Genomic DNA, 108,848 nt, shown 5'->3' with positions numbered 1-108,848 from the left:
GGACTACGTTTACAACGAATGGGGTTTTAAAAGTAAAATTAAACTTTCTATTTTAACGACTAAACGTCTAACGAGTTTCTGTCTTTTACATGTATAACTTCTAACATTTCATTAAAGAGAGCCAAAAGAAAGGTAGTCTCCGCCTCCCAGTATTCGGGTTCCAGTATCGTAACATTGGAAACAAAACTCAGAAATGAATTTCAAGTTGACGTGCACAAATTTGGAAAAACGTTACGTAATACGTGCTTCTCAACAAACTCAACAATTGCTGTAGCTCAACTCCTGACTTCCAAATCGGAAGTAAACAAAGATACTCGGCTGTAATCAACAACCGCAATAATCGTGACGGGCGGAGGAGATCGCAAAGGCTGCAATCACTAGATTCCTATCGTGAACACAGAAAAACAAACGATAATATTTCTCTAGAAGGTAACGCCGGCTAAGGAGAACGGAGAAAACTGACTGCTGGTACAGTGCCTCGAATCGGTGAAACGAAACCATGATACAGGGCATGCCTGAAGTAATGTGTATACGAATAATCTAGCAAGAAATAGACAAAGTATGTAAAAGAACTCTAGAATACCCATGGAACAGTTATCTAATAAAGATGAAGTGGCTTTATTTTGTTATCATTGCTTATCGTTCCATCTCATCTCATTAGATCAGTTCTCTAACTATAAACTACTTGTAGGCACGTACTCTTGCATAAAGATGAGCTGGCTAAAATCATGCAACATTACCCGGTTCACAAGGTGTAACAGTTACTGGTGCGAAACGAGCAATGACATAGAAAACCTTTTCAAGCCAACAGGGCGGAGGAAAAAAAAGGAAAAAAAGGAAAAAAAACGCGTTCCTTATTTCTCCAGAAGAGTGACACACAGACTAAAAAGTTCCGTTGTCAGTTTGTTTCAAAAGGAAAATGTTGCCGAGAAAAATAACCTCTGGCACACGCCCTGACGCGTGGGCAGAGAGAACATTTTTGGCCGTCACACGTCGACAACACACGGCTGGTGACAAGCAAGAGAGGCAAGCGTCCAGAATATGTCAACCAAATAAGCTGTAAATAAAGGAGGTGCACTTTGCATCGTTGAATCAAGCACTGCTTTTCAAAATTGTCCACAAAAGCACAGCAGGTGATTTTTGCCTTCCACAGAACCGTGGGCGCTAAATAATCCCGGTGAAGAAGTCTGATTGCCTCGTGTAGATTGTGTCTGTTGAAAGGGTCCTGCAAAAATCTGGATGGAAATAAACGCGGCAGAATTATGGTAGCATGTAAAGGCCCCCGTAGCGGCTCATTTGTATTACTGTCCGTGCTTACGTGACCTATGAACTTAACGCTCATCAAATTTAACGTCCACGATAAAAGATAACGTTGAAATACGATGAACAATGAGAGCGCTATGTAAGGTTTTTCCTTTTAAATCATAGCAAGTACTTCTCTTTCTATCAGTTAATTGGAAGTCGGAATCAGAGACTATTTAGCTGTCAACGTTAAGTCAAATAACTTTGACTGTAGCGTTTGATACAAAGGTCAATTTATACGCGACAAATGTTTCCGGACACTTCCGGTCTAACTTCCGGTTTTCTATAATTTAGTAGTGAGGTCAACGCCTTTCTTGAGAAACTCTTTAACCACGTGATCGGTGACTACCCACGCATCCGTCCTATATTTTGTGAAGAAAACATTTTTGCATTACGAAATAAAAGCTTTGATCGACCCTTTGTAAAATTAGAAAATACAATTGCAAAGGCGATCATTTTAATCCTTTTGTGCCAGCGCTCTAAATAACCCTTTCTAGACGGAATCCAATACCGTGACGAGAGCGACTTTACATCAACACCACCAAATAAGTCTCTAAAAAAAACGTACGGCACTTCTCGACATCCCTTCGGGATTGGTTCGTATTTATTCGGAAATGGTTGTCATGGCTTTGTTATGGCATAATGTTGTCCTCCCACGCTCGTATCACGCAGTTCTGTCGCTCGTCATTACGAATGTTCAACGAGCCGTAACGCCTACGATTATATGCATAATTGGTTACATCACCAAAACGCTGCACACGGGTTATCGGTGGCTCATTTCTCTTGGTATTTGCCTAGCGAGGGGACACAGCTCTGTAGCGGAAAACACTTAGGAAAATTTCAACTCGTTTTTCCAAGCACTGAAGCTAAGAACCTAGACGGTGAGAGCCTCACAGGATTCTAATTGGGCATGTTAGCAATGGCTTATCCACGTTTTCCAGCATTTGAAGGTAACTATTTTTTATAAGATAACACGAACGGTGGGTCAACTGTGTGTTTTTATGTGAGAATAGAAACAAGCATGGTTCTGGAGTGAAGCTATAAAATATCTTGACTCTCTTCATCTGTGCATGAGAATTCTCTGTTTCCCTTAAGCTGATACAGTTCGAATGTAATTTACAAAGTTTAAAGCGGTCCTTCTTCGCATGAGTGACCATCGCGCGCACTTCACTCGTATATAATTTGTCCCTATAGAATTAGTTCAGTTGCTGTGTAAATAGAAACTTAACATAAAGTAGGGCATTCCTATAGCACCAACGTAGTAATTGAAAACAGTTTCTAGAATTCAGAGCGGCGGTGAATCGGAAACGTTTTACTACAGAGATCAGTTGTATATATAGCAGTTGCTTGACTAAGTGTGACGGTCTGCATGTGCTGTTTTTAAGGAAGTTCACTTCATTTTTTCCCTGCCCTTCGAGAGTTCTAATACGATTGTTTGAAAATAAGAAGTCTTATCCGTATACACTCTAATCTATGAGGAGAAGAAAGCCACAAGAGCGGACACTTCTGCGCAAAGTTAATTTCTAGAGAATAACTGTTTTGAAGGCAGTTTGAGAAATATATGCAGAGGTCGCCCACACAGTGTTTCAAGCCATCTCTAAAACAACCCTCGCTTTCTAGCTGCAAGCAACAAAATTGCGAGGACATCGTTCAGAGCCTCACTAGAAGCGATTTCTTCCGGGTAATTACTTCAAAGCGAAATTTCTCGATAGGTAGAACTTCTTTTACATCACTCTTTGAGCCATAGTCCGATCCAACTAACGTGCGTGGGTGTAAATGTGGAGATCTTGTGTCTTCGACTAAAAACCGCTAAATATTGCTTTTTTATCGTTCATAATCCTCTTTTTGAGGCTGAATCCTAACGGAGACCTTTCCAATAACAAGGTTGCTCAACGCTTAAAGAAGTGAACATCGAAAAAGGAAAAAATAGTTCCACTCAAACTCCCTGGCACGCCCATAATGTCCAGGGGGAGAAGGGGGGTTTACGACCTCAAACTATGGTAAGGTTTTTTTTTCAAGAAAACAGTCTTCTAACTCCATAATAACTTCTGTTATACATGCATTCAAGGCATAACTACATGTACAAAACCATGAACCTAATACCATCTTGATGAATTTATAATAAATTCAAGTCGACTTCGAGGGCGCCCACGATTTACAATCGCCACGCAGCTGTTCCCCAGCCGCGACTAAGCCACCAACCGACGCATACACAAGCCAGTTTATTAGAACCAAAGCAACTAACATTACCAGACGAAAACTGAAAAAAATAAATGGAAAACCAGTAAGAACAGAAGGGAGTACAGGTCTCAGATAATCGAAAATTCGTTTCTAAGACAGAGGCGGGAGGATTCACGACAAAAAAAAAGCGGAAAATATACGATACAAAAAAACAGAAAGTGATATTGCAACGAGGGCGAAAGATTGACGACAAATTTGTAGGTGGCTTTTGGTTGATTCCTTGCCCATGTGAGTGGGTTTAAAAGGCAACTTTCTGAACTAGAAAAACAAAATTTGAAAAGCAAGAGAAGTCGGATAAAGGAATAAACCGAAACAAAAGTTCCAGAAAGGATCAGTTAGCCAAACCAACTGACTGGGTTCGTGTAGGTTGATTTGTTTGGTCAGAGCGAATATAGAGCTAAACAAAACCTTTAGAATGAAGCAGAGACAGCAGGCAAGCAACATAATCAGCTCTTTTGCTAAGAGGCGGACAACGTAAGACAGCTCTTTTGCTAGAAACCACATAAAACAAAGGGCTGATGGTAGTGCTACAATATTGAACACACTAAAACGTCATCTATATAAATCCATAAAAATAACTCTCATCAGAAGAAAAACTACATGCCCCACTACTTAAGAAAACACAACGTTTGAAGTTCAAGGAAGCTATTTCTAGCTTGTTAGAATGTTTGAATCCAGCATAGGGAGAACAATTGGTTGAAAATGCAGGCAAGGTTAACATCATAAGATTCTACTAATCTAGGCTCCAAAAGAACGGAGCTAAAAGTGTCACCTCTTAGCTTCTTGCTACCATTTATTTCCCTACATGCAATTTGGATAGTCTTTTACAATATTTACTATACCGTGATCCGATCAGACATCTGGAATTATTTCCATGCGTTTCTGTCGGGACTGAAGGTAGCCTGAGAGTGAACATATAGTTTGAAAATGATAGAACCAGCCCAGAAGAACGGACACACGAACAACGTTACTCCATGTTAAGAAAAACATGCCACCAACAAAAGTATGTTGATGCATGGTACACACGCGTATTGCTAATGAGAAATTGCGGCTTTGAGTTTACGGCTATTCTCACGCGATGTCAGCACAAACTGCTAACCGCTACATTTACTGAACCGAGATATGGATCTCGATGGCGAACATATTGTATTCAACGTTATTGTGAAATATTAAACTGGGTACTTCAGCCCTACAAGTCGGTGACTTCAACACAACGAAAAATACTTCTAATAAAATAGTCTTTGCCCCTTTTAAAACACCATTGACAATTTTTAAGTCAGTTCCTCAGTTTAGCACGCAAAAAATAATTTTAATCAGAAAACAAATAAGTGGGATCGTTACAAGAAAGTTGGTCACGCGACTCTGAGAACCACGAGGCCTATTGTACGAGTCTAGGGTCGAATGACTTGGAGGAGAGTATCATTCTGCAAGTGTTCTTTTTGGCGGCTTCGTGTGATTGAAATAGCCTTAATCTTCCTGTATCAAGAACCACTGTCTAAAATATGTTCTCTAAAAGGACGTGCGGATTTCGGTGCGGAACAGGTTTGTAAAATTTCCAGCCACTCATATGATGTAGTTGCACACCGCTTTCTAAACTAAATGAACCAGAGGTACCAAACAAATTCATAAACTGGTCTTAAATGCTTCCGACCGGAACGTTTTGTTTTCTCTAATGTTTATTCGGAAGTGTATTCGAAAAGTTTATTTTCCTTCAAACATTATCGTCCATTGAACATACAGGGCGAACAGGAACAACGTTTGACTGTGCATGAATCTAACACTTCGGCTGCACACTGTAACAATTTTAGAGAGCTTGCAAGCTTAGTGACTTTATCGAATGGCTCGTTCGTTTTCAATCAGCTGGCGAAGAAGCCAGCAGCTGTTTCATCAATAGTGTTATAGCACATTACTTTGTAAACACCAGCCGTTAGTATCTCATTCTACCGGTTGATTACAGACAACGTCATGAGGTAGTTGTTTCGTCTAGCTGTTAATGTTCCCACAACCGCGACGATCATATCATGTCTTTACGGCGTTACTTTGTCAGTACGGTGTTAACATATTACAACAGCTCTCGATAAGCTGCAAAATACATCAAAACACTTTGTACTGAAATACACTGGAGTCAAAATTCTCAGATGTCGTGAAACGCGAGTCACTTCAGTATTTTGCACCGCTAACCACATGCACAAATGATCAATGTTTTGTGCTCAGTTTTATGAGCTGATCCTGCATGACAACTTTCTCAAGAACTCCTCAGAATCCTGACAGCGTTGAAAATGAACTCCCTGTCTGTAGGATTGAAAAACCAAGTTTTATGCGGTTACAAGAGCACCGTTTAGTAATACATGTATTGTCAGTTGTACTGAAATTTGCGAAGAAAACAAATTACTAGAAATCCTTTCCGGAACGGTAATTTAAGCTACTGTTGGTAGCCTCCTGTGAAGGGGCTTTTTTAGACACTGAGACATCGTAAAATGACAATGGCTATTTATCTCGATAGCAGACAAAGTCATTTTTCGAGATCAAACGAAAAGACAGACAAATTATCGGCGAAAAATAGCAAATAAGTTACTGCTCTGAAAATCACTGTGTTGCTCGCATGACAAGTGCTTCTGCCTGCATGATTGATCGAGTTCCGTTTGGTTCCGCTTTTCTAAATTTACTTCCTCTGTGATTCAAAAGCAAATTGGTTTATTGAAAAAGCGCAGCGAAGAAAACACTTGGGACGGTTTTTGATAGTTATATCGAGGAAAAGGAAGGACCCTTAGCAGCAAACGAACATTAAACTTCAGGAGCATAGTCATGAGGGCCGCCTAAAACGGGCCCGTCTCCCTCTATTCAAATGCACTACAAAACTATGGGCCAATTCCTCGAAGGTGTTTGAAGACAATAACGGCAAGAAAGAGCCTATCACTTCATTCTGTATCAAGTGACGGTCGTACGTACGCCACAAAAACTGAATCACTGAGCAGTTTATCAACCTTTTGTGAAGATATTATACTGTACACGTCTACTACTCGAGGTATTTACCCGGTTGCTAATTGGCATGCTCTCTGATCATCGCTTGTAACAAACAACACACGTGGAGCACTTAATCACAGTTGGCTCTGGGAGCAAAACCCTCAGTAGCCGCCTGAAAAGAAACTGCTGCTCAATGACTAGTGGGTATAACCAGGGTCCTTTCTTCTTTTACCCGTTTTCACTGAGTTTGAGAACGATGCTGTCTTAACCGACGCCATCAAAACAAAAGCAAAGCCTGGAATGAGAAAAATTGGAAGGGGTCCTGTAGAGTTCCTCGCGTCGTAAAGAAAATCTTTGCTTTAAGGTAAAATCTATCGTTTTAGCTGCGCTTTAAAGCTTAAAAAATTCGCTTTTCGGATTGCGTTTGAAAATTTTATCCCCGCGGTACCGATACCATTTAAGCTTTGAATAGTGACTGAGTTATTTGCGTCAAGTTATTCGATGGTCTACCCAAGAATCTTTGAGAAAATTCTCCGCTCAGATACCTCGCTTTTCACAGATAATCACAGAGCAAATAACATAATTATAGGGTTTCGGTGGCTTTACTGGAAAACTCTTCCGTTAAAGTGTCGAAAAATACGACATTTTGGTTTGCTTTTAGTTTCCCTCTGGGGAACGAACGAGCAGCCACGCCATCACAAACGTAAGCAAAGTTGATTCGGCAAACATTCATCCACTTCAACATTGCACACGTCAAATCAGCAGGTTAATTGTCAACAAAGAACTGAGCCAGCCTTAAGGAAATTTGCTGGGCTGCTTTTGAGTTTCAGCTCAACTCTACAAACTTAAAAGGCTTAGAAAAGTAAGATTCATCCGACATTCAACAGCTGATTGTTTGTGTACTGTTTGTGGACGAGTGTTTGGGACTTGCTTGCAGACTTTCGGTACGCAAGAAAATTTTTCTTGAGGTAGGGGTGTTCTTGTCTGGTGAAGTTATAAGCTTGCCCCATGACAATAACGACCCGTTAGATTTCTAATTAAAATATTGGTGAAGGAAGAAAAAAGTTTGATCTAGTTAGGTGGTAAACACTGAATTTACAAATTGAATACGTTGTGTTTCCATGGTCTAGCTACCACAAGTGCAAACTCCAGCAATATAGGGTCTTGTTGAAAAACACCCAGAGCCAGAATAAGTCAATGTTTTTACTCACCCAGAAAATAGTCGAATTGGCAAACATCTGTAAAAGCAACAACATACACCTTTGTGACCTGTTAAGCAGGGACCAAATAATAGTCAAATACCGTTTCAGTTTTGTGAAAGGATCTGCAAATGGCCTGTCTTTTCATTTCTGCTCGATTGTATCAAACAAGTAACAACGTGGCTATTCTCGAAAATGTATACCATGGAAAATTATTGAACCTTTGCTTCGAAGAAACACCGAACGAGAGTCTTTTAGACTGTTTACATGATAGAGGTGAAAACTCAGTAGTCAGTGTTCCACACTAGACTCAGTTTGGAGACATGACACAATAAACAGTTTACCCATTCAACACAATGTTTATCACATCCAATCTGTACTTTTCAAACTAAGTCAGGAGTTCATTTTTCGTTTCATCCAGAAAGACAAGCTTTTCGATTTTCAAGCTTGTCGAGTAGCTGTTGCATGTGTTCTAATAGTCTGAGTAAAGCAACTTGCTTAAATGGTGCTGGAAGGAACGCAACTTGAAATCTCGGTTCACTTCCATTTTCTTCTAATTAGAACCACTTTCAACGCTACAACTCCAAAGATCTGTTATCGAAAACTCCTGACTTATTTACAGCAATGTATTGTGCAAACGCCGAACAACTACAACCTCAAGCGACATAGACAGATACAGTTTCAGGCTTGAATTGACCCACAGCACCTGAAACATTCATATGTTCAATCGCTCTCGTTGCCACTCAGTAAAAAGTGCTTTTTCGCCAAGTATATTTACAGTGGTTGCATTACAAAGTGTCAAATCTGTTATAGCAAAACATTTAGTGTGAGAGTTTGTTTTATTTTAAAAGCCTTTTTGCATTTAGAGCAGCATCATTTAACACTGATCAGTCCTTTCGTGTTACATAACAACCAAAAACTATCAGCTTTTTAACAATTCCTGATTTTTAGCCACCTAAATCCGAGGTCTCGCCAAGCAGCTGCGTAAAAAGACGTTTTAGTCCTACCTGATATAAAAGTGCTTTTACAGCACACAAAATTCCATCAATGTGTATCCGAATTACTCAGTTCAATTGTACATAAATGGCAGTCCTCAACAAATTGCTAACCTCATTGGCAAGGGATAGTGACGTAAGCTGCATGCAGTTTGTAGCTGGTCCCATAGAGTAGAGCAAAAGTAAATCGACAGCTCAATGTTCGTATTTCCAGATAGAAGCTACTTCAGCAGTTCATCGTAATCAGGTACCAAGAAAATCCTCGAATAGACTCATGAGGAGACATGCCGGCACTCTGTACATCCACTTTGCTCGTATATAGAGATCCTTCTACGCTACATTTTGGTCCCGTAAGCTGGCCATAGGTACTAGCAAAAGAACGCTCAATGCAAATTGAAGAGAACGTACAACAAACAGAAAGCTAATGACGTGGAAAAAGCCTGGTTAAACGCAAACGAAGAGCAAACGAATTCACCCGGCGAGAGGTGCACGGGTGCGAAACGTGTTTTCGTTTCCAGTCGCGTTGCACGAGCACGGCAAAACATAAACGTGATTGACATTTGGACTACGCTATACAAAAAAAAAACCGGATGTAAGCATTGTCGGCAGGGTACAGGTGGAAGCATGGATGAACAGGTGAGAGGCCATATTAGACGAATACGGTCTCGGTATTCTGCTAATTATTGTTCCGTTATCTCCCTTTCTACCATATCAAGTTTCCGAACAACAGACAAGTGCAAATTAATAGTTTATCAACGAGTTTTAGCTCTAATTTTTTCAACGACTTATTTACATCGTGCAAAATGTCTTTTCTTGGCGTATTAAGTAGTTTTAGTAAACATAGCGTGATCGTATAGGCTAACAAGAGCCCTCGCAACCAGTTTAATTACGTTAAATCTGTGAGATACATATCAAAGATAGGGCGACTGCGGTATCCCTTTGTTAACGCAATGCACATAATATGGCCACCATTGTTCCCTCCTTGCCACTAAACTTGACCCACCCATGTGCCTAACACCCCGTGTTTTTTGTTGAACAATGAAGGTCGAGCTTTTCTGTTGCATCGACTTGTGAAATTGAGAGAAACTCTAGGTTAATCCCTTTAATTGACTCAGAAGATCCATGACAATGCAATTAATTTAACCATTAAGCTAACTGAGTATTTTTCTTCCCTGAAGAAAATTCATTTCTCTACAAATTTTTTTTAACCATTCAGTCGATTGTATAGTTTGGCGAGTCACGTGCATGATATAATGAGAGTTAAGGATAGCATTTCTAATGCCTTAGTGTTACTTCACATCCTTGGCAATCTTTCAAAACTTCAAGCAACTTTCTAATCAGTGAAAAACATGCATTTAGCACGGGTACTTTGTCTCAAAGCAGTGTATCGATTAACAGTTTTATTGTTACGAGTAAATATATGAAAGATCATAGTCTTCATAGTTTTTTTTTTATTACGTTTTGTAGCTGTTGTTTTGTGTTATTTCACGCCAAGGCAGACCTATTAACACTACTGTCTCTTGCTGATAACTGTATCCATGTTTAAATGCCAAAAAAAAAAAAACTTAAAATATTTACAGAATGCCATGTTTTCCGGTACGTAATCTTAAGCAGATATTCTATGTACGCAGTAGCCCTCCGTGCCGGTTATAAGGTCAAGTACTTGGTGTATTTGCAGGCGAACTGTTCTCCCACTCGGTAACTAAATTTGTAAACTTCGTCAAGAAATAATGGTTTCTGTCCGGTGCGTTCAATCGTTCTTTCGACTACGAGAAGGAACGAGTTTTGAATCGGGCCTGGTGAATTCTTTAAGACCTGTCACAGACATGTAAAAAAGAAAGAACTAACTTGCAAGCAAGTCATCTTTTAAGAGTGGTGGGACAGGGCGCGAGTGAATTTTTGAGAAGCATACAAAAAAAACGGACATTATCACAGCGATTTGGTACAAATGGTGTCAAAATCAATGCTGTGTACTTTCTCGCTCATAGACGAAATGCACCTTGAGAACACCAAGGGAAAGATATGTGTATTTTTGAAGGGTCAACAAAATAATCCATTTTAATTTTTTTCAAGATATGAGTTCAAAGAGTCTGCCCCACTTGTTCGACTGCAAGAGATCAAAATTTCATGCAAGTTTAAATCACAATAACACCCTCTTAAAAGTCTCAGAATAATCAGTGTAGCAATTTTAACAGAAACTCAAGGCATTCTTTTAGGTTTTTATTGAATTACATAAGTCTTGTGGTTCGAAGTAATGCTTGTGATAATGCTCCTTCAAATGGCGAAAGCAAGGGACAACAAAGCCGTCAGCCCTGCGTGTTTTTGTTTTGTTTTGCTTAGTTTCCCCTTACCTATGTCCTTACTGAAACGATTTACTTAAAATGGTTATATAACTTCCACCGAAGAGTAACCATAACACTAGCAAGCGGGGGAGTCGTTTATAACAGTATTTAGCACTAAAATTAGAAGGCCTCGCGGGCGTTACGCTGCAACGCACACTCGCCTACACGCCGGGCTCACACGATGAGGGATTTTGCGGTAAAACCAGCTAAAGTGAAATTCCTGTCAATTGCACTCAAGCAAGCGATACTGCCTCTTTCGTTGAGGTTAAAGGAATAAAAAAAAAACATCAGAGCGAGCTAAGAACAAGCTCAAAGCACGCATAATCCTTGTCAGCAATGGGCTCCAAATGTAACGGGAAATATAATGACATCTAATAGTTCTTGGTTTGTTGCCAAATGTACCGTTCGGTATTATACCCTCGGGTGGTATTATAGGAAGAAACGAAAGCTTGTTTATTGTTTAACAAGATTAAAGCACGCTGGAAGTGCCTTATCTAAACGTTGAAACGAAACTTTATCCGTAATATCTTTCTCACGGTTGTTCATCAATTCATTTCACGATAAACGCAAACCCACAGACTTAGATATGCTCTGCAGTATCCACGATCCCGGGTCCATGCCATACATTTCGTCTCACTGATGTTTGTCGGTTTCGTGTTGTCAAAAGCAGAGATTGCTACCGGTTTGTTCAGTTTATTCGTATAGTTAGAGTATGTTTTAAAGGTGTAACAGATAACAATCACTGAACATTTCCGTTTTAGATATTTACAGTTTCGATATTATTTACCATGCAAGATAATCAGGGTTTCAAATAAAAGTCATGAAAGCTTATGACGTAAAGCCTAAATGGCATCGAAAGTTTTTCGGCTGAAACAAATTTTCAAAATTCCTTTAGTCAGAAGGGGTTTCTATATGAAGAAGCCATTTATCATTCATACAAACAAAATTTGTATCACCTGACTTTAACTAGGCAGGAATCTTCTCACTAACCTCGCGTCTTTCGCAACTGGATTGGGTAAATATTTATCCAAGCAAACGTCTGCAAGGAGTATTGCAAACAGACATCAAAAAACACAGCAACATCACGTCATACTCTTTAAAACCGAATGATATTTCATAATAATGTAAACAAGGACTTAAAATGGGTCTCAAGCCAGAGTGATCCAACCGTCAGTCGAATGCAAACATACCCAAACACACAGCCCGAGTTGCTTGCGTCGAACCGTGCACATCGACGCCTTTGCAGAGGCATAAGAGCCACAAGACCGTTCTTAAATTCACTTCTAGATTGCTACGCTGGCGCAGACACGGATATCAATATCACGACTGTAAAACGTAAATAGACACTTATCAAACCTGCGTGACTTTCGGAATACACACGTAGATGGGTGTGTCTAGACGTACCGAACAAAGGTCATGTGTGGTCAGTCGCGCGTGCCATCAGCGTTGTTATTGCGCCATATCATAACATTCACGTACTACTTCGGCTAGTCGTCTCGGGAACATTCTGGACACGCATCGAAGACTTTTCGGTCACGCGCACAATTCAGGGCGCAATTCACGCGTGCAATGTGTGGAAATTCCGGAACAGATTCTGACCTTAGGTTTTACTCTTACCCGTCAAAACAACATTTAAGATTGGCCAATGTCTCCAGTATCCAAACATTCCACAAACATCTGAGAGTATTTTTATTTACTATTTATTCATCTCCTCTTTTTCGTATAGACCATAGGTGAACCTTGAAGTGCAAAAAGAGAAAACCCAACTACTTAAATTTACTTTTTCCTTCTTTGCTCACCTGTATTCTCTTTGACTGAAACAACTGTATCTATATTTAGTTTTGGTTTATTTCTGTACTTTTTAAATTTACATTTTTCGTGCAGAAAATAATGGGTGGAAAGAAAAAAAATTCAAAAAAAGATTAATTGTTTAAAGCTGCTTCTTTTTAGGTTCAACATCGGTGTCCACTTCACAAAATAACGGCGCAGCTGGTCTCCTGCCGGAATTGAATCATGGGATTTTTTGCGCGCCAGTTAATTTTTCATTTTTTAAAATAATATTTAAAACCCGAGCTATGAAAATACGTACGATGAATAGAGCTTGCCGAAAGCAACAAAATATTACGATTATCAAATGCAAAGGACTTCAGCAGTCTGTTAACAAGTGACGACAAAAAGGGCACCACAAACCTTCGTTCTTCTGACTTTACAATATTGCCAAAGTGGGGAAGATTAAGTTTCTTCTTAATTTAAGGATACTGTCAAGAATATTGATAATAAGGATACCGAAAATCACGCAGGATATGTCCTTCGTATACCACCATGTCCTTAGACACGACAGTGAAAAAAATATATTCATATTCGGTGGCGAAAATTAATGATCTAAACGAACGTTAAACTTTTTGACATGCACACTGCATATGTAATTACTGGGCCTTTTCTGTCTCATACTAAGAATAAACTGCCTTTTTAACGCTATTGACGTACAGCGAATCGGCAGTGGTTCCGGAACACACCAGAAATAGTGCAACAAACTGATAACAATACCCTCGAATCATATTTGTCATCAGCATGGAAGAAAACTGGAGACGGAAATACCCGAGTGCTTCATGGATTGAAACTATTACAGAGATGATAACATGAATACAGTATATAGACTAGATTCTGCCTCATCTTTGAAATAAGAGGAAAGACGTTATAAACGACTTCGGCTTCGATAAAAATTCGCCTGAGAATTTTGGTTTCAAATCGGTTTGATGGTTCTTTTCGATAAATTCGTTGATAAGCAACCCCAAGTACGGCGGATCTCCAAAAAAACAGATAACACTGACATGGAGAACCCCTTTGAGATTTGCAATGCAAATAGAGTCTTCGCTCTCATTTAGGTGCCAAAAGTGGCACGTTTTTGATCGACATAATAGTGTTGAGCTTCACGAACGCGTCAGCTTTACAGGAAAATGATTCCAATCATAACGGTCTTTTTGGATTGGCTGTGACCGTCGAATTCAGAAAATAGAAGATTTTCCAGTGATTCGATATCATCGGTTCCTCCTTCATCCGTTTACTTCCAAATTCTATGAATAAGTAATGAGTATAAAGTTAATGATATCCGTATTTTTCACCTGTTACCTCGAGACAGGGATCCTCAGCAAGCATTTGACGTCAGTTCACGTAGTTGGCCGGTTATTTTTATCATGAAAGCCAAGAAAAAGACTAATGCACCTGCCCCTGTTATTTAGCCTTCGGCAAATCCTCCTTTTTTGTCATGGGCACCCACGACATCTTTAATTGGTGTCCGTTTTTAGAAACTGTTTATTTTTAACGAAAAAAAAATACTTTGGAGACTTCCCGATTTAGAATATTTTAAAATATATATTATTATTACCATAATAATAAAGGAAAAGAAATGTCTTGGGTGCACGAGCAGTCCCAGCAACCTTCATAGTAAGACGTTCCAAAAACGAAATTATATTTTAAGTATATCTATATATAAATGTGTATGTTTTTTTTTTTTGGACGGCAGGTTGTGCTATGTTTTATTAAAAAAGAAAGATCTTCCCAATCTAAGTGGTTTACTTTACATTTTGCTTTGAATAAGATATCCGCACAATAAGTGATGAATTTTTAACGATAAGTCTTTTCACGAATAAATTATTAGGCACGTCCGAGGAAGCCGTATTCTCAAGCGAGAGCATAACCCCATCCAAAAATTGTGCAATATTTAGAGTTCGCAACCAAACCCTCTTCATACTTGCATGAATCTGTCTAGATAATTCTTTCTGGTCACGGCCGACTGACCGAGGACCCAGCAGCGAATGAACGTCATAGAATAAACAATAATTGAACAATTGTACAATATAAACCAGGGTGACAACCGATGACGCGTATGCAAATTATCAATCAGCATTTCCGTAACGCTACAAACCGAACTCTCGCTTTTTTTTCGCTTTACACTCGAAATTCGCTTACTCCGAATCGACCCAAATTCTCAACGAAGTATACAAATCATGATTTCCGACTGTCAAAAGAAAAAAGATGTGCCGAGAGTCACTTTCGATCAAACTGCTTTGACGATACCGGTTATTGATAAACAATACGCATTTACGCAATATCTATCTGCGTCAAGCGCTGACGCACTAGGGCTAAAATTAGCACCGAGCTCATTGGCTGCCTTGCATTATTGGAAAATTCTGGCACGTCAAAGTATTTGTGTGAAACAATCGATTTTACATTTAAGGAGTCGCCCACTCGGTTCGTACACAGAATCGTCGAGCTCTACGAAGCGAAGGAGGTAAATCCGACGGAACGCAAACGACCCCGAAGTCTAAGCCGAGTCGCAGTTGTTGCTGGCCAATAACTCGACCTATACCTATACTGTTGATCAGTTCAAACGACACAAAAACCACTACAAGACAAATAATTTCATCGTTTGGAGAAACAAGTGTTTATAATTTAACATGATGATCACCATGACTGAAGCACTGGACAGCCTTGCTCAAGTTGCTACGGACCAACTTTTTGGTTTCGACACTGCTAGCCTTCTCACACCTCAGCTAGCCCGCCAAGTCCCTCAACTCAGTGCCGAGGAATTTTCATTCGTACACTCCGGCATGGATGAACCAACCAACATTTTTGGTGAGCCGGTTGATTTCCACGACACTTCTGTTCCAGGTACTTAGTTTAAAAAAAAATAACGGACGTTAAAATCTAACAGCCAGCGAGCGTTCGGTTGCCAATGTCTGTTATGGTCGGAAACGAGTCCTCCTACGCGTACCGCCGTGTCGGCGTTTAAAAATAAACTTTTTGCTCCTCATAAGACCGTGGGTAACTTTTTCTATCGAACATTTTAAACAACCATCAGACGCGCTAGCTTCTTTTCGAATCCTTTCATACGACTACGTGTGTAAATAATTCGTCTTCGGCAACTTGATTTCAAATTTATCACTCCCAAATGTTTACGGCCTTGTTTCACTGGATACAAATGTCTTTGATTTGTTTCTAAGAAATTTCCCTCTTAGTTAGGCTAGATCCTACTTATATTTCCTTCGCAACGCTTTTGTTTAATTTATGCTAATTTGCTTTATTTACACTAGTTCGCTAACACTGATTTTTCCTTTCTCGCTCTTTCAGGAGATCTTGACCTGGACTACACTGTACCAGACGTAAAACAAGAAGGAGTAAACCAGTCTATCAAAGCCTGTCAGCAGCGCTTAGCCCATTTCAAAGGGCCAAGTCTACATGATGTGATTTCAGGACCTACTGGATCAACACCGCCACCGAGCGGACACGCTTCCCCTTACAGTTCGCCCGCTCATAATCTCTGGATTCCTGACCGTACAGTTCTTACTCCGTTAATCAGCCAGGCCGGGACTACGCCTTGGAGCTCATTCTTCCAAGACTCAAAGCTTCCCATGTCGCAGGAAGTGAGTTCAGGACAAAACAAGGTACAGAATCCCAATCCACAAGAGCTTCCACAAGAGCAGGTACCAGTGACAACTTCAAACAACACTCAGAACATCTCTGGGCTCCCTAAACTACCAGCACAGACCAACTTTTACCAACGACCCATGCAGCAGCCAGTGAGCTCCACATCGCCAATGTTTATGCAAGCTACAGCTACATTGAATATGAAGTGGCCAATCCTTGGTGGCCCTTCTCCATTTCCTACCACCATGTCTCCTGATCATACTGCAATGATGGACAAACTGCTCCTGCATACAACACCACCAGCTGATTTTCTTACAATGCCAAGCAAGCCTGTTCAGAGAGGTCGTCCTGCAAAAGCTGGTAACTCTTTATTAAAAGCCAAGCGTAACAACCCCACTGATGGTCGCTCAAGAACACCACCAAGTGAGCGGCCTTATGCTTGCCCAGTGGACACTTGTCCTCGGAGGTTCTCAAGGTCTGATGAACTGACCCGCCACATGCGAACCCACACTGGACAGAAACCATTCCAGTGCCGTATATGCATGAGGAACTTTTCCCGCTCAGACCATCTGACAACTCACATCCGTACTCACACTGGAGAAAAGCCATTTGCCTGCGACACATGTGGTCGACGATTTGCACGATCCGATGAACGCCGTCGCCACATGAAGATCCATTTGAGAGAACAAGCTAAGAAAGAGGAGGAGGCCAGAAAAGCTCTGGCTTCTCAGTCTAATGGAACTGTTTCACCTATTCAGAGCCGGTCTCCTCAATCAACGCCATCACCACTCCAGGTCCCAGTGACCTCAGTGAACTCTTTTTAAAGTGTTTGCCAAAAACACAGCAGTGCTGGCACTGTTAAAGACATTGTTAAAGACATTGCAATATTGAGGAACTCTTAATATGTTGAACACTCAGTGATTCCAAGAACATTTGTGTATATTACTTTAAGGAGAAATTGAAAAGTGGGCTGGTCCTGTGTACAGATTTTCATTACGCAGATTTTTTTCAAGGTACTGCAAGTACCACAATGATGCCTCATGACATATTTTTCATACAAAGAAACACAATGTTACAATACAGCTGGTCTCTGTATTTGTTTCAAACTAACAAGAGTTTCCCAAACACCGTTTTCTGTTTAAGAGAATGATGCTAATGTTTTGAAAAGAAGTGCTCATTGTTGAACTTCATGTAAAGCTAGTTGTATTTATAAGTTGAGTATATTAAGAATTAGGCTGGTCCTATTATTGTACATATTTTCATGTGCAGATGTTTTTAGGCACTTAGTGTCCCAGTGGGATCCAAAGGGACCTATTTTTCATACAATGAAACTTACAGACAAAAGATACAGCTGGTTTCTGTATACAATTAATCTAAGATATTTTGTGTAAAGATGTTATGTTTTGTCAAATTGTTCTCCTTGGTAAAGTAGAAATAATAATTACTATACATAATTTTTTTCAAAGTAGAAATCAATTTACAAAAATGCATAGCTTTTTTTAATATTTACATGTACTCATATATGGGTAAAACCCAATTGTATAAACATTTATAGATTTTACAACTGTTTATCAAGGAGAATAATTTTTTCAAATGTCAGAGAATATTACAAACAAAGTTAAGTCAAGCTGGTTATTGACTATATAAACTAAGTGCTGGTCACTACAAGATGATAAGAATAAAAGTTGAAAAATTTGAAACGATTTTAGTTCTGATCTTTGTCTCCTCTTAACCAACACCAAGAGCGAACAGATTCAAAACCTTTCCCACTTACCAAGCAATAAGTGATGTTAATATTATTACCAAAGCCCAAGTTATAAACTTGTTTCAGTATGAAAGCAATGATTTCCAATACGGGTTATACTCCCCACCAAACAAATGATCCAGAACCAAAGAAATGATCACAACAAGTGAACACTGTCTTGTCAACCAACCATTAAGGAGCTAATTAATGCACAAACTTGCCATGTTCTGCAAACAGCTGCATCCAAAGAGGTAGATATTTACAACATACAGTGTGCTGGTGCACAGCTGGCTTTGCACTACTTATCCTCAGCTAGAGTCTGGGGCTTTTTTTGCAAATGACTTTAACCTTCCCTTTTTTGTCATCAGTACAGGTGAGTGCCCACTCAAGCCTATGAGGTTTTACTATTATCATTAATGATGCTGTCTGTTTCAACAAAACCCCTCAACAGTGAAAGTAGCCTGTTTCAGGCTCTCTTCATCTTTTCTCTACAAACTGATATAGGAATTGAAGGAAAGACAAGAGCAAACTGGGGTGAAAATGGAGAATATGTTTTTCTCTGCTCACTTATCTTGTCATGTTTTCCCCAATGTGCTCTGCCTATATCCACAGTAATAAGTTGCCATTGGTTTCGCAAGAGTGTAAAATACATTCATTTTCCTCTTATTGGGTGTGTTGCTTTCTTTGCACGAGAACATCCCAATTGGGAGGCAAGGACTCCACCATATGAGGGTTGGGAAGGCTTGTCGGATAATTTGAATTCAACCCCTACAGAGACCAATCTGGGTGTGGCTCGTGATTTGACCCGCAAAAACATACCACTTTAAAACAGGCAGACAGCATTTCTTTTTAATTCTTTCTTTGCATGAAACCCCAAAAGATACCTTGACAGATAAAATAGTGGTGTTTCATCCTGAACACCATAACTGAGACCAACCTCTGTGATTCACACCTCTAAGTAAGACAACAAGCATCCTCATCCTTTCCACATGGGAGTCCTCATCCCTCCCTGGGAGGACATAAGGCTTATAGTCTTATGTTATGGAATTTACATATACCAAGGGTCTAGATTAGCACATTATGTGAAATGAAGAGAATCGAAAGGGACTTACCATTCTAACACTGTCAGTTTTACTGATATTCCAGGTATCCTGTTTGGTTTTTCTGAAAGAAAAGAAGGCCAGAGACTAGGGGGAAAAAAAAAAAAAGAAAGATAAAATCACTCAAGGTAAAATCACTCAAGAAAATCACTACATATTTACAAGGGATTACCCAAAAAAGTATAGCAAAGATATCGGTAAAGTCAGCTGTTGTTGTTAATTTGCCAGCTAGAGAGTTCTTTTGTTTCATTTCCTGGAAATTTAAACAACAAAAAAATTGTTTGTAAACAAATATCTTCCCTGGCTATAATTATTAAACTGTCAAGATCCCTATCAAATTTGTGAACCATAATTTATAGTAAATCTTAGGTATTGCACATTGTACAACATTTCTTAAGTGTTTAAAAATAATTCTGATGCAGACACACTCTGTTACTTGTTTGACGTTTTCTACGTATCAGCCATGCTCTTTGGCCATCTTGCAGTGACAATGTCAACCTCAGTGAAATCTCTATCAACCTTGCCCCTGTTTTAGGCACCATTCTTTTCAATTAACAGTCACTAACTCGCCCCGTTAAGTTAAATGGCTGCTTTTTCTTCTCGTTAGGTATACACTGATATTGGAAATTTCCAGTTAATTGAATAAAAATTTGAGAAGAAACGTATTTAAAATGGCGGCACACTGTTCTCAGACCAACCAACACCGAATATGTCGTCCATTACTTTCAATGAAAACTCAATTCACTGGATATTTCCATTGCCATTTTACCCAGAGCTTTACAAAAATTGTTTGGTGTGTCGAGAAAGAACTTCTGCAAGTAATAACCCATAGCTATACATGTAACTATTAATTGTGGAAAATCTTCCTCAAATGTCAAAGTTGTGAAGACCTTGAGTTACCTTGGTCATGGGGAGTATCCATGCCTTAGTCTGGCTACGAAGTTCAACACTCACTCTTTTTCAGTAGACTGCTGTCCTATTCCTCAGCTAAAGGTAATCATCCGCTGAGTTAAACGATATTAAAGACGATGATAAACTTCACCAGATATAAAATCAAAGGGAAAAAACATAAATAAGTAAAAACCGCTTGCTCCCATCAGCTCGTTAGTCACACAGATGTACAGGATCTCGCGACTCGTTTTCGAAGTAGCCAATCAAAACACAGAATACATCGATTATTTGCCGCCAAATATAGCACCTGATCCGATGCATGTTATTATGCTGTGATCGCCATGTTGGCAAAGCTGTTGATAGTGCTGTTGAGTTATCTCCTTTTGGCCTTTCTTGTTGCTCGGATCTTCGAAATTTCATCGACATGGTTAAAAGCGGGGTGTTTAGCCAGTCAGCTTTTAAATCCGTTCGCTCTAAGCGTGAGAAAACTGAAGGCGATCTTGGAACAACGGGGCGTGAGTTACACTGGCTTGGTGGAGAAGAAAGAGCTTGCCGAGTTGGTTGAGGCTTGTGGTGCGGTGACGGAGGCTGAAAACTGCTCTCTTGTCACCGAAAATTCTGGAGACGACAAAGAAGAAAGCGACGAGTTGCAGTTCACCGGAGCATCTCACTTCTTTGAAGAAGTGGAAGACACGAAAGCGGGGACTTGGTTGGTTGATGTCATACCCCAGGGTCATACTTCTCTGCTCCGTAGAAAGCAGTGGGTAGCGCTTAAAAGAAAGATATCTCGATTTGGCATTCGAATAGGAACGTTTAATTGTGAAAACGGCCTTAGACTGTGCAAAAAATACGGCTGGCACGAGCCATCCCTTGTCATTTCAATGCCCCAGGGAAATCAACCCAAGGGTAACGTCATTTTAAAAACATACGATTCGAAACCGTCGGTTGAACTTGTGTTTAAATGGATAAACACACAGCTGTCATCCAAGATTGCAATGTTTGACAGCGTAGAAGAATTTACTGGCACATTTAAAGCAAGATTGAAGGAAAATCCCGTCTATGTTGTGCTATTTTCTACCTTGCCAGATCCTCCTTTGTATCTTGGTTCACTGTCAGTTCACTTCACAGGAAGGGTTCGATTCGGACACGTACATATACACGATTGGATGACAAAAAGACATATCTTTAAGAAATACAACATGGATAATTTCCCTAGCCTTATGATATTTACACCGGAGGGGAATTTGACTTACGGCTACAGAAAAGGAGAATGGATAACATACCGCCCGCTGGATCTATTTTTGAGAACGATACATCCAGAGGTGAATGATGTTTTTGTGACAGTTCTGCTGGTTGTGAATATGAGCTGTTTCATGAGATTGTTCCTAATGAATGGAGGTATACTGAAAAGATTGATCCACTTTGTATGGCTTCTGATATTCTACAACACCAGTCTAATAATACTGTGCCTGCCAGTTCTTGCACTGTTCCAACTGCCATTCCTGACCTCAATTCTGGATTTGACTCTCAAGTACTGCAGATATGCCATGACATCTGATGTTGCAGCCATCCTGAGGGATTACATATGTTTGGGTTTACAACACAGGGGGCTTGTATTTGGTGGATATGTCATGTATGGCATGCTGATACGATGGATTCAAGTAAGGATTAATGGTTACTTTGGCCTGGAGAGTGAAAACAACAATGTTACTTCAATATCCGAATGGTTTGCTCAAGATCTATACTACCTAACAAATGCTGTTCAAACATTTCCCTCCCTGAGACAACCACGAGTTGACTACAGTGCCTCAGGTCTCGAAGATGGATTTGAGCTCCTTGTGCGACGCCTTGCTGTCCCTGAATTGTGGCTGCGCCCAATAATTCCCACTGAATATATCAACAGCCTGCCAGTGTGGAAGTTCTGCTGTTCTCAGGTAAACCAATGCTGTGACACAAAACATGAGCATTGCACAAAAAAGCATGTGAAGCACAGCACTTGCTGCCAAGAATCTCCAAAACCAGCTGGAATGCTAGTGGGACATGACTGTGCAATATGTCTGGAGGACTTCAAAAAAGGATGCTTTTTACTTGGTTTGCCCTGTGGTCATTGTTACCATCAAAAGTGTATTGAAGTATGGTTATGCGGAGGACATACCAGTGGTCATTACTGTTGCCCTGTTTGTCGTTGGCCAGCTTACAAGCGAAAACCACTAGCACTGGAAACCAATCTCTCAAGGGATCAATCTCAAAGAAACACCTAGCTGAATTCATCCTTTTACTGTGTTACCTTTATGTTACAGTTGTCCTTAGAACTACATTAACAACATTAGTTAACATGACAAAAACAAAATTTTTATTTCTGATAAATTTGTTTTAACCTCTATTTTTCAGCACAAGGGTTGTAGAAGTAATATATCAAACATGAGAGACAGTGTTTCATCTGGATATCCAAGCACTGAGAAGAGAGTTGAAAATACGACGTGCAGCGGAGTATTTTTGACGAACTTCAAGGTGTTTGGATAGCCAATGAAACACTGTCTTGAGTGTTTGATATATCTTCTCAATCGAAACAAAAACTAAGGAATAAACGGAGAAGTAAAATCGTCAAAATCTATGCTAATTAAGACCGGGTATCCAAACCTCCTTCACGGTTGTGATTTTCTTTGTTTTAACTTGATGAATTATTAATGAGTTTGAGAAGTAACTTGAGAGGTATCACTCTTGAAGTTTGCATTTTCTGTTGAGAGGGTTGCAAAGGGTTTTTGCGTGACACATGAGAGCAAAAATTAGAGTAAAACACATGAAAAACAACGAAAAGGTGTATATGATTTGTACGTATGGAAAAAAAAACCCTGTTGTTATACATGTAAGTAGCTGAAAGTATAGGTGGTGTGTGAATTTGTGTGAAATTCAATCACTCTCCCCCTTTGCTACCCTCCCTGGTGCTTGCAGGGCCATGGCCAATAACAGGCAAACTGAGGCACTTTCCTCAGTCTTTTTTTGTTGTTCATAGTCATCATAAACACCCTAAATACCTAGGAAGAGAATTTAACCAGGGACATTCATAATTTGCCTCAGTCATAATTGTTTTCTGCCTACAGCCCTCTGTTGTGATAATTTGCTGTGGTACAGTGCATTTGTGGAAATTTCACTATACATGTGTAAACTTACACTATATTTAGGCTTTACCATGTCTTTTCAGATATTAGTTTATTCTGTACAAGGGGAACTCTGTTTTTGAGCTTTTTTTTGTCTGTACGGGTTATTGACCAAGTGTGAGGTCAAGATGGCTGGACATTGGCCAAGTTCTTTTTTTGCATGTTTATGGACCGAGACAGAGTCGAGGTCCATAAACTCGCAAAAAAAAGAACGAGGCCAATGTCCAGCCATTTTGACCGAACAAGCTTGGTCAATAAAGGATCTATTATATGGCTTTTGGGGAAATTTTTCTTGCGGGACATGGCGGGTAGTCCCGAGCGGGCAAGATAGCTCCATCTTGCCAGCTCGGGTAGCCAATCACAGCACAGGATTTGATTCATCTTGCCCGCTCACAGAGCTAGCCATATAATAATTGTGTGTATGGCCACGGTTTCCCTTATACATTCTTTTGTACCACACTCTAAGGCCTATAAAGAAAAAGTAGAGGAGCTACTTTATGGTTGTGCGCATGGGAGAAGCACAATTCATGGTTTTCTAATGGTTAGCAAGTTAGACTCAGTATCAAGAGAGTTGGATGTGAATTAGGGAACATTTTGAAGGGAAATTTAAAAATCCTGCCCTGGCTTTCATATTCTTTGTGCAGCTATTTTAATTTAGGTGCCCAGCCTTGTCAGACATCCGAGATTAGAGTGGAAAAATTTGAACAATCTCCTATACAGGTCTCACTTAACATAGTCTCTGATTGGTACAATCAATGGTTGTAGTGAACATAATTGTCAGTAAGGTCAAAAATTGAATTTCCCAGGTTCAATCTCAGATGGCTCTCTTTGGTAGTGAATTAGGACATGTGGCACTGGAAAAAAAAACCTATGTTGTCAGGCAAAGGCTCACTAGAGATGCCCCAAAAGTGATACAATTGTCTGCACTGTCAAATAAAATTGTAGAAATCTGGGGTATGTAGATAGCATCCATGATTTCTTTTAGGACCAACAGTATTTACTAATTTTGACCAATACTGGAAAATTGATAGTTTTCAAATAAAATACAAATGGGCCTACCATAGTGTTGACCTCAAGCTTCTTTTACTACTAGTGTTAGGTGTGATGATAATTATTGTATCATTATAAATTATAACCGTTGAAGTCTTTGGATTAAACCCTTCATTGCCACAACCATTTCTGTTCCATATATATATAAAAAAAAATGACAATGGAACTTTACCAGCCGCTAACTTTGTAAATAACTGAATATAGCCTCTGCTGGTCAGTGATCATTTGCATTTGCAAAGTGTTACCACTGCCCCCATTGTCTCTGCCTCTGGGTTTAAGGCCAATCAAACCATCAGTATACCACTGTACTAGGTCCAAGAGTGTTTTTCTCTAGTGCTGTTCTCTCAAATGGCCTCTCCCAAAATGTGGAATATGTTACTACTGCTATTACTATCTGGAATCTCGAATTCCGTAAATCAAAGAAAACTAGTTCTTCAAATGAGCAAAAGTGGCATTGAATAGTTTGTCCCTGTAAAACTGCTGTGAAACTCGGAAAACTGTGAACGCCAGAAATATATATGGAATGTTATTGTGCAGCAAGGAAAAGGCTAATTAGGTGTGAGAAAACAAAACTGAAAACAGCTTTTTTGTTTATGGTCTTGAACTTTACTGTGATTGCTCAGTACACAATTGACCTGTCACAATCAAATCAAAGGGTTAACAGTTTCTTTTTACTGTCACAGTCTGTGATGAGGTGAATTTTTAAAAAATGGCATCAAATTTCACCTCTTGAAACACGGCCTCCCCGCCTGTCAAAATTTATGCAACCGGTATTTCTAGAGAAGGCTATGGTTACGAGAATTTAAACTTAAGTTCATCATAATCTGATTCTAAGCACCCTGAGAGCAACTAAAACCAGTTTTATAGAGGACAGGGTCTCGGTCCGAGGCAGCCAGCTGTGCCTCAATGGTTACACCTCTCATTAATTCCAATATCCAACATAGGCTAAGTAGGTTTGTTTTTCCATGAAGCCAATATAATATTTTGGAACAAAATTGCAGTGGAAACAAATTGCTGTGAAAGAATGAATGAATCCTCGTCATTTTTCACCTTACTATATTGTAATCATTTTGAGTAAATGAAAATCAACAAGCCATGGAATGGCAACAGTTTTCTGTAGAGTAAAGATTCCCACTTTTTTGGCTGACCTGCCCACATTCCTTAGTGTTGTTGTGAGTTGACTGTTATTGAAGTTCAAACTAAAGGTGGGAAAGGGAAAGAAGCAGTTAAATGTGTTAAAAATACTTAAACACATTTATCAGCTTTTTCCCTTTCCATTCATTTGGGTTGGATTCACATCTTCTATCCATTGCTACACTTTGCTTTTAAAAACAGTCAGTCTAAATTACTAAAGTTTCGTCTAAAACTATACACTTTATTTCATGTAATTACACTGCATACAGGTGTAAATGAATGCTTGATCCAATGTAAATTCCATCAAACATATAAAATATACTTTTCTCTCTTTTACTTATTATTTTTTTTTTCATGGCATCCTCGCATCACTTTTTTCCTGACTTTACCAGTTCTTGTTACATCTTGTGTTCTATTAATTTTTTTAGCATAGATTAATGCTGCAATGGAACTTGCATTGTTGCTGCATCAAACAATGAACAAACTCTGTCACGTGTACTAAGTACTTGTCATGTCTGATTCTATGATGCAAATGTTATAAACATTGTTTGTCCTAATTCACTCATTTTCAGTTGTAAACATGTTTGCTGCCACAGCTGTCAAATGAAATTTTCCCTTATATTTATCAATTGAGAAGCCACAACGTTTGTCAACCTCAGCTTCGCTGCCCAAATCTTCCTGTTGTTTGAAGACAAACAAGTAGTACCTATGGGGACCAGACCCTTTAGGTGGAGTAGGTGGATTGTAATCTGCAATGAGAGAACAACATAAATGATACACTGATAGCTGATCTCTACGACAAAACCTTCCACACCTGGTTATCTGCATATCATGATCAAAGCAAAAAGTTCACCCTAAGCAGGCCACATACTGTACAAAATCAAACCCTTTGAAAGGGGACATCACAGATGACCTATGATGTATAGGCTGAGAAGCATGTACCTCTATATATCCTATTTTAAATCAAACTGAAAAGCACACACACATTTCAAAACAATACAACTTAACCACATGAATCGTTTCTACCTGTGAAAGTAGAACCTGATCCAATACTTCCTTCCTTTAGGTCGTCTCCCTAAAGTAAGATAGCACCAAACAGTTACAAAAATGACAATTGTCACAGTCTATTTTCCCATTTCTATGAACTAACCAGATGCAAGTAAACCTTATTGTCAAAAATGGTGATTGAGTGCAACAAAGCTCTTGAAAAGAATGTACGCTGATCTCACTGCAAGTGTTCACTCTAAAAACCATACCTGGTGGGATGGTTTAGGGTGCTAGTGTTGTAATCTGGAGGTCCCGGGTTCAAGGCCTCCACCCTGCCACTGGCGGGATTTGTTTCTCGGTAGTCCCGAATTCAAATCCAGAGTCACTCTTTTAGGGGTGGCAAATGGTAAATGCGAGACTTTGAGAGATGGTGAGACAGGCATTTTTCTTTGTGAACCCGAGACATTTTGACTTTTTAGATTGCAAGATTGAGACTTCAAAGTGTTTTGAGTGTGAGCGCGAGACATTCAGACTCTAGCCTGCAGAACAGGTGGATTAGCAGGCTCTCACCAGGGCGCTTATATGTACCCGGCCTTTTTCTGCCCTGCTCTCACGCTTCGCGCACGCGCTCGTGTATCACGCTAGAATCCGCTAATCCACCTGTTCTGCAGACTATTCAGACTCTTAAAATTCGAGCTCCAGATTTAGTTGAGAGCTAGAATGAGCTTGTACAGCCTTAAGCCAGCTTCTTGGAACTGACTGGAACTGGAAATTTGATTATAACACACTATGTTATGATACCCTAGAGAAAAAAAACTGTTTTTCTGGCGCCAAAATGGACATTGCGGTAGGTTTTGTACCTTTTTGTGGAATTAAGACAATAAGGAGAAGTTAGGATTAACTTTTTCTCACAAAATTTTTAAGTTGCTTCATTGAAATTCCATATCAAGTGAAGAGAAGATGTCATTTATAAAAACAGATAAAGGAACGAATTGGGACTTCTAGACCCAGTTCTTACAAAGACAACAAAACATTCCCTCGCCCTCCTTAAATGCCAGACACCATACACTACTTTTACGGCAGAATTCAATGTAATCGTCGATCCAGTCATGCTTGAAAACATGGCGCTTTGATGGCAACTGCCTGCTTATTTCACTTTAAATGCGTATTTTTTAAGACTTCTGAACGTTTACAGGCGGTAATAAGTGCTCTTACAAGCAGTAAATTTTACTGGTTGCCGCCTGATAAGGAGAACCCTGAATTTTACGAGACCCTTTTAATACATTCAGGTGCCACTGTGTCTGGGAACTTCAAGTGATGTTAAATTCCATGTTAGAGTGAATAAATCTAGGGGAAGACAAAAGATGGTACTAAGAATGAACTACATTTTAATATACAATAATGTCACTAACTTCAATGTTGCCAAGAATCCAATGAAGCCAACTCTGACATGTAGGGTTGCCTCTAGAGGGTGCATCAGGGTCCACCATCATTATTAAATACTTCCCATCAGATTCCTGAGAACAAGTTTCAAAAAATTTAAGGGCACATTTAAATGACAGGTATTTTTTGATTAAGAAATAAAAAACAATTTTCTGTGTTTTTATCAAGTTTATAGCTCAACACAAGAAGACGTTTGGGAGAAGGATAACATGCTGCAGGAACAAAAGCTGTAAAGGAAATGTTTCCATAAGATGTGTGATACTGCCGGTAAATTAGATATAAGGCTCAAAAGGCTCTTAATAGTGTCAAATATTCCAAATAGATTACCAGTGAACATTTGACACTTTTAAGGTAATTCCTCTGAAATAAAAGTGACAATAGATTTTTGTCCAAACTTTGTCCACTGAATATTTGTCATAAGATAACTTCAATTTTAAAATAAAAAAGGGGGGGTGCCCATGCTCATTAAGGAGCAGTGAGGCATTGAAAATGCCCCATTTTGGCATTATTTAATGCTTATTATAAGAACGCATTCCCAGTAATATTATTGTAACATCTTTGTGAGCCCAGACTCATAAGAACACTCATTAAACTACAGTCAGTACAATGTGTCGGACACAAATAAACATTTTAAGTTTGATTCAGACAGAAAGCTAAATCCTTGATTAAAAATTTGAACCAAATTTCTTGACATGGTTACTGACTGCAAAATAGAAAAGACCACAGTGCATCTGCTATTTTTCTTATTTATTCAATTTTCAGCAATAGAAATTAGATCAGTCTTTTCTCAGGCAAAGCTTATGATCAGTTGATTACAATGACTGGAAAAAAACATTGGGGTGCCCGTGCTCGTTGTTGAGCTAGAGCCATTTTTCAAGTGACAGAACTCAATATCAAAGCAAATCCGTCATGTTTTCAATGTGCGCGTGCACAAGTGCACGCTAATGACACCATAAATTATACGCAGTAAGGATGCGCAATGCAAATGTGAGGAATGACCTTAAGAGCCTTTCAAGCCTTGTATCTAATAAATCCTTTATCGACCAAGCTTGTTTGATGAAGACAGCCGGATATTGGCCTTGTTCTTTTTTGCCAGTTTATGGACCTGATGACTTTGTTAAGGTTTATAAAATGTTTAAAACAAAAAAAACAAACAAACAAATTGGGCCAACATTAAGCCATCTCAACCTCCTGCTTGGTCAATAACCTATAAATATTCTATACTCATCACCTGTTAGCCTTTACCCATTACCTGTTTATCACTACCGGTACTTGTAATAAATACCTGGCATAAACCTAAGATGCAATACATTGTTAACATAGATGTAAGTCTACTTCTTACAAATAATCTGGTATTATTGACATTTAGGGTTCTATAGTACGAGGAGGGTCATACAAGGGGGGGGGGGGGGGGTCTTGGGCACAGTTCACGAATGGAAAAAATAGAGGATCACGAATCACCGATATAAAAATTTTGTTTTCCCGAATCACAAAAATAAGCAAGTAAGATACTCTTTTTAATGACCTGTTCTTACACTAGAAGCAGTGTTTGAAGAAAGATTGCAAATCGCATATCTAAGTCACTCTCGATAGATGACTCAAACCGTTCGGAGAAATTGCATCCAAAAATCACGTACAGTGTAGACTAGAGTGGTAAAATCACGAATATCTGTTAATAATTCAGGTTCTTCACGGGTCACACAATACCTTCAGGTCATGAGTCACAAAGAATAATAATTTCCCAAATTCACATTCCACGGAAAATAAAATCAGCTAAGCATGCATCATGAGAATACCCCTGTACAACCCTCTACAAGCTACAAAGAGAAGATACATTCCAGTGGGTCAATAATCAAAGAGACTCTCATGTGATTGGGGTGGGGATGTTTGACATCTCATTTAAGGGTATAAAGTCAGGATTTTGGTCCTGTAGAATGTTCAGGACTGGATGCACAATATGTTTACGCAAAAAGGTCTCTTTCAGTTGACCAAAGAAAAAAAAAATGGAATCATAATGTATTGATAGTAAGTTTAGACCTACATGGTATTAAATCTTTTAAATTTATTAATAGATGAAGCAATTGGTTACAACACCTTCATTGTTATTAACATTACTATAGGTTTCATTTAAGTGTTCCATTCCCCGATTCCAGATGTTTGCTCTCTTACAAATATTAATATTTTCTCTGTCAAATTTGAACCAAAAAGTGGCGAGTCAAAGAGTTGCAAAGTGATGAGCAAGAGAACTTTTGTCACGGCTGGACATGATTCTAAATACCATGCTGGAATGAGAGTCACGATGATCTGACTCTTTGGACTCTGATTGGCAAATTTTTTTAAAAACCACAAAAAACAATGAGCTAAGTAATGTTCACACCTGGCTCTGTGCCAATAGATTATCTCTTAATATTGATAAGTCAAACTTCGTAATATTCCATCCACCACAAAAGAATGTACAAAGACTTAATTCTTGTCTCAAAATTAATGATAAGCAATTAAAAAGAGAATACTGTATCAAATACTTGGGCATTATGATAGACATTATGATAGACATTATGATAGAAGTTCAGGAGAAGTATTGGAATTCGTAGCACAATCCGGTATTATGTAAGTCAAGAAATTTTATTGACTTTATATTATGGCTTAGTATATCCTTTTCTGATTTATGGACTGATTGCCTGGGGTAATACTTACGAGTCTACTCTAAATCCAATTTTTATCTTACAAAAAAAGCAGTACGGGTGATGACATTCTCTAGCTTTGATCATCAACTCTAGTCAGCTATTCAAGTCTCTGGAGATCATTAAAATTTCTGATCTCGTTACCTTTGTCATTGCCACTTTCATGTATAAATTTCATAATCAATTATTGTTACCCTCTGTCTTCTAGTCCTTCTTCACTAAGTTAGATACCGTCCACAGATACAATACCAGGCATTCTGCAAAACAGTCTTACTATCCTCTCAAAGCAAGAACAAATTATGGAAAATTTAATATTCGATTTCAGGGCCCTAAGATATGGAATGCTATTGATTATGATATAAAGCACTTGCCAATTTCATCATTCAAAGTTAAACTGAAACAGAGCTTTCTCCAAAGCTACTAGTCAATTCTCTTTTTTTTTCACATTAAGATATTATCACTGTTTTTGCAACGCCTTACCATTATTTATCTGATATTCTTCATTGTTCAGTTCAAATATATATTTTTTTATTTAAGGTAATAGATTACGCATGTAATTTCAGCTTGTTTTCTTCTTTACTTTCTGGTATATATTATATTTCGTATGTGTGTCCGGCCAAAATTTGACTAACCAATTTGTAAACTGGCAACCCGGCATTTTTAACCTAGTGGTTATTTCGGGTTGCCTGAACCCTAATTTTTAGCAATATTTTATATATTTCTGTATTAATTAATGAAAAAAGGGTAATAAAGAGGATGTTGTTGTTATGAGTTTCATTCGCAAGATTCATTTGTCATGGGAGTCCCAACGCCCGATTCTGGGGCATAAGCTCTCCCAAAATAAATTACTACAAGTTTTGCTTCATATAAATTAGATTTGTCGAGTCAGGTGACTGACCTTGATGGGTTTTTTACATTCTATAATTCATCACAGGCTTTTAAAATGAAGGTCCATTTTCATTACAAACCCTTACCGCATCTGAATACTTCACCATCGGAGCTGTCCTTTTGAAGGAATCTTTGAACTCCTGTAACGGTACGTAGTCGCCGCAGGTTACAGATTCCTTGAGATTCTCAGTCTCAAATGTAACCTCAAATTTGTCTAATGTTAACGGACTTAATGGGAAATCATCGCCAAAAGGTTCGCATTTGTTCTGAGAGTAGTGGACAAGCGAAAAGCCCAAAAGCAGAGCGATAAACACCCCACGTTTACAACGCGCCATCTTTGTAACTGATCACGTGACACGATGTCAAAAAAAAAACCCCCCAAAAAACAGTACATTCAAACTCGTATCCAGATCTCCTTTGTCGAGGCGCTATCCTCAGTGCGTCGGAGAAATTTGAAAAAACGCAAGCTTTTATTTCTACTGTTACGTTAGGTCTACCGTCCGCACTTATCCGTCACGAAAACGGTGGAATTTGAAAACAGCGGTTTTTCGTTTTCATTTTGGAAAACGAACTTTAGAAAATGATGTCGACACGACAATCTGGTGATTTACCTGCCCGAGCTTTCCTCAAACACAATGCAAATCCGAAATTGCTGTACGTCAAGAGAATAATCTGTTGTGTACATACGATGCTAAAAGTATGGGTTTGAGCCGTTTCCGTCTGAAATAGGGTATACTTTGCACTCTTTTCTGGAATTGGTTAGGTTGTTTATAGGAAACTGACTTTTCTCCATTAAAATCAGGAAATTTGAAGCCCTTCCCAAATATCTACCCAAATGGAATCCTTTCCTGGTTGGCTAAGATCATGTCTTAGAGACAAACAAATGTTTCCAGAGGTCTGAAACTACGGTATCGAAAATCACGTATTTTCGTCTGATATAAAGAAACCCTTAGGGAACCCCTCAGGGGTACGGTGACCAATTTAGGTGGGATTCAGGGGTCAGCTTTTTTGTTAAAAAAAATTATCGCGCCCGAAAGCCGAAACGTTTTCACTCCCTTTGTAGCTTTGTAGCTTGTGTTAATATAAATGGAAAATTGTTTTTAGCTCTGTATTTATTATTTTATATGCATACATTTCAATTAATGTTTTTAGTTCAGTAGTAGACCCCACAAGCTTTGTAGCCTTAACTCTTATCACGTCGAAATAAAGGTTTTAGCGGAGCTCCTGCGCGCCGAAGGCGCGCGAACGGAACCCCATACCTTAGAAAATTTGGTAACCCATCGATCTGACAAATTTTGGTTGTCACGTGACGGTCCGTACGTACGTACGTCCGTTCGTACGCTAATATCTTAAAAACTAAGAGATTAACACCATTACCATAGCTACGTCTTTGATTTTGGGCGTCCACTTCTTTGTTAATTGACAGCTGTCACAACAAGCTATCCGCTGACCAGTATCACGTGACTATATCGCGGGCTCGAGAGCTCATCGAGGTTGCGTGTTTTTTAAAGTTGACCGTTGACCAGTTACTGGTTTGCCGATTGGATCGTGGGCTCAAGTCACGTTATTTCTCTGGGGGAGAAAGAAGGAGTACTCGCAAAGGCAAAATTTCGGCGCAAATTAACCCCTGGCGCGTTGTTGACTTTTCTTTTGACATATTCCTTGTACAATCGTCTCTTGGAAAGTCCCTGATATATTGCGTACGTAATTTCTCCAATCTTTGTTAGGATTGTTGGGTATAGTTTGTTAAAATTTAACTGGAAAAAATAGCAAAACCACACGATGAACAATTACATGCTCACAAATGATCATTTTTTGAGTTTCTGACCCAAGAAAAAATAATTCTCTTTCCTTTATCGTCAGTTATTGCAATCAGGAGCTCCGCTTTTAGGCTTGGTTAAATCTATATACTATGTTTATGTTTATATATGTTACTCCCCCTGCCCCTTGTCGGAGTAACGAAAGCGTTCACCTAACTTTGAGTTTGATTTTGATTAATTAGTTACAGAGTCTCGAGTTCAACATACGACTCAGACGTCCGCCATTTTAATTAGTACACATCACATACAAACGATGTATATGAGAACTTCAAACATGGCTATCATAGTGTAAATGAGTCTGAGACGACAAGTCACATTGTCCCTATGTCAAAATGAGTTCGCTGATGACAACAACGTTCTGGTATTCCGACCGGAACATATTCATGGCCACTGGCTTCAGCTGAAAATCTTGAATGAAAGCGTCTATGTTAAATCCACACCTGTTAGCAATATGAATTCCATCCACCAGCCTTTCCTTCTGTTCGAACACGAAGAAGTAAAAGCGATGTATTCCTTGCCCTGGCTGAGGGTTGGGTGGATTGTATTCTAAGAAACAAGAGAAACAGATCGCAACTTTAACATGAGCGTTTAGTCTTCTATTCCACACGACTCTTTTCCAAACCTCTTTGTAAGGCTCTGTTGTCTTCTTGTTAGCCAGGGGAAGGGAAAGAGAAGGTGTCTGGGAACTGCGTTGCTCCTTTCTAGCTTTTTCATCGTTTTTTTTACCTTCGCCCCTGAACCGTTGTTTCCGAAGTTGAAGTAAAGCAGTGATAACTGCGAGCAGGCACCCATTACTAGGAGCGTGCAATTCCCATAATAATTAATTAAGCCTATATCACGGCTTTTTTTACAGACCGGTCTATTTTTAGGCTTCTTTTTCCGCGACATACATGAGCGCGCATCATGATCAGAAAAGAAAAAAATCTTTGTTTTTCTTTTTAATCCCGCGGTGAAATGATGACGTCAGGTAAAAATTATGTCTGTGCTTGTGATTGGTCACTGAAGTTCCAGAGGGGGTCTGAATTCGCGATAATTTCAAACTAAAAATAGATCGCTCTGTGAAAACGCCGTGACAGGAATAAGGGTAGTTGTGCGCTCCTAGTAATGAGCTCCTGCTGCCAGACAATAAACATGCGAAAATCCAACGGGGAACACTCGCTACCTAGCTAGCAAGGGTCACACTTTCTTGCTTTGCTCGCTCTGCACCTCCACTTAAGATCTTGTACAAGGTTTCTCGCGGCTCAAAATATATACTGACCTCCGTAGATATTTCCTCCTCGAATCCTGCCAAAGGCCAAATGCTTACCCTAGAAGGTTGAATGGAAGTTTCAGAAGGCATAAGATAAATGTTTGTGATCCAAGTTGATTGGTTCACTGTACTGTTTGTGTCCTTCGTGATTGGCTAGAGTGATTACTTTGCTGTTTATTTTACGACACTCCATTGAAAACCGCTCGAAAAGCTAGTCTAAATCAGAGACGTAGCTTTCCTACTCGAATCTCAAATGTCCTCATTTGGGCGTTCAAAAGCACCAGAAATATTAAGTTCGACCCAACTAAAGAAGAGTGCAACCTGGGCACAAGACTATATAGGTGTAGAGTCTGGTGGTATAAGACACCTCCAAACTGACTAATTATTACTCTCCTTGAGTCGACCTCAGATATATGAAACTTCACTAACCTTAACATTGCCGAAAATAAAGTGAACCCAATGGCGACATAGCGGATTGGTAAATGAGGGTGTATCCGGGTCCAACATTGCAACTAGGTACATCGTTTCATTGTCCTGAGATGATAAAAAAAGGTGCTGCAAAGATATAGCTCATTATACTTGACAATCATAAATACGTCATAGATTCATAAATCTTTCCTCGTTTCAATTTAAGTGTTTTTGTTTTTCATGCGTCCGAATCATTGCCAAAACAAAATGTCAACATTACACGATTGCAGACTGACAGAGTCTATTTTGCATGTACAAAGTTAAGGGTATTTATGCTTGCAAATATCATGAAACCAGTAAAAATCGGCGGACCACTACATGTACGTCATGCAAATATCAATGGCTTGGGGGAGGGGTGGAAGGCTGATGGCAGGCATAGGTGGGTCCCTGCGCTAGTTTGACAGTAAACATCTGTATACATCTGCGCATGACCGGAAAGTTTCTAACATATTTTCAATGTCATTTAGTAATTCTTTTGACCATCCACTAATGCTATGCATGGAATGTGGTATTGCAAAAGAAGATTACAAGCTAGCCGATTCCCATCCCTTTCAGTGCTGAACAATGTTATAGGTGTATTTATAGTGCGAACCAAGAGAGCGGCCGCCGACGACTTCAGGCAGTCGTACACCGCCATAATACTAACCAGTGTGCGTACCTCTGAAAACCTCACTATTGGAATCTCTGTGTTCACCTCATCTATAGATACCACCATACCGCAGTTTCTCGAGTCAAACATCCTCTCGCCAATAAGCACTTCTGCAAAAGGCAGCCTTCTTCCGTCGTAAATAAAATCTTCACAAGGGTCTTCCTCGTTAAAATACCTATCATCAGGAAGTAAAGAGGCCTTCAGGGTCGAAAAAACAGTAAAGGCGACGAGGAGAACACAAAAGGAAGCCATCTTGCCTCAAACCCGACACTATCTTTTGTCTAGGACTAAATATTCACATTTCTCTCGTGCAAGTGCCGTGAGAGAAGGGAGCTGAAGCGACCCCCCACGGCAACGGCAAAGAGAACGCTACCAAACAAAAGGTTTAATGAGCAGAACAACGGCCGTGCACGTGCGTTATAACTCTTTGCACATTTCTTTGTCGTCCTCTGCAAAGCAAGAACGTGAAATGACCAAGTTCTGCGTACTCTGAGGAATGCGAACGACGACAGCTAATTTTTCGTATTTTTATTCTCTATTTTCCAATTGCCCATAATTCATTCTATTTGTCCCCCAAATTTTGCAGAAATTATTGTTGTGAAGTGCTCTGGGCGGGCAATATGCAATGGGCAGTCTATTGGAAAACAGCGAATTTGGAATTTAACGCTGTCATTAATTGCCTATTTAGCTTAAGCAATTTTTATAGCCATTTCCGTACGGAACAGATCGAGGCAATCGCGAAATTCGAAGGCAAAACACAAATTCATTTTTCATTTCCAAGGTGTTGTCTTCGGGGTCGCCTTCGTCATTACTCAAGCTTCCTTGGAACTACGGGAATGCAGCAATTACCACGGTGATTCATTTTAATTTTTTCAGATATAACTGCAGTAACAAAAAATCCATTGTTTGCTGGTGCGTTTCTTTTTAAAAAGGAGAAACCTATCTACAGTTCGTCTGTGAAAATGTGCTTCCTTGTGACAATGCTTCATTTGCTTCAAATTAGCATAGAAGACAACGAGCAGTCCTTCCTGTCCCTTAGTTTGTCGAGTTACAAGATTTGGGAAAATGTTAGAAAAAGGAAAGGAATTAAAATGAAGCGAATGAAGAAATGGCCGCAGTCTCGCCCTTGGTTTTTGCAAAACCAGTTTTTCCTGTCAGCGGCATGTTTACGCTTCTTGCTCGAAGAACTAAGAAAAAGAAGTATTGCTAGTCTAAAAGTCTACAGTGGACTCTCCAACAGTAAAAATATTTTATGAGGCAAACACAGGCTCGATGAGAGCCCTATTTGTGTAGCCTACTGCGCGCCACTCTCTTAAGTGACGTGTTTATAAAAGAGCGTCCACAAATTAAATTCGGTAGGCTCCCATAAATTTTCAGGTCTCGACAAGAAACGGCAAGGCTGTTGCGACTGTCCTCGTTCGTTTTCCATTGCGCTTTTTCCTGGCGGTTCAAACTTCTCTTCTAAATCGTCCAAGGCTCATCTTAGTCAATTCTCTTCCTCAGAGGCCGTGATCCGCGTCATTTGAAAACGGTGGATTTCTATGGTTAGGCCTACCGTCCACACTAATCCGTCGCGAAAACGGAGCTTTTGGAAAACGCACTTCAAACCGTAGGAACTTGAAAACGCCGGCATTGCGCTTTCGCTTGGAGGGAAAACGTTTTGAAAACGGAACTTTTCGAAAACGATTGCGTCACGGTAATCATGCCATTTCCCTGACCGAGTTTTCCTCAAAAACAAATCCAAAATAAACGGCGATCGCGTTGCGTTTTAAAATTCCTTCGACGTAGTGTGGACGGAAAACATCTGATGCGTTTTCAGAGCGAAACCTCCGTTTTCAAATTCCTCCGGCGTAGTATGGACGGAAAACATCTGATCCGTTTTCAGAGTGCAACCTCCGTTTTCAAATTCCTTCAGCGTAGTGTGGACGGCGGCCAAGAGACTGCATCCTCTGGAAAGAGAGGAATGAATCTGAGTGTATTTTCGAGTGTATAGGTGCATGCTTCTTAGGGAGGGATCAGTTGTACTCGCCTAAAAACATTCAAGGGAACTGCAGATATACATCAATGGCGTTTATTAAAAAAAAAAAATCTTAAAAAATATTATTTGCACGCCGTCAACTTAAAATATATTGGCGCAAGTTAATCAACACTGACTAAATCAGTGAGTAAAATATACAACACTATGATAACTGTATTGACCAAACAAAGTACGAATCTCAGCACTTATCAATATATACAATATTTCCAAAGGGTTACCATGATGGAACCTCCTGCAAAATCATTTGCGAGTGATTTTCGTTACCCGCCAGCAGAACTCCTTTTACACGGCACTCACTAGTACTACTTTACGAAGTCGTTTGAGTCACGCTTGTTAACCGACATTTTGGTGTGTCACGCAAGTTTCTACATTGGGCTTTAATGTATAAATGTATCTACGACTTTAATGTGGCAACGTACAGACGTCAACAGGGAAGACCGAGACAAGCAGTTATGTGTCGTCTTCGATGTACAACGTTGAATTTCAGCCGCATCCTCGACTTATATCTCACAATGGTCATTTCTAACCTCTCGATGCTGTTTTAGTGCTCAAATTCACCAACGGTGTAGTATAGAAACTGCACGAAACTGCGGCGGAGCTTGAAATATTTAACCAAATGTTTCAAGTTCGTCGTTCGCAGTTCGTCTCAGTGTTCGCCAAACTTAACCATCGCTGTTTCTTTTTGGTTACTTCTTCCCAAATCGCTGTCTTCCTACGTTTGAAAACTATTCATTTTGAGACTTCCTTCTGTTTGAAGGTACCGCCTTTTACATCGCAAAAACGACTTGTTATATCTAAACACAACTCCTTAGGCACGACTTGGGGAGCAGTTGAAATTGAAACGTATATTTGGACTAAGGTGTTTAATTCGAAGAACGTTTAACATGCTCGTAGAATGGTATTTTTCACAATCCTTTGGGTGCTTTTGTTAGCAGAGAGGTGCCTAAATTATAAGGTATGTAACACCGAGCGCATTTCTTCAAGGTTCTCACACAGATATCAACGATGTACATATCTTGCAAGCATTTCAGCCTGTGTGACTCACAATGGTTTATCCTGGGCATCGTGGAGGTTCAAAATGTTGGTAATTGGCAGCAATTCACCTTTTTCGTCCCTGTACTTTTCCTCGAACTTCCTTATGTCGCTGCCGCACTCGTATTTGAAAATATCCACAATCTTATTCCAGCGCGAAATCTTACTCCTCTGACTCGCTTTTTGAGCCGGGGTCCATTGGCACAGCGGAGGCATGTCGCCCAGGCCGTTCTCCCACAAATAGATGACGTCGAGTGCCGTCACTTTCTTTGGGAGGATAAATTCGGCGCCCTTTTTGGACGGAGAAGTTCCTTCGCTGTCCATCATTTCCGAGTCACTGCCGATCTCTTTATCTTGGTCTTGATCTTGTAACTGATCGTTTTGTTCGCCATTATCATTGTCTTTTTGTAGGATGCTTGACCCATTAAAACCGGACACGAAACTTTTTGGCAAGTACGATGGCGGCTCATTTTCCAAATCGTATTTAGACAAGATGGCGGATATAGGCAGAAGTTCTCCTTTCGCGTTGGAAAACCTCTCCTCGAACTTCTCCCAACTTCCGCCGCAATCTTTGCGAAAGATATCTACGATTTTCTTCCAGCGGAAAAGTTTCGTTTCGTGTCCTACTTTGTGGATTTTCGGCCATTTGCTCACCGGTGGAAAAAGCTCGCAACCTTCCTCCCACAGCTGAACCACATCCTTGGCAGTGACTTTGCGTGGGAGCTGATAGATCTCATTCTCGGCCCCTTCTCCCGTTTTCTGACTGGGTACCGCGCCTGAGAACGGACTAGACAAGCTCGACGGTGAATCCCACGCATCGAACATGGCAACTATCGTAGTGACGGGATACAGCTCACCGCGCTCGTCCGAGAATTTCGATTCAAACACACTCATGTCTCCTTTGCAGTGGTATTTGTAGATGTCATATATTTTGGTCCAGCGCGAAAACTTGCTACGCTGTCCCGCCTTCTGTGCGGGGGTCCACCGATGAAGTGGCGGAAGATCGCCGTAGCCTGCTTCCCACAATCTGATAATGTCCTTGGCTGTGACCTTCCGAGGTAAAACATGGCTACTTCCTTCCCCAGAGCTCGACCCTTCAGTCTTAACCCCACCTCCGCTATTGAAAGTGGCAGCAATGGGCGACCGTTCGCCCGCAAAATTGTCGTCCTGATCGTCACTGGCTGTACTTAAACGGCTTCGAGCTTCGGGGATGTCAAAAATGGGTCCCGTAGTAGCGTTTTCCGCATCATACTTCGCAATGATGGACGAAATTGCCAAGAGATGACCTCGGTCGTTTGCGTACTTGCCATAAAAGGCGTCCCAGCTCCTGTTACAATCCTTGTTAAAGATCTCCACGATTTTACGCCATCGAAATATTTTCGTCTCTTGACCAATTTTCTGAGCGCGTGACCACTGACACACCGGAGGGAATTCCTCGCAGCCTTCCTCCCAGAGGCGAACAATGTCATTTGGCGTTACTTTTCTCGGAAGGTAGTAACGCACTTCAGCCGATGGCTGTGTCACACAGCTGTCCACAACTTTTTCTAGCTTCGATTCAGAGTGAACTACAGCATCCTCTGTATCTTCCGCTTCGGAATCTAGAGATTTGGGTGCCATCGCCTTCCTTGCGTCTTCGTCCAGATCTTGAATGCCGTCTCCACTTGAAGAAGGCACGCCTTCTTCGAGGTCTTGCTTGGTTTTAGCGAGAAAGGCCGGGGTCTGCTGAGTTTCATACAACGATAAAATTGTCGTCACGGGTAGAATTTCGCCCCTAGCGTCAGAGAAGCTCTCTTCAAAACTCTTCATATCACCACCGTAGTCAGCCTTGAAGATGTCCACAAGCTTCTTCCAGCGTGAAATCTTGCTCTGCTGCTTCAGCTTCTGTGTGGGAGTCCAGTCTTTCAAGGGTGGGAACTCGTCACAGCCATGATCCCACAGGTTGAGCACCTCTTTGGCTGACACTCTTCTTGGAAGCTCGTAACTGCGCAGACCGCTCCTTAGTGGTTGCTGTAAGTTGGCAAGCAAAGGCGTCCCGCTTGCAATCGTCGTTCTGGGTGTCACGGAAGGTGTTCCTAGAGGTTCTGTCTTTGGACTGGTGTCAACGAAGGTTTCCTGGGGGATGGTGGGTGCCAGGCGCTGGATGAATGGTCCTCCACTTGCCAGCAAATGGTTCTGGGCTTCCACCAGGTCAGATAGCTTCTTGTAGGACTCCTCTAGGGCGAGATTTCGGTTTTGAAGAACTTTGACCTGCAAGATGGACAACGATATCAATGATTTGGATATCTCAAATCGTCCCAGTGTGCTTATACATGTAGGTAATATTATCAACTGGAAATTCTATTAAATTTAGTTGAAACGTTACATCATTCAGAAATAATGGAATTAAAAAAACCCTACTGTTATGTTAAATGCTTCTTGTATGACGGGGCATCGTCTGGGCAATTCAAGATATTCAAGTCATCACAAGAATTCTTCAGAAATGGTGATGAACCCAGAATTATAAATTTCACAAACCGTTGGTAGTGCTGTGGTATGTGCTGTCCTAGTAAAGTCTGCATACGAACGAAGTGGCCAATCAGGCTGGAGCTTATCCCAGTTTCTGTAGCATGAAGCTACTACATGTAGGAGTATTTCTACTCTTCCCCGGATGGGATGCTAGTTGATCCCGGTATTGAATTTGCTGGTACTCAGTTATACACGTAGATGGAGAGAGACACTGTGAGAGTAAAGTGTCTCTCCCAAGAACACAACACAGTGTCTCTGGTCAGGACTCAAACCCAGACTGCTCCATCTAGAGATCAGTGCATGAGCCATGACCACACCGCACCTCCCACACTGTGCTGGTACAATAGTTTACACCTGTTCTGATCCTCTCTACCTGTTGTTCCAAATCTTCAAGTTTCTTTTGAAATCGCAAATTGATTTGTTCAGTGGACAATGCCTGAGGAGGTGTCACATTGGTTGTGGGGATCAATCCAAGAGCCATTTGAGGCATTGGTACAGGGCTGCTGCTGGTTACTTGAACATTGTTCAAGGAATCTGAAAATAAAAAAAATGAGAAAAAAAGACTTCAAAGTTGGTTACCTTGTTCTTAAATCCCTGCTACTCAAATGGAAGCCAAACTAAAAAAACATTCTGAAGAAAAATGAAAACCACCCAAACATAAGCTGCTAGTTGAATTACTTTAGGTGTTCTGATTCTTGACTCTCTCAATTAAAGGGGAGGGGAGGGGGAGGGGGGTAACAAGGAGCTACTAAAGCAAGAATACTCTTTTCACAAAGGAAGCTACTTGTATGATGCATAAATCATTCCCTCGCACACCTGATAATGTAGTTTTAAAGATTTTGCTCAGGACAGGGTTTGCCTACCAACCCAGTTGCACATTAAGTACTGTATAATTATTTGAGCATTGCTGTTCTAAGATGTACCACGTTGAGAGCAGAAGAAACTCTTACTATTTTAAAGCACACACCTTCCAATGACTGTGCTACATCATTGCGTGGATCTTCTATTGTTAACTGCTGATAAACAGGTTCTGTTTGCTGATGAACAAGAACGTCATCTTGTGCAGTGTCTGCAAGCTGGAAAGGATTGTCCTCAGGCAGATCAGTGAATATCTGTACTGCCATGCTGTCAATGTCTGGCTTGATCTCGTCACTGATGAATTTGACCCCCGGCTCCACTTCATCTTTTGGAATTTTATTTCTGTCTTGTTCACTGTGTTCAGACTTTCTGTAAAATACAAGTATACAGAGAGAACTGGTTAATTGTTATGTTATAAATGTGGTATGGCAAGGGAGAAGTTTTGGCCCATTACTCTTGGGAAGTCATGGTAGAAAGTGAAGTGAACAGTGGAATGTAGGTTTTTATTTCCCAATTTGAGTGACTGCCCATCCCACATACACTTACAGCTCAATCCAGGCATCCATGAGCATTAAAAGGAACTCCATTCAGAAGCCTTCTTAAGGTGGCCAGACTGTAAATATGACAATGTCAGGGATGCTTGTCAATAATGAACCTTTCATTTAAGGAGCCGAAAAGCCTGTTTTGCTGCCAACTCATAATCATTGTTTTGTAGTATTTGATTAAATATAAACGACCACGCCTATTTTAAGTGTGAAAATATGCACACTGTCAGTTATTTACTAGAAGTGAAGAGTGTTATCCTCCCATCTGGGTCATGTTGATCAAGCTGCCAAATGCCACAGTATTATAAATGTTATATAATTGACAATGTTTTTAGGAGGAAAAAATGAATGGGCAAGCATCAGATGTAAATTTGAAAATAGAGGGATATGATACAAATTGCAGAAAACTTTCACTGAAAGTCCTTAGTTTTGGCTGCTTCCTATGACATGTTTAGACTAATTACAAATGAGATGACTAAGTGATAAATCATACTGTACACTTGATCACCTTTTAAAACTTCCATGTTCAGTTGCAACAATAAGAAAGTCACTGTCAACCTTTGAAAGAGAAAATTTATGATCAAAGCATTTCAACATTAAACAAAAATTAGATTATGAGTTCAAGATTTCTATTGTGTGAGAGTCAATGGGGTGCAGCCTAAGTCAACTATCATGTGTGGTAAGAAATCAAGAGTGAATGATTCTTGTTTAAAGATAAATGTGTTAGTTGCTCAAAACTTTATCTAAATCCTCTTCACAAGCACTTCAAAAACACAAAGAACACCATTAACAACTGCACAATGCTAGGCTACCATAAGCCTGCGACAGCAGAATAATGGTAAGTAGTGTAGCCAATAACAGAATGGCATTCATGATTAAAACGGCTACAACCTTTTTCCTGTATTGATCCTAACACATTGTCTACATTTCTATGCTGGTGTGTATGTCCAGAATGCAATGTATTTACATGTGTATACTTGGTCTGTTACCCGTGTTCACAAGCAACAACAATGTCACACAACGCCACTTGAATTAAAGTCACGCAATCTCCGTCGCGAAATAAGGAAATAACCGTTCAGTAACTGTAGCTTTATATTCTCCAGGATCTGACACGAGAGAAATTTCATTTTTAGGAGCTTTATTAAAAAAAAAGTGTCCATCAAATAAGCGTGGCTATATATATCAACATGAGTAACTCCATTACTTTTTGAGTTCAGTACAAGTGCAAGTCTTAGATCGAAAATTCGAACCAACACAACATCGAACATCAAATTAACTCGCTAGAGAAATGAAACTGAACCAATTTATAGCTCACCAATCCCGATTCAGGAATGTTATCTGCACTGTCCGCTATCTTGGAAATGATAGAATGAAGGTTTTCTTCTCTCCTTGAAAGGAATCAAGCAGATTAATTAGCAAAATAGATCTGAACAAGACGAATAATTCCTTCGTTTGTAGCTCCATCGAGGCAGACACTAATCATTCAACCAGCAACACACAGGGCGAGTATCGCCTAAAGAAGCGAGTTATCACTTCTTCACTTTGTGCACATGCTACTTACTCTGTGCGGGCATCCTGGGAACTTTCCATTTTCTCGTTTTTGACGAGAGAAGAAGGAAGGAAAACCCTGCATGCATGCAACTTGAAATGTGAGAATGAAAGAAAAGAAAGGGCGTTGTTTGAGCTTTTGGAGATCTGGGTCGAGGTCACCTGTCACTCAAAATCGAGGCTTCATGAATATCAAGATGGCGGCTGTTTTGGGGTTTGGAAGGTAGACGACACTTGAGACTAGATTTAGGAGCTGTAAACGAAGCACATAAACTCTACAAGATGTCTTTGGCAGCAGCAGATAAGCTGCTTAAGGTTTTTGACGCGTTGAAGAATTTTAGAGAAGGCATTCCAGTGGCAGATCCCAATCCCTTGGCAAAGTAAGGCTTTCTCCATTGATTTGAATATTTTAAGCTTACTCGTTATTTCAAAATGCACATTTTATCGCATTAAATTGAATTTAACAGATGAAAGAGAAGCCAAATGTTTACTGCTTATTTACTTAATCAAATACAGAGATAATATTAACTACTAGCTTTCATATGAGATATCTACAATCCCTTTTCAGGAAGCAGGTGCATGAACTCCAAAACAATCAGGGTAATAAATTGTTGTAAAAATATGGGTACTGCCTCGCCCAGAAATATTACCCCAAGGTTGGGTTTTAAATCACTGAAGAGTGTAATATTATGAATAATAACTCTACAGGAAGTAACAACTCTCAACAAGTTATATCACATTTATTTTATTTGAATATAAATATTTTGCATTAATTTCAAAAACCGTGCTTACAAAATTACATGTAAATTTTCTTATAGGAAAAAAGAAAGCCTTCTGTCTAAGAAAGATCGAATATCACTTCTAAACAGTATCCCAGAGCTGATATGCTCCTCAGCTATAAGGTGGGTACAGCTAGGAAAGAGTACCATCAAGACTGTTAGCAAAAGCTGTTAAATTCGCTCTTCAGAGTGGAACTTATAGTGCAGATATGATAACTGGTATTTCAAAGTTTGCAAATGACTTTCAGACAATCCCCTCCTCCTGGAGGGTCATCTAGAGATTAATCTCTATATTGTTCACTGTTGTTATGGCCAGCCAGTTTCTCCAAAGTTTAATGACAGCTGTGTATCATCCCTGCTGTTACATGTACTTGGGTTGATGAGATTATCAATAATCAGAGTTAACTGGGAGATCTGCTGTTGGCCAGCAGGTGATTGCCACAGGCATGCGTAGTTGTGTCATTGCTGGGAAGTTTTGCCCTTGAGGTCTTGCTCTGCGTAGCTTTGTCACTTTTGCGTTTGGTTTGCCTCCTCCCACCTGCCTCTTGATTCATGGTGGGCCCTGTGTCCAGGAAAGTATACTTATTCTCCCCTGAGAATTCATTGTGCCAGGTGCCAGGGAGAGGTGACTTGTGGGAGGTTGGTTGCTCTCTATATTTGCATTTTGCACACACTCGCTCGCTTATTGCCCGCTTTGCTGTCAATTGGTACCTACCCTCCATTTGAATATTGCTTATCGACAAGTTAAATATAATTGAAAGTATTAGCTAGGGTCTAGGGTAAATATATAATTACAGTACTTTTGCAACGTCACTTGTGAAAAAAAAGTACCCTTTGCAAGTGTAATCTTGCTATAAATACATGTAGTACCTTTTGGTATGCTGCTCAATGGAAAAATACTCAGACAACAAAATTCTACAGATTATCTCAAGGCTATTAAAACCTCTTTTCAAAAATTGCTTTGTCTTAGTCTTTACTCCAAATGGATATGCACTGTAAACTCAGACTGCTAATTCCAGAAACCTGGTAATTAGTCATGCAGTATCATGATGAATGAAGAGAAGCTACCATTGAATGCAAACTGTGGATCACTGTTTAATATGTATGGTAATAGCTTTCCATCATTCTCATTTGGTGTACATGTATTCATTACATTTTAAGCTCTGTGCTAGGGGATTTGTAAGAAGATTTTGCTTTGCTTTTTTGTTCCATAAGGAGTCTGACAGAATTTCCAAAGATCCTAGCCATAGCAGTGGACTCTTTGTTGGGCAGTTGTGATGACCAGGAGTCAGATGTGCGTTTGGTTGCTGGTGAATCTCTTAACAAACTCATCAAGGTAAGATGTTGTTTTCATTTTCATGAATCTACAGTGTAGCAGAGAGTTTTGATATGAAGTGTTTTGAGCTTTTGATCCAGGTGTAGGGGTGTTTTTTTTATTAATTTGATAAGATCTTAAGTGAGGTCCTTAGTCATGCAATGAGATGTACATGTAGCCTGGAAAAACAAACATTTAGGTATAGACATAGCAATTTTTCTTTGGATAATTCTGTGCAAGGGGGAAAGGCACAATGAAGTTAACCCTATGTGAAGCATTAACCCTTAGACAAGACCAGACCACAACACCAGGAACTCTGTGTCCTACTCTTTGCCACAAGTGTGTGGGTTCTTTAACACCCTTTGCTAACCATGTAACACTGAAGATGCAGGAGATGGGGCCTATGGTTTGTAGTCCTTATCCAAGAAGACTTGAACGTCTAACCATTTGCAGTAGTTGGTTTTTTAAAGGTTTTTTTTTTACTTGTTGATTTCGTTACCTTGTTATGGAAATTGTAATAGAGGTTTCATGTTGGGCAGTTGAATTTTGTATTTTGTTGAAATATAGTTGATTTTTATTAATATCTAAATTTGTGACTATATTGAGGGCTGCAGTCAAAATGAATCATTGTAAAATAGTTAAAATGGGTAAAATAGTATAATAAAAACAGATTTAAGCTTTTGACTGCCTAAGCTGCAGTCTGCAACTGGTGAAATGAAGAAATTTTAGAATTATTTTAGAATTTTTAGCACCTTTTCTATCATTTCACCTTTTAAAGACTGGAGTTAAGGCTGTCAAGAGCTTGACTGTGTTTTTAAAATATTTTTAGCCAGAGAATATTTTATGAAATGTTCCAACTATAATATCTAAATTGTTAACAAATAGTTTTAAAACCAATGGAAATAGTTGTTAAAAAGTTATCAGAAGAAAACCGGCAATGTTACAAGGGAATTTCTAGATTAACAACCTTTTCTGTCACTTCCTATTGAAGTCCTAAGGACAATGATGAAAGTGTCTATGAAATAAAAAATAATTCCTGCTTATTTGAAAGGCTTTTCAAAGTAAATGAGAATGGCGTTTTCCTTTTTGGAATATCTTTTTTTGTTTTAGAGATATTCACGTTTTTGTATGATGCAAATGAGGAAACTGATGACATCATAGGTGGTTCCTCTAAAACAGCACAACACTCGATCAAGAATAAGTCTAGAAATATTAAAGCAGTGTTCTTCAAACTTGGCATCAGCAATGTACATCACAAAAGAAACAAAAGGACACCTACTATGTTGTTGCCATGGCAACACTCTTGGCTCCAGTCTCTTTCTGTGAAAAACCAAATATCTCCATTTGCAACCTTTTAAAGTGGGACAGAGGGTCTTGCTCGGAACACATATGGTTCCCATATTGTCTTAATTCTCCCCATTAGATTAGTGGGAGTGGATGATCCTTGTTTAAGATAAAATCTGGGAATTTTAGTCTTAATTAAAGCAGAACCAGCGGCATAACTGTTGTCATGGCAGTGGCACGACAGGTGTCATTATTTTTCTTTTGTGATGTACATTTCTTGTGCCAAGTTTAAAGAACACTGCTTTTACATTTCTAGAGTTATTCTCGATTGAGTGTTGTGCTGTTTTAGGGGAACCACTTATGACGTCATCACTTTTCTTACAAAAACGTAAATATCTCTGAAACGAAAAAAGATATTCGAGAAATCAGATTCATCAAAATATCTTCTATTCCAATCATGCTGAATTTTTCGACACAAAAGTTAGTGAAAGCAATAAACGTTTTAACATCGTCAGGATGTCATTGTCAAGTTGATTTGTAGGTTAGGTTTTTGCATTATAAATAGATCTTCAATTATGCGCATAAGATGTCAAAACATCGTTTATTGCTTTCACGAATTTTTGTGTTGAAAATATTCCCTGGAGCCTTACTTATTCAATCATGTTGAACTTCTTATTAGTAATTTCTCTTTTCAGGGTTTAATGGATGCTTATCTGGGACGAATACATGTAGAGCTTTACAAGGAAATTAAGAAGGTATGACACTGTGTAGTCCTTAATTTGTCAGCAGTGGCTAAGTGCAGTTTATGAGGTAAATTTTCTAGTAGAGTGAAAGAACTGTAGTATGTAGTTTTAAGAACCTTCAGTATAGATCACTGATAGACATCTGACCAATGTGCAGACACTCAATCATTTTTTTTTTATTATACAATGTATAGGTTTGGCTTTTGTTTCAAGGAAAAATAATGTTATGAATTTTTTCAGAATGGTTCTGCCAGAGGTTTGAGAGCTGCTTTGTCGCGGTTTGGTGACCTGTGCCATTTAATAAGACCACAGAAATGCCGGTAGGGGTGCTACAACAATTATCTAATAATTAATAATGACATGAGTTCATACACTGTATTGTGCCAACCAATGACCCGTGAGTGATTGCATAGACCCTTTTCATAAATGGCTGCCAATTTAAAATTCTTTTGTATGTATTTAAATTAGCGTCACTAAACTCGTTTGGGAGTAAAGATGCTTTTGAATTAGCAACTCAAAACCAAGGTTAGTCAGCCTAATTTTAGTACTCACAAACGAATTTATAATTGGCAGCCATTTATGAAAAGGGTCTATGCAACACTTTAGAATACAACCCAATTTGAAGGAAAAATATTGTAACTGGAAGAAGTAAATCAATTTTTTTTTTCCGAATATTTTTCACTGTTTGCTTGGAGCTCCATTTGAAGCGCTACCAAACCCAAAGTTTTTTTCAGATACATGCACCTTTCCTTGTTTTCCTTTCCATCTTCTCTTAATTGTGGTTAATAATAAATCTCAGCATTATGTACATGTACCACATGGCTGTGTTTTTCTTTTTTGGAATTTTATGATTTTATGTGCTACATGTATAGAGCTGTGCAGTTTTGGTACCTGGGTCAGGGATGCTGGTAGTGGGAAACAAAGCTGACACTTCTACACTGTACTTAATATACTCATAATAAAGGTTTCAAACTAATACTGGGTGTTGATCAGTCTTTAAGCTATTTTGTGCTTATTTCTGTTTGGATCCATAAAGATAATGTTTTGAAAAGGTAACAAATGTAGTTGGAAATGTAGGTTCTTGAAATTGTTTGTGACTGATCGGTGCTAAAATTACTTATTTAAATAATATACATGTAATGTGGTGTAGATTTTCAAGATATTTAACTTGTTTGATTCTGATTTTTATATTTCAGACCATTTATTGCTAATTTGTTACCATGTATAGCTCGTGTAAGTATGCGTACAGAAGATTCAATTCAGGTGAGGAAAAACTGTTAGTTAAAAATGATTTAATTTGGTTTACAAGTGAGCAACTGCCAGATCAGGTTAATTTTGTATGTTGTGCAATGATGCTTATCTTAGACACTTCTGTAGTGATCAGCTAGACAGTCACGTGTAATAAAAAGGGTCAACCATTATACCATAATGTACACTTAATTTTATAGTACCAGGTATAGCAATTGGCCTAACAGTTACTATGTTTGATTCCAGATTTTGGGGGATTTCTACTGTCACATTATTTTTGTCAATGAGTGTAAATTTTACTGGATAAAATTATTGCAATAATTTGCAAAAATTAGGACATTGCCTGTCAGTCTTCAATCGAATCTATCATATGCTGGATCAGAAAAGTCTCACATCATATTTTAATGGCCTTGTCCTACCACACCTAGATTGTGCAGATATTGTCTGGGGTGACCAGCCTGGTCTTACAACACAGATGAAACAATTACAATCTTTTCAAAATCACTTTGCGAAGAAGATCGTTAAGTCGAAAATGTCATCAGCAGAGGCTCTGACGTCTTTGTGGTGGGTGTCTTTACATGCGAGGCGGTTCGGTCATCGGTGTTGTGTTGTGCAAGATGCAATGAAAGGTAGCATCCCCGAACATTTCGGTGTATTCAGATCCACCATGAACCAACAACACGGTTATAATACCCGAAGTGGTTACATGCCCAAAGTCAGTAGGCCAAGAACAGAATGGGGAAAAAGCAAAACATATTATAAAGCCATTAACGACTTGGCCACACTACCAAGTGCTTTAAAGAAACTGATGCTGAAAACTATTTTTAAATACAAACTGAAACAGTTTTTATTGAACCATTTTAACCTTAGTTAGTAGTATTTTAATTCTTGTTTTATTTTTTTTTTTTTTAATCTTAGTTAGTTAGCTTACCGCATAGGTTTTTGTCCTTTTTATTGTATTTTAGATTTTAATGTATTTTTAAGGTTTAACATTTATTTAAAGGTTTAACATTTATTTTCTCAGAGGACCCTCCTGAAAACCACCTTAGGGTGATTGGAGGCCTCCTCTTAAAATATTATGTATTATTATTATTATTATAATTATAATTATAATTATTATTATTATAATTATTATTATTATTATTATTATTATTATTATTATTATTATTATTATTGCTGTGGAATACAATGAAGCCAGTGTGTGTACAGCTCGCATCTGCAGGAAAGGTTGAACTATGTTCAGCTTTTTCCACAGATGCAAGCTGCCAATGGATATATTTGTTCAATAAGAAAATAACATAATCCTGGAATCCTACTAGAATGAACTTTATAGCTGAAAGGGCTGTCTGTCAAAATTTTGAGGTTGGTAACGAATTAAAAAATCCTTTCAGTCAACACATAGAGTTCCTAGTCGCTTCATGCTCCGAGGTTTACTAGAGTTTAGCACAGGTACATGTATGTACCCTTGAGCAGTATGTGACCTGAGTTGTTCTCTAGGATTGTGTGGTTCCAGAAAATATCCAAACCTCCACAAAGGATGGTTATAGTTTGGTTTGTACCCCTCTCCCCTGGAATTTCCCGCTTAGCTTCATACTTTCCCTTTAAAAATTTGGCTGTTGAGACCACCCACCCCCTCAGAATTTCCAGTGACATCCTTGTTGTGGGTATGGATATTTTCTGGATCCACACATCAGGATGTGTGTTTGGATAACTGCTTACATGGAATTTGCTTTTTTGGTCAGGAAACACTGGCCACTGCCATGCAGAAGATCATGTGTGTTCTGGGTAGTTTTACTAGTGATACTGAGGTCAAGGTATGTTTTGCCATTCTCCTTGTAACAGAAAATCTTATAAAAAATACCTGTAGTATGCTTTGTCATGCTATTGCATATTGCAAATGCTCTCTGATTTTTTTTGTCCAGTTTCTACTTTATTCATGAGTGAATGCTTAAAACAATTATGGATAAAAAAGGATAACCAAGTAATTTTACTGGTAGTACCGTCCAGTGCTTTGCAAACAGTTTTTTTCGTACAAGTTCATGAGGGTTGCAAGTTTACTTGAAATTCCCAGCATTAAAGTTTTATTTTTTTTTTATCTGCAGCAACTGTTGAAAACATTTCTGCCAAACCTGCGATCCTCATCTGCAACAACAAGACGTACAGCAGCAAGTGGCATTGTTGACATTTGTCAATATTCACGCAAACCAACCTTCTTCTATGAATGGCTACTAAACATTCTGTTAGGTGAGATGTTACAAAGTAAAGTATCACATACATGTACATGCATAGTGATTTTGCCATAGTTATACACCTTTCCATGTGCTCCTGGATAAATGGGTAAGAACCTGTGCTGTTGGTGAAAATGCTACCTTGTTAATGTACAATTTACATGACTTGTACATAACTTCAGTAGTAAAGGGTGAAATGTACATGATGCAATGTACATGTAGGTGCTAAAGCTTTGTTTAAGATCTATACTCTAGGTCTACATGTATACTAGGTCAGACTAATGCTAAATAAAAACTTCCTATCCTGTTTTTGATTCCATAGAATAATTGTCAGTAATATCATAAGATTGCTACCCTGTTCTAGACCAAACTGCAGAGATTAAACATATCCCTGCTCCAAAATAAAATATTGTCAGTTTGCCAGTTTTACATGCCAAGTGCACTACAGTGCCTTGTATCATATATGTTATTAATGGTTAATTTTGTAAATGTACTCATCTACTATGAATCCTATGAAATTACTTTCTGTTCATTTGGTTAGGCTTGGTGCTACCATTTCATGAAGATAAAGACTCAACTGTTTATCTTGGTGTGCTGATGTGTTTACGGCACATGATCCCCAATTTGGATAGTTCTTCCTCAAGTGGACGTGGTCTGAAAGGTTTGCGAGGCAGCTTTGGTTCTCAGCGATCATATTCTAGCGATGGAGTACCTGGTGATATACAGATAGAAGGCAATCAGCTTTTGCAGGTTGACAATGATTAATAATTTAACAAAATTTATATGTTTCAGAAAATCCATAGTACAAGTGTATTTAACATTGAAAGACCTGTACCTCCACAATAACTATTTTGCCTTTAAATTGGGCAAAATGATATTTTAAATACAGTTGAACCTCCTGCAAGTGACCACCCAAAATGTCAAGCCTTGGTGGTTGCTTGTGGGAGGTGGTCACTTACGAGAGCTTAGACCATTATTGGGTCAAAATTTTACCCCATCAGCATTATGGTAATTGCAGAGACTTACAGTGTACCCCATGCTTTAGTGTTTTATTTATCCAAAAAGTCAATTTTGAGAAAAATTGTGAGTGTGCTTCCCACTGAGAAATCTCTGTCTCTTGTACTACCCAGGAATACAATATGGTTACAACACCTTATTATTCAATTTACGCTCTACCATCTGTCAAGTGGTCACTTATGGAAGGTTAAAAGCGAAAGAAAATTTCAAACTTTTAGCTCTAAAAGTGGTCACGGTCACTTACAAGAGGTGATCGTTTACAAGAGGTTCCAAATACAGTGACTTGACTTGAAAATGTTTGGTATTTTGGAAAACTGGTCGCTGAGGAGAGGTTGTCACTTATGAGAGGTGGTCCCAACCAGAGGTTCAACTGTAATAGTATTATTGTCTTGACTTGTGAAGTCCTGACCAGAAGCCATCATACTGTTAACACTTTTAGCTTGTGCATGGATCACAATGAAATTTAATGTCTAGCCATTTCTCCAACCCTATTGAAAGCCAAATTGTTTGTTCAGTCAAACCTCTCCATAACAGCTTCCTTGGGGACAGAGAAAAGTGGCTATTGTAGAGAAGTGGCTGATATGGAAATAAGGGGTGTAGAGGTGGCCAAATGTTGTAGAGAGCTCAAAATAAGGGTGAATGTATGGACCATCCACTGGGACAAAAAAGGTGGCCGTTGAAGAGAGGTGACCCTTATAGAAAGGTGGCTATTAGTGGAGGTTTGACTGTATTTAATAAGACATTTAGTATATATCTACATATTAAGTACTGACTCCCCTCCCCCCCTCCCCCCCACCTCAGCCCAACAGACAACGCAGTGTCACAAGAAAAGCTTAGAGAGGCATTGTGACCAATTATTGACAGAGCTAATGATGAACTACTACCGATGAAAAAATCTTACCAAAATGATTTCAGTTGTAAAAAACACACAACAGCAAATTTTGTGCAAATGGTTCCTGGTAGATATGACAACAGCACAGCACCCATCTCAATTTTGTATTAAATTGCCCATTTTATTTGATTATAGTAGATGGGCCATATAATAAATAATAAAACATAATTTTTATAGCACTAGCTATATAAAATATTCAACAGCACTTTACATATCATGATAAAAAGTATAAAAAAGTTGCATTACAACTAACAAATTAAATATGCTATTACAGGGCTAAAAAAATAAGTAAACTTTAAAAGTTACTGAACGTTTTTAGACTTTACATGTAGACTTTCCACAGACCTAGCAGTCTTGTAGATAACTAGTTTTGGAATAAGGCCACAACAAACAGTTTTCAGGGGCATCGAAATATTGAACCCGGTTGCCCCAGGGTGTAACTCGGGTTATACATGTACATGTACATAGTAAAATATATGTATAATCTTCTTGCATAATTATTTTGTTTTAACCTCTATTAATATTGTCCATTCTTGAAGCTAATCAAGGACTTTGTTGCTGTCTTTCCAAGGCTTATGAAGTAATCATGTACTGTACAAAGCACTCAAATCACAACGTGGTGACAGCTTCTCTTGAAACGCTACTTCAGCTTCTGCGCACTCCCCCACCTGCTCTTCTGTCAGTTCTTCTATCCAGTGAGGGGATAACACCAAGCACAGGTTCCGATATACTCAAGAAAGGTACAGATGCACTGTACAGTTTTGTACTCATGTTGTGGATGTGCAAGTATTTTTATTTCTTTAGTGCAGTTGTAGCTCTATTGGTGACCACTCTCATCGGCAACCAACTCTCCTCAGGGACCACCATCAGAAAGTCCTTGTTGTTAAATGCCCCCTCCCCCCCCCCCCCTCCAAAGCAACTGCATGTACTCATGCAATGCACTATGACTTTTTCAACTGGGCATTTTCTTTTTGTCAGGTTTTACATGAGAGTATAAATTCTAATCCTTCAGCACTACATTCTGCAATAAACATCTGCCCTACTCCCGCTTGAATTTTTACACTTACTCAGATAGATTTGAGGATGAAGCTGAAGATGTTATTAATAATATTTTTGAATTGCAGTTTTGTTAATTACCAATTTACTCTGCTATATATCTAACTGACTTGTCAACCTACCCCTTTCTCCAGGCTTGGAGGTTCTTGAGGAAACAGTGTCTGAAGGTGGCTCAGTGATGAGTGAACTAGAAATAGCATCCATTGCTGAGAGTACAGCTAGTACTGTAGACACTGGAATTGGCAGCTCTGTTGCTACCGATTTGGATACAGATCAAGCAACAACGGATGAAATGCTGAGGTCAGAGTTGGATCACCTGCGTTTACATGGCAGTTCTGTCACTGATGATGATCAAGCAAGAGAGGAAATGGAGGGAGGAGATGTTTTCAATCCAATGTCAAGCCTGGTGTCTGAAGGAAACACAGGAAGTAGACGAGTGACCCGGTCTTTATCGGATCCTGGCCATGCTGTCGAGAAAGATAACGATGCAACTGACAATGCAACTTGGAGTGAGGCTCAAGCATCTCATGGTACAGTGGAATCTGTTGCTCGCAAGGACAGTGATGACTTGGAACATGAATTGTCATCCACTGATGATGATACCATAAGGACAGAATCAGTTTCAACCCAGGAAGTGAGGCTTCTTGTTGAGAGAAGTTTTCAGATTGATGCAGTGGCCTGCAGAGGTGTTCCTCTCATCCACTGTGTCCGCCTAATGTGTTCATTTCTTTTGTCTGGAAACCCTGGAGAAATGCTGTCAGACTCCAGTGTTCGTGTCAGTGTGAAATCTTTGGCTCTTTCCTGCATTGCGCAAGCTGTTAAGCTGCATCCTGAAGCATTTTTGGTCCGAATACTGCCTGAGTCATCTGAAGAGTCAGATGATGAGGAACTGCGTCAATCAAGCCCTCAGCTTGTTCGAGATATTCTTCTATTCAGCGGTCATGGAGATCCACAGCTTCGAGGAAGTCTGTCGACTGTGATTGGAAATGTTATTAGAACAGGACTTGAGAAGGGAAGGTTAGTAGTGACAGTGTCAGATGTGTAGGATTTGTTTTTCAATAAGCTGTTAGGAGTTTCAGTAACTACATGTGTAAGAATGAGACTGCTAGAAATTAGCAAACAGCATTATTTTTCTCTACAAATTAAGGCAATCGATGTGTTACATGAATGTAGGCAGTTCCTAAGTAAGCTCCTGTATGTGGTTGTCCAAGTTCTGATACCAGTCCTCATGTCTTCAAAATAAAACTGGTAAATGAAGGGCACATTATTTTTGTTTCAGACTTGTCAAGTGGTGTGTCCTTACTTGGTTCAAATTTTACATTGTACTTGCCAATGAGTGCAGTGTTCTTCAAAGGAATAGCAATGTTTATGCACCATTGACCATTTGCTCATGTGTTATTTTTACAAAAATTTTAATTGAATTTGATCTGAAGTGAAGGGCAGCTACACCCTCTCCTAGTTCTTGAAATTGTGCACAAGATACCCACACACTCACACAGGTTAATGACTCTTGCAAAATACTAAGACATGATTTTAAATCCAATTGCAAGCTGCATTTAAAAAAATTCTTTTATTTTACCATGTAACTCAATTAATAAGTTAATAAGTTTTCCTATTTAATTAAATCTCAGGCTTGATTTTGACACTTGGTGTATTGACACTTGTCAGGAAATGGAGACAGGTATGAACTAACGTGTACATATACTTGATGTGTGATATTTACATTTTAAATGTTTGCCATGCAGGAGCTGTGGGCTGAACTGAAGTGTAAATTATTAAGGGGGCATTCCTTTGGGTAGTCAGAATCAAGATCAGTGATCCAAACTGATTAGTGAATCCACGCTGCACATGGCTGTGTAAAGATTCCTCAATTCTTATGGTGTACCATGGTCCAAGTGATCCTGGATCATTGATCCTAATCTGGAACATCCCAAAGAAACACAGCCTCATACAATGTTTCTTTCTTCAGTTCCCTTAGCACTTGAAGACCTGATGCCAGTATTGAAGTCTATTCTTCAAGATGACTCACCTGTTGCTATAAGACAAGCTTGCATTTCTCTTAAGGTAGAAAAAGCATTTTAAACATTTCTACAGAAAAACCGTACAAGGTTATGTTTGTTTCTGGCCAGTGGCCTCATAAAGCTGGAGCTTATCTTGGTTTCTGTAGCATTAAGCAACTAGGACTGTATCTCATTCTACTCCCCCGTGGATGGGATGCTAATCCATCTCAAGGCCACCTCCCAGCATAAATTTCCCTGTACCTATTTATGCACCTGAGTGGGGAGAGGCTCTATGAGTCAGAGCAAAGTGTCTTTCCCAGAGTGCACTATTGGGATGGTTTAGGGGGCTGCTGTTCGCTAAGACACTAATGTACTAACGCCATAAGGTGTAAACTTTAATATTTGTTTAATTAATTAATTTCAATTAATCAATTAGCCTTGCAGGAAGGGGGGCTGGGTGCAGTAGGTACCCGAGTGCACTACGCAAAACGTGATAACATGGCAAAAATATATATATGGTTTTGCAAATCTCATGCTATCCTTGTGGTGCCATTCTCTCAAGAACAGAAGCAATTTGCTCCAAAAGCATGCGCAGATTAGTTAGCATCAAAGTTGACTATATGTTAGGTGAAAGATACATTTCATAGCATATAAGACGCATGCATTCTAGCATTGCTAGTGCGATAAACTCTGTTCTCAAGTTCAGATGACCGGTTTTTTTACTTTTTGGAATGAGTGATATCACACTCTCGTTTTGGCTGGGAATAGCAGTTATATTTCAGGTAACGTCAGTTCTCCTTTTTTAGTCCATAGAACGTTACTGGGACTGTGTATCTTCTGGAATCTTTCCTAGCTCTATTCAGGAAATGTCGTCTGCTGTTTTATAACTATTGTGTGTTTGCCAGGGTTGAAATAGAGAATTGGAACATATTGCTTCTCCTTAGCAGCTTGTTTATTTCCTCTTCTGTGAAAGAGAACCCAAAGATCATATTCAGCAGAAACTTTCCCGCATTAGTTATATGTAAAACTAGTAAATTTGTGACAAAAGAAACTTCGTTATTATTGCCGCAGACTCCGTGGCACTCACTGAAACCTCCAATTAATTTCATCAGTCGATGAGGTGACCCGCTCACCGATGTGGGATATAATTTCAGTCAAGTAAAGATCTCGACCTTCAATACTTCTCGTTGAAACACTCCTCAGTTGTATTACATAATGGCATTGTGTATTAGTTTGATGTGGTTATATTGTTTACACCAACTCGGCTGGCAACAGAATTAGAACGCGCTATTCCATGATTCAATGTGACTATTTGATAATTAGATTAATTCTTGTTTATCGGTGAAATGAAAATTTACGTTTTGAATAAGACAAATTGTTCCTCTTCGACTTTTCAGCTGATATTTAACTTTTATATTCCATTTATCTCCAGCAGTAAGTTAAAAAAATACATGTCTTTCTTATATTTTCATGGAAACAAAGGTATCTTGTTGCATACATTGGCGAGGAAAACAAAAGTATCAAATTACAAACGTTGGTGTGAAAAGTAATGCTACAAAATGAACGAAACTCAAGATAAAATACCACAATAAATTTAAAACTGTCTTGACAAACGGTAATTGTAAGTTATTTTTGGGCAAAACACAAACATGAAACATACACTCAGCTAAGAGTATGTCTTATCAAGTTTTTGTCCGCTCATATTCTGCAAAGGGGAAAAGGCGTAGGTGACTACCAAGGGAGAGAGCAGCAGGGGTGAGGACCTGTGTGACTACTGCATCAGAGATGTAAATTACGCTCTGCACTATCTGAGATTTTCTCACTAGTTTTTTTACTCTTAATATTTTTTTTTTCAGAACTGTTTCTCCCTGCTGTGCTCTAGCAAACACTCCAAGGTTGCTTTGGACCTCCTGAATATCATTTCTCACCTGAGAAACAACTCTTATTGGCTTGTAAAGGTAGAATTATAACAATTTAAAGCACACCATGCTTTAAATGTATAATATTGTTGATGAACCTGTTCTTTTAAGGCACTTTAAAAATAATTATCAACTCAGCTAACTTTTTCATACCTACAGTAAATGCTACACTGTACTCGTCTGGTCAATTTATTTCAACAAAATTTAATATGACCTGTTTGTTTCCCCAGAGTTTCTTTACTTACATGTAAATAAAAATCCTATTTTGTTCATCTATGCAGGTTGAATTACTAGACATATTAGAAGATGTGGACTTCAGGTATCAACCTAACTTAAAACTAATTCAATCATTGTTTGACAAATAACAGTATACAGTGTGAAACAACATGCTAAGGGGAAGTGATTTTTCATTTGTTTGTTAAATACTGTGTTCTGCTTGTTACATCTCAAACTACTTGTTATACACACAGGTTTGTGTAGTGGTTAAAACATTGGATGGAGTCTTGGTGTCCATAGTGTAATACAAATTTTAGATTGTTTGTTTCCTAGAATGGGAAACTTCTGCTGTGAGGATGCCATAACATTCTGCTGGTACACCCATTTATACAATGATGTACACGTACTTCTGGGCAGAGAAAGGCACTGTGACAGTAAGAACACAACACAGTGACCCCAGCCTGGGCTCGAGCCTGAGCTGTTTGATCTACAGTATCATGAGCTAACAAAAGTATAATTAATTATAACTGTGGATCCCTAATTGATTTCTTATTCTCACCTTTTTTCAGGCTCTTGACATTTTTAAAAAGCAAATTTGAAAACCACCAGGAATCAGGGATGCAAAGATTATTTGTAAGTTATATACCTGTCAAATTTGTTGAAGTTTACTCTACCTGTACTGTGTTCTGTTTACAACTATAAAGTTGGTATTTTCTTCTGATTTGCTTCAGTAAGCCATTTGTCATACTTAGACATTTTAGATCAATTATTACAGCCAAAAGAACTCAAGATTCCTCAAATCAAATTTTAAGGGCCTATTGCACTCTTCCTTGTACATGTGGCAATTTTTTGATAGAAAACTCAATTTTCAAAGTTGATTCGGTAAGGAAACTCCTTTTGATCAATGTTGCAAGATTGTTCTGTGAAAGCTGAAGTTACGGTAATGCAGAATTTGTAATTTGTGGAGAGTTTTTCATGATGGCAAAACAGTGTATATTGTTTTGTGAAGAAGTAGTCAGATAAACTTGTATTAATAAAATGTAATTTAAAAGACTTCTTTGATTGTTTTGAAAGAAAACTAATTTACAAGAAGATCTGATTAACAATGTGGTGTTGGACTTGTTGGAAGATGATGACATCCGAGTCAGGTCTGCAGCTGCCAAGTGTTTTGTCAGGTATGGCAGAGATGTAAAAAATGACAAGTAAATCTGAAGATTCAGTTCGTAGTCACTTTTAAAAAATGTTTTTACAAGTAAACAAAAAAGTAAATAAAACATTGAAATGTGAAACTGACAATTTAGATGATTTAAGTCCAGGGAAGGGTTAGAATGATCCTGGCACTTTACACTGTGCAATCAGGTGCATGGCTAGGATTGAGAATTGCCTCTCCCTCTGAATGGGGTGCTTAATCCATGGCAAGTTACTCTGCCCTGTTTCTGCACTGACCTGTTGCAACAAATTTGCAAGCTTTCTTGGTTTCTGTAGCATATTACATGTAAGCTAAGTTACTAGGCAAATTTATACTTCCCCCCCCTTCAGATGGGATTATAGGGTTACCCCCAGCATTAAACTCACTGGTACACATTTATGCACCTGGGTGGAGATAGGCACTGTGTCAGTAATAATTTATAATAATAAGAGTAAAGTGCTTTGCCCAAGAACATAAGGCAGCTACACTATCATTTGGCCACTCGAGAGGAAGTTACTTGCTAACTGTTATGCAGTTAAAGACAGGAAAAGGGAAGTGGAGGGTAACATAGCAATGACACAACGTTCTGCCCAGAAATGTAGAAATAGAGACCTGTTTACAGCAGGAAGCAGAACTGCCCAAATTTACAGTCCTGAACATGTATGTGGTTGGAAGGTCAAGTTGTAGGAGAGGAATTGAAGGATAAGCTTAAGACAAGATACACTGGAATTAAAACACCGAATTGCAGGATACAAACTGAAGGTATTTCAATGGGTAACAGGATGGGGAAGTGTGAAAGTAGATTTAAAACAGAGATTTATCTAGCTTTCAAGACTTTTGATAATTAACAGTTGCTCTAAGATTGCCTTGTCTTTACTCTCCAGCATGGTTCCACAACTCTTTTATTCATTAAACAATGACAAACAAGCTGTGGTAATTTCTGCTGTTCGAAGTCAAATCAGTAAGTTTGTTATAAAATAGTTGATCATTAATAATATTAAACAAATCAATTGTTTTGATCATGAAATTATTTTATTATTTTTTTATCTGAGATAATTATTTCTGAGATAAATTTTTGTGATATTATTGTATAGCTTGGTATGATCTCCCTTAATGGAACAATATGTACTGTACATGTATGTGTCATAGTTTATGACTACAGTATATTGGACATGACTGTCTATAGATTTTGAGTGTTTTTATAATTATTTCAACTGCATGTAGACCTTCTTAACTTAAAGAACATCTCTTCAAAGAAATTAGAATTGCTCAAGATACAGAATGACTTTCATACATGTACAGGGTTGTAGCACACATTATCAATATTTATGAATTCAATGCGAATTATCAGTACTTTATGTTTCAGGTAATCTCTGTATTCAGGAATCCCAATGCAAGGCATATACCCAGTCAGTTATTGATGCCAACCTTTCAAGAGCTGTGTCACTCATCACAACAAAGCTGAATCATTCAACATCAAGGACCTGTACGGTATGGTATAATTAGTTTGCTAAGATGGCAGCTGCTTTCAGTCCATTCATGATAATAATTATTAGTAATTTAATTATTGATCACACCCCTACTAATCTAATGTGATAAGGTGTAGGAATTGGTGCCCATCGCAATTAAGAAAGAGAACTTTCTTAGGCAGGTTTCTCAGTCACTTCTCTTATTGGTATGAATATTGCACAAAAGTAACACAGATCAAGGGCATGCTAAGGAGTAGTAAATGAAATTACAAGTCTGTTCGTATGTAGAGGCAATCCCTTTAAGCTACATACATTATTCTATCACATAACTTTCTTCTAAGAAATGTTTCCACTGTAGGAATTAGATTTTGATCTCTCTAGGGAATGATATGTACATGTAAGCTTGCAGAAAACCTTCCTATCTCAAACAATCATTTAAAACATCATCACTTTTCACAATTAACCAATGTCAATTTATTATAAGCCCAGGGGCTGATTACTAGTAACAAAAAGATGCTATCTTGAACAGTCTTCAACAGCTTATAAATTGAACTGAGTAGTTTACGGCTTGTAGTTCTTTTTTATTTTGAATAACCCATTTCCTTTACAACTTATAAAAGTCATTTCTCTTAACAGCTTGGATGCATTCATGTTCTATCACTGTTGACAGAGTCATTCCTTGTTGCAAACTACCCTGGAGCTTGGGGATGTAGTGTATCACTTTCATGTAGAAGTCCTCTACCTACCCAACCCATAGGGTCATTCGGTTCTCCCTCCAGGCCTTCTAGTCCAAGTGCTGCTTGTACAGGGGGAGGAGGACCTTTGTCAGTTGTAGTGGGTAGTATGATATCCTCAGGGCTGGCTTATGATCTTTTTGCACATCAGCAGTTGCTTCAAGTAAGTGTTCATGAAAACTTTGAATTGCTAGTGACTGATACACTGTATAATGTAATGGAACTGAGCAATCTTACACACTCCTTTTTTGACAATGAATGCTTGTATGCTTCAAAAACCCATGGCCTAAGGTCATATTTTCATAAAATATAGTCTCTTAGGAAGTTTTAATCAGTGATTTAATTTTCTTATTATCTAGTAATTTTCATGAACTCAGTGGCTGTAAAAAATGATTTCCCCTTTTACCATGTATTATGATTTATTTTGATTAAAAAAGGTTACATACATGGGAAGGCCCTGAAGGATTTGTATTTGGTAATGGCAAAATGTTCAATTATTACTAACTTTATTCTTGGGGATCAATATAAAAATTAGTTTGGTGTCCTGTTAGATATGAAAATCACATTATCACCACCACTGGGAGGGATATATCAGTTAATAATAATTATCAACTTATTTTAGTTTTTATCCTACGCTTATGTTATGTTATTTAGACAGGACCCCTTTGATAACAGTACTCTTATTACTCTTATTAATGGCAAGTATAACTGAAAAGTTAAAACTTTGGAAATTATGTTTATGTAGATCAATATAAAAGTATTACTATGTGAACATGTGGCAAGTTTTAGTCACCAAAATGTTTTTCAACAAAGCAGAATCATGTAATATCAACCAATAAGTTGAAGTTTAAAATTTATACATTATCATGAATAAATTATCATTATAAAAGCAAGGCAGAACAATGAGGTTGTATGGTGAATATTACTACTGTATTTTACACAGATTGCAGGGAACATTCTGTTTGGTGCAGGCTGTAGTGGTGTCCATGTTTCACTGAAAGTTCACTCAGAGCGAGGGCCCTCAGATGAGCCTATCGGTTCTGCTGAACACTGGAGTGTGTTCACTGATAGTGCCTTAGCTTCCCAGGCAGAGAAACTAATTCTCCACTTGACAAGGTAAGACTCTAAGCTTCTCAGCACTAGTGGTCTATCTTCTAAATGAGGTTTTAAGAAAAGTATGGACCTCCAAAAGGAATATTTTTATATACATGTAGCAGGGGCTCTAGCAATTTGGAGCAGGAGGAAAAACAGTCCATATAATTTATTGTGCATTCTTTTCAAACAAAACTAATAAATATATTGAAAGCGTGAGATGTCCCATGGACTTCAAGTTTGTCAGTTGAAAGATGGGTGGAACAAAGTGTTACGAGTATCGTTGAAGAGCAGGGTTGTTTCCAAACAGAACTCAGGATCGCTGGTAATAGCAACAAACTAATTTATTTCCGTAAGATAACTTCACGAATTTACAGCACTAAGCTTCTTCAAATTTGAATCAATCTCTCTCACAGAAGAAACGCTCGCTCTAATATACATGAGGCTTAAAGTTCTAGAAACTTCTATTTGGAACTAAATTAAGTAGTTTGACACAGTTTCTAATCTGAGTAATTACATAAGGATCAGAATGTTCTGGAATGTTCTTATACTAATTGGTCACGGCTGAATGACTTCCGGTTCTAGATTGTTCTAGAAATTGACTAGACAATTTTTCGTAACACAAAGTTTATTCAATCTATCATACTGTATTTTGTTTAAAGCAATGAGGCAAACTAATTAGTAGGGTAAATCACCTTTGCACATCGTGTACAGTTGATTTTGAGATGCACTGTGAGGGTAAAATGTCTTGCCCAAGAGCACAATTCAATAGACAACATTTAGGACCTGAATGTCAAGCATCTAGGTTTGACTGACGAATGATACCGGTTTCACCCCATGGCGAGTTTGCTCCCACCGAGTTCGCCCCCACTATAAAATTTCTATTTCGAGTTTGCCCCAAAATTTTGTGTTCGTATTTATGTAGTTGTTATCGAGTTATTAAAGGTTTTCTTAGAACCATTTCAGTCTATGTATGTTTGATAAGCTTAGATGACGATTGTTCGCTTGTTGCAGCCAGCGCGCGCACAACAACAAAGTCAAACGGTTACCGGTCATCTCGCCACCAACGAACTCACCACCGAGCGAAGTCACCAAGCGAAGTTTCCTCGCTAAGGCTGTGGATAAAAGAACGAGGAATAATCTCTATATGCGACTCGATCTGGTTGGGGGCAAGCTCGATCAAGTTGAGTCGATGTGCGTGCGTGTAGATGAAAATGATGTGGGGGCGAACTCGGTGATGGCGAACTCGCCATGGGGCGAAACCGGCAGCTACCTGACTGACAACACCCAAACCAATATGCCCTAAACATCACTACTGTTAGTAGTATCACTAAACCTTTATTTAATAATTTCTAGGTTATTGAACATTGTTTCTCATGTTGTTGAGAACAACATTCCTGGTGCTCATTCCTTTAAGGTACAGTAAATGACTACTTCTGTAAACATTGTTTGATAGATAGACAGTTAACTTTATTTAAACATGAAAACACAGTAACAAAATTTACATCCATGTAATAGGTTACTGGACTGCTTCATGTAAGAGTGATTTCTCTAATTCTCAATTTTGTTGACTTAGGTTCTGTATGAGAATGGTTTTGATATACATCTATTTTAACAGTGAACAATATTACCTAAAAAGTGTGATTTTAAGAGTCTTATCAGAACTGCAAATCCCAAATTTTGGTGAACACTTTTGAAGTCACTCTGTTACATTCAGAATAACATTTTCATATTACGTACTTCTACATATTCTTGGACTTGATTGCTTCTGTGTGTTTGTTCCACTGTAGATTTCTTTTCCTGGACAGAATAAAGACAAACAACAATCAGCTGCTATTCCTGGTGTGGCTGCTCCTCAGACCCCTTCTCCTGCTTCCGTTGGTTCCAGTCCTGCTACAACTGTTCCGAAGAGACTACTGACCAAGACTAAGCGGGCTCTTTCTGAAGCAGATTTATCCCAAGCGACTTCAGATAAACCTGTTTCACCATCTAAGACCCAAGGGGGCGGTGGACAACCTACAGAGTCTTCAGATCAAAACACACAGAGCCCTCCTCCCAAGAGCAGCATTGGCATGTTTCACCATTTACCGCACTACATGAAGTTGTATGAAATCATTAAAGGAGCTTATGCCAACAACCAGGTAATTAGTCATTTGTTTGACACTGCACACAAAATAATGCTGCTGAAGAAACAAAGGATTCCCATTTGACTACTTAACATGATACGTGCTTGTCGTGCGTATGCATTCATTCATGTACAGGCACACACTTATCCGTACATGTTCGTGGATTCTTGTTTCTGTGTGTGGATACATGCACACGCAGACTGTCACCAAAAGGAGGAAGAAGAAGAAAAAAGAGGCTAGAACTTTTCTTTTAGTCAACTTAGGTTGTTTCTTCCAGGTATGTACAGGTTAAGTTAACAATAACCCATTTCAATATTATGTTTTCTTTGCCATGTCTGGTACATTTGAAGTGAAATTGCTAAAAACCCAATGTTCTGCAAGTTATCCATGGGCCTCTCTATTTTGCACAATGTATTGTTGCATCCATTTTGCATTTTGAATATCACATTTCCTTCAATAGGTGACACTGATGAGTCCAGCCCAGGACAAGTTTTGTCAGTTCCTAGCAGCAACCTTGGATGCTTTGTCTCTTCTTCTTGAAGTCACTGCATTTGCTGACATTGGAAAGGTTTGTTACTACTGTCAAGATGGTTGAGATCTAGTAGGTGATGTATTTTTGTTGTTTAAAATTTTTACCGTAGTACTTTGTATTGAGGAAACTATTTTGTTTCAGCACATTGAAGAAATACTTGGCTATCTACAAGTTTGTGAGAAACTGGAGGCAACAAAGACATTCTTATGTGTCCAACAGGTATACAATCATGTAGTCAACCATTTAACTCAACTGCCTGGAAGCTTATTTTCATGAGCAACTTACATGTATTATAATTTTTTAGGTTAAGGAAACATCACAAGGACATCAATGTTTTGCTTTCCTTCGTGTCTTCACGCAGGCTAGGATGCTAGTCTGGTTTTATTAGGTGGTACAGTGGTGTGTTGCTTTCTTAACGATTTTTTTGAAAACCTCGCATCACTTTCTTAACCAATCAGAAGTAAAACCAAAATCAGTCATGACTTTCTCGCACATGTTTTCCAACCATTTGCTTCAGCTACTTGTATTTGTTTCCAGTTTTGAATGGTTTCCTAGATATTCTGTGTTCTTTGTGTTTGGCCAGAGTGATTACTTTGGTATTGGTTTGTACAGTCAATTGAAAACCACTCTGGTGCACTAGCTGTGGTAGTGACGGATTGGCAAACATCTCATCTTTAGGTCCTAACAACACATGCGGCTTTAGGATTTCTCTACGAGTGATTTTGATGTGCTCTTTATTGTCTAGTTTGTGTGAGCGAGATGTGAAAAAACCAACAATTTTTTTTTTGTACATAGCATTAAAGAGATCACTCTCCCTTTAAATAGAGAATGCATGTTGGTGTCATGTCCTTTTAAGGACGACACCAGGAAAATAATTTAAATTATTTTCCTTGTCTTTGACAGCTTTTACGTGCAATGTTTGGTATCAATGCCCTTAGCCAACCAGAACTGATCCAGAATGCCTTGGCTCCTCCCTGCCTTGCTGAAAGTCATGTGACAGTGCCAGAACAACCTAACCAGCTAAAGGCCCCGGATGAAAGCCTTTATCACTCATGTTTTATTCATCCATTAACAATTATTACAAAGACGCTGGAGAAGTTGAAACCCAAGGAAGAAGTTAAAGAAAAAGGAAACGAATCAGACTCTTTAGGGTATAATTTATGCTTCTTTTATTCACCTGTTTTTTCAGAAAGATCAGATGATTGTTTATTCGAAGTGCTCAGTGCCATTCATTGATCATCATTATTGTCACAATCAGCATGGCTATCATCTTGTTGTCTTTGTGTTCATTTGTGACATTTACCATGACAGTCATCTCGGCTACGGAGATTCTCTATTTTCCAATTCCTCTTGATTCACTCTGTTTGTCCCTCAAAGTTTGCATAAACTATGGTTGTGATATGCAGACCTCCTAAGAGCATTTAAATAATGATAGAGTGAATCACGGGAAATTGGAAAATAGAGAATTGCCTTGTAAACACCTGTAAGTGTTTTCCTATGTAATTTAATAATTTGTTTGTTGTTTCTACAGAGGTATTGGAGTGTTTATCAAAAGGCTCAGGAAAAAAGCCGCTATTTCTGTTCGACCTACTATGAAACTGGACAAGGTGGAAAATGTGTTTATTTACTGTATTCCTTAATTGTCTTCTTGGACCATTTGGCTATCTGCCCTAAGGTCCTTTGCTATGCCAAATTACATATTTTCTTTCACGTATGATGTCATTCAACCCATCTTTCGTTCCACTCTCCCCATACAGTATTGTTACGTGAAATTTGAGTTATGAAAATAAACTACGTGGTGTCCTGGGAAGCAAGCATGAAACAATCCATAATCACTGCATAAATCATGATACCTGTCCATTGATTTCTGTGCTAACTTTGGTTTATGGAGAAAGTAGAAATTAGGGAAGTATAGAAATCAGAAAAGTGTAGAAATTAAAGGAAACTTAAAAAGATAACTTTAACTGAGATAGAAAAGTGCCAAAGATTAGGAATATTATAACAGATCGCTAATGAAGAAGTTGAAAAAGGGATGGGTCTAAATTTTTCTGGATGTACCATCTGCAGTGTATCTCTTTAACAGAATAATGATAATATTGTTTGCTCTTTTCTATTTTAGCAATCCCCCATTCATTCATTTATCCGCTGGTTTGAACCACTAGTGATCCGTGCCTTGAAGGAGTACACCATGTCGAGTAATGTCATCTTACAACAGCAGGTGTTGAGTCTGTTGGCTCAGCTCATCAAACTCAGGGTGAACTACTCATTACTGGATGCTGATCAGGTAAGCAGGGTGCAAGCAACAACAACAACAACAACAACAACAACAACAACAACAACAACAACCCTACAACAACAAAAACAACAACAAAAACTTAAGTACCTTTTTTAGAACAAATGGTTAAAATCGTAAGAAGAAGAACGGGAACGGGAAAAAGAGTTTATCTAGCTGATTAGCAGGATTGAATTTTTAGATTTTAAGGTTTTTGGTTGTGAACTGTTACAATGCGGAGAGAAAAAAAAAACGGGAAAGAAAGAAAAGTAACTGAATATAACAAAAAGGTCAAAAAGATAATAGGAACTAATTGAATACGGAATTAAATTTGATATTAGCAGGCACCGAGCAAATCAATTGACCGTCACAGTGTCAACCGTTTTTTATATAAAAAAAAATAAATATTTAGTATATTATTGGCCAATGCGCTCACCTCTTCTCATCCTGCTCAAAATTACCGTGCTCTCCTGCAATCAGATGCTTGGCTTAAATCCCCTTGTGTTTCCCTTTTTGCCACGACTGACTTCGGCAAGTACATGAATATTCCAACAGACTCGGCAAATATTGACTTACAGCCGTGACACTTTACAATTCTCCCAACAACCCTGCACAAAATATATTGAGACCAGTAATGAGAAGTTATTTGTTGACTTGATAAATTTAAAACCAGTAAAAGTGCGTGCTTTGCTTTTTTTTTTCACGTAGGTGTTCATAAGCTATGTTCAGAAGCAGTTTGAATACATTGATGCAGGGCAGATAAAGTGAGTGTTCTCTGTATCATTTTATTGATGAACGTTTGCATAGGAAATCGGTCTATTTGAGAAACAATTAGGGATTGATTGTACACATGAACAGATCGGAAAATGTCTGATCTGTTCACAAATACAAATAATCCCTACCTGTTTCGAGAGAAAAAAGAGACCAATCAACCGTAAATACAAGCTTCTATCAGAGAAACTGACGTCTTTTCGTCATAGAGGGTTGCTAGAATGAAGCCACGGGATGAAATATGTTAGTTTTCTAACTTTACAAATCGGACTTTACATGTATGGCAAAGCCTTCAAGTTTCATCTGGGACCTGTTCGCTTTCATTACCAAGAGCTGACTCCATTGCTTAAATGCGATTGATACACTTAAGACTTAATTGTTCAGCTATTGATTCAATTAGGGACAAATTCATCCGCTTCCAACCAAACGGGAGCGAGTATTTACGGTAGCAGGTCTAATTACGGTAGCAGGTCTAAATTGGTACAGGTCTAATTTTTGATATGCCAAGAAACTTCTCTCGGATTGTATTGTGACATCACTGGTTTAAGAATGCAAGAGTAAAAGCTACTCTTAACAAATCAAATGAAGGTGGCTTCGTTAGGGGCTGGGAAGTATTGATGGCATGACTCATTCCTGTCTTAACCCTTAACCCTTGCACTCTCTTCCAACAACAGATCCTGTGACACGTTCCTTCCACACATCTTCCAGTTTCTTGTATTACTGTCATACGAGTGCTTTCAGCCCAAGTTTAATCAAGCTAAAGCCATTGTGGGAATGCCGAGAATAATCCAGCTTTGTGATGGTATCATGGCAGGAGGGCAGCCAGCTCAAACTCATGGTACATTTTTATCTACAGTAGTCATATTCTTTTACAACAGCCTCTTCTTCTTGAAGCCCTTTGTGTTTAGGTATTAACCACATAGATCCGATTCATAACTCACCATCTACCCTTCAGTTGTTCTGTAAAGACGGCCTGAGAATCTGCAAGCCTCTCCTTCACAGCCATCGTTTTAGGTCATCACGCATCATTTCCTCCCCCAAAAGGAGACTAAAAAGTGGGTATTGTGGGACACTTTCTTTAAGATAATGGCATTTACATTAAGTAAAAGCATTCCCCGTTGTAAATCTTAACATAGCAATTTCTTTTATTAAATATATTTGGTTGGACTCGAGTATGTCGTGTCCGTTTGCCTCAAATCTAGTAACTAATATCCTAAAAGTGGGATGGTTATGTTTTTAGGTATTCCAGCTTTACAGCCAATAGTCCACGACTTGTTTGTACTGCGAGGTGCTGGCAAGAGTGGCATTGGAGAAGATATCGAAACACAACGAGAAGTTGTGGTGTCTATGCTACTTCGCTTGGTCCATTATCCTGAGGTAGGAAAATACCAGCTGATTGATGGACAACTGATTGATTGACCGACGAACAGACCAACTGACCGACCGACCGACCGACCGACTGACAGATACAGAAACGGACACGGACACGGACACGGACACGAACACGGACACGGACAGATAGGCAGACAGACAGACAGACAGACAGACAAACAGATGGACAGACACAGACTGTTGATCACTGAATTCCTTGACTGAACAGTTCAGGTTAGTGTCAACTGTAGGTAATAAGGAGATAAAATGTGAGTTTTGTTGGATATTCCAATATACATAGGTGCTAGAGATGTTGGTCACTGTTCTTAACTGTTACCAGCGAGAGGAGGTGAAGTGGAAAGACCTGTCAGGACAAATTATAGATCTACTGCTTCCTCTTCTTGCAAATAAAAAGGTAAAGAATTTTATTTTATCTCCATCCTATTAGCAGTTTTTTGGAGGCTTCTTGTTAACTTAGACTGGTTTCAAACTACAAGGTACAGAAGTGGACACACCATTAAATAAACAGACGAGCAAACAACCTCGTCACCAGGGCTTTCCTTTGAAACTCGGTAATCTCCAGGACCGAGGTTGATGAGCAAACAATCAAACGCAAACATACAAACAAGCTAACAGACAAACAAACACGACATAGGGGTATCATATAATCTCGCGTCGGCGTTAATCAGCATTTGAACATACCAGCCTGGAAGGTAAATTGACCAGCTGGTTATAATTCACGTTGTAATGTTATAGGTGCAGGTGGAATCTGAATATGGTATTGAGATGTTGCAGGCTGTGTTCGGTGCGGTTGCGCCAGGCTCATTATGGCCAGTGGATGTGCTGCTGAGGGTGTTGTTTTCCAGTGTGGATCAGGTGAGTGTCAAAAGGTGATAATATGTTACTGCAGTTCGTTAGCCTGGTTTTCAGGACAAGTTCTTGCTGTCATATGGGCAATGCAACTCGACAGCTCCCATTTAATAAATTTGTATTGGTTTTTGAACCAAGTATACTAAGTGATTGAGTTTTCTTCAGAATATATTATAAATGACTCGTTCGCACTGATTGTTATGTCACTGGATATTGTTTGCTCGTCGACATAAATTTTTGCAAATAAAAACTCGATTGATATGAAGCCAGTTTTGATAAGAACGATTGGATGATGCCGCGTAAATCTACCAGAAATTAAAATTTCTCTTAGGCTATTGAGAAATATCACGCCAACTGAAACAAAACAGGCTCCGGAATTGCGTTAATTAACTTTGTTCGAAATTTCGTTGCAGTCTTGATTGGTTTAATGCTCACAGTAAAGCAGAGAAAAAGGTTGAATTTCTTTTGCACGGTACTGTATGCCAGTGTCGTACCTTAAAGGAGTTCAGTAACGGTATTATAAATTATTTTGGCCACTTACAAAATCACTTTTAAATTGAAGGAAGCCTGAACATAGTACTTTACTAAGGTGGAAAAGCACCAAAGAGATAATAATAAACCATAAAGGGACAAGGATGGTTAAGGATGGAGAAGATTAACACGGATTACAAGCCACATGACTAACATGAAAATTTTAGGCTAAACTTTTCAAGATGAGCTAGCCGTGACGTAGCTTCTTTAAACACCATCGACGGACAAACAACCTTTTACTTGACGCTGATGGTGACTTCTGCTTGTAGGTTGTTAGTCAGTTATAAAAAAAAAAACAAGAGTGTAAGTCTTCCTTGTCCGAGACGATCATATAAGATAAACTACGGATAAACATGCCAATTATTTTGCTTATCTTTTTCTTTCCAATTTTTTCTTTTATAGACTCAGTCGGCTGCATTCGGCCGTTGGCTGGCTACAGTTCTTGTTGTGCTACAAACTCTCATGGCACAAGTCACGGAAGATATACTGTTGTCAAGAATTGACCAATCGGGATTTAGACCCAAGTGTGTCAATATGATTGATAAACCTTTATTACCCATAGAGGTGGGTCTAATGTCTCAAGCAACTGTAGTTAACACCTTAATTAAGTTGCTAATCTGTGCGAGAAATCGTCCAGAGAAAAATATTTTTAGATGACTCTGGAATTTCTTTCAGACTTAAATTCTCTAAAAATGTAAAAAGCAAACAAATCAGTAAATTGCCTTGGCCAGCAAAATGCAACTGTCACAATTGGATATGTTAAAGCCACGTGCAAAGAAATGAAGAAAAATATAAATAATTATTTAAATTTAATCCTTCATGGTGGATTTACGTCTCTTGGCCGCAGTTATGAAAGGCCTTACCCTTAATAAAAGATTCGGTATATTTTTTCTTATATCGTTGCAACGAAAAGCTCACAAGATTTATATGTTTCTCTTTTTCACTTTCCAGATTCTTGTCAAATTTCTCTTTCACGTCGTTGAAATGACTGCCAACCGTGTTAATACGGTAACGAGAAGTTCCTTTGTAAATTTAGGATCACAAAGTGAAGAAGTATTCTTGTTAAAGCTGTTTGGTTGCATTTTGACATGCCTAACACATCTATTGAAATCAGGTTTGTTATGGTATCAATCACTATAGCAATCACTTTGAGTGAATTAGCAGTCGTTCTAAAGCCGCTTCAAAGTCGAACTCAAATTTATCAGGTTCAGCACATGTGTGGAGCGGCTTTTAAACCTCGTCAATTTTTATCGAATTGTGTGACGTGTTTAGAGTGAGGCAATCTTATTCTTGTCCATTGTTTCAGCAAACTTTAAGAAAGTGTCCCAGGTAGCGTCCTCGTCCCCTATCATTCAGCCATCTGTAGAGTATATCAATGAAAGTGTGGCTCATCTTGTGGACACCCACCCAGTTCTGGTCCTACAGTGGTGTCAGGTGTTAAGACAACTGAAGTACATGGACTCGCACTTCTGGTGTGGATTTCTTGACACAGGATCACGTTTGAGCACTGGTAAGAAAAATGCTAGTAGTATCCAGTGAGTGCTTATTTGTGGCATCTGAATGCAAGTTTTGCTACTCCAATCCAATCCAAACCAGTCTAATCCATTCCAATCCAACCTAACCCAATCCAAACCAAACCAACCCACACAACCCAATGTGTCTCGCCATCTTTGTTGCAGCTTCAGGTCGTGATGTTTCACTGGAAGGTCCAACAATGAACAAAGATGTATCTTGCATGGGAGTGCTACTGATTTACTGTGATCTTCTCATAACACAGCACATGGTATGTACCTCTGTTCTTTACCAGTTGAATTGAGTTGCATGGTGCCCCATGACTATAAAACATGTTGTTAAATTTTGTAGCTTATGTCCCTTTTGCCGATTATAAACGTGGAAAATCAGTGGAACAAACCTGCAATCCTCTGTTTTGAACAGTTAGACTAAGCTTTGACTTACTTCCTTCCTTGGTGGAAATTTTAAAGCCAATAAACGTCAATAAGGAGGTAGTAAGTGAACGTTTGTACCCTTTAGGAGCAAGGAGCATTAGACCTGTCCCAAGCAGGGACCCTGCTGAGGATGTCCCTTGAGGATCTAGTGCAAATGGCAGAGGAGCCACCCATTCAAGGATTTCTTAAGTAAGCAGTTAGTCTAATGTGCTTTACCCAATCAGTCGTGAGATTAGAATTTCCTTTGGATTTGTTAAGTCTGTTTATGAAGATAGAAAACGTTTTAGCAGTCAGTACTTGGTTAAAAGGTAGAAAATATTCGACTTTGTTGGAACTTTATTCATTATATTATTTACTTCTAGCATTTTGTATAGCACCCAAGAGGGAAGCAAGCTCCTGTTAGACTCGGTCATGTCTTGTAAGTCTCTTTTTGAAACAATGAAGCAGGTATGTGTGACTTGAAAAACACATAATAGTGATATAAGCCCTAGATAGACATCTGATGTAAAGGCAGATATAAGACAATTCAAATGGAAGCCATGTACTATTATATGCTGTTGAATGTAATGTTGAATGTAATGTTGAAGTCCTCGAATGAAATCGTTATGTGAAAATTTAAGTGAAACCTGTTGAATAGTGGTTTTCTGGAAACTTGTACGTTATATTTGATGTGATACGCCTCTGTAAAACAAATTCATAGGGTGCTCCGTAGCAATTGTAGAAATAGAAACAAAAGTGAATTTAAACCCCGAAAATTTGGAGGCCTTTACGGTTGCGGCAACCGATTTTAGGGGTGTCCCAGAACTGCAGGTACTAAGCAAATTCCTTTCTTCTTCTATTTAGTTGTTAGTAATTTTACAACTTCATGAAACTTTTTTCTTCAGCCAAGCCACATGAAGGATATACTGTGCTGTTTAAAGGGAGTACACCAGTCGCAATCCCTTTACCTTTTGAAGATACTGGCCGAGTGTTTTCTAAGCTCTTCTCATCAGTCTGTTGCGAGGATGGCAGAACGTCTGATTTGCAAGAAGCTGGAGATGTACATTGCTGGACAGAAGGCGGTAAAGAACCCTTCTTTTCGCATATTTTCTTTCTTATAGCAGTAGCTTATTTCCTTGCTGAAAGTAACGTCTAGCCACGCACCTTCAACTAGCTGTATATTTGATGCTGATCTGACCCTACAAAGTGGTTATGCCTGTGGTGAGAGAATTGACTGCTGTGGCGCATGGTGGAAACTCTTGAGTGATAAATCCTATGAAACTTTTGATCCCTTTAGTCAGAAACTTTACATTGTAGTATTCCGAAGTTATCCACTTTACTTCGAATACGTTTCGAGCGCTTTTACTAACCGTCTTTGGGTCTTGAGTTACGGCAAATTTGTAATCTGATGCCAAGTTTCCGAATGATCCTTGAGGCTTTTTGTGGTATTGTTTTTTGTTAGGAATCCACCCAAGACCACGTAGAGGATGAGCTGAAATCTGTATGTCAGTTGATTGCATCAAAGAAGTTAGTGAAGAGGTAATTAATACAATATTTCCTCTTTCCGATGACCCATTCATCATCCATTTCTCACACTACGTCTTGAGCATTGTTGCTATGGTCGCTTCTAGACCGACCTTTGGGTTGTAGGAATCTTTCGCCAACTGAGAAAAGGTTTTCTCCTTTTTCCCTTGAAATAATGTTTCTCCCTTGATGAGCTAGAAATCAGTTATTTTTATGCAGAGAACCCCCACATTTACTGGATAGTCATCTTAAAGTATTTTCTTCGATGAAGGGCTAATGCTGAAAACAACAGTTTTTCTTTTCCTCAATTACCAAATTTATCAACCACGTGTGCAGAATTCACAAAGTGCACTCTAAAGGTAGCCTTTTAAAGTTGTAAGGTGTGCTTTGCTTTACTGTGTTAAAGTTCTTCACATGTACAGCATAAGTAAATTCTCCTTGTTATGCACTCTTTTCTGTTATAGAATGATGGGCGGTAAAACAAGAGGAGATGCCCTAGTTTAATTGTTAGTGCATTAACTTTAATTCAATCCAATACAGGCCGTTGTTTGTACTTGTTTCATTTTAAGATATAGATGTTTAGTTTATTACACTCGCACATTTTGTTTTTAACGAGAGCTGTTTTGATTTTTATCTTTTTTTTTTAGGAACTCAACCTTTTTGTTGTTGGTAAATAAACTTCTTCCCTCCAGGCCACCACTGGAAAGAGAAATGCCAGCCATTGAAGACCTAGCTTCATCCATGAACAACTACACAATTGATCGGGTGCCTGTTTACTGTGTGTTGTACCTAGTTTATAATGATACACTCACAAAAGTAACTCAAATAGGCAATTTCCGAGTTGCCTTTCATATGAAAATGAAACCCCATATGAAGTGTGTTCCCCCTACAGGTTCATTTTCATGTTAATCCACCTCATTTTCTTATGAAAGGTTTTGCACAAGGACTGGTTTGAAATAGGGGCACAAGGTATCTCGGAAATCGACCTATTCGAAGATAGCCGCAGAAAAGTAATTAACCGTGAAAGCAAAACAGTGAAATGGCGAAATTGAACCAACAAGGATCAAGGATGGCTAAGAATGAGAAAGATTAAGTAGGATTGGGTTCAACTGGCGAACTGGAAAATTTTAGGCTTCAGGATTCACCAGTTATCCTATCCATGACAAAGCTTCTTACTGAAATGCATGTTAGAGTGTCGGGTGCCTTTGGGCGGCGACCTGCATATCTTACAAGGTTCTTTATAGTTGGCCAAACGAAACGATAGGTAAACAACACAAACAATGCCGCTAGTCCTGAGAGCAAAAGAAGTGCAGATTAACATGACCGAATAAAAATAGAGATTTTTAAAGAGGTGCAGGTCAACTGGTGACCTTACTTTGTGCTCTAAACTTGTTGTCACAAGATCGCACCTGGCAGAGGTCCTGGTTATATGTTCTTGTGCAAGTCACATTATTCGCATAGAACTCTTTGTCTACTCCGGGTTATAAATGGAACATAACCCTGGTTTGATAAAACAAATAGTTCATAGGTGAGGTCATTAAGATGCTGCATTGCAACAAGGTGAGACCTGACAAGAACAATCGACAGTTGCCAGGTTGCCTTTTTTATGAAACAGAGACAGAAAAAAGGATATTTTACATTGTTACATAATATCTGCTCTTTTTCTTCGATAAACGGACTAATCCTGTTCTTTTTGTCTCAACAGGAGTGGTTTTGTCGTCTAGCACAACAGTGTTGTTTTGCTGGTCATCCAAAGGACCAGAAGGCAAAAGCCAACATGCCACATGAAGCCATTGAGATGCTCAGTGTTTTGAATGGCAAGGAAGTCTCTGACATTGTAAATCATAAGGTTGGTTTTCTTCCTTTAGAAGATAAATACACCCTATGTGATGCTTTAACTGTAAATTAAATTATGCACTTATTTGGTTGCCACCTTATTACACACACTATTTTCTCAGCCAAGTTTCTAACCTGCGCACTCAAAAATGAATCAAATTCCTGCAGTTTCTTTACTAGCTAACACTTTGGTGAAGGAAATAATCAAAATAATCCCTTCTCTGATTAACAAATTTATGTTCGACGATGTGGCCGTGGATCTTGTTATTCTTTATCATTCGTTTCGTATTTGATGACATACCATTCTTAATTAATCCAAGGACTTTGACCTTTCACTCCTTGAAGAATGCGTTCTACGTGGCATAGAAAGGACACTAATGTTATCTGCACGAAGACAGAATACTGAGGTACGTTTTACTTTGTTTATATTCCTAAGCTCTCTCTCTCCACTGATTCTCCGTGCTTGCTGAAGGTATATCGTCCCGCCCTTAACAAGACAACTGGGAATGAAACGGGGAGATTTGTGATTTTCTTCTAGGCAATGGTAATAACCAATACAGACGTGATTAAACTGGAAGTAGTAATTATTATTATGTGACTTTATTATGTAGCTAGCTCCGTGAGCAGGCAAGGTGAACCAAATCCTGCGCCATCTTGCCTGCTCGGGACAACCCAATGTGTCCCGCAAGAAAAATTTCCTCGAAAGCCATATAATAAATCCTTTATTGACCAAGCCTGTGTGGTCAAGATGGCTGGATATTGAACCAAGTTCTTTTCTTGCGTGTTTATGGACCCATTGGCGTGGTTCTTTTCTACGGGTGTTTATCGACCTCTGTGGGAGGCACGGTGGCCTCATGGTTGGTGCGCTCGACTCTGAAGCAAGAGGCCTGGGTACGAGCACTGTCTGGGGACATTGTGTTGTGTTCTTCGGCAAGACACTTTACTCTCACGGTGCCTCTCTCCACCCAGGTTTAAATGGGTACCGGCGAAATTAATGCTGAGGGGTAACCCTGCAGTGAACTAGCATCCCATCCAGCTTAGTTCCTTGCCCCCGAGTGGGGGACAGGGCCGGAGATCAATGCTCGCCATCTGTCCCTATTCTTGGCCACGGCTGCTGCTGCGGCCCACGATGTAAGTCCCAGCTCAGCGCGTTCCTTCTCCACAGTTCTCCGCCATGTTTCCCTTGGCCGTCCTCTACTTATCCCATCCAGCGTAGAGTAGAAATACTCCTAGTTGCTTCATGTTGCTGAAACCGGGATAAACTCCAGGCTGCTGAGCCACTTGGCTCGTATGAAGACTTGACTTTACCTTTACCTTATCGACCTCTACTGTGTCTTACCAACCTCGCGCTTGGTCAATAACCTGCATATCTTGTAATTCAGATATTGAGGTTCCAATTATCTTCTTCCTTAGGTCATGCATGGTGCTTTAAGAAAAACTAACTTGTCTTTCCATTGTCTTTTCAGGGAGCAGCAAGTGCTTTATACAGCAATACAGAAAACTTTGAGAACACAGACATGGATCATTTATTGCTGGTTTCCAAACTAACTTTGTTCTCCCAAATGGGTCAAGTTGCTAAGGATATCATGAGAACTCGGACTTTCAGAGGTAGGAATCAACACCTATTCTGATTAGTCAAAGCGTGTAACCTCCTGCAATTTTGTAACGTACAACATGACCTTCGAGTCTGGAAAATTATTAATAATAGTTTACTAGGATATAAACAGCCACCGGGAAAACTGAAATGGATTTACGATTGAACCTTCGGTAAATTGTCTTTGTTTGATAATTTAGGTGGAAATTACCTCGCTATGTCGAACTAGGTTTTGTTGAATTATTCGCTGTCTCGAATTCAAATCATTTTCCTTTGGATATTCTTTAAAGTCATTTACTATCGCCAGTCTCGAACCTCCGCTATCTCGTGCTAGTTTTCCTTTCCCTTTTAAGAGTTCGAGAGATAGCGGGGTTCAACTGTTCGAAGAACTAACTAGAAAAAAGGAGGGTGCATCATTCGTGACTCAGCTCTTTTGATTCCCAGTTGTGATTAGCGAGCAATTTATTTTTGTCCGCACAATGCTAAATACGTTGTCAGAAAGACAGATGAGAAGAAATTAGAGAATCGTCAACAAGGGAATATTGTCGTGATATACCACCAATTTCTCAGAACAAAAATAGAAGGAAGAGTAAGGAGAATTGCTGTTCATGATCACAGTCTGCTACTTAGAGGAGCTCAGTCACGGCATTTTGAGTTATTTTGGCCACGTACAAAATTACCTTTAAATTGAGGGAAACCTGAAAACAGTAATTTACTAAGATAGAACAACATCAAAGAGATAATAATTAACCATAAGGGAACAAAAATGGTTAAGGATGGAGAAGATTAATACGGATTACAAACGACGAACTTGAAAGATTTAGGCTAACCTTTCAAGACGCATAAGCGGTGACGTGGTTCCTTTAAAGGGTTGTTAACTTACACCTTTGTTTTAATTCCAGACAGTGAAAATTCCTCTAGAATACAATGCTTCTATCTGGCTCCTGACCGGCTGTCAGCTCTCTGTAATGACGCCGAATGGTGCAAGAAAGTCACGTGTCTCGCCAGAGCTCTCGTGTCCTTAGTTAGTGCCATTCCTATGCTTCCTAGACATTGTAAAATACCGGAGTCTGGACAAGAAGCTCTTTTACAGTTTGTGTTTGTTCCGCTGGCGGTAAGAATCTATTTGCACATTATCTTTTTTATGCGTTAAGTGCGTGTGAATCCTCCGTACGAAAAAGGCTGTACATTTTACACAGTCCACGAAGTACAATATTTTGCACATTTTGTACATTTTTGCAATATTTGTCCCTGTACTAACGACATTGTGTATGCTAGTAGGTTTGAAGATTTTAGAACTTTTGGGTAAATGGGTAAATGTAACAGTCGCCATCTTTTTTCCTACGGAGGATTGTGACTAATTGTTATTACAAGTGAGTACTGTTTATGCAGTGGCCAGGTAATAGCTATTTGTAGGAGTAAGCTGAAATGAAAGTTTTAGTTTGTGCACGAAACTTTTCTACCAAAACTATGTTCAGTGTGACATTTCGATTGCTGGCTAGTTTCGTAACATTAAATGGTGTAGCATGCCATGGGATAAACAATTGTCTTAGTGCATCTGGAAGTTTTTCATTCTATTAGCATATCACTAGACAATACGTGTTCGGTTGAGGTCATGCACATGGAATCTCTGTACATACCTTATCTAAACGCAACTGACCACAAAGGTAACTGCTACACTCTTTGTCATTGACTCCGTTAAATTGCACTTAAGTTAATTATTAGAGATTATCAACTGTCGTATTATCCTATAGTTGATGGTGTGGAAGTACTCCATTAGATTGCATTTAAGGTCTGTTTTTGTATCATTGTGTTGGCAGATGGTGCACTGCAACTTCGTGAATGGAAAACGCCCATGTTCCTCAGAACTTAAGTCTCACCTCGACTGTTTTGCTAAGGTAATCCAGTGTCCAACGAAATACATCTGAGATAAACCTTAGGGCCAACTTTTGTTTAAAGACTGAAGGAGAAAATATCCTGAAAAACATGTTTTATGATTAGAGAACAACAATGTCTGTCTGCCCTACATCAAGACTAGATAGTCACATGAGAATTGCGCTGTACACTATGGAAAACTGCAGTTAATTCTCAAAGCGAGGCCTGGTGCACAATCATTCATATGAAAATGAGTTTGATTTGCATGTGAATAAAATCTTATTTTCATATGAAAGGATGGGTACCAAGACTCGCTTTGAGAAAGAGACTAAAGGTAATTCGGAAATGGCCTATTAGTGTTAATCCTTCAAGTGTCGTTTACTTTCGACAACTGGCGGCTGAGATAAAGTTTTTTAACGAGTTCGACTTGCACCAGTTGATGACGTTGTCCCTTCAATTGATCAAACAAACCACAGACATGTTGTAAAGCCCGAGAGACGATGAAAGGTTGAAGATCGCTATTTAGTAGCCAGTGTCGTTGAACTCATTATTGATAAAAGTCATGCGGAAGAAACCTTGGGATCGTCGGTTGATGGCTTTCATAGCCAGCCAAACTCGGTTGATTTGGTTTCAAGATTTTAGTAGTATACCATTCTTAGTCTGATACGCTTCACACTCGTTTCAATGACAGTTTCTTAATCTTGATTGCTGTAAAACCGTTGGAGAACTGGAGTTCTTTCCGCTGGTTTGTTCTGCCATCAGTCACGTGCATGTGCTGTTAAATGCAGGTGAGAGAGACAACAGTGGGATTCAAGTTGTTATGTAATATTTCTCTAACCGTATGTTTGACTGTAGTCGCTCATTAATGAATATCGTCAAGCCATACATTAGGTAGAAACACTTCTCAACGCAATCTTTCTCAGTAAACCGTCTATTACCTTAGTAAAACTGTCATTTTTAGGTTGTAAAGACAATTTTTCCTTCGCTCGAATTGAATTAAGTAGATTAGACTTAGCTCTCCCCTTTGACTCCTTCAAAGTTATTTCCTTTTTGAAAATTGTAGTTCCGATTATTATTTCTCGCTATCAAATTTTTCAGAATCAATGTCGCGGTAGAATGAGATTTGTTTGCAGGATTGATTGCAAGTTTATTTTTTGTGGTCGTAATTCCGCAATAGGGTACATCCTGTTTGTTTGTTTGTTCGTTCATTTGTTTAGTTGATGGTGGTGCGGACACTCACGAAGAACACGCTTTCACTGGTGAAGCCGAAATTGATGTGACCGATGACGGTGAGGAAGATCGTGAGTCTGTGGCAATGTTTTTTAATATCAGTCCTTTCCTTTCCAGCTGCTTGATTAAATCTTAACCTCCTGTTCTTCGTCGTAGGAATTCAAATTGCCAGGAAAGCTTGCGGTGAAATCTCACTATTGATCCACCGCCTCCTTGTCATCTTAAAGCCGGGATCTGGTAGAAAATCATCTCTTCCTCAATTCCTGATTGGCCCTTTTCGTGATGCAATAGTTGGTTTGGCGAGACAACCGCTGGTCAACAGCTATGCACGCACTCTTCCTCTGGTTTGGAAGATGGGTTGGGTACCTGTCCCTGAGGGCCCACTTAAAACGGAACTTCCCCCGTTACCAATAGAAATATTAAAAGAGAAAGATGTACTGGATGAATTTGTAAGAAGAGTAAACCTGATTGGTAAGCACTGAGTCAAGCGACACCTTATCTACTGTAAACTTATGTTTGAATTTTAAGAGTGCTGGAAAGACAAAAATACTGCATTCTGATTGGTTACACATAAGGAACTATTCCCAGCCGCCAAAAGAACTTGAATACTAAAGTACCAGACTAGAAAATGTAAAGGAGTAGTTTCACTCAAAACGATATTCCCACTACATGACCGATCAGGGAAAACACAGAACCAAGATGTAGTTTTTTGGAAAATTTGGGTGAATGACAACACCAATGAAACATTAACACGACGTTTACAAGGTGAATTAAAGGCCCTATTCGATTGACGTTGTTGACTTTTGGAGCTCTATCCCATTGTGGGAGCAAAATAATTATAATTGATCAGTAAGTTACTGCAATGTGAGGCACAGTAAAGATTGGCAGCTATAAAGCACAACAGATAGCTGCTGGTGGTATTGAACTCCCTCCAATATTATTCACTCACTCTAGGCTGGACTTCCAGACAGCAGTTTGAAGAAACATGGGCTGCTCTTCTCGGGGTGATTAGTTCTCCTCCTTTGCCTGATACAGTCTCCACAGAGGTATGTTAACAGTTAAATGTTTTGCAATCCGTCTGTGAACAACGCCACTTGTGGCAAATCCCTCCAGATTAGCAAGAAACGTCTTTTCAACTCGTATTATAAGCTTTGAGGTGGATAGTTTTGCATTAGCTTGTTGTTATGGTGATTCAGCGTGTTACCTGTTGCAGCATCTTTTTAGGGCTATTGTTAATAGACCAAAATGATTGACTGTGACCCAGTTGAGATGGCTCCAGTAAACTAGTTTGTAGAATCTGTTTTACAAATGTGCGCTGACCAATCTCGCTTATCACTCGGCAGTTGTCAATCAATCTTAGCAAGACAGATGTTCGGAAGAAAAGGAAACCAGATTTTGTTGTCCTTTGGATAGTTCAGCTTCTAACGTTTCCCGTGTTAGCTTTCGTCAGAGGAATTTCAACCATTTTTGATGACCTTAGTACCTATCAAATGATAGGAAAAAAAAAAAAATCCGAGTCTGAACCCACGACCGTCCGTGATCTAGTCGGATGTTCTAACTACTGAGTTACTGAAGACTCTATGGCGAGCAAGGGCGAAAATTGGGTCTTTGATCTATGATGAACAAATTTCTTTAAAATTGACCAAGAGAGTGAAATGTAGCTTTGCAAATATTTGCTGCATTCTAGGAAGATATGGAGTCCACACATTCCTGCTGCTTGGCAGTCCGCTGTATCTCAGAACTGCTGCTTCAGACAACCTTGTACCCAGTCCCAGGAAACCCAACCGCGAGTTGTTATCTTCACAGACCGAGACACAGAGACCTGCCTTTCCTTGGAAGCAGGTGTGAATTCTAAGTATCTCCTTTAATTGAGCGATTAACTTGAGTTAGTTTAGGAGTGGAGTCGCGGATGAAAGAAGAGTTTTTCCTTAACATGACTTGATTGTGATGTGAATGCAAAGGGAATCCAGACCTTGGAGAAAGTTCTATTGAATCACAAGGAAATTGAATACTTTGGGTATTATCGTAATGATGTTACCACTAATAACATTAGCCATCAGGTTTGAAGGAGCTTTCATCATTTACTAAGCAGTGTTTTGCGATATACAAAATTTCCCAAATCGCGAAATTCTTGAAAAAGGAAATCACAGTTGGGTAACATTACATGATTGGATTGTGACTGACGAACATTTAAGTTGAGAAATATAGTGTAATCGTTTCACGATGCGCCCTCCGTGGCGAAGCTCTCTTAATTTTTGGATGATCTGAGCCGTCAAGCAACTTGCTGAATTTTAATACGAAACCTAGTATAGTCAAAAAATTTAATTTTACTTGTAGAGTCGTTGTGAACGGTTTGTGTTACCACCTATAGCCGTATTGGGTGCTATCTCTCAGTGCCACTCTAGCTCACAAGCACTTGAAACTGTGTTAACATGCGTTTAATTCTTTTTGTCCGTTTATTCACATTCAGGGCAGGGAAGAAACTTACTTTTGTCAGAGGCATGGTAGAAGAAGAATTTGTCGCTATGTGCTGTACAGGGTAAGAAAATCGCAGCGTGTCTTAGTTAATATGAAGTAGCTGGTAAAGAATCTATATGACGGGTAACCTTGTGAGATTTCATCAAGTATGTTTCCTTATTCAATACAGCTCATGCAAACTTTTCCGCGCTGAGAACGCGAGAAATTGTCAACCCCCACGTACAAATTAATTAATCCTCAGTTTTCTATTTTTGATTTAAGGTTCCTCACTGTAGAGCACATGAGTCATTGGGTTTTGCTTTTTGATTTTTGTTAGGCATAATGACAACCACAAGAACCTTTACACAAGGCTTTTCTGTGACTATTTCACAGTTGGTTCATGCCTCAGCGTGCATCATCGAGTTAAGATGCACGCGGGACGTTTGGAGATCATAAAACAACGCTAAGAGTTGATCTAGTCACCTTCGAGAGCTCCAGCTTTTTGAGTGTTCTTGAACATTGTACGAGAGACAGATAAAGTATGGTAACAACCTGAACTCTCAGACAGTCGCCTCCTGTAACTACGTCGTACTAACGTGAATTTTTTTTGTCTTTAGAACGGGCAAGACGTTCATCTCTGATGAAGAACTCAGGCCGGAACGGTCCGCCAGTATTCATCGATCAAACAGTTTCCTGTGTTTGAACAGCTCAAGCGGCATGTGGATCACCAATCGAATGCTGTTTGATCACCCGCTCTATGGACTGAACATCGATCGCGTGCTGGGCTTCCATGACTACACTTTAGGACAGGTAACATAACGTGGACGTGACACCTCCTTTCCTTAGAGCTCCTGGATTGAAAAGTCATCCAATTATGAGAAATTGTGTCCGTCTTGAAATTATATTGAATTGAAGAAGGGAGATTGAGAAAGTGATAATCGTTAAATACCGTGTTAAGTGGTTTATACGCAGAATGACGTAAACAAGGCACTTGTGCTGTTCAAACAGACTAAGCGTTAATGTGTCAATAAACCTTTTGAGGAGATTGTCTAACTATGAGGGTAATTGTTTTACTATTTTTGCACAAACAGATGACTTAGTAGTATTATGCAAGGATGTAAAAAGATCCTTCGCAAACTAGACGCGGATTGGAAAACGTTTAACAGAAGCGTATCTTAGTGTTTCGTTGTTTTTGTGTTTGTGTGTACCAGATCTCTGTGGGTGCTCTCCATAGTCAGGCCCAGAACGAACTCCAAGAAAGGTACGACAGCGAAGACGACAGTGCTGTTGTAGTGTCCCTACCGCGCATACCTCAACCTGAAAAACTTGACATCAAATCTTGTGAGCAGTTTCTCCTCGAGCTTTTTGAGCAGTGGATGTCACCGTATATCCAACCCAGAACTCCTCTTGCACTCTTATCAGAGGCAACCAAAGCGGTGAGTTGTGGAGTGGTGATGGTTACTGACTATGTGATTAGTGATTGTTGTAAAGTTGTCTCATTCATGTCAAGAGGAATGGAAATCAATGGGAATCACGCTCTTAGATCATCCTCTCTTGCAAACATGTATTCATTTGGAATTTGCGCTTGATATACAAATAATCTTAATGCATTAGCAGATGATTTTATGATTTAGCGTATATCATGTAGTTGTGATGCTCGCAGGAAGTTTGGAGAGGACGAAAGACGCTTGGTTTGTGCTTTCTAATCTTCTTGAGAGCATCATAACTCTATGGTGCACAGCTAAATGAATCAATTGTTTGACAACATTACCAACTGAAATGAATTTCTCTGCCGAAGTTAAGCTTCAGAACATGATCATTACTAATGCTAGAAGCATGCATTATTGGGCTGTGTTACGTGCACGTTTATTACTAGCACGTAGTTTGGTAGCGCGTATATTGATCTTCAATCTTTGTTTTTTGATATCAATGATATTTGTTTGTATTTTCAACAGCTCCTAGTGTTGTCGGACCTGTTTGTCGATGGAACGCATTTTGAATGGGTTCTAGAAACTCTCCTTGAGTTGCATCACAATCATTCCACGGAAGATGATCTGTTGATACAATATCTGCTGCCTACACTCTGCAAAGCACTAGCTTTTCTTAAGACGGTGAGAAACCAGCGACCTTCGTACCACTCCCAAGCTCAATACGTTAATTCTCCTCCTGGTTTGCCATTAAGAAGGAATCTACCAGAAGTTCGAGTAATTTACATAGCATTGTAAACCTCCGTGCGACTGTTTTAAATTGTTCTCAAAAGAAATCATTTCTGTCAACACTAAATGTCGAAAACAACATTTGAAATTCATATAAAACACTTTTACAATTACAGTGATGTACTTAAAAGTATTCTGGTGCCAGGTGTCCACTTAAAACTGAAATTGCTCGGTTTCCTATCGGATTTCGTCTTAATATCTTGATGTTGGTTTTAAGAATTCAGTGGAACATCAAAACAATGTCCTCAAGTTTAATTTACGATTTTCTCCGTTCTTGTCACTTGCCTTCACGTCTATGTACATGTACTGGTAAACCTCAGTTTACGAACACCCGTTTAATCTCTATCTTAAAGGGGCAGTGTAAGGTGCATAACTTCCAAAAGTGAAAAAAAATAAAAATAAAAATAAAACAAAAGACAAAGAAATAGTTGTTTAGTTCTGTCAAAAATTACGGAGCAATTCAATAAGTCATAATTCTGGCATTGTATTGGCCAAAAATGCGGCAAAATTGCCATTATATTGTCTCTGTAAATATTTTCTCTTAAATTAACCGGTTAATGTGGAAACTTTACTACAGTCTATAATATATTTGTATAAACAAAGTTTTCACTGTATTGACATTATGATGGAAGTTATATGCTGACTACAATTGTTATGTTTGTTCAGTTTTTAACCTCTTACTGATTGGTTTTGAGCCAAGGAAAATTGATTTGAAATCATATTTTGTTGTCATCTCCCTCCAGGAAGGTGCCACTGCTGAAAGAGTGTGCAAGATATTAGAATCGTCGCTTAGAAGTCCGCACGTGCCTCTTCAGGTAAATAACTTCGTTACCTGTTATGTAAGTAACCGGAGTACCATTGTGCATGTTATACTCATTTCGATTAGCACACGTGGTATCAAAACCTCACGATAGAAATTTAAAGAGACGACACGCTTTATTTTGATTCCTTTTATCCAAACTTGGTTTAGCTTTCTTCTTGCGGTTTGTCGTGCATTAAGCGGCATTGTCGCTATAAATTCATTTATATTTTTCTCGTTGTGTCCTAGGGGTTGGGTGACAGTAAGGGTTGGGGATGGGGCTAGATTGTGCATTGGTAGGCGATTATCTTGTACATAAACTCTAAAATAGATTAAACTTCTGATCAAATGCGTCGTAAATTTACGTAAGATCAAATTTACGTAAGATGGAAATAGGCAAACATTTGAATGTAACCGTTGGCCAATTTACGTACTGAGCGATAACCTCGTTCGCAGGGTTTCTGTTATCTTGAAAACGAGGTCGACCATAGAGTCAACTCATATACTTGTATGCCAACTCTGTCAGTTACCTTTCTCCTGCATATATCCCGCAGATCTCCGCTCTGTATGGTGCAATGTATCTGTTGGAGATTCACGTGGCTTCTGTTGGTGCTGTGTTGTTGCCAGTCCTAACCGACTTTCTCAGCAAGAAGCTTACTGCTTTGACGGGGTAACAGGAAAATTATTTGTTGTGCAACGTTTCTTCGTTTGATCTTTTACTTGGATTGTTCTTGAAACGTTCAGTTTCGCGCGAGCATCATTCGTTTTCTCATTGTTGTTTTAACCCACAAGCCATGTCCATTCCTTGTGTTGCACTGCTTTTAACCTTGTCTTACACTCTCTTTCAGTGCGGTTTCTTTAGCGGAGCATCACTTGTTAGTCATGTGGTCTACAGCATTTTACTTGCTGGAGAGGTACGCTGATGAAATCAGTGACCAAGAATTGAAGGCTAACCTCCTTAAGGTACAATGCTCTTATAACGGTTACTACCATTTGTTTTCATTTTCAAACCAAATCCCATTCTTTCACGAGGTTCGGCTTAGTTTATGGAGTTTTCAACCCTTGCTTGTTAGTTCTACTTTGTCATACATTATAAAATAGATAGGACCCCCCGCGCGCTCTGATTGGTCAAAACCCCACGTTTAATCAGAGTATAAAACATAGAAAAAGCGTGTTTTATTGTTTTTCGCCTATTTCATAAAGCAAATGAAGAAGTCTAAGCCTTGTGTTCTCAAATGGCCGTCGTGTTTTATCACAGTGTAATACACAGCTTAGTCTTCCTTATTTGTTAAATAATGAAATATAAATCAAGAATTTAAAGACTAGTTTTTCTGTACATTGGTTATGTTAGCTTTTAAGCGTGATAAAATTGTTAGAAAATAGTACATTATCCGATTGCCTAATGCAACCTCTCGCACTGTTTTTGCTACCTTTTTATCATTTCCTAGCTTACAATGAACTAAACACTTCACTTTACCTGGGATAAGCAGTTTTTAGGTCGAGCTTTTGTCCTCAGGAATCGTTTGACGCTTTCATTTTTCCTCTGAGAGGTTGCTTATTAACATGTATCCCGTTCACGTCATGCCGACTTAATCCGACTTATTTTCGTTCACGTGACTCTTGACTGGCGGATAAGAATCGGAAACCCGATTGATTCTAGGAAGGATAGCCTCCAACTGTGATGCAGTACAACTGTTTCTTGTAAGAGATGTAAAAGTATTTTCTTGAAAGGTCTGTTTTCATTTATCGTCGTATTGTTGTTTTGTTGTTACTTGACTTCCAGACTGCTGTTCGTATCGCGTCTTCAAACGAGGACAGCACTCCCACTTGTGTTTATCACACTATCATGAGAGGACTGGAGAGACTGGTGGTGTCCTTTGCGCTGTCAAGTGCAGAGTCTGATTCACTAGTGAAACTCAGCGTCGACAGGTGGGTCGGGTGGGTCAATTGTAACTTGTGACAGTCTTGTTCACGGGCTCCTCTTTCTCGATTGCGCTCGTGTTCTCGTGTCAAAAAGGAAAGAATATAACAAAGCAAACAGATGAGATCTAATAAGGTCTAGATTAGGGCTAGATTTGGCCCTGATGTGGGATGAAACAACCCGTAGTCAAAGTCCTAAATGTGAAATCAATTTCCCAATTAACCAGGTGAATTTATTCCTTAACTACGAGTCACGCAATAGCGCATTTTCGAGTTGCTTTAAGCCTTCCTATCAAAGCGAAGCGTGGTGCACGACCATTTATGAAAATGAGTTTAATTTGCATATTAATGAAACCTCATTTTCATTACAAAAGAGGGGCACGAAGACTCGCTTTGAGAAAGAGGCTAAAGGTAATTCGGAAATGGCCTATTGAGCAATTGATGTTTGACATAGTTTTGAACATCAGGACAGGAAAGGCATATGATGCTTCCTTTTTGTTACAGATTGTCTATGCAAAACCCTCAAAGAGCCATATCTGCACTGAGTTTATTGATCACATGCATGTACACAGGTAGGGAACTTTCCGACCTTTTTTTTTCTGGCATAGCGCCTTCCTTCAAGACTTGATGATATTTTGTGTTTTACAGGCAAAATTGGAGACCGACCGAGTGGAATCTACCCTCAGCCTGACACTGTGGAGTTTCCCACGGAAGACATACTCCTCATTGCCATGGAACGTGTCACGGTTCTTTTTGACAGGTTGGTTTAAAAATTATTTTCAACAGTTAAACTTATGCTCATGCTCTAGTCTGGAACAGGGTCTACCACGCTGCTTGTCCTTTTTCGTTCCTCCTCTCCGGTCCACTAAGTGCAAGACTATTATTGGACTCAAATTACAAAATTCTATGTATTATTTTTTTATGTACAGGATACGAAAAGGCGTCCCATCCGAGGCGAGAGTTGTGGCCAGAGTTTTGCCGCCTCTGTTACTTGATTTCTTCCCCGCACAGGAAATCATGAACAAAGTGATAGGAGAGTTTCTTTCCAGTCAGCGGCCACATCCTGAGCTTATGGCTCAAGTCTTGTTTAAGGTACGTACATGTAATGTGCTGGATGTTCTAGTCCAGATGACTTCTTTTCTTGTATCGTTTTGTCGGCTCGTCGCCCCATGTTTAATATGTGAGTGACGAGACTAACGAACATCTGCATGGGAGGTTTTTTTTCGGGCGTATCCGCCGACTTACTTTCACTACCTCTTGTGCGAGTCGTTCACCTTTAAGAGAGTCTGCTTTAGACAGTCACTTAGGAAATGTTGTTGTCGTTTGATTGAAACTTTTGAATCTTGCGCACGCCTTTACCTTGATGTTCGTTAAGATATCTTCGAAGGGACGACGTATATTGGAAGCCTTTTTCACATATTACCAGATGAAGCCACATTACTTATGTCAGTGTGAAAAATATTTGGTCATATTGAACTGTCACGTAATGTGTAACGACCAGTCATGTCTTCACCTATTACTGAAAGACCATAGAAAGATGATGCAAGAAGAAATTACAGTAAACGAGACCACTCATACATGAATAGAATTTAACTTAACTGCTAGTTGTGTATGGCTTTCGTGTTTTAATTGTTATGGCTTACTGATCAGGTGTTTGAGGGTCTCCACAGTCAAGGTCAGCAAACGGAAGTGAGAGACTGGGTCCTTCTATCACTTGGAAGTTTTATTCAACGGTGTGTTATTTTCTTACTTGTGATCATTACTTTGAGCGTTTTTATTTTGTTTCTGTTAGTGCTGTTTTTGCTTAAATGGGAGAAGCGTTGTGTGTTTATAAACAGACGTAACAGCGTCCGGTATGCTCACGAATGATCTGAGTGTAGTTCTCTGAATGATTAATTAGAACTATTTTATGGCTACTTGGAATCGGAAGATTCACCAAACCGATTTGGAAGTTTTTAAGCATTGTAACATTGAGGATAACGTCCTTATTTTATTTATTTATTTTTTTTAATATATAGAATTGCTTCTTTATGATTACCCTACAATTCGGAACAAAATTTGTGGCACGTTTTACACTACTGCTACTTCCTACCTCCTACTTTTGTCAGTGTCGACTTTCCACCAAAAGTATTCTTAAAACATATCCCTTTAAGATGCAACACTGAAATGGGGGTGGGGGGTGGGGGGTAGGGATACTCTTAACGTATGTTTTAGGATCTCAAAACTGTTATTTTCAAAGTTTAAGAGTTAAGTGACGCAAAATACCATCCATTACTCTGAGCGTTCCTGCTACTTTTGTCGAGGATTATAGACTACAAAACAGTACCTTTTTGCTCTCTCTGAAACTTTTGCGAGGACGCAAAACTCGTGGATAAAAACAAGAGCTACTCAGCTGAATAACTTTGACTTGACTTGAAACTGAGAGAGCGAAAAGCGGCTTGTACAATTTATGTTTTTTCGTACACGTTCAAAACTCACATAATATGTTGTGGTTTTTTCATGTAACAGGACGCCTCTATCAATGGCCGTGTGGAGTCTAACTTGCTTCTTTGTGAGCGCTTCCAGCAACAAATGGATCCGAGCTCTGTATCCGTTGAAGTTTTCATTTATATTTAGTCATTCTCGAGTGAAAAGTCATGAAACTCTTGATATTGTAGTTTGGATTTTGCGCAGTCTGATCGGGTAAAATACTATGAGTTATTATAGTTTTAAACATAAACAGCGTGTTTCATTTTTTTTCTGACCCGTTAAATCTCTATCACAAAGCCTTTAGGAGCCAAAGCTTTGTATCGTACTTTCATAAACAGCCCAGCACTGTGAGGAATTCGAGAACAATTGGAAATTGAGAAGAAACTTGTATACGGCTCGTGTTTTCTCAATTTCTCTTATGTACTCGGAAGTATGAAATATCATTTTGAGATTATCGTGATAGTGCTCTGGGCGACTCAATGCGTAAAGCATATTGGAAATGCTCCCCTCCCCGCCCCCAATCTCTTGCCTTCGGATTTTTTTCTTTAGCTAAATGAAGGGACATCCGGTCATTGAGTGTATGCACTGCCCTTTGTGAAACGTTCATCGTTGGTAGAATAACAGGCAAGCGCAAGAACTGTAAGGACCTTTGCAGATCATACCTTCTTGTAGATTGCCCTTAACTGTGACCTCAGCTTTTCCTATATCGTGGGAAGAATGGGAAAGCTTGAAAGCATCGATGTTAAATTATTTTGCGCGGCAGCCATGGATTTCTACAGAACTCAGGTAAGACGCTTTCCGCCATCTAAAGATTGATTCTTTGGTTACTTTCTGGATCGGTTCCGTCCAGTCACTCGCAACAAGCTTTTAATTCTATTTATCTATTTAACAATCAGATTATGAATTTGATGAATTGTTTTAGTAGAATTTTAACTTAAATTTCCTTCAAATAACGATTTCCAATTATTTCGCTACGTAGTATAAAAGTTTGCGCTTTAGAAAAATAGCGCGGACCAACTTGTCATTTTACAAAATTTACAGCTGTGTACACGCGCATCTGAATTTTGAGTTTTTGAAGTCAAGAAATCGTGCATTACCTTCCCATAGTCCTCAGGATTTTAATTACCCATTTGCTTCGAAATGTTCCGCCGAAACTTCGGAGACAGAAAGGAGAGAACGTCGCAATTTGGAACGCGACCTAAACCCACTACACAATAATGGCTGACACTGTAAGATAGCTCAGCCAATCAGATCGCAGCGTTTGCATTAGTATACTACTAGAATTCTACTAGTATTTTAATGCAAATGCTGCAATTTGTTTGGCTGAGCCACTCGTTCACTATCATCCATTAGTGTGCAGTGACTGGAGGTCGTCCACAAAATGGTAGGGTTTTCTCGTTTATCCGATGTGTTTAGGAAGATTTAGAAATATCACTGGATAACGGCAATTCTCAAGAACACTCAAGAAAGGAAATTGAGCATCATGTGACTTTAAACCGTCAAACTCTTTTAATGAACTGATGAGTGGGTGTATACAGCTGAAAGTTTCAAACAACAATTCAATCCGCGCGTGTTTTTACTAAAGCGTGAACTTAAATACTGCTTTAAGAGAAATAACTGAGTTCGAATCGTTATTTGAAAGAAATTTAGTAGTAAACTTCTACTAAAACAATGGCCAATTCCCTCTGAGATGAACCCGTATGGAATCATGGTAGTTGTATCCATCAAAAATAATATTCATGTCCAGTCCAATGTGGCGCACGAGTGCTTGACTTCTAAAAACTCCTCGTTTTGGGACTTACACTGCAACAATATCTTCAACAACTCCTCGAATGTTGCTCCGTTGGACTGGCTATCTGTTTGATGAATACAGCGAACGAGATTCCCTGCAGGCCCGTCTCATAGAGGGAATTGGCCATTAGATTTCTCGCTCGTTCCTTAGGCCTCATCAAATGTCACCTCATAGAAATCTTGACATCATGATCTAATTGTTTTGTCCTCGAATATGCAAGTTAAGAAACTTTATAGGGAACTCTTCTCGACCAAAAGCCTGCTCAACTTTGATCAGTATTTTTCTTTCCACAGAATCTCGATTCAACTCACAAAGAAACCTTGATATCCACGTTTAGAAACGCCGCTCAAACGAGTGCAGCTTACAGAGAACTGATTGAATGCTGTCTGTCTGAGAGATAAACTCGGAAGAACATCACAAAAATTCCGTGTTTTACCTTACGAAGGTAAAACGTCAATCAAAAATTGGGATCGAAGGGTAGTATGTCCTCAAATGTGATATTGCTTCCTCGCGAGAGACGATGATCATAGATCGACTGAGAAAAGGAAGGGCATTGCGAAGAGCACGTGGTTTATCAAATCAAAGATAGATTTGACTTGTGAAGCTTTCAGTAGCCTGTGCAGCTTGCTGTGAAGTTACTAGCGGGAAATTCTGCTAAGTCCTGTAACAAGAAATCTTTTCTTGCTGTGTGACTTTACAACTACTTAAATTGATCATGAAGGTTACATGTGCATCTATTGGGATGTGGATGCTGTTTGTGAGGGTGTAAACAGTAACATGGTGCTCTTCGTTTCACCCTTTAACAAATAGGTTTGAACCATCTAGGTGTGCTATGAAAGGCATTGCTTTTCACACCGCAGTCAGAAAATAAAAGCCAAACATCACTTGCGAGATGTTTTCTGCACGTAAGTCAAAAATGAAACTTGTTATCAAGCTTCATTCTATCATCAATTTTATTTAGAATGGAAAAATGTATCTGGAAATATTTTCCTATAATAAGATATAAATATTACCAAAGATCTATGATAGCGAATAAAGGAACAATTTTAACTACTTCACATGCATAACTGAAAACAACTTAAACATCGGAGTGAATACTGGGTTATCCTCACGTTGATAAATAAAGCTGGGGCTCAAGTTGCCTGCATACAAGTGTACCTTTTTCAATTTTGCGTTTCTGTTATTCACCTAATTGTCAATTTTCCCGCATCTTTCGCGGTGGGTTCTCATTGGCCTTCCATTGACTGTACATGTTGAATTCGAGAGGCTCTTTTCATGCAATACTTTCACTAACTCTGAAAATTCTCAACACTATGCAACAACCCTTTTCTCCATCTAATGTTGTAGGATTATAGCGACAGAGCGTACGAAACAATCTCTCCCATTGTTTGGGGAAGGGGTCGGGAAATAGGAGGGATGATACTAAGATGGCTTTCTATCGCCAGAAAATAAGGTTTAAAACGACAAGTATGTCACTGTTTCCCGGCAGCAGTGTCGAGTTTATTGCCTCTTGATGGGAAAACCGAATACAGGGCAGCGTTTGTTATATTTATTTATTATTTATTATTTATTTATTTATTTAGTTATTTTTTGTTACGAGTGGATCCCATTCCTCATTCCACGTCATGATCTAGCCTCTATACGAAAGACTCATAATAATCAAACTCGTTGCTATAAGTGAGATCTTCAGGAAAGTCCTCTGCGATAGCGGCATTTAACTCGCAGGCGCTTGTAGATTCTCCAAGTTTGTAGTTGACTGACATGCATTGTTGCTGGCGTTGACACAACAATATGCATTCCATATCACTAGATGTGATCCCGTGATTAATCATGTGACCAGTCAGCTGTCTTCGTAGTAACCTCTTGAAATATCGTCCACTTAGCGCATCTGTTTTAAGAAAACGTGTCCACGTTAATGTTCAACACTTGATTTTGAGGAAGTTGGGAAGTTACACATCTTATTCGTTTGTTGAATGTTAACATTTCCCCTTGTCGTTAATTTTAATTTTTCTAACATTGCACCATGACTTGTGTATAATCACAAGCATTACTCATCGCATCGGCGTTTGTCGCATTTGAACCTACAGTGCACAACTTCCCCACCTTCCTCCCACCTCTGTAAACGTTGTGTTCAGATGTTAGTGTGTCTGCGCAAACGTGAATGAAGCATCCCAGCATTAGCTGGAGATGGGAGAGGGTTACATGCAAAATTCTTTGCTTAAACAAACTAAAGAAGCAACATCGCAAAGCTTTATATGCGTCGACGTTTTTTAGGCGGGTTAGCTCCGAAAGAGCTCTACTTTTACCGACAGATTAAACTCTTACAAAGATCTCACTGTTTGACGCTTGGCCGTGGGAGATCCGGGTTCAAGATTACTGACAGATCAGACCAAAGGAATTTCACGTCACCTTTCTCACAGATGTATGGTTGTTTTGCGGAGCAGGATTTGTCGTTCCATTGACCATGAAATATACTATAGTCTGTCATCTCGCCACAGTCCTCATGGCCAGATATGCTTCCCTCTCCTGGAATCCAGTTCTGATAAGTTAGCTTCTCTCCCGTCGACCAACGGAAACTCTGCAAACCAGAATCTTTGACCAGGCCGATCCATAGAGTTTTTTTGACCGCCATGCTTTGGTAAACAAAGCGCTGTTCTCCTTCAGAATTGATGCTGACCAGTTCTCCTTTATTTTCCTGACAGAATTTTACCGCATCAAACCACGACAGCTTCGTGCTGTAAGCTCGATAGCAGGAACCGTTCAGGTACAACCAGTCGGTTGGACAAGTCAAACCTGTTTAACGTTAAAACAGGGAATTAACCCATAAAAAAGAAGCGATAGAAACAGGTTTTTCAATAAAATGGGACATGGAATTTTTGTCTCGTTTCTCCGTACCACCCTCTCACAATGCATTAAGAACGCGCTGTGTCCGTTTTGGTTTGACTGAAAAGCGAGAAGCATGAAAAGCGTGGTAAAAGAGGCGTGGGGAACCTTTTATATTCGAGTGCAAAATTATATACACAATCAAATTTCACTGATGAATTAGTTGGGACATTTGATCATGACAAACTATCTTTACTGCTATTTTGAAGTACTCTTACTTCAAGTCAAGATTACATGGGAAGAGAAGAGGCGGAAATTACAAAAACTCTCATGTACCTTTTTAGACCGTTAACGTGGGTGCACACAATGCAAAAATATTACGTACAGTCGGAAGGGAAGCCAATCTCGCACAGTGATCATTTAACAGTGCATCAGATGCTCTCCGCTGGTCACGATCGTTTTGATAAAAGTATGTCGCCAATCAGTATTGCCCTGCGTTTCTTTCTACGTAATTGGCTTCCTTGACTTACTTAGCATCTTTTAGTGATAAGCAATATCGGTCAGAATTATTCACTAATATTGCATGCACGTGTACATGTACAACGCACCCTTCTTCATTTCTAATTTTTTTTCAGCAGCACGTACTTGGTAGTTTATGAGACTTGATATCCATGTCAGTAAAACAGTCTTCGTAAAAGAAAATTTTTTATATGCACAAAATGAATTTAAAAGGAGGCCAAAATTTGACGTATTTTTAATTAACTGCGACATGGGCTGACAATTAGGTAGAACGATGACATCGGCGAAAAGAATAATTTGAAATCGCCGGGTTGTTAAAACTGGGTTTATTATTTTTACGCATTTTTAATTTTTATTTTTCAAGTTCATCTCTGACTTCGATGTTAGGGCAATTTATTTCCTGTTGGTAAAGAAAGTTGTTTTAATTTGTTTAGGGAAATGTATTTATCTCAACGGAAAGCTGATAAAAGCTTGCGCTCGAAAGGCCTTTTCTTATGACTGATTTCAGTGGTCTCGCTAGATGCTAGAAGCAAACAAGCAAGACGGAATATACTAATATTTGTAAGGGGAAATACATTTATATCTGAATGAAATTTTGGTCCTGCTTCTTCGTTTGAAAAGCAAATAAGCAAGACATATATTACATTCAGCACAGCAAGTCATATTGTAAATAAGATTTATATCTGGCTAGACGTTCTTGTGTATTTTTGACTGTGGAAAGTCTCGCATGTCTTCTTTTGCCAACAGAAGGACCATGCAAAACTAAACAGAACGACTATTAATTATTCTCACCTTCTGATAAAACTTCATCAGCCAATACCGGTGAAAGCAAATAGAACTGCTCAAGAGGAACAGATTAAACAAAGAACTTAGATTACAATTTGCCAAACGCGGGTTTCAAAGTTTTGTGATGAACATTCAACACTTACCGTACAAAGAAATAAGAGTAGCATTCTCGGGTCTTTTAACCTTTTATAGGAAGATCCCGCTTGCTAGGTTGTCATCTGGCAATTCTTAACAATATTTCATTTATTTGAAGATGCAGCAGCTGCTGCTGCTGCTGCTGTAAAAAGTGATTTACAACAAAGTAATCAACATTGGCATGCTTTTTTCTCTCGTCGCTTTCTGGGTTTCTTAGTATGTAAACGAAGCTTGACAGTGTCTGGATAAAAGTGTGACAAATTGCCAGCTAGCATGTCAAATAGTCTTTGTTAAAAACGAACATTGATATGACAACCATTTCCACCGTGGTCATTGTGTGTTCAGTGATTCTAGCCTTCGATTTGTGCTAATGTCGTTCCCAAGGCCTTCGCATCTTCTGAGAACTAGATTTTGATTTGTCTGCTGATCGTTTGGTGAGACAAGTGAGGTCACATAACTTGCGCCTGCGCATAAAATTGTGGTCGTGTCAAGGGAGAGGTCATGTTTAAGGGGTTCTTAAAATGGGAAATGAACGACTAAGCGTTTTCTTCAGGCCAAAAGATAATCACCATAATAAATAGGTGGTTGTATTAACGAGCTGGTCGTCGGAGGTGTTCCATTGTATTTTAATTTGATTGTTTAACTGTAAGAGCTTTTGAAACCTTCGCTTCAGTGGTTTTCCTTGCTTGTGGGCGATCCTATCTGGCAGTTTTTACATAAAAAATCCGGCAACGTTTTAACCTGTTGATGAACAGTAAAACTGTAGGTCTGCTTCCATTTGAAGACTGTTTCACTGAAGGAGAAAGCGATTTAAGACTTCATTTCCTTTAGTTCTGCAGACATGCACATGACATTCATGTAATATACCAGTGTAAGGGTAGTAAGTTTAGGATTTTGAGTAAAATTGAAGAATGTTCTTAGTAAGCCAACTGAAAATGTTCACGCAAAATCAAGATGGGGAAGCACCTTAGAACCAAAAAAGGTTTCGTGCATCCAGATGACAGCTTTCCTATTGGATTACCTGTTATAACCTTGGCTCTATTGTCAGTGTCTGGCAGTCGTTCATGGTTGCTGCCCGGGGGGTACTCCCAGAAAATTTGGGTGGAGGTGTGCGGCCCACTTCCCAAAACCCTTACCCTATTTATGACCAAAATCTGCGATTTTTCCTACCCTATTTATGACCTGGCCAAAAATTCAATACCCTATTTATGACCGTTGCGGCTGGCGCGGTTGCCTTAAACTTAAGTTATGAAGGGCTTTTGTTGACGTTCTTATTGAAAACGAAGAAAAAGTAGATTCTTCTAAGAAATATACCCAATTAAAGACTAGAGTGCTAAAGCCATACCCTATTTATAACCAAAATGGCCAAAATCGATACCCTATTTATGATTAAAACGGCTGGAAAACCCTACCCTTTGGGGCCGCACAAACCTATATATCCCATATAAGGGAGTATCCCCCCGGGGGGCTGCTGGCGGTTTTGTTCGTACGTCAGTCTATTGTTAGCGGTCGCTTGAACGCCGAAGAAAATATGAAATGAAATAGAATATCAGTATAATCACACTATATAGTACTAATGGTATGACATTAAACTTATCAGACCCCCTCACAATGTTTCCAGTGTTTGCTATTTCACTACTCGTGAGCATGAGGTTGTATTTCTCAAATTTGACACTGGGAATTTTGGAGAAGTTGCTGGAAAAAAAGACTCCGCGTGATATAAGCATAATTATTGATATTATGTGCTGTCGGGCTTTCAGTTCACAGTAGATATCAGACTAATAGCAGTGTAACTTCATATGTGCTTAAGAAAATAACACGTAAGTAAGGTCGTTAGAAAATTACTGAATGATTTAGTTATAACCATTTTGTTTTCCGCAAGTTATCTCCCCGGCTATTCTTTGATTTGGAAAACTGCACAGCTTCAGGCTGTATTATACATTCGATGTAAATTTCATCGGCGGTAAGTTAAGATTCTCCGTTTTGTTTGTTCTTGCAGAGGTATACACTTAGCACGATAATGAACAAGTTAAATCGATGATTGTGGTTGATGACTCTTGAGAAACGATAAATCACGTTACTGATATCATGTGTTTTTTTGTTGTTATTTCATATGGTGATGGGTCCAACTCTGTCTTGAATACTATTGTAACCAAAATTTATGATCTACATGGAAGGAAACTTGTAAAACAACTGATTTTGTTTCTGTTAGAAATAAGCTTACCTCACACTCTTTGGGAAGCTGAATGAAATTAAGGAAAATTAACCCAAAATAAAGATTCTAAAGGCGGTTCGGGATCATAGCCTGCAAGTTTACGATTGAGGGTTTTCATGGGTCTCCCAGAGTCTCGTTCACTCGTTCATCAGCAACGGTTTAAGAAAATGTTAGCCTAGGGAAACATTGTTAGAGTTTTTGGCCTACATTTCTATACTAGTATCTTGCTATAACAAATTATGGAAGAAATGACTTCAAATTTTAAGGCTTGTTTATTTAAACAAGTTTATAATATTTTCCATGGTTGGATATTTTGGTTACTCAGGTTACAGTTTCGCCATATGATAAATTGAACTGTTAGTTCTTTCCATTTTACTTGATGAAAAAAAACTTGTACATAAAAATATGATTTTGCATCTAATCGCGCAGCATCGAGCGTTGAATGCAGGATTAAGATCGGATTGTAGTTAAAGGCCTTTATGAAACGCATTGTAGTTTCGAAAGCGGAAAAATCGCTGTGGAGAAAACAACTTTCCTCTGGTGGGCTGTAAGTTTACTTCCAATGGAGTAAACGTCAATGTAGCTCAAAGAGAATTACTCTTGCTTAATTGACAGGGTTTTGAGTGTTTGGTGGCAAAGGTAACTTCAGATATTTTAAAGTGACCTATTTATTTCCAATGTTTCGCTTGCTATTCGTACCTTGGAAAGGGTTATGAAAAAGAGCCTTGTGTAACTTGTTTAAAGATAAAATAGCATTAATTCTAACTTAATCGGTACAGTTCATTTAAAGATGTTATCATTGCCTGAAATCTATTCGCGGAGCAAACTCCGAAGCAACGCCTCAACACTCAGTAATCCTCTAAATATTTTATCACATTTTCCGAGGTCGTCCGGGTAGTAGAGGTGGGTCCTCATGGTTTATCGATGAAACCATCGCGCTATCAGTTAATTTACTTGCATACATCAACTGTATATAATAATAATAATAATAATAATAATAATAATAATAACAACAACAACAACAATAACAATAACAATAATAATAACAATAACAAAACAATAACAAAAACAATGACAATGACAATGACAATGACAATAACAAAAAGTAAGGTTTCCTACATGTTATTATGGTTAGCACCCACCTTCCAATCTAGTAGACCTGAGTTAGATTCCGGGATTCGTTGACTTTTTTTCCGTTTGTTTTTTTTTAGCCACTGGTCTTTTTCTTTTCTTGTTCAACCCTTTTTTTGGTGAAGGACATCCACAAGTAGCTACATGTACTTATTTCGAGCTTGGAACCGATAAGAACACGGTTTTGACGTTACGGGACCTTGCTGTTTCGCATAACCGACCTCAAATTGCATCCGATGGTTTAGATGTTGTGCGTTTGTTATTCATGAAAAAACCTCGATTTCTCTGAGGATCTTTTACAGCTACCCTGCGAGCAGAGTCGTTTCGATCTTTTCCGCAACTTATTCGCTATCGATCTAGCGTCGCTGAGTCGCGTAATGCAGACTACGCTTTCGTATTTAGGCGGGAAGAAAAATATGTTGGGCAAGGCGATGAGAAGTCTACAAGGGGGAGTGGCTTAGTCGAGAATGAGTAAATGCAGCTCATGTATTGGAGGTTTGCCAGTTCTTGTTCTTCATGTAGTATGCACGAAAAGTTATTTTTTTTTCTAAAAAAAAGGACTGCTGTTATAACAAGTATAGCCAGAAGTTAATGTGGTAATTTGTATAACTAGAATAACTCGTAAGCCACACGTGTCAATCATCATCCACTGGGAAATCGACGGATTAGCTCGTGGAGCATTTTGATTGGTCCCTCAGTTATTTGATGTTTGGAACGGAGTAATATTCTAGGCTTTCTTCTGTCTGCCTTTGCAGACACAGGAAAGTAAGTATAAATCATATACGAAATAAGTACTGTCTGTCTGAATCAAATAATTGTTCTAAATAGAGGCCAGCTGCCTCCCTGCCAGCCAGCCCGCCCATCTATCCACCTTAGCCAACCATTTATATATGTATCATTCATTGCTTTTCTTATTTACCGTTTTAATTTTGCAGAGCAAAGGATGTATTAGTTAGCATCTTTCGGATGTTTGACCCTCCTTTTGATTCTGGAAACATCTCGCTACTCAAATGCAGGTAATATTAAAAATAAATTCTCTGTAGCTTGGAATGATCATCATTTTCTCACATCAAATTACCGCAGCGTCTTTGACATGATTTAAAGAATAAAGTGTATTATCGTTTGTCTCACGATGTAGTCACTTGAGATGTAGATCGCGACGTTTCGACTGCTTACTGCTAGTCTTCTTCAGGCGATAAGGTCGACTGATTGCACGGTATCATTTATATCACAAAGGTCGGCTGTGATTGGTGCATTTCGATCCTCTTATTGTTCCATTGTTCCGATGAGTAGCTGTTCCCTCAGTGGTCCGCTGTTGTACCGTTCTCCTGTTGTTGTGTTTCTTGATCGTGGGTATCCATGCTTCAGGAATTTCAATTCCACTATCCCTGTTGATGTTGTTAGGGTGAAGTCTTATATGAATAGCTTCCTTGACCCTACGTGTGTACCAGTGAGGATCTCGATCAATAAACTTGACCTCATTCCAGATAGGATAGTGGCCGGTCTCGTGGGTGTGTTCAGAAACGGCGGAGGTCTGGGTACGGGCGAGTCGTATATCCCTGTCGTGTTCTTTGATCCTCTCCTGCATAGATCTCCCTGTTTCCCCGATGTAGACTTTGTCGCACTCACAGGGAATCCTGTAAACAACACCATCTTGTTTAGCCGGGTTGACGGTGTCCTTTAGTCGCACTAAGTGTGACCGAAGTGTCGTGTCGGACTTAAAAACCTTTTAAGGAGTGTACAATAAAATTTTATCTCATCTTATCTTATCTTTATCTCTTAAAGACGGTGCGAATGCCTTGTTGTTCTAGGCAGCGGCGAAGAGACTCCGAAACTCCTGGGACATAAGGCAAAACGGCGGTGGATTTAAATTCCGCGACAGGCTCTCTTCTTGGGGTTGTTCGTGCCTTTGGGATCTTCTGTACAAAAGAGGAGGGATATCCATTAGAAACAAGTACAGATGACAAATGTTTCTTCTCTCCAGCGATTACTGCTGGTTTGGTCGCGAGACGTTTAGCTCGGTCGTACAGACACTTCACAATACCGCGCTTTTCTGACTGAGGGTGGTGTGAATCGTACACTAGGTACTGATCAGTATGTGTTGGTTTCCCGTAGACACTGATGGTAAGGCGGCCATCAGGGTCTCTGTAAACTGACGTGTCGAGAAAGACGATCTTGTTGTTGTTCTCGATCTCCATGGTGAAACGGATTGATGGTTGTTGACTGTTCAGGTGTTGCAGGAAGACGTCAACTCTATCTCGATCCAGGCATACTGGTCAATGAAATGTAATTTTTCTGCTTAATTAATATTAGCACTCATTATTGACCATTTATTAAAATTTGATTAAAATTGCAGATTTAAAAGTCTCTTTTTACAGCTTGCCCTGCTTGGTTACGCCATGTTTTCTAAGGCAAAAGTCAGTCTTTCTATATGGCGCAGAGGATTATTGCAGATAAGAATTTTTAGCTTGTCTAGTTCGTCTTGAAAACGTCTGTTGTTGCTGACCGACGAACTGGGAGAAATTCCCAGTTTAGCAGTGATTTGATGGGCTCTAAGACTCGTGCAAAGTTCGGAAACAGTGATTGGTCAGTTGTCGTTAGTTTCGACCTAGTGGTGTTAGTTGAAGTCAATGCTTATTCATCAGTTGACATAGACAAGGCGATATCGATAACAATTTGTTTGCGAAAATCTCTTGTTGTTTTGATTCTTACATTTAACCCGTTAAGGATGAAACAGTTGGCGAAACGTTGATTTTCATGGTACCTCTTATGAATTATAAGACTGATTCTCACCTCTATGACATCAATCCTTCATTTAAGGCATAGATATTCTTCGGGGAGTATTCAAATCATTTATCGTAAGAACAAGGATAAGCTCAAAGATGCCATTAGCATAAACATAAAGATTAAAAGAGCTCAGTCACAGTATTTTGAGTTATTTTGGGCACGTACGAAATTACCTTTAAATTAAAGGAAACCTGAAAATAATAGTTAATCAAGATAGAAAAACACCAAAGAGTTGGTTAAGGATGGTTAAGGATGGAGAAGATTGAGACGGATTACAAACGACGAACTTGAAAAAGTTAGGCTAAAGCTTTCAAGCTGCCCAAACCATGACGTATCTCCTTTAACGAAACAGTTAAGTCTGCATACGAGCCAAGTGGCTCATCAGGCCGGAGCCTATCCCGTTTTCAGTATCATGAAGCGACTAGGAGTATTTCTACTCCCACCTGGATGGGATGCTAGTCCATCTCAGGTTACCCCCCATTTATACACCTGGGTGGAGAGAGGCACCGTGCGAGTAAAGTGTCTTGGCCAAGAACACAACACAATGTCCCCGGCCACGGCTCGAACCCGGACCACTCGCTCCGGAGTCGAGCGCACTGACTATTAGGCCAAAGCGCCTCCCACTTTTAACGAGGCAGACATCAATGTAAATGAACTCAGCACTGTATGTTGGTGTGTAACATACATGCATTAAGAACAGCTTCGGTGATTAATTTTTCAATTTTTCTTTATCGTGGACATGCAGAGCATAAACCACCTCACTTTAAAAAAAAACCTGTTCTCGGGGTTTATATCTATGAGAACATTAGTCGTCATTAAAGGATAACGTAATTTAGGTTCTAGGTGCGCCTAGCATGATACTTTGAAATAGATTGACACTGCTCCGGCGGTCAATATAAGCTCGAATTTAGACCTAACGCCGGCTGTTGCTTGAATAGATTCACGTTGCTAAGTCATTGCATCTTAAAAACTCTTTGAAACATTTTGACACACTTTGAATTTCAATATGGACTGACAATGTTGCAATAACAAAGACTGCTGATTTTACTTTGATACGGGGTGATTGTATGAGGACTGGCTGATTTTATAACGAATGAGGCTCTGCTGCTTCAATATAGCCAAGCAGTTGTTTTCAAATTTTATATTTAAGAACTAGAAAACATTTTCCGTGTTTCTAGGGAGTTACAGAAACACAAGTGTACGTTTGGGAGAATGAGAATGGCTGTGGGAACACTAGCCACGTTATTGCTCGCGCTACAAACCTGCGTTTTGTCGCGAGGGAGCGCGCGGAAGCGGTTTTCTTTAAATTAACGGCGTCGCTGTTCAAAGTAGAGTACCACAGCACCAAGAAAGGCCCCTTTGCTGTAGTTGGCTTCACCTCGTTTTATTACATTTATTAACATGTATATTCTCGATAAAGTGAGCGTTTAGTTCTTTTTCCAATATTTTAGGAAAACATCATGGGAAGTAACTCGGTAACAAATAGAAAGGAAACAACATCCCAAGAAGACCAAGAAGGCCTGAATAACAAAACTGCAAACAGGAAAATAAGAAGGATTCATAAACTAAATGTATTTAATCTTCTAAAGGTATAGTATAGGTTAAATTTACTATCACTGCTGAATTTATTTCCCTCTCGGGTTATGAATTTTATAAAACGACATAACAATTATTAAGTCATTTATGAACAAACAGAAATTGAGAATACTGATAATATAAAAATAATATAATAAACACTATAAGAGGACAATCAATCAGTCAATCAATCAATCAATCAATCAATCAATAAGTCAGTCAGTCAGTCAGTCAAAAAGTAAATAAAAGGTAGACAAAGAAATAAACAAAACAAAGTAAAACACTTATAAACGCATGTAGTAACATGTATTGAGCTACAATCAAGGAAAAAGACTGCAAGCAAGTAAGTCGCTTGCGAATGTGAAAAGCCTCATTTATCAGTTCATGAATGAAAGCAATGCGATGAATGCAAAACGAAATAAAACAAAATGATGTGATATTAAGAATGTTATGAGAATGGAAATGTTTTTCGGTATTTAATTTGTGAAACGACATTGAAGTGAGTGCCAAGGTAAAATTCTCCAGTAATCAGAGTACTTATGAAAGTAGACATGAATGTTAAAGATTGCTATGATATGATAAACACATCGGAGCAAAAATAATTAAAACTTAGTATTTAAAACTGTTAACTACAATACAATAAATACACGTTAAAATGTAGGCTCAAATAAAAGAAAATCGAAGTGCAAAACGCGTTGGAGTTTTTTCTTTACAAAAGTATATCATAGTTTACTTTGTGTAATGGTGCATAGGCAATTTGCAGTAGAATATGAATGAATAAATGAATGAATAAACGTTATTAAAGTGTCAGAGGCATTTGGCTTGTGCAGCTTGTGGACACACTTTACCTTAAATTAGAACATATTTGCGACAAAAAGACAATAAATTTACCATAATAAATAACAGAGGAATAATCAAAAAGGCGGTTAAGTGAAGTTTCAATATCAGAATTTTTGTATCTGTATGCTCGTTGCTAGGTAACTGTTACATCAAAGGTGTCTCACGACATTATCAAACTACTGTTGTGCGTCTCCACGATGAGACTTGACTCCCACGCCTCACGTATTTCTGTCTTGTATGGGCCCGTGATCCATTGTCCGGAAATCGACGTTTTAATGTCCTCTTTACGGCCTCTCGTATCTCTGTGACGCGCCAATAATAAAACAAAGGATTGAGCGAGGAATTTATGAACGTAATTGAGCCAGTAAATTCTAGAAAAATCTGTTTGGTAAGACTGTGTCCTGTTACTTGAATGACACTGGCTGTGCAAAGATATGGAAAGGTGCAAAGAAAAATCAAGATGCAAATATAAAACGTGTTCACTGCTGATCGTTTCCACCGCGTGAAAAACAAATGGGATGTAACCTTTGAGTGGCGAGCTGCACCCCCACGAACTTGCACCATGATTTGCGCTCGATGACGTCTCACAATCTGATAGATTTTAAAATACATCACTGTTAAGACAATTATAGAGGCGCTGGCTGAAGAAAATCCTAAATAATAAAACACTTGGCGGTTGTACAACCACATGAAGGCCCATACAAACGATAACATCCAAACGACAGCCATGATGGCTATAACTTTCCTGGTAGTGACTATAGCATGATATCTCATGTGCAAACGAAATACCAGGTACCTCTCTATGCTGATAATTGTTGCCGTCGAGAAAGACGCCCCTGTCAACACGCTGGAAATAACATCGAATGCGCTACTGAGACCGAGTGGGATGTTTTCCTTGGACACAACGTAAACCAGCCTTGTAGCGAGGTATAGCGGTTGAGTTAGCAGACCAACAAAGAAGTCGGTCAAGGCAAGGCCAAACAGTAGACTATTTGAAGGCGTATGCAACGATGATGTCTTCCATATCACTAGTAGAATCACTCCGTTCCCAGCAGCCGCTATAAATGAAAATATTGCATTTAGAATACAGTTTACAAGTAAAGAAGTTCTTAACTTTACAAACTCTTCATCTGTGATAGCTGAATTGTGATCCATGCGGTCACCATGGCCCAAATAGTGTAAGTCTTCCATCACAGGCAGGCTACTCTTGAAACAGAAACAGGAATTTGAAGTCTGCGCTCATTTTCGTCCTTTTGTAAGATTTGCAATCATCAGTGATCTTCCGGACAAAGATAATTAACTCACGGCCAAATTAAACCCTGGGAGGCATATGAAAACCACACAAGAGATTAAACATCAAACATTAAAAATCGCCTGTGGGTCTCGATAGCCTGAGGGAAGGATCCCAAGGATTTTGACTTGCTTTATGGTGTCTTGGTTCAACTGTTTTTAGTCCATACCTTTTATTTCGAACGACTTTCAGTAGCGAGTTACAATTTTCTTTACATATAAAAGAAACTTATTTCTGCATTAAATTTGGTGATTAATTGAAAAAAATAAATGAGCCACGGTGTCAGAATAACAGGTCTTTTTTACATTTTAATTAGAGGTTGAAAAACCATTAAATATAATAAAGTGAAATAAATCAGATTAACAGGTTTTTTTATTTTCTCTTAATGTAAAATTATAGTTTAATGTGTTGACAATAGCTATTTTAAACTTAATTATAAAATTCAACTTCTGTGCTCATGTCGATGGTGCAATTTGACTGGCTGAACTACGTGTAACATTCCATGCAGTCATTAATGAGCAGTAGCATGGTGTCGTCTGCGAAATGGCGACATTTTCTCTCTTTTTTCCCTAAAGTTTCGGAAGAAGTTTTAGAAATATACACTGAATGATTCGATACCCAAGAAGACTAAGAAAGGACAGTCCTAGTTGTGCGACTCTAAAAAAACTGAATTAGGTAAACAAATGATATTGATTCACTCCGCTCACGGTTTCGCTAAAGCGTGAAGTTTAATGGTACTCATAATGCTGAGAAATGAATGAAAAGTCATCATGAAATTTACTGCTGAGATGCTAGTGCAAGAATTATATTATTCGCTCACGATTTCTGTAAGTTGATTGTTGAATGGCCCTTCTGTATCGGCGTCGACTATATCCTTTCATGGAAATCTCGAATTCGTATTGTCTAAATGTTATGATAAGTTAATAATAATATAACAAATCTGCCAACACATTCAGTAATCATTGATAAAGAGACAGGAAATTAATTTATGGAACGGAAATTAAAATGGAGAACACTGTTCTCAGGATGACAAGAGAACTCTGACCCTCCTAACTCTGCTGATCCTTCACTTTTATCTTGCTCAGGTAATGTTTTATGTTTAATCTTGTAACTGTGGAGGTGCTGGAGTCGTTTTGCAATAGGTATATCACAAGTGTATTGAATTTGACGTTTTGCGGACGAACTCTATCGTAATCA

The 108,848-nt window shown here is 39.0% G+C and overlaps 9 protein-coding genes across 11 annotated transcripts; 3 read left to right on the top strand and 6 right to left on the bottom strand.

Annotated features, from left to right (window-relative positions):
* Nucleotides 1-1,602: 1,602 nt before the first annotated feature.
* On the top strand, nt 1,603-19,547 carry LOC145478408 (uncharacterized). Of its 3 annotated transcripts, none has more exons than XM_081456430.1 (2): nt 1,603-2,252; nt 16,174-19,547. In XM_081456430.1, exons 1-2 carry the CDS (start codon nt 2,213-2,215, stop codon nt 17,292-17,294), a joined length of 1,161 nt encoding a protein of 386 aa, XP_081312556.1. In that variant the 5' UTR covers nt 1,603-2,212; the 3' UTR covers nt 17,295-19,547. The 3 variants fall into 3 exon arrangements, with proteins under 3 accessions (XP_081312556.1, XP_081312555.1, XP_081312554.1); XM_081456429.1 differs by lacking the exon at nt 1,603-2,252 and adding an exon at nt 14,627-15,678 and having other exon boundaries at nt 16,174-19,545; XM_081456428.1 differs by lacking the exon at nt 1,603-2,252 and adding an exon at nt 14,627-15,714 and having other exon boundaries at nt 16,174-19,544.
* Nucleotides 19,548-20,136: 589 nt separating this feature from the next.
* Nucleotides 20,137-23,501, top strand: LOC145478403 (E3 ubiquitin-protein ligase RNF103-like). The gene has a single exon (XM_081456423.1). The coding sequence runs from the start codon at nt 20,547-20,549 to the stop codon at nt 22,464-22,466; it is 1,920 nt and encodes a 639-aa protein (XP_081312549.1). The 5' UTR covers nt 20,137-20,546; the 3' UTR covers nt 22,467-23,501.
* Nucleotides 23,502-23,584: 83 nt separating this feature from the next.
* LOC145478428 (protein D2-like) lies at nt 23,585-31,916 on the bottom strand. Its single transcript, XM_081456457.1, has 4 exons — nt 31,633-31,916; nt 27,947-28,051; nt 26,574-26,622; nt 23,585-26,296 (listed from the first exon to the last, which is right to left on the bottom strand). The coding sequence occupies exons 1-4, from the start codon at nt 31,879-31,881 to the stop codon at nt 26,106-26,108; spliced, it is 594 nt and encodes a 197-aa protein (XP_081312583.1). The 5' UTR covers nt 31,882-31,916; the 3' UTR covers nt 23,585-26,105.
* A 1,772-nt stretch (nt 31,917-33,688) lies between these two features.
* Nucleotides 33,689-35,984, bottom strand: LOC145471369 (protein D2-like). Its single transcript, XM_081454847.1, has 4 exons — nt 35,742-35,984; nt 35,045-35,149; nt 34,625-34,673; nt 33,689-33,912 (listed from the first exon to the last, which is right to left on the bottom strand). Exons 1-4 carry the CDS (start codon nt 35,982-35,984, stop codon nt 33,689-33,691), a joined length of 621 nt encoding a protein of 206 aa, XP_081310973.1.
* Nucleotides 35,985-37,811: 1,827 nt separating this feature from the next.
* Nucleotides 37,812-44,397, bottom strand: LOC145478399 (uncharacterized). The gene is made up of 6 exons (XM_081456416.1): nt 44,272-44,397; nt 44,026-44,098; nt 43,219-43,268; nt 42,275-42,534; nt 41,681-41,841; nt 37,812-41,049 (listed from the first exon to the last, which is right to left on the bottom strand). Exons 1-6 carry the CDS (start codon nt 44,298-44,300, stop codon nt 38,812-38,814), a joined length of 2,811 nt encoding a protein of 936 aa, XP_081312542.1. The 5' UTR covers nt 44,301-44,397; the 3' UTR covers nt 37,812-38,811.
* Nucleotides 44,398-44,437: 40 nt separating this feature from the next.
* Nucleotides 44,438-95,149, top strand: LOC145478390 (huntingtin-like). Its single transcript, XM_081456406.1, has 67 exons — nt 44,438-44,638; nt 45,077-45,160; nt 46,253-46,373; nt 48,332-48,391; nt 48,620-48,699; nt 49,576-49,642; nt 51,370-51,441; nt 51,730-51,871; nt 52,397-52,605; nt 54,336-54,504; nt 54,955-55,837; nt 56,452-56,501; nt 56,790-56,884; nt 58,677-58,778; nt 59,021-59,058; nt 59,525-59,588; nt 60,030-60,130; nt 61,029-61,105; nt 61,511-61,635; nt 62,250-62,510; nt 63,291-63,463; nt 64,796-64,856; nt 65,230-65,580; nt 66,026-66,133; nt 66,239-66,316; nt 67,001-67,248; nt 67,629-67,704; nt 68,217-68,381; nt 69,078-69,133; nt 69,815-69,978; nt 70,381-70,517; nt 70,813-70,926; nt 71,268-71,387; nt 72,315-72,476; nt 72,864-73,026; nt 73,219-73,422; nt 73,592-73,695; nt 73,944-74,047; nt 74,221-74,305; nt 74,743-74,919; nt 75,300-75,376; nt 76,009-76,126; nt 77,067-77,210; nt 77,518-77,604; nt 78,664-78,805; nt 79,694-79,905; nt 80,612-80,689; nt 81,358-81,454; nt 81,884-81,955; nt 82,053-82,367; nt 82,851-82,942; nt 83,584-83,738; nt 84,367-84,435; nt 84,971-85,163; nt 85,565-85,789; nt 86,309-86,464; nt 87,313-87,384; nt 87,923-88,038; nt 88,217-88,331; nt 89,152-89,297; nt 89,793-89,860; nt 89,937-90,048; nt 90,218-90,380; nt 90,939-91,021; nt 91,797-91,874; nt 92,453-92,543; nt 93,843-95,149. The coding sequence occupies exons 1-67, from the start codon at nt 44,541-44,543 to the stop codon at nt 93,948-93,950; spliced, it is 9,132 nt and encodes a 3,043-aa protein (XP_081312532.1). The 5' UTR covers nt 44,438-44,540; the 3' UTR covers nt 93,951-95,149.
* Nucleotides 95,150-95,171: 22 nt separating this feature from the next.
* LOC145478432 (snaclec 3-like) lies at nt 95,172-99,463 on the bottom strand. Its single transcript, XM_081456459.1, has 4 exons — nt 97,784-99,463; nt 97,684-97,695; nt 95,959-96,342; nt 95,172-95,437 (listed from the first exon to the last, which is right to left on the bottom strand). Exons 1-4 carry the CDS (start codon nt 97,842-97,844, stop codon nt 95,187-95,189), a joined length of 708 nt encoding a protein of 235 aa, XP_081312585.1. The 5' UTR covers nt 97,845-99,463; the 3' UTR covers nt 95,172-95,186.
* Nucleotides 99,464-102,268: 2,805 nt separating this feature from the next.
* Nucleotides 102,269-103,524, bottom strand: LOC145478421 (uncharacterized). The gene is made up of 2 exons (XM_081456449.1): nt 102,946-103,524; nt 102,269-102,884 (listed from the first exon to the last, which is right to left on the bottom strand). Exons 1-2 carry the CDS (start codon nt 103,354-103,356, stop codon nt 102,387-102,389), a joined length of 909 nt encoding a protein of 302 aa, XP_081312575.1. The 5' UTR covers nt 103,357-103,524; the 3' UTR covers nt 102,269-102,386.
* A 2,773-nt stretch (nt 103,525-106,297) lies between these two features.
* LOC145478412 (adenosine receptor A3-like) lies at nt 106,298-107,600 on the bottom strand. Its single transcript, XM_081456440.1, has one exon. The coding sequence runs from the start codon at nt 107,549-107,551 to the stop codon at nt 106,532-106,534; it is 1,020 nt and encodes a 339-aa protein (XP_081312566.1). The 5' UTR covers nt 107,552-107,600; the 3' UTR covers nt 106,298-106,531.
* Between the last annotated feature and the right edge of the window lie 1,248 nt (nt 107,601-108,848).

The sequence above is a fragment of the Orbicella franksi genome, chromosome 2 (genome assembly GCF_964199315.1).
Source record: "Orbicella franksi chromosome 2, jaOrbFran1.1, whole genome shotgun sequence".
In the NCBI taxonomy this organism is placed as follows: Eukaryota; Metazoa; Cnidaria; class Anthozoa; order Scleractinia; family Merulinidae; genus Orbicella; species Orbicella franksi.
This window is presented reverse-complemented; position numbering and strand designations above follow the sequence as displayed.

Bases quoted from the DNA above. Each gene is read 5' to 3' on its own strand.
- LOC145478408 (XM_081456428.1), top strand. From the start codon at position 15,501: ATGATGATCACCATGACTGAAGCACTGGACAGCCTTGCTCAAGTTGCT. The intron at 15,715-16,173 runs GTACTTAGTTTA...TCGCTCTTTCAG, and splicing joins CCACGACACTTCTGTTCCAG to GAGATCTTGACCTGGACTAC.
- LOC145478403 (XM_081456423.1), top strand. From the start codon at position 20,547: ATGTTGGCAAAGCTGTTGATAGTGCTGTTGAGTTATCTCCTTTTGGCC.
- LOC145478428 (XM_081456457.1), bottom strand. From the start codon at position 31,881: ATGGCGCGTTGTAAACGTGGGGTGTTTATCGCTCTGCTTTTGGGCTTT. The intron at 28,052-31,632 runs GTAAGGGTTTGT...ACTTGTTCTCAG, and splicing joins TGGTGAAGTATTCAGATGCG to GAATCTGATGGGAAGTATTT. The intron at 26,297-26,573 runs GTAGAAACGATT...CTCTCATTGCAG, and splicing joins ATCAGGTTCTACTTTCACAG to ATTACAATCCACCTACTCCA.
- LOC145471369 (XM_081454847.1), bottom strand. From the start codon at position 35,984: ATGGCTTCCTTTTGTGTTCTCCTCGTCGCCTTTACTGTTTTTTCGACC. The intron at 35,150-35,741 runs GTACGCACACTG...TTATCATCTCAG, and splicing joins CAATAGTGAGGTTTTCAGAG to GACAATGAAACGATGTACCT. The intron at 34,674-35,044 runs GTTAGTGAAGTT...TCAACCTTCTAG, and splicing joins TTATTTTCGGCAATGTTAAG to GGTAAGCATTTGGCCTTTGG.
- LOC145478399 (XM_081456416.1), bottom strand. From the start codon at position 44,300: ATGGAAAGTTCCCAGGATGCCCGCACAGA. The intron at 42,535-43,218 runs GTGATCAAGTGT...TGTATTTTACAG, and splicing joins GAACATGGAAGTTTTAAAAG to AAAGTCTGAACACAGTGAAC. The intron at 41,050-41,680 runs GTAGAGAGGATC...TCCATCTTGCAG, and splicing joins TTGAAGATTTGGAACAACAG to GTCAAAGTTCTTCAAAACCG.
- LOC145478390 (XM_081456406.1), top strand. From the start codon at position 44,541: ATGTCTTTGGCAGCAGCAGATAAGCTGCTTAAGGTTTTTGACGCGTTG. The intron at 83,739-84,366 runs GTGTGAATTCTA...ATTCACATTCAG, and splicing joins CTGCCTTTCCTTGGAAGCAG to GGCAGGGAAGAAACTTACTT. The intron at 86,465-87,312 runs GTGAGAAACCAG...ATCTCCCTCCAG, and splicing joins CACTAGCTTTTCTTAAGACG to GAAGGTGCCACTGCTGAAAG.
- LOC145478432 (XM_081456459.1), bottom strand. From the start codon at position 97,844: ATGCTACTCTTATTTCTTTGTACGGTAAGTGTTGAATGTTCATCACAA. The intron at 95,438-95,958 runs GTGACGTGAAAT...TTCTTAAAACAG, and splicing joins ACCATACATCTGTGAGAAAG to ATGCGCTAAGTGGACGATAT.
- LOC145478421 (XM_081456449.1), bottom strand. From the start codon at position 103,356: ATGGAGATCGAGAACAACAACAAGATCGTCTTTCTCGACACGTCAGTT. The intron at 102,885-102,945 runs GTCTTTAAGAGA...ACTCCTTAAAAG, and splicing joins AACAACAAGGCATTCGCACC to GTTTTTAAGTCCGACACGAC.
- LOC145478412 (XM_081456440.1), bottom strand. From the start codon at position 107,551: ATGGAAGACTTACACTATTTGGGCCATGGTGACCGCATGGATCACAAT.